General features: G+C 49.5%; 1 protein-coding gene across 1 annotated transcript; it reads right to left on the bottom strand.

The window, feature by feature from the left end:
• Positions 1 to 539: 539 nt before the first annotated feature.
• Positions 540 to 109,566, bottom strand: rab31 (RAB31, member RAS oncogene family). Its single transcript, XM_072468371.1, has 7 exons — positions 109,382 to 109,566; positions 91,666 to 91,745; positions 91,499 to 91,580; positions 65,564 to 65,635; positions 48,588 to 48,694; positions 47,525 to 47,634; positions 540 to 3,925 (listed from the first exon to the last, which is right to left on the bottom strand). The coding sequence occupies exons 1-7, from the start codon at positions 109,415 to 109,417 to the stop codon at positions 3,828 to 3,830; spliced, it is 585 nt and encodes a 194-aa protein (XP_072324472.1). The 5' UTR covers positions 109,418 to 109,566; the 3' UTR covers positions 540 to 3,827.
• Positions 109,567 to 121,896: the final 12,330 nt, after the last annotated feature.

Genomic DNA, 121,896 nt, shown 5'->3' with positions numbered 1-121,896 from the left:
TCTTTATCATTGTCACAAAGGGATGTGGCTACATTCAAACTGTGCCACGCTGGGGCCTGCACAGAACGTCCCATCGCAAGCCCGAGGCTGCTGCTGGAAAGTTCTCCACCATAGATCATAGAATTACAGTGCAGAAGGAGGCCATTCGGCCCATCAAGTCTGCACCGGCTCTTGGAAAGAGCACCCTACCCAAGCCCATACCATCCTATCCACATAACCCAGTAACCCCATTCAACCAACACTAACGGCAATTTTGGGCACTAAGGGCAATTTATCATGGCCAATCCACCTAACCTGCACATCTTTGGACTGTGGGAGGAAACCGGAGCACCCGGAGGAAACCCACAAACACACGGGGAGAACGTGCAGACTCCACACTGACAGTGACCCAGCGGGGAATCGACCCTCGGACTCTGGCGCTGTGAAGCCACAGTGCTAGCCACTTATGCTACAATTAGAACCATTCCAGAAGCTGAATGCTGTGCGCGGCCCATAATTGTCTGCCTATGCAATAAATACCCAATGATCAGACAAGCTAATTGTTATGAAAGGTTGTTTATTGAATGTACATTGAAACAGCTCACCTTCAGCAACACAATGTTAATGGTATTACTATACAGTATTAGTGATTAGAATAACACAGAATTGTACCCATTTAATTGACATGTACTACATGGGGCCAGCCCAATCTAAAAAATAACACACATTTTAATTGAAAATGCATTAAAATAGTTACACTTGGCTGACAGAATACCCAAATTGGTGCCAACAAGTCTGATCATGAAAAGCCCTGTGATTATGATGGAGCAGTTACACAGATACAAGTTCTTCAACTTGTGTACTAATAGATTTCTTCGGAACTGCAGCCAAGTTTCCCTTTCGACATCCAACGCCATTCAAAAAAAAAACAACACATTTTTGCAACTTTTCCATAATTCCGATTGAACCAAAAACAAAATCTCGTTGGGATGTTGTTACACAGCAAGTTACACCAAAGAATAAAGGTGCGATTATTCAGCAATTCTGCACAATCGATGATCGCAGGGCTATTAACCTGAAATAATTAAAGATAATAATGGCAGCAGATGCTCAATTATTCTGAAACAAAGCAGTCCAATAATTGTATAAGTTGTTGGTTCATATCAATAATCTGGGTTGCACAAACACGGTGAGCCATCTTGGTGGAATACAGAGCTGTCGTTATTGTGCCGCATTGTGGAGGGAGGAGATGAAGGTTTGTGCCAAGTCCACCTGTATGACCAGTTGGCAATCTGAGCCAGCTTTCACAGGAAGGTGCTGAGCAGGAGCCACGTGATTCTCCACAAAGACGTGAAGAATGGCAATGAAGGTACAGTTCCCCCCCATGCTACCTTTGTATTCTCCCTAATGGCCAACAACAGAAGGCTTTCACAGAAACCTAGAAGTATGGTACTCACCTGCCTCTTGGGCAAGGTGACGCATCGCCCATTGGATTAAAATAAATGAGCAAGAGACCAAAAACGTAAACGTCATACAAAATATGACAAAGCCTTTGATTTGTATCGTGCGTTCATTTGAATAATGCCCTGGAATAAAACCAATTTACTATTCCAGGTTGCACCCTTCTCAAGGATGGGTAATAAATGCTGGCCTTGCCTGCAATGCTCACACCCCAGGGGATGATTTTTAAAAAAAATCAATTTAGTGATGCATTGTTACAGAAAGTTTTACTGTTGCAAACAGGTTACGATCAGGGCAGCACGGTGGCGCAGTGGTTAGCACTGCTGCCTCACGGCGCCGAGGTCCCAGGTTCGATCCCGGCTATGGGTCACTGTCCGTGTGGAGTTTGCACATTCTCCCCGTGTCTGCGTGGGTTTCGCCCCCACACCTCAAAGATGTGCAGGGAAGGTGGATTGGCCACGCTAAATTGTCCCTTTATTGGAAAAAATGAATTTGGTACTCTAAATTTTTAAAACATGATTACCGATCATTGAATTCAATTGATTTCTGATACACTTTTGCGACCCTGGAACAAAATCTGTGCAACATGAAGCAAAACACTTCACGCTGCACTGGAATGTCATGATTGTCACTGCAGTCCTGCTCATGTAATGGAACCAAACTCTTTTAAAAAGGTTGGAAATGTCTATGCTACTGGCAACTTACAATTATTCTGCATGTTTCCACTTGAAAATAGTTTAAAGAAGTAATGAGGGGCCGGCACCATTGATATCGAGCACCAAATGATGCTGCAGGCATTTTAAACATTGGAAACCCACCAAGAGTTACATTAATACAGTACCCGTCCCCTTCATAGCGATGTGCCAGAAGCAAGAAACACAGTTGGAATGAATTTATATTTTAATAAATGGAACCCGATAATAAATTCCAGTCCATAATGGTTAAAAGTAAATGGTCGGAGCTCGGAATAGAACAATGTTTTGTCAACGCCAAGGACTAAACAAGAACAACAGGTGGAATTTTATGATCCTACCGAAGTCGATGGACTTTTGAACAGCTCGCCACATTTTCCGGCTAATGGGGTGTAAACTTCTGCCCAGTGGGGGAAATCCCTCCAGAGCCCCAATCACTGCTGAGTTACTATTGAGCTGAGTTACTATTGAGCGTCACACCATTGCTTCATTATGCTAACGTGATCACTTCTCAAATACTGTCAACCCAATATAAGATTTTGCTACTATCAAAGAAAGAGAATGGGCTGCTGGAAGTGGATGGTACGTTATCTCATTGCGATGCCAACTGATAACTGATGGGATAACGTCCTTTCTAATAGAGACGGGGAGAAATAAACCTGCCCTCCCACGTTAACAACTCTTCAACATGATTGGCTGAGGAGATACACAGTTATTTGCCCTATTCACACGGATCCCAGATTCCCTGTCGATCCCAGATTCCCTGTTGAAAGTGCGGTGCCGTTTCAATCTTCCACTTGCAGCAACTTGTCATGCATTGGTTCCGCTCCTGTACCTGCCAGTGGGAGTCACTGGTTAGTGAGCAGAAATGATAATCTTGATTGATATTCTCCTCCTGATTCCAAAGCTGATGAAGCCAGCTGCGTCTCCCCCCTCCCCCCCGCCTCCCCCTCATGGAGACCAGCATACAGTGCAGGTCAAGGGCCAATCAGGGATGTTCCGGCTCTTCAGAACCTACTGGTACACAAGGCAATTCATTTTCCCACCAAGCCCATAGGATTACCCAAGCAATAATTTTCATCTTTGGATGGCCATCTGTATTAACACTTTTAAACATGGGGCGCGGAGGAAGCAGCCAGAATTTAGTTTGGACCGTGATTCACGGCCATTTCGTCAGGTTTTGTTTTGTTATTATTAATCAGCTCGGAATAAATAACGAGACCATTTAAGTAATGTGCAACGGGGACGACCCGAGGGCTGTGCACATAAATTAGGTTTCCCCCCCGAGGAAGTTCAATTAGCTTCTGGCCGCTTACAACTGAGAGTGGGCACAAAAAGCGGAACGGACCTCAGTCACCTGGCTCGGAAAGGCAAGAGGAGGGGGCCAGGAAAAAAGTCAGAAGGAAGGAGAACAACAAAAAGAACAACTGGCATTTCAACATTTTCATTCATAGTGCAGATATCCTCTCTGAAAATTCTTACAGTAACGTCATGAAATCAGGACAACAGTGTGTTGGAATGAAAGCGTCAGCAGCCCCAAGCACTGATAAATAACCTCAAGACTGCTAAATAATTCAAACAATAACACACAAATAAATGTTTCTTTTCTCGGTTTTCCCCCCTGTACGGCTGCTTCGTTATGATGATGTTGACTCAACGTTACTTGGGGTTTGGTCGCTCAACACAGTCGGCTGCTCAGCAGCAACGCTTGGTCGGTCGTACCTGGTGTCTTCCAACTTTGAAAGCTCCGTTGCTATTAATCTGGGAAGGATCCAAAGGCGGGATTTGTTCACCTGAAAAAGAACAGTCGGAACATTCGTGATCACTGGAGTTGTCCATGGGGACAATCAGTTTTGAAAATTTCCAGATTTTGGGTTCACTGAAATGACACGAGTGGTTCCTGTGCCCCGATACAAGGCACGCAATTAATGTTATAAATGTGGTGTTCTTTGTGTTGCTAAATTCAGGATGGTTGGCGTCGTGTTCACAAAGACCAAAAAATAGCTTTAAATTGAACAAAGCTATAAATTTCTTAACACTACTAATTTGGATTCAACACTTGCTCCTACATAATAGTTGATAATTAACATATAATCTACACACATCTACTACAAATTGCTACACTATAATAAACTATGATCCGCTCTCACTCACTATCTTTCCTTCAGTCTGTGCTCTAGCTATCTCCTTCACTTCTCTCCCATCAATGTCTTATATACTTGTAACTCTAGCTCCCTCTAGTGGCTGATCTAGACATTTCCTTAACGCTTGCAGTTCTTACATTTATAATAATACCACAATAAACTTGTTCCCCCCCCCGCCACCCCGTCTCTTCACAATGAGCGATTTGCATTTCATCTTTGGGTTGTGGGAGCGAAACCACGCAAACACAAACACGGGGAGAATGTGGAAACTTCACACGGACAGTGACCCAGAGCTGAGGCAGCAGTGCTAAGCACTGCGCCACCGTGCTGCCAAAAAGGGCTCAAAATTGACGTTGAGTCAGAATAACATTGGGTGTGGCCTAATCTGCCTGATCAAACAGCTTGCGGAAAATGACCCGATTCCTCACATTACAGCGACTTGGGAACTTGGCCAAGAAAGTCCCCAGCAGAACAATGCAGAACTGCGACCTCTCAGTATTTAATTGTCTCTTGAGAGAAATAAACTCTCCGCTATGTGTAAGCTTATACTTCATGGAGTGAAAATACGCAGCTGGCCTGCAATGCAGAGAAGTCTGCAGCAGGTTACACTGCCAGGTGATTTCCCCGGGACTGCATCTATTCTCTTCACAATTCAGCAAACAGCTAGAGGTTTCCAGGAATGAGAGAGCAATTTAAAACAGAGCTAAAGAGCAGACTGACAAACACTTTATGCTGCGATGATTTGATACCTGCCCCGGAAGGAAAACAAATCTTTTGTGTTCAAAAACATCTCACAAGAAAGACAAAATGCCATTGCTTCCCTTATTACTGAAATCGTGACGTTCAAAAAAACTGAAAGCCATTTCAATCAAATTTCAGCCGGGGGGGGGGGGGGCGGGGTTGATTTTCTGCATAATATATGGTGCAGACTTGTTCTGTTTGGTTTCTACATCTGCATTCATTTCTGAGGCACAAGCAATAGCTTTGATTAATCTCCAGAGTCATGCTCCGCAGTCATGAACCTACATCAACGATCATCGGCCATTCTTAAGACATGTTCCCATATTAAAAAAAATAAAGCATCCAAACAAATGCTCATGATTCCCCAGTTAAACTTTTTAAAAAAATAATAAACAAGCAGATATAATTACTGGGAACAAGCCAGCCAGCCAAATCTCACCTCTGATTAAAAGCACAGTTTTATTATGAGTGAAGATTGGCTTACCCTGCCATATTCTACAGAATCGGCAATATCTGACCAGTTATTCCACAGATCATATTAAATTGAAATAAGATGGGTGGTACAGTGGTTAGCACTGCTGTCTCAAGGTGCCGAGGACCCAGGTTTGATCCCGGCCCCAGATCACTGTCCATGTGGAGTTTGCACATTCTCCCCGTGTTTGGGTGGGTTTCGCCCCCACAAAAATTTTTCTAAAATATAAATTTAGAGTACCCAATTCATTTTTTCCAATTAAGGGGCAATTTAGCGTGGCCAATCCACCTAGCCTGCACATCTTTGGGTTGTGGGGGCGAAACCCACGCAAACACGGGGAGAATGTGCAAACTCCACACGGACAGTGACCCTGAGCCGGGATCGAACCTGGGACCTCGGCGCCGTGAGGCTGCAGGGCTAACCCACTGCGCCACCATGCTGCCCTTCCCACAACCCAAAGATGTGCAGGGTAGGTGGATTGGCCACGCTAAATTGCCCCTTAATTGGAATTTTAAAAAAATTTGAAATAAGATGCATTTATCCCACTGACCTCAAGTTTGGGATTCCTGAGAGACTGGGTTCTGTTCCTCTTCATGAGGCATGTTTGTGCCCTATTTTTTGGTGCATAAGACAAGATTTTCTTTGCCTCCAGATTAGGCCTCATCTTCGATACCACTTTATCTACCGTTTAAGTTAATGATCTTTATTGTCACAAGTAGGCTTGCATTAACACTGCAATGAAGTTACAGTGAAAATCCCCTAGTCACCACACCCCGGCGCCTGTTCGGGTACACAGAGGGAGAATTCAGAATGTCCAATTCACCTAACAAGCACGTCTTTCGGGACTTGAGGGAGGAAACCGAAGCAGCCGGAGGAAACCCACGCAGACACGGAGAGAACATGGAGACTACACACAGACTGTGACCCAAGCCGGGAATCGAACCTGGGACCCTGGCGCTGTGAAGCCACAGTGCTAACCACTGTGCCACGCCCATTTATGTACCGGCGCCTGATTAAGAAATCCAGGTAAAGCCATGCCTCATACCAAATGCCTCCTGTCAGTTCATGGCAATTTTGTACAATAGTATTCAAGCTAGACGTCGTGAAATATGCTGAAGAAAATGGCGGGAACATGGCTGTGTACCACCAATATGGAGTCAGTGATGAAAAATGTTCGGTGCAAGGAGAAGGTTGTGTTGCTGATCAAAAAAGCAAACGATCTAAAACCAGGTGGACTAACATCAAACAGAGTTTGGAAGAATACGTATTAACAAAACGAGCTGCCTGCCGTGGGTTAAATACAGTTCAGCTCCATCTGAAAGCTGGACAGGTTGCTGCAGACTTTGGAATTACAGTTTGTAGTGGCCACCTGTCGTGGTGTTTCCGTTTTATGGAACGTATGGGACAATATGCCTGAAGAGGTGATTATGAACTGATTAATCAAAGCTGGGATTATCAACAGAGCAGAGAAAATTGAGGCTCAGCCAGAGGAAGGCTATGACATGAAAATGAAAATCACTTATTGTCACAAGTAGGCTTCAAATGAAGTTACTGTGAAAAGCCCCTAGTCGCCACATTCCGGCACCTGTTCGGGGAGGTTGTTACGGGAATTGAACCGTGCTGCTGGCCTGCCTTGGTCTGCTTTCAAAGGCAGCGATTTAGCCCTGTGCTAAACAGTAAAGAGAACATTACACCTTCCCTCAGTCTTGAGCTAGCGGCAAACCTCCACTCAGAAATAAGTCAAAGAAGTCAAAGGGTTCTCTGCTGTACAGTAAAGTGTGAAAGTCAGTGATTCATGTGCTCATACACAGTTTCACAATTGTCTTGAGAGCCACAACTGATATAAGTTTATCATTGTCCTAGCAGTGTCAGGTGAGAGTTGGTGTGTGTGTGCATGTTTGCGTGGGGTGTGTGCGCATGTATGTGTGTGTGTGTGTGGGGTGTGTGGGGTGCGTGTGTGTATGGGGTGTGGGTGTGTGCGTGGGGTGGGTGTGTGCGTGTATATGTGTGGGGTGTGTGTGGGGGGGGAGGGGGAAGTGTGTATGTGTGTGGGGTGTGTGTGTGTATGAAGGGTGTGTGGTTGTGGGGTGTGGTGTGTGTGTGTGTGCATGTGCGTCCCCTCCCGACGAAGGTATTCCCCTGCCTTCCTACCTTTTCAACAACTTCGGTGAAAAAACAGCATTCAGTCTCTTGCCCACTTTCCAATGTCAGGGTATTATGACGGTGAGGTGGATTGATGCCCTTAACCGCTGCTTATTTGAGCATATTTGAGCATAGGCCTAGGGGTGCACATCCCTGTGGGCACCTTACTCACTGACCGTACGGTTGGGAATGGAGGGCAGGGGGGGTTGGGCAGGAATTTTGGGAGAATCCGACATCTATTATAACCCACCCCTCCCCATCCCGACCAAAAACACACTGGCTGGGAGGGGCAGGAGGGGGAATCATAAAGTCCACCCCAGGATTTTGGCCCAGCGACAGAACGGCAAAGTAGTTCCAAACCAGGTTAGTGTGTGGCTCGGAGAAAAACTTGCAGGTGATGGTGTACCCATTCATGTATCTGGTGCCCCTGTCCTCGGTAGGGTCACAGGTTTGGAAGGTGCAGTTGAAGGTGCCTTGGTAAGTTGCTGCAGTGCATCCTGCTGATGGTACGCACTGTTGTCACTGTGCATCGATGGTGAGGGGAGATAAGGTGCTGAATTCTATGTTTCTGAAACAAAGTGTTGATGCCAACACAGAATTCGTGGACTTTTCCGACATAACAACTGGTGCCACACCTGGACCGATTCCCCTATTGAGGGGCTAGCACCGGTGCCGCGTGGAACACAATCGATTCCAATGGAAAACGGCGCGGGATTCGCCGGGTCTGTGATTGACACTCGGGAGGCTGACAAGCTGCAGGCGCACACACACATTACAATCCCCACACACTTATCCCAGCCAACAAGATGGCACTGGTTGCGCTGGAGGGTGCCCATACAGCTGATGGGTTATCTGGGGCTAGAGGGCACTCAGGGGGTTGGCACTAGATTCAAAGTGGGCTGTTAACAGCGTGCACAGCTGCATAGCTGCCTTTGCTCCGCAGAATTCCCAGCCTCTGACCTGCTCTTGGAACTGTAGTATTTAGATGGCCGATCCAGCTCAGTTTGTGGTCAATGGTAACTCCCAGAAAGTTGGTAGTGGAGGATTCAGCACAGGCAATGTCAAGGGCAATTTTCTACATTGCCAAGTCAGCATGGCTTTCTGAAGGGGAAATCATGTTTGACAAAATTACTGGAATTCTTTGAGGATGTAACTGGGAGAGTTGCTGGAGGGGAGCCAATGGCTGTTGTTTATTTGGACTCCCAGAAGCTTTTCGACAAAGTCCCAAATAAGAGATTAGCGTGTAAAATTGAGGTGCATGGGATTAGGGGTAGTATACTGAGGTGGACAGAAAACTGGTTGGCAGACAGGAAACAAAGAGTAGGAATAAATGGGTCTTTTTCCAAATAGCAGGCTGTGACTAGTGGGGTAACCACAGGGATCTGCGCTATTCACGATATGTATATATTAATGATTTAGGTGAGGGAACTAAATGTAATAACTCCAAATTTGCTGATGACACAAAACTGGGTGGGATGGTGAGCTGTGAGGAGGATGCAATAAAGTAGACAAATGGGAGGTTGGCCTTCACAGTGAGAGGATTCGAGTACAGGAGCAGGGATGTCTTGCTTGAGTTATACAGGGCCTTGTTGAGGCCACAACTGGAATATTGTGTGCAGTATTAGTCTCCTTGGAAGGATGTTCTAGCTGTAGAGGGAGTGCAGCGAAGGTTTACTAGACTGATTCCTGTGATGGCGGGACTGATGTATAAGGAGAGATTGAGTTGGTTAGGATTGTATTCGCTGGAGTTCAGAAGAATGAGGAGAGATCACATAGCAACCTAAAAATTCTAACAGGACTGGACAGGGTCGATGCAAGAAGGATGTTCTCGATGGCAGCACGGTAGCACAATGGTTAGCACTGTTGCTTCACAGCTCCAGGGTCCCAGGTTCGATTCCAGCTTGGGTCACAGTCGGTGCGGAGTCTGCGCATCCTCCCCGTGTGTGCGTTGGGTTCCTCCGGGTGCTCCGGTTTCCTCCCACAGTCCAAAGATGTGCAGGTTAGATGGATTGGCCATGATAAATTGCCCTTAGTGTCCAAAAGGATTGGATTGGGTGGGGTTATTGGGTTGTTGGGATAGGGTGGAGATGTGGGCTTGGGTAGGGTGCTCTTTCCAAGGGCCGATGCAGACTCAATGAGCCGAATGGCCTCCTTCTGCACTGTAAAGTTTATGATTCTATGATGGTGGGGTTATCCAGAACCAGGGAGTCACAGTCTGAGGATACAAGGTGGACCATTTGGGACAGAGATGCGGAGAAATTTCTTCACCTAGAGAGTGGTGAGCCTGTGGAATTCGCTACACTATGTTTTCAAGAAGCAGTTAGATCAAAGCACTTGAGGCAAAGGGGATCAAAGGATATAGGAGGAAGGGTGGGAACAAGCTGTTGAGTTGGATGATCAGCCATGATCAGCTTGACTGGGAGCACGAGACTTCAGGACTGCTGCCAGAATGTTGTCAGGACCCATAGCCTTTGCAGCATCCTGTGCTATTTGTGGAGACTCCTACTCCAGTTAGTTGTTTAATTGCCCACCACCAGATAGTGATCATAGATTATCATAGAATTTACAGTGCAGAAGGAGGCCATTCGGCCCATCGAGTCTGCACTGGCTCTTGGAAAGAGCACCCTACCCAAGGTCAACACCTCCACCCTATCCCCATAACCCAGTGACCCCACCCAACATTAAGGGCAATTTTGGGCACTAAGGGCAATTTATCATTGGCAATCCACCTAACCTGCACATCTTTGGACTGTGGGTGGAAACCGGAGCACCCGGAGGAAACCCACGCACACACGGGGAGGATGTGCAGACTCCGCACAGACAGTGACCCAAGCCGGAATCGAACCTGGGACCCTGGAGCTGTGAAGCAATTGTGCTATCCACAATGCTACCAAAACAAAGAACAAAGAACAAAGAAATGTACAGCACAGGAACAGGCCCTTCGGCCCTGCAAGCCCGTGCCGACCATGCTGCCCGACTAAACTACAATCTTCTACACTTCCTGGGTCCGTATCCCTCTATTCCCATCCTATTCATGTATTTGTCAAGATGCCCCTTAAATGTCACTATCGTCCCTGCTTCCACCACCTCCTCCGGTAGCGAGTTCCAGGCACCCACTACCCTCTGCGTAAAAAACCTGCCTCGTACATCTACTCTAAACCTTGCCCCTCTCACCTTAAACCTATGCCCCCTAGTAATTGACCCCTCTACCCTGGGGAAAAGCCTCTGACTATCCACTCTGTCTATGCCCCTCATAATTTTGTATACCTCTATCAGGTCTCCCCTCAACCTCCTTCATTCCAGTGAGAACAAACCGAGTTTATTCAACCGCTCCTCATAGCTAATGACCTCCATACCAGGCAACATTCTGGTAAATCTCTTCTGCACCCTTTCTAAAGCCTCCACATCCTTCTGGTAGTGTGGCGACCAGAATTGAACACTATACTCCAAGTGTGGCCTAACTAAGGTTCTATACAGCTGCAACATGACTTGCCAATTTTTGTACACAATGCCCCGGCCAATGAAGGCAAGCATGCCGTATGCCTTCTTGACTACCTTCTCCACCGGTGTTGCCCCTTTCAATGACCTGTGGACCTGTACTCCTAGATCTCTTTGACTTTCAATATTCTTGAGGGTTCAACCATTCACTGTATATTCCCTACCTGCATTAGACCTTCCAAAATGCATTACCTCACATTTGTCCGGATTAAGCTCCATCTGCCATCTCTCCGCCCAAGTCTCCAAACAATCTAAATCCTGCTGTATCCTCCGACAGTCCTCGTCGCTATCCGCAATTCCACCAACCTTTGTGTCGTCTGCAAACTTACTAATCAGACCAGTTACATTTTCCTCTAAATCATTTATATATACTACAAAGAGCAAAGGTCCCAGCACTGATCCCTGTGGAACACCACTGGTCACAGCCCTCCAATGAGAAAAGCATCCTTCCATTGCTACTCTCTGCCTTCTATGGCCTAGCCAGTTCTGTATCCACCTTGCCAGCTCACCCCTGATCCCGTGTGATTTCACCTTTTGTACTAGTCTACCATGAGGGACCTTGTCAAAGGCCTTACTGAAGTCCATATAGACAACATCCACTGCCCTACCTGCATCAATCATCTTAGTGACCTCCCCTTCACAAAACCGTGCTGCCTCTCACTAATACGTCCATTTGCTTCCAAATGGGAGTAGATCCTGTCTCGAAGAATTCTCTCCAGTAATTTCCCTACCACTGAAGTAAGGCTCACCGGCCTGTAGTTCCCGGGATTATCCTTGCTACCCTTCTTAAACAGAGGAACAACATTGGCTATTCTCCAGTCCTCCGGGACATCCCCTGAAGACAGCGAGGATCCAAAGATTTCTGTCAAGGCCTCAGCAATTTCCTCTCCAGCCTCCTTCAGTATTCTGGGGTAGATCCCATCAGGCCCTGGGGACTTATCTACCTTAATATTTTTTAAGACACCCAACACCTCGTCTTTTTGGATCTCAATGTGACCCAGGCTATCTACACGCCCTTCTCCAGACTCAACATCTACCAATTTCTTCTCTTTGGTGAATACTGATGCAAAGTATTCATTTAGTACCTCGCCCATTTCCTCTGGCTCAACACATAGATTCCCTTGCCTGTCCTTCAGTGGGCCAACCCTTTCCCTGGCTACCCTCTTGCTTTTTATGTACGTGTAAAAAGCCTTGGGATTTTCCTTAACCCTATTTGCCAATGACTTTTCGTGACCCCTTCTAGCCCTCCTGACTCCTTGCTTAAGTTCCTTCCTACTTTCCTTATATTCCTCGCAGGCTTCGTCTGTTCCCAGCCTTTTAGCCCTGACAAATGCCTCCTTTTTCTTTTTGACGAGGCCTACAATATCTCTCGTCATCCAAGGTTCCCGAAAATTGCCGTATTTATCCTTCTTCCTCACAGGAACATGCCGGTCCTGAATTCCTTTCAACTGCCACTTGAAAGCCTCCCACATGTCAGATGTTGATTTGCCCTCAAACATCCGCCCCCAATCTATGTTCTTCAGTTCCCGCCTAATATTGTTATAATTAGCCTTCCCCCAATTTAGCACATTCATCCTCGGACCACTCTTATCCTTGTCCACCAGTACTTTAAAACTTACTGAATTGTGGTCACTGTTACTGAAATGCTCCCCTACTGAAACATCTACCACCTGGCCGGGCTCATTCCCCAATACCAGGTCCAGTACCGCCCCTTCCCTAGTTGGACTGTCTACATATTGTTTTAAGAAGCCCTCCTGGATGCTCCTTACAAACTCCGCCCCGTCTAAGCCCCTGGCACTAAGTGAGTCCCAGTCAATATTGGGGAAGTTGAAGTCTCCCATCACCACAACCCTGTTGTTTTTACTCTTTTCCAAAATCTGTCTACCTATCTGCTCCTCTACCTCCCGCTGGCTGTTGGGAGGCCTGTAGTAAACCCCCAACATTGTGACTGCACCCTTCTTATTCCTGATCTCTACCCATATAGCCTCACTGCCCTCTGAGGTGTCCTCTCGCAGTACAGCTGTGATATTCTCCCGAACCAGTAGCAGAACTCCGCCTCCCCTTTTACATCCCCCTCTATCCCGCCTGAAACATCTAAATCCTGGAACGTTTAGCTGCCAATCCTGCCCTTCCCTCAACCAGGTCTCTGTAATGGCAACAACATCATAGTTCCAAGTACTAATCTAAGCTCTAAGTTCATCTGCCTTACCCGTAATACTTCTTGCATTAAAACATATGCACTTCAGGCCACCAGACCCGCTGTGTTCAGCAACTTCTCCCTGTCTGCTCTGCCTCAGAGCCACACTGTCCCTATTCCCTAGTTCTCCCTCAATGCTCTCACCTTCTGACCTATTGCTCCCGTGCCCACACCCCTGCCATACTAGTTTAAACCCTCCCGTGTGACACTAGCAAACCTCGCGGCCAGGATATTTATGCCTCTCCGGTTTAGATGCAACCCGTCCTTCTTATACAGGTCACACCTGCCCCGGAAGAGCTCCCAGTGGTCCAGATAACGGAAACCCTCCCTCCTACACCAGCTGTTTAGCCACGTGTTTAGCTGCTCTATCTTCCTATTTCTAGCCTCACTGGCACGTGGCACAGGGAGTAATCCCGAGATTACAACCCTCGAGGTCCTGTCTTTTAACTTTCTGCCTAGCTCCCTGAACTCCTGCTGCAGGACCTCATGCCCCTTCCTGCCTATGTTGTTAGTACCAATATGTACAACGACCTCTGCCTGTTTGCCCTCCCCCTTCAGGATGCCCTCTACCCGTTCGGAGACATCCTGGACCCTGGCACCAAGGAGGCAACATACCATCCTGGAGTCTCTTTCACGTCCACAGAAGCGCCTATCTGTGCCCCTGACTATAGAGTCCCCTATTACTATTACTCTTCTGCGCTTTGACCCTCCCTTCTGAACATCAGAGCCAGCCGTGATGCCACTGCTCTGGCTACTGATGTTTTCCCCTGATAGGCTATCCCCCCCGACAGTATCCAAAGGGATATATCTGTTCGAGAGGGGGACAACCACAGTGGATTCCTGCACTGACTGCCTGCCCTTTCTGGTGGTCACCCATTTCTCTGCCTGCACCTTGGGTGTGACCACATTTACATAACTGCGATCTATGACGCTTTCCGCCACCTGCATGCTCCTAAGTGCATCCAATTGCTGCTCCAACCGTAGCTATTATTTCACTGGAACAGTAATCCAAAGACCCAGGCTAACAGTAACATCCTTTTATGCTTGTGGATGGGATTAGCTCCCTTCGCAGATACAGTGGTGCACAGTAGTCCAATGTATAGTCCTCTCATTCTACTCTTAAGGTGCAGATAATGGGACCAAATACTTTAACTCCTCTCAGAAGTCCCCAAAAAATCAGCCTCTGATTCTCCCAACAATCTTAAGTGTACGATGTTTGAGATATCCTGGGATAATCAAGGCTATTTCTCTGGCGATCGTTTTTGAATTATTCCACCTATGCCATACCTGTATCTATGACAGGCCAACATAATGACATCATTTTCCGTGATATCATTTGACAGACCATTTTAAGGTGATCTTTATTCATACTTAGGAATAAATCAATTTATAACTAAACAAACACAGACAACATGGAGTAAAGCTGGCAGGATAACTGGCAAACAATCTCATCCACCGCCAGCACGTATCGGATGGTTGCAAACAAGGTAGATCAACTTTCCGATGTGTGTAGTTGGTAAGATTGCAGTCAGCAAAGTTCGAACGAAGGTCAAAAGGTCTATACTCACAGAAACAATCTTCACCGAGCTGATAACAGAAAGGCAAATTCAACAACAACTGGTGAAATGATGATGTCACCACTGAAGAAACATTAAAATCATTAAAACAAATCAAAATAACAGGCAAGAGGACAGTGACACAACAGGCTTTTCAATCCTATCTGAAATTCTCAGGGGATTACCTCCTTCAAGATCAATTGCCATGAGCCTATGTTCCACTAGCTGTCTGAATCGACACAGTGTTCGTTATATTGCCTCATTGTGGTCACTGGATATGAACTTGCTGTTATTTTGGCTGCTTCAGTGCTATTTCCATTTAATAATAATATTGTCACAAGCAGGCTTCAATGAAGTTACTGTGAAAAGCCCCTAGTCGGCGCCTGTTCGGGGAGGCCGATACGGGAATTGAACCCACGCTGCTGGCATTGTTATGCATTGCAAGCCAGCTATTTAGCCCACTGTGCTAAACCAGCCCCTAGTCACTCCCTCCATTGGCAGTTGGCAATAGCCAGAGGTGTACAATGTGTGCGGGATAGCAGGCCAAACTGGAATCATGTTGCCACGATCAAAAACAAACTCTGACAAACTCCAATAAACAGGAACTTTGTTAATTCAAGAACAGAAATGTTGTGGCACTTGGAACTGTATCATGCCAAGGCATTATAATGTAAATAATCATTTAAAATGCATTGGGCTTGCATTTCCAGAGGTCCTGACGGGGAGCGAATGGGGTCCCGAGCCCATGCTTGTGCATTGACAAGACCAGCAGTGCAATCATCCATGTCACCGCCTCCTAGTTTGCCGCCTCTGCGTTTGCCATCCTAATAAGATGGGTGGGCTCCCAATGCTGTAGGCCCATTCAAAAGACCAGCAGCTCCACCAGGAGGAGGGGGTGCTGCTGAGGAAGGTCATGATTGCGAGGGGACTTCAGCACGGAGGTGCCATTGCAGGCATGGATCCAACTGAAGAATAATTAGGGCCAAAGCCCGTAAAAGCCCCTTTGGACTGGAGTGGTTTGGGCCACTGATGTGACCTTTCCTGCCCATTCCCCTATCATTAGATAAAGTGGGTCCACTGACCTGATGCAGGGAGGCCAACTCAATTGAATTAGAAACATACATGGAAAATAGATACTGGAGGAGGCCATTCGGTCCTTCGAGCCTGCCCCACCATTCATAACGATCATGGTTGATCATCAAGTTCAATACCCTGATCCTGCCTTCTCTTCATATCCCTTTAGCCCCAAGAGCTATATCAAACTCCTTCTTGAAATTACACAAAGGTTTCATCTCGACTGTTTTCTGTGGTAGCGAATTCCACAGGTTCACCACTCTCTGGGTGAAGAACCGTCTCCTTACCTTAGTCCTAAAAGGTTTACCCCTTATCCTCATGACCCCTAGTTCTGGACTCCCCCACCACCAGGAACATTCTTTCTGAATCTACCCAGTCTAATCCTGTTAGAATTTTGTACGTTTCTATGAGATCCCCTCTCACTCTTCTGAACTCCAATGAATAGAATCCTAATTGCAGGGGCTTCTTTAGCACAGTGGGCTAACCAGCTGGCTTGTAATGCAGAACAAGGCCAGCAATGCGGGTTCAATTTGTGTACCGGCCTCCCGGAACAGGCGCCGGAATGTGACGACTAGGGGCTTTTCACAGTAACTTCATTGAAGCCTACTTGTGACAATAAGCGATGATTATTAACCGACTTAGTTTCTCCTTATGTGTCACTCCTTCCATAGCAAGAACATCCTTCCTCAGATAAGGACACCAAACTGCCCACAATACTCCAGGTGTGGCCTCACCAATGCCGTATACAATTTCAGTAAAACATCTCTATTCCTATACTCAAACCCTCTCGCTATGAAGGCCAACGTGCCATTTGCCTCTTTACTGCCTGCTGTACCTGCGCGCTTACTTTCAGCGACTGATGCATGAGGATACCAAGGTCTCGCTGAGTATCCACCTCTCCCAATTTACACCCATTCAAATAATAATCTACCATTCTATTTTTGCTACTGAAGCAGATAACCTCACATTTATCCACATTATACTGCATCTACCTTGCATATGCCTACTCACTCAGCCTGTCCAAATGTTCCCCATTTTCCCAGCATTCCGCCCACCACCATCTCCTAGCCTGCCACCAGGCACAGTCTGCGCACTGAACTGGATCTTGAAAACCAGACAATAATTAATGAAAATGCCATTCATTTTTTTCCACGTTACAGTAACCTCAATAATCTATCACTGCCATGCACCCACTGAACTAATATCAACACAGAGCCAGATGAACAGTGCAACATCTTAAATCCTTATCCCTTTCAAAAATAAATCTTCCATTTTTCACATGCAGAACAGAAACTGGCTACCAAAAGCAAAGATCAGCTGACTTCTGCATATCAGTTGCCCTTTACAATCCGGAACAACAACCAGTTTACATACTCAATCGAGCTCGGAACATGGCTCATTTATACTTACATGGTGCAACATGAACTCATACGCAAGCAAACAAAAGGAATAAGTTCAGGTTTTATGCATTTTTTGGACTAGCCAGGTCATGAGTCTATACTTCCCCATTGCTTTCTCCATAGCAACATCTCGGCCAATCAGTGGGAGGCGGGGGTAATGTCAATCCAGAGACACAGGCTTGTACTCTGGGAACGTGGGTTCAAATCCCACCATGGCAGTGGGTGGAATTTGAATTTGATTGACCAAACTAAAATTGCAATTGAAAGAAAAGCTGGTCTTGGTAAAAGTGACTGTGAATCCGTTGTCGATTGTGGTAAAAGCCCATCTGGTTCACTAATGTCCTTTTGGAAAGGAAATTTGTTATCCTCACCTGGTCTGGCCTGCATGTGACTCCAGGGGCGAAATTCTCCGTAATCGGCGCGATGTCCGCCGACCGGCGCCAAAAACGCGCGAATCAGTCCGGCATCGCGCCGCCCCAAAGGTGCGGAATCCTCCGCATCTTGAGGGGCCGAGCCCTAACCTTGAGGGGCTAGGCCCGCGCCCGACTGATTTCCGCCCCGCCAGCTGGCGGGAAAGGCCTTTGGTGCCCCGCCAGCTGGTGCGGAAATGACTTTGTCGGGCGGCGCATGCGCGGGAGCATCAGCGGTCGCTCACGGCATCCCCGCGCATGCGCAGTGGAGGGGGTCTCTTCCGCCTCCACCATAGTGGAGACCATGGCGAAGGCGGAAGGAAAGAGTGCCCCCACGGCACAGGCCCGCCCGTGGATCGGTGGGCCCAGATTGCGGGCCAGGCCACCGTGGGGGCCCCCTCCGGGGCCAGATCACCCCGCGCCCCCCCCCCCCCCCCCCCCCGCAGGACCCCGGAGCCCGCCCGCGCCGCCTTGTCCTGCCGGTAAGAGAGGTGGTTCGATTCTCGCCGGCGGGGCAGGCATTCCAGCAGCGGGACTTCGGCCCATTCGGGCCGGAGAATCGCCGGGGGGGGGGGGGGGGGGGGGCGCGCCAACCGGCGCGGCGCGATTCCTGCCCCCGCCGGATATCCGGTGCCGGAGAATTCGGCAACCTGCGGTGGCGGGATTCACGCCAGCCCCCGGCGATTCTCCGACCCGGCGGGGGGTCGGAGAATCTCGCCCCAGATCCACAGCAACATGTTTGACTCTCAACCGCTTTCTGAAATGTCCGAACAAGCCATTCAGTTCAAGGGCAATTAAGGATGGGCAACAAACACTGCCTTGCCAGCAATATCCACATCTCTGAAAGAGTTTTCTAAAAAGTCGAATTGACAACCAATCAGCACCCTCTGTAGTCTAAATTATTGTGATCGTTAGAAATTTGGCATTCTTGAATTTGCCCTGATGAGTGCAATATGAAAAGCATCAGCAACGTGTCCCTCTTTTTGGGAAAAATCCTGAACCCCTTGTGTTGATTTTTAAGCCCCTGCTCGCTCAAGAAAATGACTATTTTTCTATTCCAATGTTACTAATATACATATTCTTGGTTAGTTGATCGATTTGCAAACTCTCTGCCCTGTCACCTTCAATGTCTAGAATTAGAAATTCTAATAGTCATGCAACATTGACGCAGAAATTCAGACCTTCATACCATGTTCCCATTCATTATATATGTCGCACACTAAAGACAAGGGGCGGGATTCTCTGCAATCGGCGCGATGTCCGCCGACCGGCGCCAAAAACGGCGCGAATCAGTACGGCATTGCACCGCCCCAAAGGTGCGGAATTCTCCACATCTTGAGGGGCCGAGCCCTCACCTTGAGGGGCTAGGCCCGCGCCGGACTGATTTCCGCCCCGCCAACTGGCGGGAAAGGCCTTTGGTGCCCCGCCAGCTGGCGCGGAAATTACTTTGCCGTGCGGCGCATGCGCGGGAGCGTCAGCGGCCGCTCACGGCATCCCCACGCATGCGCAGTGGAGGGGGTCTCTTCCGCCTCCGCCATAGTGGGGACCATGGCGAACGCGGAAGGAAAAGAGTGCCCCCACGGCACAGGCCTGCCCGCGGATTGGTGGGCCCCGATCGCGGGCCAGGCCACCGTGGAGCACCCCCCCGGGGCCAGATCGCCCCACGCCCCCCCCCCAGGAGCCCGCCCGCTCCACCTAGTCCCACCGGTAAGAGAGGTGGTTTGATTCTCGCCGGCGGGACAGGCATTCCAGCAGCGGGACTTCGGCCCATCGCGGGCCGGAGAATCACCGGGGGGAGCCCGCCAACCGGCGCGGCGCGATTCCCACCCCTGCCAAATATCCGGTGCCGGAGATTTACGCCAGCCCCCGGCGATTCTCCCACCCGGCGGGGTGGTCGGAGAATCCCGCCCAAGCTTGCAGTGCACTACGATTGTTTACTTAAAAACTAGCATTCGGGAGATGATAAAGCCAGAGAATAATTTGTGTCTTGATTCTATTTAGATTTTAAGACGATTTGCATCAACCATATGTTCCGATCCAATGTAATGGGCTGAGAGTTTCCAGCGACCAGTTGCCATGACCACAGCGAAAAGTAAAATACAATTTTGGCTCACTGCTTATCGATGATTACGTTCCTAGCCGAGGCGAATTAGGGGTTTTTTTTTGCACATTGAGCTTTGTGATCTGGAGTGTGCTGCCTCAAAAGGGAGGTGGATGCAGATTCACTGCTAACTTTACGAAGGGGAATTGGATAAAGAGTTGAAGAGGAAGGATTTGCAGGGCCATGGGGAAAGAGAGTGGAACTAATTAGTTAGCTCCTTCAAAGGGCTGGGTCAAATGGCCACCTCCTGTGCTGTCTGATTCTATGATACAAGGCCACAATTATACATACATTATGACAAAATATTCAATGGCTCGGTGCCAATTTTTCCCGTTGGCACTTACTCGCAAATTTCTCACTGAACTATGGGCAGCATGGTGGCACAGTGGTTAGCACTCTGCCTCACAACGCCGAGGACCTCGGTTCGATCCCTGCCCCGGGTCACTGTCCATGTGGAGTTTGCACATTTTCCCCGTGTCCGTGTGGGTCTCACCCCCACAATCCAAAAGGTGTGCAGGGTAGCTTCATTGGCCACGCTAAATTGCCCCTTAATTGGGAAAAAGAAATTGAGTATTCTAAATTTTTTTTTTTAAAAAAGGTTTTCAGTTTCCCACTGAGCTGCCTGGAACATAAAAACCAGAATTAAGCAAGTGCAAATTCCATGATAATATCGGACATTCTAATTTTGCTATTTTAATTCAATCCTGGATGTAAGCACTGCTCGCTAAGCCAGTGTTTGTTGCACTACACAAATGCCCCGAGAAGGTGGCATTTAGCTGGCTTCTTGAACCGCTGCAGTCCATGCAGTGTAGGTACACCCACAGTGCTGTTAAGCAGGGAGTTCCAACATTTGGACCCAGCGACAGTGAAGGAACTGTGATATATTTCCAAGTCAGGATGGCGGGTGACTTGAAGGGGAAATTGCAGGTGGTGGTCTTCCCAGGCACCTGCTGCCCTTGTCCTTCTCGGTGGTAGAGGTCGTGGCGTTGGAAGGGTCAGTCGAAGGAGCCCTGGCGAGTTCCTGTGGTGCATCTTGCAGAAAGTACATACTGCTAAACATGGTGCACCGGCCACGCAGGGAGTGATGTTTATTGTGGTGGTTGGAATGCCAATCAAGAGTGCTGCTTTGGCCTGAATGCTGTTGAGCTACTGGAGTACTGTTGGCGCTGCCGTCGTCTAGGCAAGTGAACAATATTCCACCACACTCCTGACCTGTGCCTTGTAGATGGTGGACAGGCTTTGGGAGTCAGAAGGCAGTTACTCGCTGCAGAATTCGCAAACTTTGACCTGCTCTTGCAGCTGCCGTATTTATAGGATTGGTCCAGTTAAATTACTGATCAATGGTAACCCCCAAGATATAATGGCTGGCCAGAGCCCTAAATTATAGAATCATAGAATCCTGACAGTGCAGAAGGAGGCCATTCAGCCCATCGAGTCTGCACTGCACACATGTCCACTCACCCGTCCACCCTGCCCTATCCCCGTAACCTCATAACCTAACCTGCACTGGACTCTAAGGGGCAATTTATCATGGCCAATGCACCTAACCCACACATCTTAGGATAGTGGGAGGAAACCGGAGCACCCGGAGGAAACCCGCGCACACACGGGGTGAAAGTGCAAATTCCACACAGTGACCCAAGGCTGAAATTGAACCTGGGTCCCTGGCACTGTGCAGCAACAGTACGAACCACTGTGCCACCTCAACAGCCGCAATTACTATTATTTTAGTCATTTTCTAATAATAAGGGCTGTTCACGCCAGCAGGATGTTCCAGTCCCGCCCATGGCACAGCCCCGCTGGGGGTTTCCCAATGGCATGGGGTGGATTTGATGCAAAATCTCATGGACAGCAGCGGGGTCAGAAGATCCCCCCGGCCGCCAATGACACACTGCCTCCCGCCACAGAGAAGCCAGAGCATCTCGCCCAAAATATGTTTTTTTTTTAATGTCCTTGGTATTTTTGGCAGGTTGCTGTATTAAAATGTGCTACAATGGTTGTTTAGCTTGTAACAACTATTATACCTCAAGAAGGTATTTCATTGGTTCAGAAGCTCTTCGCTACATTCTAAAAGTGCTTCATAAATGAAAGGTGTTAAATGATTTTCTATCTCCCTAATTCCCAGTCACCAAATCTAATTGTAAAGTCCAGCTGCCACTTCATCTAATTCAGCATGGGACCTGGATTAGACGCAAGATTCCCTCCTCAGCAATTCTAAAACAAGCAATGCACTTAGTAAGGGAACCATCAAGGGAGCAGCTCATCTACATCTTACAAATGATAAACAAATGACAAATCTCTGGTTCACTCATTCAGTATTTTTGGTCAAGTAAAAGTCACATGCTCGGATGCAGGCTAACACCGGACTTGTTTTAAATCCGGATTAGTCAATGCGGTCTTCAAATTGTGACTTATTGTCAGCGCCTCCAGCCTCAACAGATCTGTCTACTTATTTTCATGAAAGAAAGGATAAGTAGAGACACTAATCATCAGGGATGGGATTGGGCACACGAAGGTAGGGAGGAGGGTTGAGAAATGGCAGATTAACATGTGGGCCTATCAGATCATGCCAGGGACCTTCAGTAAACCTAGTAAGCTCTGGCTCAAAATGTCTTGGCATTTGGATTTTTAAAACTCATTCATTGGATGTAAAGCCAACATTTTTATTGTCCATCCCTAATTACCCTCAAGGTGAGCTGCTTTCTTGAAACACTGCAGTCTATGTGGTATAGCTACTCCTAACCTCCGAATTTGAGCATAACAATCTAGACAGCGCTGTACTGCTGAATGAATGTTGCACGCTTCAAGGTGCCCTTTTTCAGATGAAGTGTTCAGTCAATCCCGGTCTGTCTTTTTATGTGGATACAAACAATCTCACGGCACTATTTTAAATCGCAGCCCCCAAATTCATGAGTTTGCAGGTAGCCGGCATATAAGTCGATCCTCCTGTTCAGCAATGATATACTATATAGCCTCAATGTCTCATTCTCCAAATGCATGTTTTGCTTATCAGTACCTTATAACCAGGCACAATTGGAATCAAGGAGGCAATAGAGGCTGCGTTGCTAAGATGTATGGGAATTTAAGAAACTGCTTGCGTTGGACGGTGGTGACAAAATGGCGACCATCCATGCCAACAGTTCACTTTTATACCCGACATAGAAATACATCCCTGTTCTTGGAGAGATTTTGAGGCTTCGAAAGTCGCCTTTGGCAGCAACATCTACAGCTTTTAAAAGAACGGCAGGACAATTAGCCTTCAAGCGACATCACAAAAACAGATTATCTGCTCATTGTCACTTTGCTGCTTCTGGGAATTTGCTGCATGCTTTTCTGATGAGTAACTGGACGGGATTTACTAGCTGTTCACGCCGGCGGCAAATTCCGGTTCCACACCGTCACATGGATTTCCCGGTGACTCGGTGTCTCGTCAACGGGAAATGAGTTGACAAATGCGGGACCGGTAGATCCCGCTAGCAGGCTGCCTCCACTGCCGCAAAACACGCAGTGGGGTGGTAAATCCCCCCACTGTGTTTCGAAAGTCATCTTCGGCACTCCCAGGCATTGATATTATTCTTTCTCACAGTTGGTTGGGTAGCAGTGAGACTTCAGTGTTGGCTGTGGGTTCATAGATGGTTTCCGGAACCTTACAGGCTCGCCCATGGTGAAGACACCGGTCGTTGGTTGGTGGAGGCGGATTGTTGGCTCGAGCAACTTCCATCTCCAACTCTCTTGCTGTTCTCTCTTTCTGTGGCCTCTCCGTGGCCATTCGTCAGAAGGTCTGGACACTATTTTGATGATGCATCATCATTTGGCTGAGATTGGGCATCTGCTTCCCACATGTTGATGTTAATAGAGCAGATCTCCATGGAGGTTGCCCTCTTCGTCTTTGAAACACTCCCTTTGTCCTCGTGTGGACAGACTTGCTGATTGGGCCATGAGCAAAGTGGCTGGTTGGGTAACCTTTAGTCGAGCATTCTGACAACAGGTCCCGTCCATCTCAGCTGATGTGCGATGAATACGGTCTCTGCACTTGCCATGACTTGTCTTGGAGGACTTCAAAAATACTTCATTGGCTGTGAATCATTTTGGGACATACTAAGATCATGAAAGGTGCTCTGGCAGTGCAAATCTTTCTTTCACACATTTATTTGAGGATTTTGACTCAGCGCTGATGAAGGACTTGCTTTACATTTCCAAGTCAAAATCGTGTATGACTCAAAGGGAACTTGCAGGTGGTGTGTTCCCATGCTCAGATTCATAGAATCCCACAGAATCCCTAGGGTGAAGAAGGCGGCCATTCAGGCCATCGAGTCTGCGCCAACACTTGGAAAGAATACCCTACTTGGGCCCACGCCTCCACCCTATCCCGATAGCCCAGTAATCCTAGCTCACCTTTTTGGACACTAGGGGGTAATTTAGCACGGCCTATCCGCCTAACCCGCACATCTCTGGACTGTGGGAGGAAACCGGAGCGCCCGGAGGAAACCCACGCAGACACGGGGAGAACGTGGAAACTCCACACTGACACTCCAAATAGCAAGGTCGGAATCGAACCCAGGTCCCTGGCGCTGTGAGGCAGCAGTGCTAACCACTGTGCCACCGTGCTGTAGTAAAGATACTGCTAGAAACGCAAGTTTAACATCAGGTTTATCATTCCTGCCATTTTATGTCAGCTTCCTACAAACTTGTCCGAGCTTTTAAAAGCAAAATCTAGAAAACCCTGTGCCTGGCAGGGGATATTGAATTGTACTTACACTTGGCTGATTGTAATACACTTCAGCAGCTTGTCATTCACCACTTCCTTGGCCCATCTAACCAGTGGAAATAAAAACGATGAAAGACTGGAAACCTCAGAGCATCCTCAATTTATATTCCAATGGTTCCAGATAGCTAACCAAATTGGCTGCCGTCCCAGGATTCATTTGCAGATGTGACTGGACAAAACATTACTCCACTGCTGTGCTTCATCCCAATCTTTTTGTTTGCAAACCCATCCATCTTCCCTGTAGGTCACCATCTCCAGTCCTTCAATAGAATGTTTAACGGCATTTTGATCTGTTGAAAGTAATGCAGTCTTTCTCTTGTCGGACTGTAGCTCTCGTTACATCAATCACCTGCTGTGCACAATCCTAGTCACAAAAATGAGTGCTCGGTCAACTTACCCACTAAAACCAGGCAAATCCAGTCCAGCCATCCCAAACGGGCAAGCTGATAAATACCACATGCACATATCTGCATCTGGGCATTTGTCTAATTTGGTTGCATGTTTACTAAGTAGGCAGTGCCCACAATGCGCCACATGGACGGTCAGGAAACTCAACAAACGGCACAAGGCAGCGATGCCCATTCTCCCCTCTCCTGTTTGCACGAGCAATCAAACCCTTGGCGATAGCCCTGCAGGACGCAAAAATCTGATGGGGCATCGAAAGAGGAGACAGAGATCATAGAGTCTCACTCTATGCGGATGACCTGCTCCTGTACTTCTCAAAGCCACAGGAAGGATTGAAAGCCATCATGCAGATCCTGAAAGAGTTCAGAACCTTCTCGGGTTACAAACTCAACCGAGGCAAGAGTGAGGCATTCCCAGTGAACCCAAACGGGGAAGGGACAGAGCTGGAGGGGCCCCCGTTTAAAACCGCCCAAAACAAATTCCGATACCTGGGGATCCAAATAGCCAGAGACTGGACACAGATCCACAAATGGAACCTGACCAGCCTGGTGGAGGAAGTCAAAAAGGACCTGCAAAGGTGGGGCTCACTCCCACTCTCTCTGGCGGGGAGAGTGCAGACGACCTGGGGGGGGGGGGGGCACGCGATCTGGGGATCGAAGGAAGGCTTCCTTACTGCACGGGGGCAATTTGTTGACCTGTTCCAAACCTGTTCGTGGCCGGCAACAGCCAGTAAGAGGGAAACTGGCAAGTAAAAAAAAAAGACAAGGAGGAGCGTCACAGGGACAAAAGAAACAGCGAGGAGGGAGGGGGAAGGGGGCAAACAACCCCCCCCCCCGCCCAACCACAAGATGGACGCGGCCAAAATCGATGGGGGCGAAACAGACATTGGGGGGGGGTAAAGGGAGGAAACGAGGAGACCCTCCAGATCAAGCAGGGAGGGCATCAGGGGAAGGGATGAGGGAGAGGGTGGGTAAGGAAGAGGGGGGCTGGGGGAGGATTGCACGCCAAGTCAGACGGCAACAGACTGTAAATAGAGAAACTTAAGGAAAAGCCTTTTGTACTGTACAATAAATGAAAATGGACAGCAATGTATATAATATTGAAACTGACAAACAAAAAGATTTTTTTAAAAAAGGAAACTCAACAAACTGTCGACCAGACTTCACCCAAATTGTTCTGCGATGTGCTGGAACTGATACAACTAAAACTTAAAAACCAAAATTAACAATCAGCTCCAGAATGAGTTTGCTGTTAAATTGGCACTGATTGAAGTTTAACCGTGTCTAGTCAACGATGTTCTGGTCATCCTGAGGTGGTTTACAGCTGTTTGGAGCAGCCAGCCTTTTCCTGCTCATCAACCACATAAATCTAGAAACCTATCAACGGGAATGTCGCTGCTCCTTTACGGCATTGTTACCATCTTGGAAAGATCTTGTACATTCACTAACTGTAGGGGGGCCTAATCTTCCGCTATAACTTCAGGTGGAAGATCAGTAGAAACGTCAATGAAGTGGCATGTAGCCATTAATGTCATTTCTCTAAGGCTTCTCCCAATCCTCCCCGTCAAAGTTACAATGGAAGATCCATGGGATAATCCATGTGGGAATTATAAGCGAATTGATTAAGATGGAATATAAATGTCACATCTAGTTATCAGTATATTACTGAAGTTTTGCACGGAATGACACACTTGCTGCCCATAAATCTTACTTCCCTTTTTCATGAATTTTGAGCGCATTTTTGAATCTATATTTATCAATTTTGAATTGCTATGTTAACATTTCCCATTCAATCTTGCTTTGTCATCCCATGTAATCGCAGACTTTGCCACTAGATGTCTCCATGCAAAGAGCTTCTGAAGTCTGTAAACAATGTTGCCACCTTATACATGTTAGGATCCCAGACAAGAACCCGACTATTTATACTTTGTAAAACTGAGGAAATGTTACTGCATCACAGGATTGATAACACTGACCCATAGGTTTCTTTTATGTTAAAACAAACTTTAATTTAAACATAGAACCACATTAACAACAGAGAACTACCTTTGCAGTTAACAGTTCCAACAGTTCTTAAGTAAAAGGAGAAACTTTAGCTTACTTCCTAAACCTGCCTCTGTATTCCAATTAAGCAAACCAATATAGTCCAAATACCATCCATGAATAACGTTAACAACCAGGTTTCTACTTGCTTTTCTCTGTGCAGAATCTTTGGGGAAGACCAAAATTGATACACGCCTGTTCAGATTAAAATCCAAGGAAGAACTAACTTTTCAGACAGATCTGGCTCTTCCCCTTAATTATATAATCCGTATCCAAAGCATAAGATATTCTTCTGTCTCTTCCCACAAGATGTCCCGTGACCTGTTTCGCTAGGACCAAACACAATACCCTTCATAAATCATCTACACCCTAGTTGTCCTTTAAACGTAAATAATATTCTATTAGCAGAACACTTCACCTGCAAAATCAATGATTACATTCATTTTATGACCCCTTAATCACAGCTTTAGCAGACACACTGTCTGCATGCATCTTAAACCCAGGTTTTAATAACATTACTGCAAATAAATATGAATAAATCTGACAATTTCTTACATTTATCACAAACATTTGGGCGTCACGGTGGCACAGTGGTTAGCACTTGCTCATAACAGCAAGTACCCGGGTTCAATTCCGGCCTTGGGTGACTGTGAGGGGTTTGTACGTTCTCCCCGTGTCTATCTTTCCTCCCACAGTCCAAAGATGTGCAGGTTAGGTGGATTGGCCAAGCTAAATTTCCCCTTACTGTCCAGGGATGTGCAGGTTTGGTTACGGGGGTTGGGCGGGATGGGTGGATGGGGAGTGGACCTAGGTGGGATGGTCCTTTGGAGGGTCGGTGCAGACTCGATGGTCGAGGTAGCCTCCTTCTGCACTGTAGGGATTCTATGATATGATTTTAAATAATGTATTTTCATCAACTAACTATGGACAGTAAGGCCGACACGGTGGCGCAGTGGTTAACACTGCTGCCTACGGCGCTGAGGACCTGGATTCGATCCCGCTCCCGGATCAGTGTCTGTGTGGAGTTTGCACATTTTCCCCGTATCTGTGTGGGTTTTACCCCCACAACTCAAAGATGCCCCTTAATTGGAAAAAAATAATTGGATACTCTAAATTAATTTTTTTTAAACTGTAGATAGTACCACAGGCACTATTGAATCGTTAGATCTTTCCAGGACCTTTTACGACCACTATTGCTGTTTAATAAAATAGCTTTGCAGTTTCAGTGCTTCCAAATCGAAGGCTATTTTAAATTTTGCTTTGTAAAACAATGGTAACCCTGGTGAGAATACACTTAGCATACTGCATGCCGTTCTGGTCACCATATTATTAAAATAATATCGAGGACCTGGAGAGGGCGCAGAGAATAATAATAATGTTGCTGTGAGAAATGCATGGGTATATATATCAGGAAGGGATGATCAAAATGGGTCTCTTTTCTCTCGAGAAATAAAATGCTTAACACTGCATCAGAGCAAAAGATCAATCAATATCTGTAAGATTCTTGAAAACAAATTAAAATCAACCAAGGAACATTGTTCCGCGTTAAGAGTGGGGACAGGCTTGTGTGATCTGAGAAGCTAAGCAATTCCATGCACTGCAGCAGTGTGGAGATCATCAGGTGGAAGGAAGATGGAAAAGTGGCTCTGTGGCATGCTGGGCATAAATGAAGCTGCGCTATTGATGTGCGTGGGGCTCCAAGTGCCAACAGTTATTTAAACAGCGTAATTATTTAAGCGTGATCCCTTGTGGGACTTGGTTGCATAGTTCTTACATCAGCTGGATAGGGCAGAGTTCAGTAGAGGGGTTTCAGAGAACAATCGATGGAGGCATCAGCACAGTTTTACCGCACAGAGAGGCCCTTCGGCCCATCGTGTCTGTGCCGGCCATCAAGCACCTATCTATTCTCATCCCATTTTCTAGCACTTGGCCCGTAGCTTTGTATGCTATGCCATTTCAAGTACTCGTCGAAATGCCTTTTAAATATTGTGAGGGTTCCTGCCTCTACCACCCTTTCAGACAGCGAGTTCCAGATTCCCACCACCCTCTGGGCGAAGAAGCTTTTCCTTACATCACCTCGAAACCTCCTGCCCCTTACCTTAAATCTATGCTCACCCGACACCCACCCCACCCACCCTGCCCCACTAAGGGGAAAAGTTTCTTCCTGTCTACTTCATTGCCAACATGCAAATGAAAGTTCTGTACTGAACTAAATGGTAGCTGGACACTGAAATACTGTGCATAATATCCTGATCAGTAAGCAGCTATGATGCCATGAGTAAGGGCAGGGCAGCACGGTAGCACAAGTGGATAGCACTGTGGCTTCACAGCGCCAGGGTCCCAGGGTCGCTTCCCCGCTGGGTCACTGTCGGTGCGGAGTCTGCACGTTCTCCCCGTGTCTGCGTGGGTTTCCTCCGGGTGCTCCGGTTTCCTCCCACAGTCCAAAGAATTACACGTTAGGTGGATTGGCCATGATAAATTGCCCTTAGTGACCAAAAATGGTAGGAGGGGTTATTGGGTTACGGGGATAGGGTGGAAGTGAGGGCTTCGATGGGCCGAATGGCCTCCTCCTGCACTGTATGTTCCATGTGGCAGTGCACAGTGGTAGCTATTCTAAGTCTAAGTCTAAGTAAGTGGCAGTCCACAGTGGTAGCTATTCTACGAGGAAACATTGGATGGGAGCAGCGGCCTTTTGGGTGCCATTGGTAATGTTTGCACCATGATTGTCTCCATTGAGAAACTTCCGAACAGCAAAGTTGTGTGCTGACTGGAACCTGGAACATTCACCACCTCTTTCTGAGAGATAGGTGTCTTCCAACCTTGGCAAAATGGGTACATTGTTCAGCAAAGGAAACCTCATTTACTCGGTCTGTCTGACATGTAACTCTTTCCCTGCACCAACATGGTTGACTTTTAACAACCTGGAGTATCACCACTCAGTTTAATCAATGATTGACAAGAGTAAACTCGGATTGACTAGTCAGCTGCAACCTAGCTTCAAGACATGATGAAGGCATGCTGATGAAACAGACCGTGTCTGGTGGCGCTACCACTGTGCTAATTGGGATAGATTACAACCAGAACTAGCAGCTCAAATCCATACATATACGAGATGCTGTTAGCCAACAGAAGCATCAGAATAACAACCTTTAACCTCGTGGCCTTACGTATCTCTCACTCCTCAACCCACAACAAGCCGGATGAGGAGCATAAGTAGCTCGTCAGAAGTAGTATCAGATGTATGGTACATGAAAGTGAGATGCCAATTTGGTGAAGTTACAATCCAGAATTACATTGTGCTAAACAGCGAGAGAAGCACGTTATAGACAAGCTAGGCAATCCTACAACCAATGGATCGGGTCAAGGGCACGATTGATCGGCCCAGTCGCGACCGACTCCATGAGCGCTGAGGGCATTAAATCCTGCGAGAGGCTTCCCATGCGATTTGCGACGCTCGGAATGCCTTGTGAGATCTAATGAGATCTCGCAAGATGTCGCAATCTTTATCTCGGCCTCGCTATTTAAATGAGCCATTAGGCTGCACCAGATTATTCCAGCGCCCGGGAACAAATGGCCTCCCCAGTGAGGCCTCGACTGGGCGCCTTTTAGCACTGGTCCACTGGCTTATAGCAGTCTGCGGAAGTTTCATTGACAACACCTCCAAAGGCAGGGACAGCTGATGCATGGGAATGCTATTACCTCCATGTTCCCATCCTGACTCGGAACTACAATGGGCGAGAACGTCTGCTTTGACAGTGGTGCATCACCTCGGAGAACAACTTAAAAAAATACGCAAGCCTGTTTTGTCGGCAACTTCCCTCAGTGCAGCTTGCACCCCGAATTTTAACGACAGAATAAGGCCACCTTACCATAAAGAACCTCCTGCCTGAAAGGGAACCCTGTCATATATCCCTGTCATGCCACTGTGACCAAAACTAAATTGTTCTGTGCCGACCACTAAGGGCTGCTGTCTCACTGCATTTTTCCATTCTTCAGTCAAGTCTGTAATTGGTCAAACCTTTGCTGCATCCTGAGCTTATTCAAATTAGGAGAGGGGGAGGGGGAATCCAAAATGATAAATCCAATGCCTTGAGTGCTAAAGGCATCGATCGATAAGCCTGCACATTAGGCCAACTCAATCCCATCAACAGAAAATTGGTGCCAATGAGTTGAAGAACACCACAGGCAGATTGGCCTGAACCACACAGGTTCACTGAATCCTGAAGAGGAGTAAACAAAATGAATGAGAAGAAATTTGAATTAAAAAGGAGATTGAAGACGATTTTCATTGACCTTTTCTTGGGTGCAAGAATGCTTGGTTTAGCGGGATCTCCAGACATAACAAACATATCAGGCAGATTCAAAATATAGACGGTGAGACCTCGCATGACCAATAGATGGCGGTGTAGCATAGTTCTAGCTCACACACACATGACCAGCAGCAACAATCTGGCTTTCAAGGTAAACAACAAAAGTGAAATAAATTTGAAATAAGGATATTTCTCCGATCCGAGAATATCAGGCTTTGGGAAGTGCAACCACACCTGGGGAACAGCCGCTCAAGATGAGTTTCACCCCCTGTCTTTCATGTCAAGATTTCTTACTCGGATTTTGGTGCCAGACAGAAGCACCAAATTCCCACCGAGGACAGCAGCAGTTTCGTTGTCACCCCAGCTGAGTGAGCTCGTGCAAGGGCAGTGTGTAAAACGGGTGAATGACCTGATCCCATCAGGTTCCAGGTGGGATAGGTAGGTTAAAATGAGCATCACCCCATCTCACCGGCCCAGCCTCTTCTTGGGTAATTAGCAAGGAAGGGTTAATTAATTCACTCAGTAAACACCTTCCAGTGCAGAGTCTGAAGGGCGATCAGGATCCATTGATGGAAGGCTGCTGGGTGAGCCAAATCGAGGGATCATCGACTCAAAGAAATGGACAGGCTGGTAAATCCCAGTCAGTTCCTTGATGAGGAGTTAAGATGAAGCGGTTAAGAGTTTTCCCCGGTATAACGCGGGCCATTGCAGAGTACACAGAGAACAACCCGAACGGGGAGGTCTCACCCTCCACGTTCTGGGAAGCGTTAAAGGCCGTACTAAGAGGGGAAATCATCACTTTCAAAGCGCGAAGAGATAGGGAGGAAAGGGCGGCTAGGCAGCAGCTGGTCGACTCCATATTGGAGGTAGACCGTAAATACTCCGAGGCCCCGACCGTAGAGCTCCTGGCGGAGAGGAAAGAGCTACAAAGGAACTTTGACCTGCTCTCCACCAGGAAAGCAGTGCACCAACTCCGCCAGGCACGTGGGACCCTGTACGAACACGGAGACAAAGCAAGCCGCCTGTTGGCACACCAGCTGAGAAAGCAGGCAGCCACCAGAGAAATTGCGCAAATCAGAGATGCTAGAGGCACGTTAGAAACAGAAACAGAAAAGATCAACAAAACCTTCAAGGCCTTCTACCAAGGGCTGTACACCTCAGAGCCCCCAATGGGGGAGTCTGGGATGAAACGGTTCCTTGATGGACTGGCCATTCAGGTCGTGGGGGAGGGCAGAAAACGGGGCTTGGAAGCACCGCTAGCACTGGGAGAGATCATGGACAGCATTAGCTCCATGCAGGCGGGGAAGGCGTCGGGACCCGATGGGTTCCCGGCGGACTTCTACAAAAAATTTGCGACAGCACTGGCCCCGTACCTACAGGAAATGTTCACGGACGCGCTAGCGAGGGGCACACTGCCACCCACGCTAGCATAGGCCTCAATCTCGCTGATACCTAAGAAAGATAAAGACCCAACGGAATGTGGGTCATACAGACCCATCTCACTGCTGAATGCAGATGCCAAAATACTGGCCAAAGGGCGAGATGACTGTGTGCCTGAGGTGGTCACAGAGGACCAGACGGGCTTTGTCAAAGGTAGACAGCTTACCTCGAACATCAGGCCCCTGCTGAACGTAATCATGACCCCTCCGGGGAGAGAACACCAGAGGTGATCGTCTCCCTTGACACAGAAAAGGCCTTCGACAGAGTCGAATGGAAATACCTCACAGAGGTACTGGAGCGGTTCGGGCTTGGAACAGGGTTCATCTCCTGGGTAAAGCCCCTATACAACGCTCCCATGGCGAGCGTACGGACCAACAGTACCAACTCCCGATACTTCCAGCTGCACAGGGGCACCAGGCAAGGATGCCCACTGTCCCCGCTGCTGTTCGCTCCAGCGATCGAACCACTAGCAATCGCGCTCAGAGCAGCAAAAGGCTGGAGGGGGATCCGAAGGGGAGGCACAGAGTCTCACTCTATGCAGAGGACCTGCTCCTCTACATTTCGGACCCACAAAGCAGCATGGACGGAATCATTGCGCTCCTGAAAGAGTTTGGCACCTTCTCGGGCTACAAACTCAACATGAGCAAAAGCGAGATCTTCCCAGTACACCCACAAGTAGGGGGGGCAGCACTAACGGGACGGCCGTTTAAGCAAGCCCGACACAAATTCCGCTACCTGGGGATCCAAATAGCCCATGACTGGAAAGTGATCCACAAATGGAACCTCACCAGTCTGACAGAGGAAGTAAAAAAGGACCTGCAAAGATGGAACACACTCCCACCCTCCCTCGCGGGGAGAGTCCAGACGATCAAAATGAACGTACTGCCCAGGTACCTCTTCCTACTTAGATCCATCCCGATCTACATCCCCAAGGCCTTTTTCAAAGCGCTGGACAAACGAATCATGGCGTTCGGATGGGGGGGGGGACAATTCTACCACTGGACAGTGACGGCCGAGCGAATAAGGGGATGGATCAAGGAGCCAGAAGCCGAGTGGGTGCGCGCAGAGGAGGCCTCCTGCAGGGGGACCTCCCTCCGGGCCCTCACCACAGCAGCACTCCCATCCCCACCCAAAAAACACTCCAGCAGCCCGGTGGTGATAGCCACCCTCCAGTCCTGGAACCAACTGCGGCAGCAATTTGGCCTGACCAAAATGTCGGGTAAAGCTCCCATCTGCAACAACCATAGGTTCACACCAGCACTGACTGACGCCACCTTCAAAAGGTGGGGGCAGGACGGAGGGACACTGACAGTCAGGGACCTATACACGGACGGGAGGATCGCAACACTGGGCGAACTGACAGAGAAATTCCAGCTCGCCAGGGTGAATGAGCTAAGGTATCTACAGCTCAAAAACTTCCTACGAAAGGAGACAAGGACGTACCCACAACCGCCACGACAGGCATTACTGGAAGAATTACTGGACCCAAGCATACTAGATAAAGGAAACTGTAGCGACATGTATGACCAACTGATAGAAAGGGCCGACACCGTACTGGACGCAACAAGGAAGAAATGGGAGGAGGACCTGGGGATTGAGATAGGGTGGGGACTCTGGGGCAAAGCATTTCAAAGGGTTAACTCCACCTCCATGTGCGCAAGGCTCAGCCTGACGCAGCTAAAAGTGGTACATAGAGCCCACTTAACAAGAACCCGTATGAGTAGGTTCTTCCCGAGGATAGATGTGAACGGTGCCAAGGAGGCCCGGCCAACCACACCCACATGTTCTGGTCTTGCCCCAGACTTGCTGGGTACTGGACAGCCTTCTTTGAGGCAATGTCCAAAGTGGTGGGGATGAGGGTGGAGCCATGCCCGAAAGTGGCGGTCTTCGGGGTTTCAGACCAGCCAGATCTATTCCTGGGGAGGAGGGCGGACACCCTTGCCTTTGCCTCCCTGATCGCCCGCCGTAGAATCCTGTTCGGCTGGCAGTCAGCAGCACCACCCAAAGCTGCAGACTGGCTGTCCGACCTCTCGGAATTTTTCCAAATGGAGAAAATCAAATTCGCCAACCGAGGGTCAGACGACGGCTTCCACAGAACGTGGGAGCCATTCTCCCAATTGTTCCAGGACCTGTTTGTGGCCAACAAACGAGAGGAAGAATGGCCAGGTAGCCAAGAATCACGGGAAAGTAGCCAAAGCATGAGAGGGAGAGGTAGACCGGGGTGGGGGAGGGAGGGTTGGGGGGGGCGGGGGGCAGCTAAACCTATGAGGAAAGAAAGGCGAACCACAGGAGGGGGAGGGGGGGGGAAGAGGGAAGAAACAGGGAACAAGAGAGGACAACAAGGGAGGCGGGTTGGGGGGGGGCAGGGAAATCGGAGCCGGAAGGAAGGCACGGGATACAATAACGAACTTGGCATCCCCAGGAGCAGGGAACGAGGAGAATAAAGACGAAAGACGGGAGGAACAGCAGAAGCGGAGGTGAGCGCGAGACGGCAGCGAGATCCGTCCGGGAGAAGCAAGCGACAACACCAAACCCATTCGAGTATTGCCCACTGCAATTGTTTCTTCGGCATCCGAATGTATATTTACCTGCCCAGTCTCCACCACCCCCCCCCCCCCCTCCCTCCCGCAAACAGTCGCCTACCTATGTGTTGTAAATAATTTTGCCAGGTGTACAGAGTTGCTGCTGTCGAGCTGGTGCATAATACCCGACCAGTTATCCTATTTTTATTTTTTAATTTTTTATTATTTATTATTTTACTTTCTTTGGTATGTTTGGGTGTGCCCTTCTCTTCTATATATGTGTGTGTATATATATATATATATATATATATGTTTCTTATCCTGTGTACATAACGGTAAATATGTTCAAAAACCCAATAAAAAACATATATAAAAAATAGTTTTTCCGGTGTCTTTGATAAATACTCTTGTTACAGTATTGTTATAACTCCCACAAGGCCCACGGGAATGACCCGATTAATCGCCCCGTGAGCCTCATGGAGAACAAGCTCCCCCTCTGTGGGGCGGAGGCCCATCAGCGGGATAGGTTTTTTAAAAATTCCAATTAGGGGGCAATTTAGCATGGCCAATCCAGCTACCCTGCACATGGGTTTGGGTTGTGGGGGTGAGACCCACACAGACATGGGGAAAATGTGAAAACTCCACACGGACAGTGACCCAGAGCCAGAATCGAACCAGGGACGTGGCGCCATAAGGCAGCAGTGCTAACCACTGCATCACCGTGCCACCCTAGCGGGATAGTTCACTCCGGACATTAAAAGCTGGCCCAGGTCGGAGCTGAGTTGCAGCGTAATCCCAACTGGGACTGGGACTGTTACTTATAAATATTTTACTTTTGGTAATAAACCATTTGTTTTAACTCTCGTTTCCAGACCCCCCAAGTGACTACTAAAGATAGCAATCCCAGTGTTTATTTTGCGATACTGCTACCCTGTGTAAATATGTTCACATAGAACCCTTCACATTTTAGCACATTCATGGTCCAAAACTCAAGAGAACCCACAGTGCTCACTATTGTTGGAATCCATTATTAAGGAAGTAGTAACAGGGCATTTGGAAAGTCAAAACGCAATCCATCAGAGTCAGCCTGGTTTTATGGAGGGTAAATCATTGGTAGAACTCATTGGTAGAATTCTTTGAAGCTATAGCAAGCAAATAGACAATGGGGATACTGTCGATGTAATATATCTGAACTTCCAGACAGCATTTGATAAAGTGCCACTCAAAAGGTTAATCCACAAAGTCATGATCACATGGGGTTGGGGGTAATATATTAGTTTGGGTCGAGGATTGGCTAGCCGACCGAAAGCAAAGCGTAGGGATAGATGGGTCATTTTCTGGTTGCCAGGGTGTAACTAGTTGTGTGTCAGGGTTTGGTCCTCGGGGCCCCAACTATTTACAATATATATTAATGACCTGGATGCAGGGATAGAAGGTACAGCAGCCAAATTTACAGCTGACACGAAAATAGGTGGGCTATTAAATTACAATGAGAAAATAAGAAATTTACAAATGGATGTAGACGGGTTAGGAGATTGTGCCAAAATTTTGCAGATGGAATTTAACGTGCGTAAGTGTGAGGTTATCCATTTTGATCGTAGGAATACAAATGCAACTTATTATCGAAATGGAGAGAAAGTTCAAAATGCTTCAGCGTAGATAGATCTGGGTGTCCTCGTGCAAGAATCGCAGAAAGTTAGTGTGCAGGTAGCACAGGCAATAAGAAAGGCAAACGGAATTTTGGCACTTGTTGCTAATGGAATAGAGTATGAAAGTAGGGAAGTGCTGTTGCAGCTGTATAGGGCATTGGGCAGACCACATCTGGAGTACTGTGTGCAGTTTTAGTCCCCTGTGGTAAACCACTGTGTTCTGATATTAGGGGTTGTACGGTAGGACCTGCACTACAGGTTCACCTGTGGCCCCTGCATGCTAGCACCGCCCAGGAGGTGGGGTATAAATATGCGCGGCCTCCAGCTCGCAGCCATTTCGCCAGATCTGGGGAGGCCACACATCTGATACTAATAAAGCCTCAGTTTGGATTCAACTTCGTCTGCAGTCAAATTGATCGTGCCTCATCCCCTTATTTGGGAAGGATGTAAACAATTAGAGGCGGTTCAGAGAATGTTCACTAGATTGATTCCAGGGATGAAGAGCAGTTTAAGCTTCTACTCACTGGAGTTCAGAAGAGAGAGAGAGGAGAACTAATTGAGGTAAATAAGATGCTGAAGAGGATTGACAGGATAGATGTAGAATGGATGTTTCCCCTTTTGGACATTCGAGCGGCCGTAGTTTTAGGCTAAGGGGTGGCAGATTTAAAACAGAAATGAGGAATTACTTCACTGAAAGGGTTGTGAATCTGTGGAATTCTCCACCCCAGATTGCAGTGGATGGCGGAACACTAAACAAATTTAAGGAGATAGTTTTTTAATTAGTAGCGGGGTGAAGGGTTATGGGGAATGGGCAGGAAGGTGGAGACGAGGCTGAGGTGAGATCAGCCATGATGGTATTGAATGGTGGAGCGGGCTCGAGGGGCTGAATTGCAACTCCCGCTCCTAGTCCTTGTGTATCCAGGTCCACTGTAATCCTGTCGGTGCAATGGATCCTCTAGAGCAGAAACCGTCAATTTAACTGAAACATACTCCTAGCTCAAGGATTTTAAGAAAACATTTCTTCAACAAAATTGAACAATCTCCATAGCTTTCCTGGCCTGAATTGTGAACTTATGAAGTGAGGAATGTTTCAACTGGGGAACAGAATACTTTTCACTTCAGGTTACCAAGTATCAGGACTATTCACTTCCAAATGAGGGGAAAGCTAAAGCTCCCTCAACTAACAATATATTCCTGCTCCATTCACAGCAAAGAAAGAAACCAGATTCCAGCCAAACCAAATTTAAAATGTCCCTGGCCCAATGCATCGGATCTGATCGCTTTTTCTTTGTTTGATCTAAAAGCTCGATTTTGTGACAACCGTCACAACTTTTAACCTCCCTGAAACACGAGGATTGTGTGTCCTCCCTTCAAGTCACTTCTGGTGTTCGTGCAGGATGGCTCCCGACACGAAAACGTGCTGCAGTCTAAGAAAGAATTCATTGTGTGAAACTCTTTTGAGATAGATGAGTCATAATAAAGTAGTCCACAAATGCTGGCAATCAGTACTGATTTCTAAACCTTGGCAGCAACAGTGAGTTAACAACCTGCTCATCCAATTCGACTGTCTAAGACCCATCCATAGGAGCTGCAGTAGAACAGCTCAGGGAAATTCGCCCTCCAATTTTGCTGAGCTCCGTCCACATACTGTGGCCTGGATTTTCAGGATAGCAAGTGCTCGGTGCCTGTCATCCGGAGGGTCGTCGAGGAACGCCTCCCCGACGACTCCAAGAGGCCCACTGCCATTTCACACGCATATGAGGACTGATTGGCAGCAGGCAGACTTCAGTCTGCACTTCGGGCAAAAGTCCCACCTTAGAGAGCTGTTGTCTAATCAGATTGGCCGACAGCTCACCAGCCCACTCCAGGCATAGTGCTGCAGTGGTCAGAAGAGGTACTGTAGCGGTATGCCCGAGTCCCACGAACCACGAGCGGGATTCTTCGACCCTCCGCGCCGGAATTGCGCCCGTCGCAGAATAGCCGTTCACGTGAGAAATCTGGCAAGCCGGCGCTTCCGCGATTCTCCGCGGACCCGCCAGTCGCGTGTGCCGGTCAGGGGCTGTTGAAAGCGGCCCCCGCGGAGATACTCTGCGCTCGACGGGCCGAGTGCCCGCCAGCGTGATTCATCGTCGTGATGTGGTTCCCATCCGACGGGACCTCGGCGCTCTGGCTGCGGGGGCCATCCTGGTGGGGGGCTGGCAGGGGGGGGGGGATCCAACACCAGGGGGTCCTCCAAGTGCCAGGCCTGCGATCGGGGGCTACTGATCGGCGGGCGGCGCTCATTCCAGGGGGGGGGGGGCCATGTTCCTCGGCGCCGGGCCACTGTGGGCTCCGCCATGTTGTGTGGGGCCGCCACAGAGAGGGCGTCGCACGCATGCGTGGACCCGCGCCGGCCATGCAGGGCCACCTTTCAGCGCTGGGGCAACGCGCAGCTCTCCAGTGCCGTGCTACCCCCTGAACATCGGTGAATCGCTGGGCCAGGAGCCCCGTTGACCCCGGCGAACACCATTCCAGTGTTTACGCCGGCGTCAACACTTGATTGGGATTTTGGAGAATCCCGGCCCACAGCGCTGATAAGCACCAGGGGTCACGGGGAGGGGACGGTTGGATGCCCTGGGGGGGGGGGGGGGGGGGGGGGGGGGGGGTCTCGTTGTTGGGGTTAGGCTGGGGCCGTGGGGGGGGGGGGGGGGGGGTTGGAAGGAGAGCCGGAGGACTCCAGTTTGTGAGGGAGGGCGCTCCCAGTCTGAAAGGGCCTTCTGATGGAGATGTTTACACCCCACAAAATCAGGGGGGGAGGGGGGTACTTTTTCTCTTTCCCCTAACAATTAAGGCTGGGTGGGAAAAGGCACTTAAGCGGCATACTCTTACTGTGCTATTACCATGCTCCTCTTGGAACTAGGGAACGACAGGAGGCTCCCAGGAGAACAGTGAAAATGCTTTAAGAACATCCTCAAAGGGCATCACGGTACCGCAGTAACACTGCCTCACAACGCCGAGGTCCCAGGTTCGATCCCGGCTCTGGGTCACTGTCCGTGTGGAGTTTGCACATTCTCCCCGTGTCTGCATGGGTCGCATGGATGTACAGGGTAGGTGGATTGAATACGCTAAATTGTCCCTTAATTGGAAAAAAATGAATTGGTTACACTAAATTTATTTTTAAAAAGGAACGTCCTCAAAGCATCCTAGACAAGGTCAAACATTCCTGCTGGAATGTGGCCTTGTGGCCAACCAAATGGATAAGACTCGGATGGAAATGGCTGGCACGAGGGGACACAGCTTTAAACTGAGGGGTAATAGATATAGGACAGAGGTCAGAGGTAGGTTCTTTACGCAAAGAGTAGTGAGGCCGTGGAATGCCCTACCTGCTACAGTAGTGAACTCGCCAACATTGAGGGCATTTAAAAGTTTATTGGATAAACATATGGATGATAATGGCATAGTGTAGGTTAGATGGCTTTTGTTTCGGTGCAACATCGTGGGCCGAAGGGCCTGTACTGCGCTGTATTGTTCTATGTTCTATGACTCATTCGGGAAGGCACCAAACACAACGAGAGACTTTATTGGGAACAAAATTCTATGATAATGATAATATTCCAAACAACTTAGCTACCCAACACTTCAAGCACCACTTGTTCCACGTGTGACAGAGTCTTCAGACTGCACATTGGACTGGTCAACCATCTCAGAAACCATTGGACCAGAGTCATCCAAGATCCTGAGGGACTGCCTTAGCGGGAGGAAGAGACCCCGCCAATGCAAACCTGAAGATCTCATGTTCAAATCCTGGAGTGCCGGCATCCATGGCACCAGACCGCCACAAGAATGAGCTTCTTCGCCGTGGGAATGACAAAAATGGGGAAACAATAAGTTGACTTTTCATTTCTTTAAATAAATTTAGAGTACCCGATTATTTTTGTTATCCAATTAAGGGGCAATTTAGCGTGGCCAATTCACCTAACCTGCACATCTTTGGGTTGTGGGGGTGAAACCCACGCAAACACGGGGAGAACGTGCAAACGCCACACAGACAGTGACCCGGAGCCCGTATTGAACCCGGATCCATGAGGCAGCAGTGTTAACCACTGGCGCCACCGTGCTGCCAGTAGTTGACATTTCATAAAGAGTACTGAAACCTAAATGCAAAGTATCAAGTTTTGTAATTACAGTGTATATACTTGCAGAACCAAAATGCAAATCAAAAGCGCAGTAATCTAATAAGTAATTGTGGTAGTCACCATTGTTGTATATATCACATACGAGATGTAATACGGTAAGGCTCCTGTACTCGGGTACGGGGGTAGATCCCTGCCTGCTGGCTCCGCCCAGTAGGCGGAGTATAAATGTGTGTGCTCACCGAGCTGCAGCCATTTCGGCAGCAGCTGCAGGAGGCTACACATCTCTGCTTAATAAAGCCTCAATTACTCTCCACTCTCGTCTCGTCGCAATTGATCGTGCATCAGTAATCTTAATTATACAATAGCTCCGTGCTATTTTCGTGGAGGCTTTATTCACGGCGTCCCGGCAAAGAGTGGTAGAGGCAGAAACCCTAAACTCATTTCAAAAGTATCTGGATGTGCACCTCAAGTGCTGTATCCTGCAGAGTTAAGGGGTCTATTGCTGGAAAGTGGGATTAGGCCAGATGGCTAGTTTTTCAGCCAGTGCAGTGCATGATGGGCCAAGTGTCCTCTATCTGTGCTGTCAACCTTCTATGATTATATAATCACAGCCATGGCTGACTTTCCTCCGCACTCAAAAACTTATGTCAATCTGGAATAGGGACCCTCTTCCCTTCCCTAACCCAAAAAGATCAGAACCATTTTAGTGCCCCCTACAGCCATCTCAGTTCAGAACAGATAACTTAGTATGGGGTCGATCGTGTGTGTGTGTGTTTTTTTTTAAGGGAATTGTCAAGAATCAAGGCAACTCTTTTTCAGCAGGTGTTTGAAATAATCAGTAAATTCATTGCTTTTTTCTTCAACAACATAGGGCAGCATGGTAGCATTGTGGATAGCACAATTGCTTCACAGCTCCAGGGTCCCAGGTTCGATTCCAGCTTGGGTCACTGTCTGTGCGGAGTCTGCACATCCTCCCAGTGTGTGCGTGGGTTTCCTCCGGGTGCTTGGGTTTCCTCCCACAGCCCAAAGATGTGCAGGTTAGGTGGATTGTCCATGATAAATTGCTCTTAGTGTCCAAAATTGCCCTTAGTGTTGGGTGGGGTTACTGGGTTATGGGGATAGGGTGGAGGTGTTGACCTTGGGTAGGGTGCTCTTTTCCAAGAGCCGGTGCAGACTCGATGGGCCGAATGGCCTCCTTCTGCACTGTAATTCTATGATCTATGAGCCCGAGCAGATCTGCCCCAGAGGGCGCCTGCTGTTACATATGGTCTGTAATACATATCTCTTTCTCTACCTACATTTTCCTATGTGGCTAGATGAGAGATTTCAAGGTTGCAGTATTAACCAACTGATTTGTATTTCCTTTGCACTCGAGTGGCCATACTCAGCATGGGCAAGCTCAGTAGGCAGGTTGGTACAACCTATGACCCAGCCTCCAAGAGCACTCTCCTTCTAAAAATGTGCGACTTTTCCATTTCCTGCACCACCTGGATTACTGAGCTCAGTGAAGGTTAATCATTTTCTGACCCACCGGGAATCTGCAGTGAGAAAGTATTGCAATACCAAATTCCACAGCACAAAACAGTTACAAGTTAAAGGGAAAATTTGCTGAAGACAGTGAGACGTTTCACAGTTTGCCCAGCCGCTGTTGAAATGGCAAAGCAAGTTCTCTGTTCTGGTGTAGCTTTCTGCCAAATTCCCCACCAGCTGACTACATATAAGTGAATGTGGCTGGGAATGTAGGAGGGCACAGAGAGAGCCCTCTCCTTCAGACAGATCAGTCACAATTTACATCTCCACGGTCTCCCGAACCTGCGTACTTTGCAGTAAACCCCGTGTCCAAAGTGAGGGAAATGAATACAAGGAACAGAACTAGTTCCTATCTCTTATACCCTAGTGGCAGCATGACAAGGCAGGGAATCCCACTGCACGAAAACACCTGCCACATTGTTCCGCATCTCCCCGTCGCTCATACCAGCCACTGCTATGGTTTTCAAGATTTCTTTCCAGGGATTTGGCAATGCTCCCAGTCACCAGGCTGTTCTGTGTATCCTGCCAGCTCGCCACTTCTGACAACCACTGAATTCAGGAGCTGTCAGCCCCGTGCTGCTTTCTACCATCACTGCCCTGATCTCAAACCAGTTGTGATCTTACTTCACCAAAACAGAGCAGAGGCTCAAAAGGAAGCACAGGGGAGTTGCTGAAAGCTTACTATTGACCTGATTATCGAGTCGGGGACAGTCCTGGCTCAATACAAGTGCAAGTCCAGATCATTAATACTGAGAAGTGGCAACTGGCACACATACAGAATTAGTGAATGTTTCAAAGAAGTTCCCTTGGCTTACATCAATTCATTTAAAACCATTTTTATCAACAGTGGCCATCCTGCACTGTATTTGAAACAATATTTGTGTCTGCATTTAATTCTGTTATTAACACAGCACTAATCTAACGATAGCTCTCGTGTTCAGCATTGTTTTAATGTTGTGGCAGATGGCTGGTCGCTTCTGTACCCTTGATAAACTCTTTGTTCTGGTCCTCCCTTCACACTGGACCTCCAAAACTTTGAATAATGAATGGCCTCCACTTCCCCTGGCATGCTATTCAACCTCAAGAGCTTTTCACATTGTTCATATCACAAAGGCTGCCTGCTTCCAGCTCTGTATTACTCATCTCCAGTCAAACTTCAACCCATTTGCTTTTCAAACCCTCAACTAGAATCATGATGATGGCATCCATCCATCTCATGTAGAAGGAGGCCATTCAGTCGGTCTTCTCTGTGCTGACTCATTCCAAGAGCACTTCACCACGTCTCACTCCCCCACCTCTTCCCGGTAACTTTGCAAATTCTTTTCTCTTCAAATAATGATCTAATTCTTTGATGAAAGGAATGATTGAATCTGCTTCCACCGCACTCACAGGCAGAGCATTCCAGATCCTAACCACTACGAGAAAAAGGTTCCCCTCATGTTGCTGTTTTTTATTTTGTCAATCACCTAAAAGCCTGTAGTTCTCATCTCTTCTACCAGTGAGAACAGTCTCTCCCTATCCACTCCGCCTAGACGCCTCATCATCTTGAGCATCAATATTAAATCCCCTCACAACTCTTCTTCAAGAAGAACAGCCCCTGCTTCACACAACAACAGTAGACTTTGGTCACTTCCAGGCTTGACATTTCCCAACTTTCGTAAACTCCAGGTTAACTAAAATTCCGTTAGTCCCATTCATCCGTTGTGTCTTTGTATGCCAACATACGTTGATTCCCAGGTCACCAATGGCTCATTATTAAAATCTAACTTTTGTCTTTAAATTCCTTCATGTCCTTGTCTCTTCCTGCCTCTGTAACCTCCTCCAATTATGCAACTGACCCAAACTCTCCAATCCTCTCACTCATTTTGCCTGACCATTAAAGGATGTGCCTTCATCCCTATCCTGTTGAATTCTATCACTAAACTCACCCCTGCCACTTCAGACGCCTCTTCCTTTGGGACCCTCCTTAAGACCCTCGTTGATCAAGTCTTTGATCTCTTTTCTAATATCACTTCCTTCAGCTCGTCATCCATTCTTGTCCAATGCCACTTCTGTACCTGAAAAGGTGCTTGATAAACTGGACGCAATTTAACTGGACAGAAATAGAGTCCCGTTTGGGTACGTTTAGTGGGGTGTTTGGCGCCGAGAATGACACCACTTTGCCGCTTTTGGCCTCAGTGAGGAATGCTCCGCCAAGGCCGCATTTACATTCATTTCCTGCACTGACAAGCTCAGAAGAATATTGTGGCCCCCCCCAATATTTTGACCTCCCTCAGCCATCTCACCACAGACTCTGGACCCCCCCCACTGCACCCAATTTACCTCTTATGGGGCCTTGAGCCCCTCCCTCCCGAACCCCCGCCCTGACCCCAGCTCAAAAGGCCAAAGCCACCCCAGGCCCGATCCCTGGCACAGAAAACCTGGCACCTGAGCACCTTGGCACTGCCAGCCTGGCACCGTGGCAGTGCTTCTGCCATCCTGGCAGTGTCCGTCGGCTGGGAACTTGCCTGGGTGGCAATGCCAAAGTGCCCAGGTGGCACAGCCAAGGTGCCCAGATGCTAGCGGAAGTGCCAGGGTACCAACATGTCCAGAGCCTGACCACCCGGGGAACTCCAATGGCATTGGAGACCCTCCCAGGTATCATTACGATTGGTCCACATTTGTGTGGACTTGTACTAAACAGCACCTTGGCCAGGTCTCCCAGGTGAAGCCGCTAGTTCACGGGCCCCATGGTGCAGACATATTTAAATGAGCCTAATGTATTTCTGGATCTTGCCCAGCAAGGAAGCCCTTACATCAGTCATTCCGCAATTGCAGAATTGTTACAGTGCATAAGAAAGCCATTCAGCCCATCGTGTCTATAACAGCTCTCCGAATGAGCCTTATGACTTAGTGCCATTCTCATGCCTTTTCCCCGTACCCCTGCACATAATCATCTAATGCCCTCTTGAATGCTTTGATTGAACCTGCCTCCACCACACTTCCAGGCAGTGCATTCCAGACCCAAACCATTCGCTGTGTGAAAAGGTTTTTTTCTAACATTACATTTACTTTTTTTGCAAATCATTTTAAAACTGTGCCTTCGGGTTTCTCCCTATCCCCCCTGTCCAGCCCCCTCAGAATTGTGAACACCCCTGCCCAATCTCCTCTTAGCCTCCAATGTCTCTTCACAACTGATGCTTCTCATGCCTGGAACTAACTTGTAAACCTCTTCTGCACTCTCTCCGATGTGTTCACATCCTTCCTAGAACTGTACACAGTATTCAGCTGAGGTCTAACTAGTGCCCTGTGTAAGTTCAGCATAATCTCCTTGCTTTTGTACTCGTGTCCCTATTAATAAAGCCCAGAATACTATCTGCTTTATTAACTGATCTCTCCACCTGTCCTGCCTCCTTCAAAGACTTATGCACACATACACCCAGGTCCCTCTGCTCTTGCATAGATTTTAGAGTTATATCTTTTATTTTGCAAGTCCATGGACACCACATCAACACCATTACCCTCATCAACCCTCTCAGTTACCTCTTCAAAAAGCTCCCAACTTAGTGAAACATGACTTTCCCTTAAGAAATCAGTGCTGGCTCTTCCTAATTAGCAGGCGTTTTTTCATGTGACTATTAATTCTATCCCGAATAATTGTTTTAGACACTTCCCCACCACCAAAGTTAAACTGACTGGTCTATAATTACTGGGCGTATCGTATAACGTTTTTTGAACAAGAGCATAACATTTTCAATTCTCCAGTCCTCTGGCACCTCCCCTGAGTCGAGGGAAGGCTGGAAGATGATGGCCAGTGCCCCTGCAATTCCAACTCTCACTTCCTTCACTAACCATGATCAATAAATCTGTTACTTGCAAATAAACCAGTGCCACCTCTGCAGAAAAGCAAATTACTGCAGATGCTGGAATCTGAAACCTAAAAAGAGAAAATGCTGGAAAGTCTCAGCAGGTCTGGCAGCATCTGTAGGGAGAGAAAAGAGCTAACGTTTCGAGTCCAGATGAGCTTTTACATTAGAACATAGAACATACAGTGCAGAAGGGAGGCCATTCGGCCCCATCGAGTCTGCACCGACCCACTTAAGCCCTCACTTCCACCCTATCCCCCGTAACCCATAACCCCATCTAACCTTTTTTGGGTCACGAAGGGCAATTTATCATGGTCAATCCACCTAACCTGCATGTCTTTGGACTGTGAGAGGAAACCGGAGCACCCGGAGGGAAACCCACGCACACACGGGGAGAACGTGCAGACTCCGCACAGACAGTGACCCAAGCCAGGAATCGAACCTGGGACCCTGGCACTGAAGCCACAGTGCTATCCACTTGCGCTACGTGCTGACAAAGGGGTGAAACGTTAGCTCTTTTCTCTCCCTACAGATGCTGCCAGACCTGCTGAGATTTTCCAGCGTTTTCTCTTTTGGCCACCCTCGGCATAGATTGGAGATATAAAATATACAACCTCAGGAATTCCAGAATTTCATCCACCTTATCTGTGAGATGGCACCTCTCAAATTGTCTCTATTTTACAATTGTTCTCGATTGCTACGAGTAACTTGCCTAAATTCCTCTTTCTAAACCGCAAAGATGTTATTGTATGAGCTCCCGACAACCCCTCTGCGTTTGGAAGTTAGAAATCAAATTCATTCCTTCCACGGACCTCAAAACTCTTTAACTCCTTCAATTTTCCCATTCTTCCACATTCCTGAAACTTTTAGAACTCCAGGTTGGCATCATCTGATTACTATTATGATTCACCTTGTATATATTATTTTAAAAAGAGGCAGTGTCCCCTCGGATTCTCAACAGTTTAATATACAAAGCTTGGTGCTCGGGCAGCTTCCCGGTGATCAATTTTCGAGGGTGCAACATTACTTACTGATTCTCTCAAAGAGCTCTCCAACGTTAGTGGCATTTTTTGCACTTGTTTCAACAAAGATCGCATTGATGAACTTAACATATTCCTGGGCATCCTTCACTGTAACCTCTCTGGAACAGCAAACAAAGGTTGATTAACCAAAGCCGAGTCAATCAGGGATAGAGAGATTATAGAAAACATCTTCAGCTTTTAAGGTTTGTGTCTGTATAAGTGGTTCATCCATTTAGCAGTGGGGCATCAGTAAAATTGGAATCTTTTCTAATGAGCTGTTATTCATTCACATGTCCTTGGGCGGGATTCTCTCCCCCCCCCCCCCCCCCCCCCCCCCGGCTTTTTAAAACAAATTGTGAGCAATAAATGATGTTGCATCTACCTTATATCAAACGGTAAAACTTTTTAAAAAATTTGAATCACCCATTCTTTTTTCCCAATTAAGGGGTAATTTAGCGTGGCCAATCCACCTACCCTGCACATCTTCGGGATGAGGCGGTGCGACCCACGCAGCCACGGGAGAATATGCAAACTCCATACGGACACTGACCCGATTAAATGATAAAATTTAACAACGTAAGCTGTTTATGAGCCAAACTCATCAGATCAATAATCAATGAAATTGATTGAACTTTGTGCGAAAACAATGAAGATACTGTGCAGTGCAACACAGTAGTTAGGACGTTAGGCACAGTGGGTGGCACAGTGATTAGCACTGTTGTCTCACAGCGCAGGGGAGCCGGATTAATTCTGACCTCGGGTGACGGTCTGTGTGGAGTTTGTACTTCCTCCCCGTGTGTGCATGGGTTTCCTCCCACAGTCCAAAGATGTGCAGGTTAGGTGGATTGGACCATGCTAAATTTTCTCTTCGTGTTCCCCTTAGTGACCCTCTTTTGGAGGGTCGGTGTAGACTCGAATGGCCTCCTTCTGCACAGTCGGGATTCTATGAGCACGGTTTTGAGGGAAGTGGCAATAACCTTTAATATAGATACAATCCTGAATTGCTGAAAGGGCAGAGACGACCTGCTGCTTCTACACAAACCAAGATAGATTATGTTGTGTAAATACCAACCTCATATCAGAAAGGTCACATTTGTTGCCAGCAATTGCGACCACAATATTTTCAGGCCCATGCTCTTTCAATTCCTTTACCCATTTCTTCAAAGTGTAGAAGGATTCCTGAGGGCAAACCACAGTAAACATGATCACAGCACAAAATAAAACAGCCATTATTTTCTCACAGTTCAAAAGTTTAGCCTTCATGGTAAATCTGTTAAGACAAGTGCCTATTTAGTTATTTTATTTCCTCTTTCAGTTTTCATTTACCCTGCGTTATCGCATCGTGAGGCAGTGCTGTTGATAGTTCCAGCGTTGAATGCTCACTGTGCAACCTTTCATCCTCCAGATCACTGTAAACAACATATTTTTTTCTTTAAATCCTGGAACTTGTATAAGTGGTGTGTTTCCAAAACTCCTTCAGTCAGCTTATTGTCGGTGATCCTCCACAATTGCTGAACATTTGGTTTTCGTGCAGCAGAGTGAATCACCTCTTTAGTTCCCAACATTTCCTCCCTGTTGAAACCTCCCAACATAGCCGCCTCAGATCTGGAGCCGACACATTCCCAAACAGCGACAGGCAGCCCTTTCATGTCCTGCTGGCCCTGGGACTGGAAGAGATCTGATGATATGTTTTGAGTGCCTGGGGCCGTGCTTCGGGATCATCTCAACCACAGGAATGTCGCATGCGAACACTTCGGCAAAAAATGTTTTCTTTGACCTGTGGAAAGTGCAGCCAGCAATGGAAACTGAAAAGATTGCTGTCAAGACGCTTTGGTTCAGCTTGTTCCTGCAAATACTATCACGGGACGCTGACTAATAGTTCTTCATCAGACATGTCTGAGAATTATCTGGGGACTGGTTTGTTTTCAAAGTCAGGTTTTGCTGCTAGTCTAATGGAACCAACCTTTGACTGTGTTCAAGAAACACATTTCAAAACACTCGTTCGAAACCCTCCGTTTCAAGAATGTCTTTCAACCCTAACCCTCTCCCTTTTCACCTCCTGCTCAATGCCCATTTTGTTAGTGGTATCGTACTTTATGACATATCACAGAAGCCAGCTTTCCTGCAACACTGATACAGCACAGAAGGAGGCCATTCAGCCCATAGTGATTTACTCAGCTTTCCGAATGAACCTCGCCTCTCTTTTCAGGAGACTTATAGCCATTTAAGTTAGGGCATAGGAAGATAGTAAGAATAGGCCATTTAGCCCCTCGAGCCTGTCCTGCCATTTAATTAGATCATGGATGATCTGTGACCTAACCTGTCTTTAGCCCAGATTCTGTCATCTAGAATCACTACAGTGCGGGATACACCCAAGACCCACGAGGCATCGGAATTGGAACTCTGCCCAAAAGGGGTGGGACCAAACAATGCTCACTGAAGTAGGTCTTAAACCTACCGAAGACCGACCTACCCAGGATCTACCGGCCTCCTTCGAGCTACCAGCATCCCCAGGGAGATTGCAGCCAGACACCTATCAGTCTGATCCACGAGGACCCGAGGGGAGGTCTCTTGGAGGCCCCTGGGTGGTCAGGGATAGTGCAGGGTGGCCCCCTGGCCCTCCCCCTGGAACGTGGGCACCTTGACACTACCCAGATGGCACTTTAGCACTGCCCAGTGGCAGTGCCAAGATGGCAGGAACACTGCCTGGGTGCCAGGGTGGCACTGTCAAGGGTCAGGGCCCGAGGGGGGCCATGTTGATAAAAGGAGGATGGAGGGATGGGTTTGAAAGGTGGAGTTGTGTAGGGCAGGTAAGTAGGGTCCCTCTTGGAGGGGTCTTGGGGGCCTGAAGAGGGGGGCCCCCAGGAACCGCATAGATGTACTCACTTGGTGGGGAGTGTAGTGCCCATATGTGTTGGGGTGACATTGCCCGTGTATGGATCATGCAAGGACAACAAATTTAAAAACAAAAAAATGCTGTAAATGCCCAGCAGGTCTGGTCGCATCTGGGGAGAGAGAAACATTTATAGTCAAGGGCTCTGAAGCAGTGTCCAAACACTGATTCGGTGGCCATTTTGTGAGCAGTTGCAGTCAGTCCAGAAACATGACCCCCGACCTTCCGGTTGCTTACTCCATCATATTGTTCTGATGCTTCTATTTCTGTCCTCAGCTTGCTGCAGGGAAGCCCAGCACAAACGTGAGGAACAGCACCTCACATCCAGTTTGGCACTTCATAGCCTTCTGGACACAGTTCAGACCGTGAACTCGGTCCTCCATTTTGATTCTTTTGTTTTTTTGCCCCCTGCCAGTCTGTATCTTGTTTTTGCTTCCAGAGCTTTACTCTGCCACAAACGCTTACTCTGGACCAATGGTTCGTTACTTTACTCCTCCCATTAACACTCGCTTTGCCATTTATTTCATGACATCTTTGTGATTTAATCTCTCCTGCCCTCTAACCTATCCTTAACCTTCCCTTTTTGGATCGGCCAGAATCGATACAAGACCCGACCCAGTTCAGTTCCTGGATCGAACTGGCAAACCTCTGTGGGCTGTATGCCTCAAACTCTCTGCCGAACTGTGCACTTAGTAACTTGAGTATTCCGGGAGCCTTGGGATTACTCATTACATCTTGGTAGGCACATCTGCAATTCATGAAAATCTTGTGTCTCTTGCACTCCATTAGGCGTCCCGGAGACAGCAGATAGCCTGAAATATGGTACAAGTAGCCACTAACCAATCAATGCAAATGGATGAATATTGACTGCTGGATGCTGGAAATTTTCCAGTGCAGGTTTGTAACGTTACACGAGAATCATATCCCAGTCATTTGTATTTACTAATGACTTGCGGCCTGGAATCCGATCATTTCAAGAAGGTCACGTATGATTTTCCAAATTTTCTTTGCTGTGAATTGATTTGGCATGATCAATGGCTCTAAAGTTACCCATGGAAACATCCAACCAGCGTCTGGACGACCAGAGGCTCCGAATATCCTGCCACTGATCGATAACATTTAAAAATAGGAAAATACTGTTAAAGTTCTTCACTCTGTTGACACTATTTAAATATAAAAGTTACAACATTTGCCTCATCAACCTGCACAGCAACAGTACGGAGACTGGCAGAATCGGGGCAAATGGAACTCAACCGTGAAAAGTGGGAGGTGGTGTACTTTGGGAGGACTAACAAGGAAAGGGAATAGACAATGAACGGTCGGACGCGGGGATGTACAGAGGACCAGAGGCACCTTGGGGTGCATGTCCATAGATCCCAGAAGGCAGCCGGACAGGTAGATAAAGTGGTTCAGAAGGCATATGGGATTCTTGCCTTTATTAGCAGAGAATACAAGAGCATGGAGGCTATGATCGAGCTGTATAAAATGCTGGTTAGGCCACAGCTGGGAACTGTTCTGGTCACGACACTATAGGCAGGATGGGCGGCATGGTAGCACAGTGGTCAGCACTGTTGCTTCACAGTGCCAGGGTCCCCCGGTTCAATTCCAGCTTGGGTCACTGTGCGGAGTCGGCACGTTCTCCCCGTGTCTGCGTGGATTTCCTCCGGGTGCTCCGGTTTCCTCCCACAAAGTCCCAGAAGACGTGCTCGTTACGTGAACTGGACATTCTGAATTCTCCCTCGGTGTACCCGAACAGGTGCCGGAGTGTGGCGACTGGGGGATTTTCACAGGAACTTCACTGCAGTGTTAATGTAAGCCTACTTGTGACAATAATAAAGATTATCATTATTATGTGATTGCACTGGAAAGGGTGCAGAGGAGATTCACCAGGATGTTGCCTGGGATGGAGCGTTTCAGCTATGAAGAAGACTGGGGTTCCTTTCCTTAGAGCAGAGAAGGCTAAGGGGAGACCTGATTGAGATGTATAAGATTACGAGGGACAAAGATAAGAGGAGTCAATAACCAGGGGGCATAGGTGTAAGGCACGAAGCAGGAGATTTAGTGGGGATTTGAAGAAAAACCTTTCACCCAGAGGGGGCCAAGAATCTGGAACTCACTGTCTGAAAGGGGGGTAGAGGCAAGAGCATTTAAGAAACATTTAGAGGAGCAATTGAAAAGCCACAGCACACAGTCTACGGACCAAGTGTTGGAAAATGGGATCAGAATAGATAGGTGTTTGATTGGCTGGTGCAGACATAATGGGCTGTAAAACTCTATGACATGATTTAAGCTATGTTTCAGGTACACTCTCTTGTTGTGGGATTAATGGCTGCTCTACCACAGTGTTGGTGAGACAGGTGCATCGGGCGATGGTAGTATCATGACAATGTCACGGACTAGTGATCTAGAAGCTCAGCCAAGTGCACTGGGGACACGGGTTCAAATCCCACCATGGCAGATAGAGAAATTTAAATTCAATTTTGGATTTAAAAATAAATTTAGAAATTGAAAGCTCGTCTCAATAATGGTGACCACGGCAACCATGTCCTGACCTGGTCTACATGTGACCCCAGACCCACAGCAATGTGGTTGACTCTTAACAACACTCAAGGACAATTTGGGATGGTCACCAAACGCTGTCCTGGCCAGGGGTACCCACATCCATGCACAAATAGAAAGGCAGAGGGCTGGATTCTCCGTCCCGGAGTCTAAGTGCTGACGGTTCCACATCAGAAAAATTAGCGCCACACCCGCAACGATTCCGCTACTGGTGAGGGGAGAGCACCAGCGCCATGTGGAACACCCGAAAAACGGTGAGGGAAATCGCCGGGACGGTGATGGATGGGGCTGACAAGCTGCAGCCGCACGTACACTATACACCCCCCCCCCCCACCACACACACACACACCGATTGCGGCCGAAAAGACGGTTATGCTGGACCGCGTCCCCGTCCACCCCGACCCCACAGCCCACTTCCTGGCCACCCCCCAGCCCTGGCAGAAGACCCCCGGCCAGTAGCACGGCTGTCGACGTAGTATGCCGGTGTCGGACACTGTCCGTACTCCCCCTCTCTCTTTCTCCACCGCCACCACACCAGGTTCATGACTTGTTGTGTGCACACGTGGTCACGGCCGTCGGGAACTCGGCCCATTGGAGGCGGAGCATCACGAGTGGGACCGCTAATGAGATGCAAACGCGGTTGCATCTACGCGCAGCGTGCGCCGCAATTACGCCGTTTTCAAGGGGGCGGAGCACGGAGATTCGGCGCCGGGATCTATTCCCCACCTGACTGCCGCTCCCGATTTCAGTGCCGGCCAACGGAGAATCCAGCCCAGGGTTCGGTATTTCAATGTCAGGTTTAAGTCTTTCAAAACTTAAACACCAATTTTCCTGATTGCCATCCCCATTTTCATTTCATGGGATGTGGCCGTTGTAATATCCCACACAGGGAATACTGGGTGGGAATTATAATCTTCCCCGTGCTCCTAATAAAATGCATTTTACAAAAAAACTTCCCTGTGCTCCTTGAGGGGCATGTGACAGATTACAGGGCCTCCTTCACGAGTCAAGAGTTTGCCGCTTTTGTGAAAAACAACAGATTTGCCATGTCCGCAATGCCGTAAACCATCCGGCATCGGATGGCTTGGCAGAGGGCCATGAAGACAGTTAAACCGGGGGCTCAAGAAACAGGTATCCGATTCGATGGACACCAGGCTGGCAAGACGTTTTATTCTCAGAATATAGGACCACGCCGCACACATTAATCAGGGTGGCCCCCGCTGAGACGTTAATGGATCACAGGCTTCGTACATGACAAGAGTTTGAATATCCCGGATATCAGCGCGGTCCCTGCGGAGTATCAGTTGGCCCTCTGTGTAAAGGGATGGTCAGTGAGGCACGGACCAGGTCAGGATCCCAGTATGTATATACCGGGCAGTGTGGACAGGAACCCAGTAGGGATATACCGGGCAGTGTGGACAGGAACCCAGTAGGGATATACCGGGCAGTGTGGACAGGAACCCAGTAGGGATATACCGGGCAGTGTGGACAGGAATCCAGTAGGTATATACCGGGCAGTGTGGACAGGAATCCAGTAGGTATATACCGGGCAGTGTGGACAGGAACCCAGTAGGGATATACCGGGCAGTGTGGACAGGAACCCAGTAGGGACATACCGGGCAGTGTGGACAGGAACCCAGTAGGGACATACCGGGCAGTGTGGACAGGAACCCAGTAGGGACATACCGGGCAGTGTGGACAGGAACCCAGTAGGGATATACCGGGCAGTGTGGACAGGAACCCAGTAGGGATATACCGGGCAGTGTGGACAGGAACCCAGTAGGGACATACCGGGCAGTGTGGACAGGAACCCAGTAGGGACATACCGGGCAGTGTGGACAGGAACCCAGTAGGGACATACCGGGCAGTGTGGACAGGAACCCAGTAGGGACATACCGGGCAGTGTGGACAGGAACCCAGTAGGGATATACCGGGCAGTGTGGACAGGAACCCAGTAGGGATATACCGGGCAGTGTGGACAGGAACCCAGTAGGGACATACCGGGCAGTGTGGACAGGAACCCAGTAGGGACATACCGGGCAGTGTGGACAGGAACCCAGTAGGGATATACCGGGCAGTGTGGACAGGAACCCAGTAGGGATAAATCGGGCAGTGTGGACAGGAACCCAGTAGGGACATACCTGGCAGTGTGGACAGGAACCCAGTCGGGATATACCGGGCAGTGTGGACAGGAACCCAGTAGGGATATACCGGGCAGTGTGGACAGGAACGCAGTAGGGATGTACCGGGCAGTGTGGACAGGAACCCAGTAGGGATATACCGGGCAGTGTGGACAGGAACCCAGTAGGGATATACCGGGCAGTGTGGACAGGAACCCAGTAGGGATATACCGGACAGTGTGGACAGGAACCCAGTAGGAATAGACCGGGCAGTGTGGACAGGAACCCAGTAGGGATATACCGGGCAGTGTGGACAGGAACCCAGTCGGGATATACCGGGCAGTGTGGACAGGAACCCAGTAGGGATATACCGGGCAGTGTGGACAGGAACCCAGTCGGGACATACCGGGCAGTATGGACAGGAACCCAGTAGGGATATACCGGGCAGTGTGGACAGGAACCCAGTAGGGATATACCGGGCAGTATGGACAGGAACCCAGTAGGGATATACCGGGCAGTGTGGACAGGAACCCAGTAGGGATATACCGGGCAGTGTGGACAGGAACCCAGTAGGTATATACCGGGCAGTGTGGACAGGAACCCAGTAGGGATATACCGGGCAGTGTGGACAGGAACCCAGTAGGGATGTACTGGGCAGTGTGGACAGGAACCCAGTAGGGACATACCGGGCAGTGTGGACAGGAACCCAGTCGGGATATACCGGGCAGTGTGGACAGGTACCCAGTAGGGACATACCGGGCAGTGTGGACAGGAACCCAGTAGGGATATACCGGGCAGTGTATATATCGTAATGTAAATAAAACTAAGTTTCTTTACTTTACCCAGTGTGGACTCCCCATGTCCTTATTAAAGGCATCATAGAATTTACAGAGCAGAAGGAGGCCATTCGGCCCATCGAGTCTGCACCGGCTCTTTGAAAGAGCACCCTACCCAATCCCACACCTCCACCCTATCCCCATAACCCAGTAACCCCACCCAACACTAAGGGCAATTTATCATGGCCAATCCACCTAACCTGCACATCTTTGGACAGTGGGAGGAAACCGGAGCACCCGGAGGAAACCCACGCACACACGGGGAGGATGTGCAGACTCCGCACAGACAGTCACCCAAGCCGGGAATCGAACCTGGGACCCTGGAGCTATGAAGCAATTGTGCTAACCACCATGCTACTGTGCTGCATCACTGGCAGTAAGCCAGCATTTACTGCCCTTGCTTATTCATTCCCCCAAAATATATTTTAATGACATTTATGAAAGTAAGTTACAAATCATTTTGACTTCGAAATTACAGAAAGAGCAATAAAATTCAATTTGTCTCCACACATCACGATCTACATTGCAGAGTCTGAATACAATTGTAATATTGTTGCTATTTAAAACATATATTCCCATGTCAGACAAACAGTCAGTCAGCAAAAAACTGAAGATTACAGAAAATACATTTCAGCTTTCTTCCATACGGAACTCGAGGATGCCTCAATAGTTTCAACACGCGTGATATTTACAATGCCAAGCTTACAGCCCGAGGGGCTCTCCATAGTTTCCCGTCCCCCGGTGTCCTGCTGCTGAAAAAGACCTTTTCCCCATTGCACATCTGGAGGCAGCTGCCCCAAGCTGTCCTCTGTCCTTCAGCAGATAGTCTTGAACTTTGAATATGCCAGTCTGGAGGACAAATCTTTGCTCTAAAAAACCAGCTGGTTTCGGGCAGATCAAAGAGCACCTTTCACTGAGTGGATGGTCCTTGAGCTGCGGTTGATGTTTATCTCAGTATGCGTCCCAGAGCTGCTTGGGATGAACCTAAACAAAAACCACGACATCTATCTCCACACCTTCTTTGCCCAGGTAGACAGCAGAAAATCTTTACAGTGCCCAAGGAGACCATTCGGCCCATCAAGTCTGCACTGACTCTCTGGAAGAGCATTCTACTGAGTCCCACCCCCTTGCCTTATCCCTGTAACATTCGTCGGTTTCAAATAACAACCCCATTCCCTTTTGAATACCTCAAATCAAACCTGCCTTCTCCACTTTCTGGGAAGAGAATGCATCAGAGTCGAAGAGTTGGAATCAAATCTTGGCAGAAAAGACGGTGGCTGAACAAAGGGCTGAACAATGAGGTTTGTACCACACGCTAACCACCCTTTGAGTAAAAACATTTTTCCTCACATTGTCATGATTTGCAAACATGCAGCGAATGAATATATAGAATAGGACTCAACCAATGAGCAGTCAGGACACTCAGGGGTGGTATCTCACTATAAAAGGGATGAGGCACTCACACCCCACCTCTTTCCACAGACCAACATCTACAGAGTGAGACAGGGCGTATCCTCAGCATCACACCCCAGCACGTGGCTTAGAGCAAGGCTGGTTCAGTTAGACTGAGTTACTACATTTAGATTAGCAGACAGTCGAACTCATTGAGAACTGTGCTAATAGTTCAATAAATTACATTGAACTCACTTCACAGTCTGGAGCATCTTTTACTCAAAACTGCATCAAGTGGCAGCTTGTGTTATTCCAAATTCCATAACACAACACACACCACTTTCTTTTGCCAATTATTTTGAACCTGTGTCCTATAGTCCTTGATGTTATCTTGAAAGGGAGCAGTTTGTCACTATTTACCCTGATCTTGAACACCTCTATCAAGTCCCATTTCCAATCTATCCTCATAGCTATAGTTCTTTATCACTGGAATCATTCCTGTGAATCTCCTCGGTTCTCTCTCCTCTGCCTTCACATCCTTCCTTAAATATAGTAAGAAGTCTTACAACACCAGGTTAAAGTGCAACAGGTTTGTTTCGATGTCACTAGCTTTCGGAGCGCTGCTCCTTCCTCAGGTGAAGGAGCATCTTTTGAAAATCTATAGTCGCCACATCGATAGCATTGCGCGACCTTTTCTGTTACCTCTTCAAAAACCTCCGACAAGTGAATTGAAGATGAATTTTCCTCAATTAATCCACGCTGGCTTTCCCTTATTATCCAAGGAGAACCTTGTCTAAGTGACGATAATTTCCAGAAGTTTCCCTACCACTGAAGTCGAACTGACTGGTCTGCAGTTGCCAGCTTTACCCTTGCACTCCATATTGAACAAGGGTGTAACATTCACAATTATCCAGCCCCCTGACACCACCCCTGTGTCTATGGAAGATTGGAAAATTATCACCAGTGCCTCTGCAATTCCCACCCTCACTTCCCATGAATGAATGTGATCTGGTGCTGGTACCTTATCAATTTTAAGTAATGGAAGCCTTTCGGACACCTCTTCCAGGGTATCAGTTACCTTCTCTCTCTCTCCTTGGCCTGGGTGGCATCATCTTCCTTTGCAAAGACAGTTGAAAAGTATACGTTTTATACCTCTTGCCTCCACTTACAAGGCTCCTTTTTTTATCCCTGATCGGCCTTACTCTTTCTTTTACCACCTTATTGGTATTTAGATGCTTTTAGAAGAATTTGGGATTGTGTTTTATGTTAGCTGCCAGTATATTTTCATGCACTCCCTTAGTTTACTGACTTTTCCTCTGGTCCTGATTCTCACCAGTATTTACTATTTGATACGTACACTTCTTCTTTTTCACCTTAACCCCTTTCCCTCTCGTCATCTGGGATGCTCTGGATTTATTTGTCTTACCTTTTCTCTGAAAAGGAAATCTACCTTTATGGGCGGCACGGTAGCACAGTGGTTAGCACTGTTGCTTCACAGAGCCAGGGTCCCAGGTTCGATTCCCACTTGGATCACTGTCTGTGCGGAGTCTGCACGTTGTCCCTGTGTCTGCGTGGGTTTCCACCGGGTGCTCCGGTTTCCTCCAACAAGTCCCAAAGACGTGGGGCGGGATTCTCCGACCCCCCCGCCGGGTCGGAGAATCGCCGGGGGGGGGGGGGGGGGGGGGGGGGGGGTGGGGGGCGTGAATCCCGCCCCCGCCGGCCGCCGAAGTCTCCGGTTGAGAATTTGAAGGCAGTTTCGATAGCACTTCAGGTTAGGGGCAGGGTCAAGGGAAATGCCGATTCGGGGGAACCATAGATTTGAGCCAGGGAAGTGGGATGGAAATTTTCGGAGATGGAAGGAGAAAGGAATTAGGACACTAAAAGATTTATTTTCTCAGGAGTCATTTTGCGGGATTGAAGGAACTGGGAGCGAAGTATGGGCTGGAGCAGGGGGTAATATTCAGATACACGCAGGTTTGAGACTTTGCCAGAAAGGAGACACAGAGCTTCCCAGTAGAGCCATCTTCCACATTGCTGGAGGAGGTGCTGACGCCAGGGGGACTGGAGAAGGGGGTAGTATCGGCGGTTTACGGGGCTATTTTGGAGGAGGAGAAGGTGCCACTAGAAGGGATCAAGGTAAAGTGGGAGGAAGAGTTTGGGGGAGGGTATGGAGGAGGGGTTCTGGTGTGAGGTGCTCCGGAGGGTGCACCTCACACCAGGTTGTGCAAGGTTGGGGCCGATACAGCTGAAGGTGGTGTATAGAGCGCATCTTACAAGGGCGAGAATGAGCCGGCTCTTTGAGGGAGTAGAAGATGTATGTGAACATTGCGGGGGAGGCCCCGCAAACCACGTTCATATGTTTTAGTCCTGTCCAAAGCTGGAGGATTACTGGAAGGAGGTGTTTAGGGTAATCTCTAAGTGGTGCACGGGAAACTGGCCCCGGTCCCTCGGGAGGCCACATTCGGGGTGTCGGACCAGCCGGGGTTGGAAACGGGCGCGGAGGCAGATGTTGTAGCCTTCACCTCGTTGATTGCCCGAAGGTGGATCCTGATGGGATGGAGATCAACCTCTCCACCCTGTTCCCTGGCGTGGCGGGGGGACCTGCTGGAATTCTTAACTCTTGAAAAGGTCAAATTTGAACTGAGGGGAAGGATGGAGGGATTCTACAATTCATGGGAATTATTCATTATGCACTTTCGAGAATTGGATCACATCGAATATTAGGGGGGTTGGGGGCTGGGAGGAGTTATATGTGATCCAATTCTCGAAAGTGCATAATGAATAATGCCCATGAATTGTTAATGGTGACTATGGGTGATTCCGGATTCCTTTTTGTATTTGTTTATGTTAACATGCGGGTCAATGTCTGGGATCTGGTGGGAGGATGGTATCGTTGTTATTGATATGGGGATTGAAATTACATTCGTTACGGATTATTGTTTATTGTTGGGTGTAAATTTGGGAGAAAATGTGAAAAAGGAGAATAAAAAATATTTTTAGAAATGAGTGCAGCTCCAACAACACTCAAGAAGCTCAACTCCACCCTGGACAACGCAGCCCCCGCTTGATGACTATCCGTTCCACAAACATTCACTCCCTCCACCACCGACAAACAGTGGCAGCCGTGGTGTGCGCTATCTACAAGATGCACTGCAGTAAGTCACCATGGTTCCTTAGTCAGCACCTTCCAAACCCATGACTGCTACCATCTAGAAGGACAAAAGCAGCAGATACCTGGGAACCCCACCACCTGTAGGTTCCCCGCCAAGTCACTCACCACACTGACTTGGAAATATATCACCATTCCTTCCTGTAGCTGGATGTGGTTGGGAGGCTCAATCATCTTGTTCCCAGGACATCAATCCAGAAGTTCCTCAGGTTAGTGCCCTAGGCCCAGCCATCTTCAGCTGCTTCATTCACGACCAGCCGTTTATCATAAGGTCAGAAGTGGGGATGTTCGCTGATGATCCGCCATATAAATCCTATTGCTACAAGATCAGGTCAGAGGTTGGGAAGTCTGCAGCGAGTGAATCACCTGACTCCCCAAAGCCTGTGATGGAATACTCTCCATTTGCCTGGATGAGTGCAGCTCCAACAACACTCAAGGTGGATACCATCCAAGACAAAGTTTGATTGGCACCCCGTCCACCACCTTCAACGTCCACTCCTCCACCACCGACAGACAGTGGCAGCCGTGTGTACCATCTACAAGATGCACTGCAGCAACTCACCATGGCTCTTTCGACAGAACCTTCAAAACCTGCGACCTCTACCGACTAGTAGGACAAGGGCAGCAGGTGCATGGGAAAACACAATCCAAATTTGAAAATATATCACCATCCCCTCACTGTCGTTGGGTCAAAATCCTGGAACCCTCTCCTCAGCAGCACAGTAGGTGCACAAGACCATAAGATGTAGGAGCAGAATTAGGCCACTCGGCCTATCGAGTCTGCTCCGCCATTCAATCATGGCTGATATTTTTCACATCCCCATTCTCCTGCCTTCTCCCCATAACCCCTGATCCCCTTATTAATCAAGAACCTATCTATCTCTGTCTTAAAGACACTCAGCGATTTGGCCTCTTGCGGCAAAGTGTTCCACAGATTCACCACCCACTGGCTGAAGAAATTCCTCCTCATCTCTGTTTTAAAGGATCGTCCCTTTAATTTGAGATTATGTCCTCTGGTTCTAGTTTTTCCTAAAGTTGAAACATTCTCTCCATGTCCACTCTATCCAGGCTTCGCAGTATCCTGTAAGTTTCAATATGATCCCCCCTCATCCTTCTACACTCAAGAGTACAGACCCAGAGTCCTCAACCGTTCCTCATACGACAAGCTGTTCGTTCCAAGGATCATTCTTGTGAACCTCCTTTGGACCCTTTCCAAGGCCAGCACATCCTTCCTTAGATATGGGGCCCAAAACTGCTCACAATACTCCAAATGGGGTCTGACCAGAGCCTTCTACAGCCTCAGAAGTACATCCCTGGTCTTGTATTCTAAACCTCTCAACATGAATGCGAACATTGCATTTGCCTTCCTAACTGTCGATTGAACCTGCACGTTAACCTTTTTAAAATAAATTTAGAGTACCCAATTCATTTTTTCCAATTAAGGGGCAATTTAGCGTGACCAATCCACCTTCCCTGCACATCTTTGGGTTGTGGGGGCGAAACCCACGCAGACACGGGGAGAATGTGCAAACTCCACACGGACAGGGGCTCAGAGCCGGGATCAAACCTGGGACCTCAGCGCTGTTGGCAGTAGTGCTAACCACTGAGTCACCGTGCTGCCCCTGCACGCTGACCTTAAGAGAATTGTGAACAAGGACTCCAAAGTCCCTTTGTGCTTCTGATTTCCTGAGCATTTCCCCATTTAGAAAATAGTCTATGCCGCCATTCCTCCTTCCAAAGTGCGTAACTTCACACTTTTCCACATTGTATTCCATCTGCCCCTTGATTACCCACTCTCCAAGCCTGTCCAAATCCTTCTGCAGCCCCCCTATTTCCTCAATACTTCCTGTCCACGGTAGCACAAGTGGATAGCACCGTGGCTTCACAGCGCCAGGGTCACAGGTTCGATTCCCTGCCGGGTGACTATCTGTGCAAAGTCTGCACGTTCTCCCAGTGTCTGCGTGGGTTACCTCCGGGTGCTCCGGTTTCCTCCCACAGTCCAAAGACGTACAGGTTAGGTGGATTGGCCATGATAAATTGTCCTTAGTGTCCAAAAAGGTTAGGATGGGTTATTGAGTTACGGGGATAGGGTGGAAGTGAGGGCTTAAGTGGGTACACGGTGCAAACTCGATGGGCCGAATGGCCTCCTTCTGCACTGTATGTTCTATATCTTTGTATCATCTGCAAACTTAGCAACAGTGCCTTCAGTTCCTTCTTCCAGATCATTAATGTATATTGTGAAAAGTTGCGGTCCCAGCACAGCCCCCTGAGGCACACCACTAGTCACCGGCTGCCATCCTGAAAAAGACCCCTTTATCCCCACTCTCTGCCCTCTGCCAATCAGCCAATCCTCTATCCATGCCAGGATCTTACCCTTAACATCATGGGCTCTTAACTTATTTAACAGTCTCCTATGTGACACCTTGTCAAAGGCCTTTTGGAAATTTAAATGAATCACGTCCACTGGTTCTCTTTGTCTAACTACCTTGTTACCTCCTCAAAGAACTCCAACAGATTTGTCAGACATGATCTTTGACAAAGCTGTGCTGACTCAGTCCTGTTTTATCATGCACTTCTAAGTACTCCAAGTACTGCATCCACACCAAATAAACGGCCGCGTTTCAAGAAGGCAGCTCACCACCCCTTTCCCAAGAGCAATCACGGATGGGCAACAAGTGCTGCTTCCCATATCCAATGCATATTGCTACCTGTAATACGCCTGGTCAAACAGATAGGAGCCAGGGATTGTAAAATTGTCTGCAATTTCCGTAGGGGCTGAAAGGTTTCTTTTAAGCAACGGATTGAATGCAGGGTCTTCTGTGCACTCAATTTGCACACTTTCAGCTAAAGCTATCAGGAGGAAAAGCATTACAGGCATCCAAAGCTTCTGATAGCCAGGTTTTGCCATTTCCAGCTCATGGCCAGTGGAAATCTCCAAGTGTCTTTAGATTTAGAACAAAGAACAGTACAGCACAGGGTACAGGCCCTTCAGCCCACAATGTTGTGCCGACCATTTATCCTAATCTAAGATCAACCTAACCTACACCCTTCAATTTACTGCTGTCCATGTGCCTGTCCAAGAGTCGCTTAAATGTCCCTAATGACTCTGACTCCACCACCTCTGCTGGCAATGCATTCCACACATCCACCACTCTCTGTGTAAATAACCTATCTCTGACACCTCCCCTATAACTTCCTCCAATCACATTAAAATTATGTCCCCTCCTGACAGCCATTTCCAACCTGGGGAAAAGTCTCTGGCTATCCACTCTATCCATGCCTCTCATCACCTTGTACACCTCTATCAAGTCACCTCTCTGCCTTCTTCGCTCCAGTGAGAAAAGCCCTAGCTCCCTCAACCTTTCTTCATAAGACCTGCCCTCCAGTCCAGGCAGCATCCTTGTAAATCTCCTCTGTACCCTTTCCAAAGCATCCACATCCTTCCTATAATGAAGCGACCAGAACTGGACACAATATTCCAAGTGTGGTCTAACTAGGGTTTTATAAAGCTGCAGCAAAACCTCGCGGCTCTTAAACTCAATCCCCCTGTTAATGATAGCCAACACACCATAAGCCTTCTTAACAACCCTCATCAACCTGGGTGGCAAATTTGTCCTCCAGTTGAGCACCAGTTATACTCAAATTATAGTGCCACTGTTTACTCTGCACCAGATTTGCAAGCCGCATCGATCTCGTCAATTCGGCATATAAACAAACTCAAGACTGCCAGCATGTTGGCAAAAACAGAACTCATTTCAATGCACACCCGGACAGCCAAATATTCCATCTCACATAGATGTTAAGGAGAGACTCGGGAATATGTTGCGCACTTGCCATACCTCGGCATTCACCTTTCTCAAAAGGCCGTCAACAGGGACATCCAACACTGGACCGGCTGCGTCAGCTCCTTCGACAAACCACTGCAGCAAGTGTTTGGCAATAAAGACCTTCGCGGGTCAACACAAGTCCAAGTGTGCAGAGCAGTTGCTGTTGACCACGCTCCTGAACTGCAGTGAGAGCTGGACTGTGTTGAAGGGATACATTAAAGTTCTTGAGAAATACTTCGGTCACGTCCTCCGGATTCAATGGGAATACATGTTGAATAAACCCTAGTACTGTTCTTGGGGTTAGTTCCACCAACATTCAGGCAAGACGCCTGTAAAATCAACCTCAACAGACTGGGCACCATATCAGGATGGCCAAAACGTGTCGCCCCCGCTAGGTCCTGTTTTCTCAACTCCAGGAGAAGGCAAAGAAAACGCTTCAAAAACACTCTGAAGTTCTCCTTGAAGTGCAGCAGCATTGACACAATGACTGGAGGGCAGCTCGGTGGCGCGGTGGTTCGCATTGCAGTCTCACGGCGCCGAGGTCCTAGGTTTGACCCCGGCTCTGGGTCACTGCCCGTGTGGAGTTTGCACATTCTCCCCGTGTCTGCGTGGGTTTCGCCCCCACAACACAAAGATGTGCAGGTTAGGTGGATTGGCCACGCTAAATTGCCCCTGAATCGGAAAAAGTGAATTGGGTACACTAAAAAAAAATGTTTTAATGACTGGGGAGGGCAATCGTTCCGCACGGTGACAACATGTCCATTGAGCTGCATCTCACTTCGATTCACAACACCTTACTGATGAGGCAGAGCGTGGCAGTGGACAAAAATAAAGGAACCCAATCCTGTACTCCAGGTCCCACTGCCTCATGGGACATCATGCCCCATGTGATGAAAGATTCGTGGGTCAAAGATCGGCCTATTCTATCACATGAAGACCCATGGAGCAACTCGCAGCCCTAAACAAACATCATCCTCCAATCGGAGGAGAGCTGATGATGGCTACGCGTTACACTACACCTACTCTAACAGGAAGCGCGCGGTAAAATGATGCTTCTCCATGCATCTGCCATGAACGAGGGAAACTTGCACCTCAATTGAACGCACGCTTCAATAATAACTCAGAAGAGTGAATGTTTTAGGTTTCATGTATAAAAGATCTTATGCGACAGATGGGAATTCCAACCATAGCTCACACAAACAGCGACTGACATCAATTTGTAACGAAGAACCGGACCATAGAGCAGGTTTACCTCATTCGTAATGTCGTAAACGATAACGGCTGCGGCAGACCCTCGGTAATACATCGGAGCCAGTGAGTGGAACTAATAGGAACAAAAGACAAAACAAATGAACAAGATCAATACATCCATTTTCAAAATTAGCCACTTAGTTATTTAATAACAGAGGTCCTTCAGGCCACTAGTTTGCCTGCAATATATAATTTATATAATTAAAAATCACTTTCGGAACTTTTAACTGCTTTTACAGAGATTGGCCCTCAAAAGGTGGTTTACCATCAACCAAGCACTTTTTAAAGTGTAGTTACTGTTTTAATGTCGGAAACACAGCAGCTAATTTTCCCACCTCTCACAAACAGATCTTGTGATGTTGATTGAGATACAAACATTGGCTCGGACGCTGGGAATAACTTTCCTGCTCTTCTTCTAAGAGCGCCATGGGATCTTGTGAATCCATCTGAGCGGGTGAGTCAGGGTAGTTGGGGGGGGGGGGTTAATATATCAAGTATCAGCCTTGATTTGTGTGCTCAAGCCCCTTAATGGTACTTGAACCCTGAACCTTGATCCTCAAAGGCAAGAGTGCGACCAGCAGCTTCCAAGGTGTATCTGCCAGTCTCGGCTGGTACTGTCCACAGTCATGGCTCATTTTTAAGGAATCTAACTTACTGAGAAGTTCAGCACACTCGCACCATTTAGATTTATTGGCAGTCGTTCGCTAGAGAATTATCAGAACGGTCGTCAGGGTCAGGTCAGGTCAGAGGTCGAAAAGCCAGAAGAAAGGTGTTCCACCTCAGAATCCAGCTCGGAAAATGGCACTACCATTGAACTAGCCCACAGAATTACCAGTAAAAACAACTATTCTTGGAGTCATTGACTTAGCCTGGAGGCAAAGTAGATTGCGAGTTCTCCCAGTTTCCTTCCCTAAAATCTGCTGAATTGACAATAAAGCTGCAGAGTGTTGAGTTTATCATGGCACTCAGTAAGCTATTCAACAAAAAATATCTGTTCCAAGTGGCTGAAGTCATAAAACAGTAACTCCAGCCAAATGGCAGATAGACAGTGAGAGGATTTTAAAAATGGAGTTATCCGTGTTCCCTTGTTCACTGCTGAGCCATGTTTGAACATTTCTCCTTTTGGCAGAAAGTCAAATGCTTCTAATACCTGAAAATCTACCATGTTATGAAGGACCTCACATCTGGCATTACTGAGATACATCATTCGATTAGTTCTGATTAAAAAAAAAAAAAACAGGACTCATAGAAAATATAATCACCACAAGATGATTGTGAATGCTGTGTCATTGCACATGTTTGACTTAAAGCTAAAAGGATAACAAAACTATTCATATAACTGATAGCAGCTGATTTGAAGTTGACAGTGCTCTGGTTTCCGTTAGATACACTCACAACCTTACAGCTCAGAGACTGACACTATTCTAGAAGTGAACATATGTCTTGAATCCTTCTTCGTACAAATCGAATTGCAAGCACAAGCTTGCCGTAAAATGTCCACAGAGGCAACACAAATCGAGATAACGGCAAAGAGGGCATAGGAAGATAGGAATGGTATATTAACCCCTCTGAATTTGGTTATCAATGTGTTTTTTGGGTGTTATGTTGATTCAATATTCTTCTTTCTTTGTTTTTTTAACGAATCTGGAAATAAATTCAACCGCATGATTTCACCATATACACTTTGACCTGCCTTCCTGTTAGCCATCCGTTGGAAAGATAGTGAGGTCACCATCTTATTAGCCAGTGAATAATGGCGCCTGATTAAGTTTCAGTCAATAAAGTTGGGCAAACAAATATATACATAATGCTCTGATGAAAGCGACTCGAAACGTTAGCTCTGTTCTCTCTCCACAGAGGCGGTCAGACCCGCTGTGATTTTCCAGCGTTTTCTGTTTTGTTTCAGATTCCAGCATCCGCAGCAATTTGCTATTTTTTAAATTATTCGTTCATGGGATGTGGGCATTGATGGCTGGGCCAGCATTTACTGCCCACCCCGGAGGGCATTTAAGAATCACATGTAGGCCAGACTAGGTTAGCACAACAGATTTCCTTCCCTAACGGACAGGAGTGAACCAGATGGATTTTTCTTTTTAAAAACAACAACCGAGTTTCATGGTCATCTTTAAATAATTCCAGATTTTTTTTATTGAATTCAAATGTCACCATCTGCCATGATGGGTGGTGTCATAATATCCACTCATGTATATAATGAGATGCAGACAGGCAGTGATTGACACACAGGATAACCTATGAACACATACGACACAGAACAACCAATCACCAGACAGGACACTACCACTATAAAACACACAAGGCATTAAGACTCTCCCTCTTCTCACAGGATACAGCTACAGAGATAGTTAGAGTGCACAAGGCCGTGAGCACTGTCTCCATGTGACAGAGAGGTGGTCTGGTCAAGCCAGTCAGAGGTTATCAGTTCAGATTAATAGAGTGTCAATCCACAGCAGATTATGTACAGCAACCAGCAGGTTCAATAAAACAGTGTTGGACCATCTCCTGTGCCGGAAGCCTGTTTCTAGTCTCACTGCATCCAGTTGCAGTCAATGTTAAACCAACTCAGATAACACATCAGGTGGGATTCAAACCCAGGTCCCCAGAGCATTATCCTGGGTCTCTGGATTACTAGTCCAGAGACAATACCATTACGCCACTGCCTCCCCTGTTCCCTATCGGGGGAATCCCCCCCCCCGCCCCAGATATTTACCCAGTTCTTGTTTAATGGGTTGCTACTGAATCTGGATCCATCACTGTATCAGGAAGCACATTCCAAATCCTAACCACTCATTGCATTAATAAATTAGTGCTCATCTTGCCTCTTGTTCCTTTGTTAATGTGTGTCCTCTGGTTGTGACACAAAACAAGTTGGGAATGCAAGTTGTCAGCAGGATGCAAGGAGGCTCCAAGGGGACTTGGACAGGCGAAATAAGTGAATGGGCAAGAACATGACAGATAGAATATAATGTGAATCGACGTGAAGTTATCCACTTTGGTAGAAAAAAAACCCAGAAGGCAGAATATTTCTGAAATGGTGAGAGGTTGGGAAGTGTTGATGTCCAAAGGGACCTTGGTGTCCTTGTTCTTGAGTCATTAAAAGCTAGCATGCAGGTGCAGAATGCAATTAGGAAGTCAAATGGTCTTCATTGCTCGAGGATTTGAGTACAAGAGTCTTGCTGCAATTATATGGATAATTGTGAGACTGCACCTGGAGTATTGTGCAGTTTTGGAACACGATATATTGGCGACATCGTACCCGACTCGGGACGTGGCGAGCCTGTTACATCTCACAATAGCCCTCGTGCGATTTACGATGCTCGTTATGCCTCGCCGAGGCCCAAAAAAGCAGAGCCCTGTTTAATAGCGGGGTCATTCGTGGCGCTGCCAGCTAAACACACCCAAAACAGGACCGTTTCTTTCCTAGTAAATCCAGTGCACGGTCTCCTTAGCTGAGGAAGAATGTATTTGCGATAGTGGGAGTGCAACGGAGGCTCACCAGACTAAATCCTGTCTTATGAGGAGAGACTGAGGATACTGGTCCAGTATTCCCTCGAGTTTTGAAGAATAAGAGGTGATTTCCCCCCACCCCCTTGCCGTTTTTCACAGTGGAAGAGGCAGCCCGCCATTGGCTGGCAGCGGAATCTTCTGGCACACTGCTGTTAGCGGGTTTTTCCGTTCTATGCAACCCTGGCCGTTGGGGAACCCGCAGTGGGGCTTCGCTGTTGACGGGGCTGGAAGATTCTAACGGCAAGAACAGCCTTAAAAATCTTCAGCCACGGGGTCCAATGGACACGTTAAAAATCAGAATTTCAATACTTTTGAATACAGAGATGTACTTTATCCATTGGATAAAATACAATGCTGCCCGATCTAATGTCCACTTACCTTTTAAAACAAAGTCCTGTCGTTAATCGCTACTAAAAACATATTTAACTTCTCATACATCATTACATTATGACATAGAATCATAGAATTTACAGTGCAGAAGGACATGATAGGACATGCAAGTCCTATCAGCTCCTTCTGACCTGGTCCATCAGTTCCCCACTCAAGGCTTCTCCCATGTATCATGGCTTCTTGGAGCTGTCGTGAACACTTCCTGCCAAAATGGCACCAACTCTATAGAAATAGTGTCAGGTCTAAAATGCCCACCCTCGCAATGGGATAGGAAAGGTCAGGATTGCTGAATGCAGGCTCATCCCAGGACCATTGAAATTCCACACAATGGGAATTGGGGGCCGGAAGGATCCTTCCTGACGTTTTGAAATCCGTTCCAGCACAGAAGGAAACGTGAAAATCTGGCCCCATGACTCGGTTTGCTGCTTTATTAACACATCCAGCCTTCAAAGATTTGTGTGCAGAACACCCTCAGATTGCTCAATTCTTGCAAGTTATTGCGACTGGCAAGAGGAGTGCAAGTTGATGAACAGGAAGGCACAGTACACACAGCGACGGGACAAGGAATTCTTCTGCCATTGAACAACCACAAGCAGCATGACCCCACAAGCAAGACAGCCAAAAGTTAGTTTGCTGAAACTGGACTCCATGCTATGTCAGAGACTTGGTGTTTCTTAATAACTTAGGAAATGAAATGTACAGCCTGTTCTTGGTTTAAAGCACAGATGGTGGAAATTCCTGGATTTTAAATATTTTCATTCCTTCAAATCCCGTATCCTGCGTCTGTAAATCTGCACGCTCGCACAGACTGCAAAACATCAAGACGGTCCATGGGTCGGGTCGGAGGATGTGGGCTGTCCGTTTTTGAAACTCTCTCAACCCTTCCCTCTCCCTGGTCCCCTTGTCAGCCCCACATCCAGCATACAGATATCATTGTGAGGTTATAACATGGCAAAGGTTATCCCTGAGCTGCCTGAGGCACCACAGGCAGGCGGTGTTGAGCAATGACTCACTTTCCTGTTGGGAAATCCACATTTATTTTTGTGACTGGTTGTGAAATCGAGTGGCCAGAGTGTTTTTATCAAGGTTTGCCGACTGGACCTTTTCCTGCCTTTGCTGGTGCATTGCCAAATCTGGAAGACTCCCCAGCACAAAAACAAAAAACTCGGAATGCTGGGAATGTGGGAGAAAACACAGAAGAAAATGCTGCGAAAACTCAGCAGGTCTGGCAGCATCTGTGGAGAGAGAACAGAGTAAACAAGCGGAATTGTTTTCGTGCACGGTTAAGTCCTGCCACAGGGGGTGAAAGTGGGAGGTGACCCCGCTCTCACGGGCAGTAGGACCCTGGAGCATCATTGCGCCAACCATGGGCATGTAAGGACAGCAGCCGGGCCATTGGAGCTCCAACCCATTCAGAAAGTGAGCAGTTCAGCAGCCTCACTACTGCCATCCCCAGTGGTGGCCATTGCGGGGGGAGGTTAGTTTTGGCTTTTCTGATGGTCTCCCCAGGTAGCAGTGGGCTTTCGGATGTGGGAACAATACCAGCCGGGGTGGGCAACGGCCCTCAAGTGGCCTTTCTGACCAATTGACAGCCGTATCACTAAGGCTCCTGGCATAGGCACTGCGCCATGGAGGCAGAGAGACATTAGGCCCGCTTCCCAATGCCTTCGCACAGCTTCCGCCTCCGACCCTACCCCCAAAAGGTGCTGGGAAATACAGCCTATTGTTTCAGGTTGATGATCTGCAAGGTCTTATGAAGGCTCAATGACCTGAAACATTGGGCCCGGTTTCCCAAAAGGGAACAAAGTTCCCGAGCGAGCGCGTTTAGCCGCGTGTTTCCTGGCACTCGCCGTGCCGACAAACACATGGCTCGTCAATGCGTCTCGCTGAGATCGGGGCACCGTTTCAAAATGGCGTCACGATCTCCAATGCCCCAAATGAATCCCCGACCTTCCCCCCCCCCCAGCCAATATGGAGGTTTCCCTGGCCCCTCCCCACATACCCCAACACCCTCACCAAGCAACCCCGGCCCGAAAGCTTGCGCAATAAATGCCAGCTTGGCACCTTGGCAGTGCCTTTGCCAGCTGGCAGTGCCACCTGGGTACTTAGCTGGCACTTCCAGGGTGCCAGGCTGGCACTATCAGGGTGCCAGGCTGGCACTATCAGGGGACACAGGTTACACCAGTGGTGCCAGGAGATCCCCCTGCCCAAAGGGCATGCAGTTGCTGGCCTCCAATCCCCTTGGAGATCCCGACTGCCGTTCTGTCTATTCCCCATTTGTGGGACCAGCACCAAACAGCGCTCGCCCGAGGTCCCCAAGGCGAAAGGATTGAATCCCAAAGCCTCAGGTACCCCAGGAATCTGCACATCAGAGTGAGGCTCACTGCCTCGCTCTGATATGCAGATTTGCCAGAAAGTGATCCCATCCATTGTGGGCGGGATTCACCTAGCAACATCTCGCGAGATTGCATTGAATCTGGCGAGGCGTTTCCAGGTAGATCCCCGGAGCGGGGTTTCCTGGCCTTCAGTGGCCATGCTGCGTCGCGGCGAGTTGCTTTTCCGGCGCAGTGTGGCTGGAGGATCACATCCATTAACTCCCAGTTCTATCTCCACAGATACTGCCTGACTTGCTGAATGTTACCTGCATTTATTTCCTGTCTGCTTGATAGATCACTTTTCTTTCATTAATCAAGCCAAATAAGTGACATATTCGGTATTGGGCATTCCTCTGTCTAACCCACCGTTAAGGCGAGGGAAACACAGAATTATAAAATACAGTGCAGAAGAGGCTCTTTGGTCCATCGGGTCTACACCGACATATGAAAAAACCCTGACCTATCGACCAAATCCCAGTTACCAGCAATTGGGCCACAGCCTTGAATGTTCAGACGTGTCAAGTGCCAAGATAGGGTGGGATATGGATCAGTGCAGACTCGCTGGGCCGAATGGCCTCTTTATGCACTGTAGGGATTCCATGATTCTAAGTGCTCAACCAGGTACATTTTAAAGAAGGCAACCCACTTCTACCAGCCTCCCAGGCCGTGCGTTCCAGACTGTCACCACCCTCCCAGACCATGCGTTGGGGCCGTCACCACCCTCCCAGGCCGTGCGTTGGGGCCGTCACCACCCTCCCAGGCCGTGCGTTCCAGACCGTCACCACCCTCCCAGGCCGTGCGTTGGGGCCGTCACCACCCTCCCAGGCAGTGCGTTCCTGACCGTCACCACCCTCCCAGGCCGTGCGTTCCAGACCGACACCACCCTCCCAGGCCGTGTGTTCCAGACCGTCACCACCCTCCCAGGCCGTGCGTTCCAGACCGTCACCACCCTCCCAGGCCGTGTGTTCCAGACCGTCACCACCCTCCCAGGCCGTGCGTTCCAGACCGTCACCACCCTCCCAGGCCGTGCGATCCAGACCGACACCACCCTCCCAGGCCGTGTGTTCCAGACCGTCACCACCCTCCCAGGCCGTGCGTTCCAGACCGACACCACCCTCCCAGGCCGTGCGTTCCAGACCGTCACCACCCTCCCAGGCCGTGCGTTCCAGACCCTCACCACCCTCCCAGGCCGTGCGTTCCAGACCGTCACCACCCTCCCAGGCCGTGCGTTCCAGACCCTCACCACCCTCCCAGGCCGTGCGTTGGGGCCGTCACCACCCTCCCAGGCCGTGCGTTCCAGACCGTCACCACCCTCCCAGGCCGTGCGTTCCAGACCGTCACCACCCTCCCAGGCAGTGTGTTCCAGACCGTCACCACCCTCCCAGGCCGTGCGTTCCAGACCCTCACCACCGTCCCAGGCAGTGTGTTCCTGACCCTCACCACCCTCCCAGGCCGTGCGTTCCAGACCGTCACCACCCTCCCAGGCCGTGCGTTCCAGACCGTCACCACCCTCCCAGGCCGTGCGTTCCAGACCCTCACCACCCTCCCAGGCCGTGCGTTCCAGACCCTCACCACCCTCCCAGGCCGTGCGTTCCAGACCGTCACCACCCTCCCCGGCCGTGCATTCCAGCTCGTCACCACCCTCCCAGGCCGTGCGTTGGGGCCATCACCACCCTCCCAGGCCGTGTGTTCCTGACCGTCACCACCCTCCCCGGCCGTGCGTTGGGGCCATCACCACCCTCCCAGGCCGTGCGTTCCAGACCGTCACCACCCTCCCAGGCCGTGCGTTCCAGACCCTCACAACCCTCCCAGGCCGTGCGTTCCTGACCGTCACCACCCTCCCAGGCCGTGCGTTCCAGACCGTCACCACCCACCCAGGCCGTGCGTTGGGGCCGTCACCACCCTCCCAGGCCGTGCGTTCCTGACCCTCACCACCCTCCCAGGCCGTGCGTTCCTGACCCTCACCACCCTCCCAGGCCGTGCGTTCCAGACCGTCACCACCCTCCCAGGCCGTGCGTTCCAGACCGTCACCACCCTCCCAGGCCGTGCGTTCCAGACCGTCACCACCCTCCCAGGCAGTGTGTTCCTGACCCTCACCACCCTCCCAGGCCGTGCGTTCCAGACCGTCACCACCCTCCCAGGCCGTGCGTTCCAGACCCTCACCACCCTCCCAGGCCGTGCGTTCCAGACCGTCACCGCCCTCCCAGGCCGTGCGTTGGGACCGTCACCACCCTCCCAGGCCGTGCGTTCCAGACCCTCACCACCCTCCCAGGCCGTGCGTTCCAGACCGTCACCACCCTCCCAGGCCGTGCGTTGGGGCCGTCACCACCCTCCCAGGCCGTGCGTTCCAGACCGTCACCACCCTCCCAGGCCGTGCATTGGGGCCGTCACCACCCTCCCAGGCCGTGCGTTCCAGACCGTCACCAACCTCCCAGGCCGTGCGTTCCAGACCCTCACCACCCTCCCAGGCCGTGCGTTCCAGACCGTCACCACCCTCCCCGGCCGTGCGTTGGGGCCGTCACCACCCTCCCAGGCCGTGCGTTGGGGCCGTCACCACCCTCCCAGGTCGTGCGTTCCAGACCGTCACCACCCTTCCAGGCCGTGCATTCCAGCTCGTCACCACCCTCCCAGGCCGTGCGTTGGGGCCATCACCACCCTCCCAGGCCGTGTTCCTGACCGTCACCACCCTCCCCGGCCGTGCGTTGGGGCCATCACCACCCTCCCAGGCCGTGCGTTCCAGACCGTCACCACCCTCCCAGGCCGTGCGTTCCAGACCCTCACAACCCTCCCAGGCCGTGCGTTCCTGACCGTCACCACCCTCCCAGGCCGTGCGTTCCAGACCGTCACCACCCACCCAGGCCGTGCGTTGGGGCCGTCACCACCCTCCCAGGCCGTGCGTTCCTGACCCTCACCACCCTCCCAGGCCGTGCGTTCCTGACCCTCACCACCCTCCCAGGCCGTGCGTTCCAGACCCTCACCACCCTCCCAGGCCGTGCGTTCCAGACCGTCACCACCCTCCCAGGCCGTGCGTTCCAGACCGTCACCACCCTCCCAGGCCGTGCGTTGGGGCCGTCACCACCCTCCCAGGCCGTGCGTTGGGGCCGTCACCACCCTCCCAGACCGTGTGTTCCAGACCATCACCACCCTCCCAGGCCGTGCGTTCCAGACCGTCACCACCCTCCCAGGCCGTGCGTTCCAGACCATCACCACCCTCCCAGGCCGTGCGTTGGGGCCGTCACCACGCTCCCAGACCGTGTGTTCCTGACCGTCACCACACTCCCCGGCCGTGCGTTGGGGCCATCACCACCCTCCCAGGCCGTGTGTTCCAGACCGTCACCACCCTCCCAGGCCGTGCGTTCCAGACCGTCACCACCCTCCCAGGCAGCGTGTTCCAGACCATCACCACCCTCCCAGGCCGTGCGTTCCAGACCGTCACCACCCTCCCAGGCCGTGCGTTGGGACCGTCACCACCCTCCCAGGCCGTGCGTTCCAGACCGTCACCACCCTCCCAGACCGTGTGTTCTAGACCATCACCACCCTCCCAGGCCGTGTGTTCCAGACCGTCACCACCCTCCCAGGCCGTGCGTTCCAGACCATCACCACCCTCCCAGGCCGTGCGTTCCAGGCCGTCACCACCCTCCCAGGCCGTGCGTTGGGGCCGTCACCACCCTCCCAGGCCGTGCGTTCCAGACCGTCACCACCCTCCCAGGCCGTGCATTGGGGCCGTCACCACCCTCCCAGGCCGTGCGTTCCAGACCGTCACCAACCTCCCAGGCCGTGCGTTCCAGACCCTCACCACCCTCCCAGGCCGTGCGTTCCAGACCGTCACCACCCTCCCCGGCCGTGCGTTGGGGCCGTCACCACCCTCCCAGGCCGTGCGATGAGGGCCGTCACCACCCTCCCAGGCCGTGCGTTCCAGACCGTCACCACCCTTCCAGGCCGTGCATTCCAGCTCGTCACCACCCTCCCAGGCCGTGCGTTGGGGCCATCACCACCCTCCCAGGCCGTGTGTTCCTGACCGTCACCACCCTCCCCGGCCGTGCGTTGGGGCCATCACCACCCTCCCAGGCCGTGCGTTCCAGACCGTCACCACCCTCCCAGGCCGTGCGTTCCAGACCCTCACAACCCTCCCAGGCCGTGCGTTCCTGACCGTCACCACCCTCCCAGGCCGTGCGTTCCAGACCGTCACCACCCACCCAGGCCGTGCGTTGGGGCCGTCACCACCCTCCCAGGCCGTGCGTTCCTGACCCTCACCACCCTCCCAGGCCGTGCGTTCCTGACCCTCACCACCCTCCCAGGCCGTGTGTTCCAGACCCTCACCACCCTCCCAGGCCGTGCGTTCCAGACCGTCACCACCCTCCCAGGCCGTGCGTTCCAGACCGTCACCACCCTCCCAGGCCGTGCGTTCCAGACCGTCACCACCCTCCCAGGCAGTGTGTTCCTGACCCTCACCACCCTCCCAGGCCGTGCGTTCCAGACCGTCACCACCCTCCCAGGCCGTGTGTTCCAGACCCTCACCACCCTCCCAGGCCGTGTGTTCCAGACCGTCACCACACTCCCAGGCCGTGCGTTCCAGACCGTCACCACCCTCCCAGGCCGTGCGTTCTAGTCCCTCACAACCCTACCAGGCCGTGCGTTCCAGACCGTCACCACCCTCCCAGGCCGTGTGTTCCAGACCGTCACCACCCTCCCAGGCCGTGCGTTCCAGACCGTCACCACCCTCCCAGGCCGTGCGTTCCAGACCGTCACCACCCTCCCAGGCCGTGCGTTCCAGACCGTCACCACCCTCCCAGGCCGTGCGTTCCAGACCGTCACCACCCTCCCAGGCCGTGCGTTCCAGACCGTCACCACCCTCCCAGGCAGTGAGTTCCAGCCCATCACCACCCTCCCAGACCGTGCGTTCCTGACCCTCACCACCCTCCCAGGCCGTGCGTTCCAGACCGTCACCACCCTCCCAGGCCGTGCGTTCCAGACCGTCACCACCCTCCCAGGCCGTGCGTTGGGGCCGTCACCACCCTCCCAGGCCGTGCGTTGGGGCCGTCACCACCCTCCCAGACCGTGTGTTCCAGACCATCACCACCCTCCCAGGCCGTGCGTTCCAGACCGTCACCACCCTCCCAGGCCGTGTGTTCCAGACCATCACCACCCTCCCAGGCCGTGCGTTGGGGCCGTCACCACGCTCCCAGACCGTGTGTTCCTGACCGTCACCACACTCCCCGGCCGTGCGTTGGGGCCATCACCACCCTCCCAGGCCGTGTGTTCCAGACCGTCACCACCCTCCCAGGCCGTGCGTTCCAGACCGTCACCACCCTCCCAGGCCGTGCGTTCCAGACCGTCACCACCCTCCCAGGCCGTGCGTTGGGACCGTCACCACCCTCCCAGGCCGTGCGTTCCAGACCGTCACCACCCTCCCAGACCGTGTGTTCTAGACCATCACCACCCTCCCAGGCCGTGTGTTCCAGACCGTCACCACCCTCCCAGGCCGTGCGTTCCAGACCATCACCACCCTCCCAGACCGTGTGTTCCAGACCGTCACCACCCTCCCAGGCAGTGCGTTGGGGCCGTCACCACCCTCCCAGGCCGTGCGTTCCAGACCATCACCACCCTCCCAGGCCGTGTGTTCCAGACCATCACCACCCTCCCAGGCCGTGCGTTCCAGACCGTCACCACCCTCCCAGGCCGTGCGTTCCAGACCGTCACCACCCTCCCAGGCCGTGCGTTGGGGCCCTCACCACCCTCCCAGGCCGTGCGTTCCTGACCGTCACCACCCTCCCAGGCCGTGCGTTGGGGCCGTCACCACCCTCCCAGGCCGTGCGTTCCACACCGTCACCACCCTCCCAGGCCGTGTGTTCCAGCCCGTCACCACCCTCCCAGGCCGTGCGTTCCACACCGTCACCACCCTCCCAGGCCGTGCGTTCCTGACCGTCACCACCCTCCCAGACCGTGCGTTGGGGCCGTCACCACCCTCCCTGGCCGTGCGTTCCAGACCGTCACCACCCTCCCAGGCCGTGCGTTCCAGACCCTCACCACCCTCCCAGGCAGTGTGTTCCAGACCGTCACCACCCTCCCAGGCCGTGTGTTCCAGACCGTCACCACCCTCCCAGGCCGTGCGTTCCAGACCGTCACCACCCTCCCAGGCCGTGTGTTCCAGACCATCACCACCCTCCCAGGCTGTGCGTTGGGGCCGTCACCACCCTCCCAGGCCGTGCATTCCAGCCCGTCACCACCCTCCCAGGCCGTGTGTTCCAGACCGTCACCAACCTCCCAGGCCGTGCGTTCCAGACCGTCACCACCCTCCCAGGCCGTGTGTTCCAGACCATCACCACCCTCCCAGGCCGTGCGTTGGGGCCGTCACCACCCTCCCAGGCCGTGCGTTCCAGCCCGTCACCACCCTCCCAGGCCGTGTGTTCCAGACAGTCACCACCCTCCCAGGCCGTGCGTTCCTGACCGTCACCACCCTCCCAGGCCGTGCGTTCCTGACCGTCACCACCCTCCCAGGCCGCGCGTTCCTGACCGTCACCACCCTCCCAGGCTGTGCGTTCCAGACCGTCACCACCCTCCCAGGCCGTGCGTTCCAGACCGTCACCAACCTCCCTGGCCGTGCGTTGGGGCCGTCACCACCCTCCCTGGCCGTGCGTTGGGGCCGTCACAACCCTCCCAGGCCGTGCGTTCCAGACCATCACCACCCTCCCTGGCCGTGCGTTGGGGCCGTCACCACCCTCCCAGGCCGTGCGTTGGGGCCGTCACTACCCTCCCAGGCCGTGCGTTCCAGACCGTCACTACCCTCCCAGGCCGTGCGTTCCTGACCGTCACCACCCTCCCAGGCCGTGCGTTCCAGCCCGTCACCACCCTCCCAGGCCGTGCGTTCCTGACCGTCACCACCCTCCCAGGCCGTGCGTTCCTGACCCTCACCACCCTCCCAGGCCGTGCGTTCCAGACCGTCACCACCCTCCCAGGCCGTGCGTTCCTGACCGTCACCACCCTCCCAGACCGTGCGTTGGGGCCGTCACCACCCTCCCTGGCCGTGCGTTCCAGACAGTCACCACCCTCCCAGGCCGTGCGTTCCAGACCGTCACCACCCTCCCAGGCCGTGCGTTCCAGACCCTCACCACCCTCCCAGGCCGTGTGTTCCAGACCGTCACCACCCTCCCAGGCCGTGTGTTCCAGTCCGTCACCACCCTCCCTGGCCGTGCGTTCCAGACCGTCACCACCCTCCCAGGCCGTGCGTTGGGGCCGTCACCACCCTCCCAGGCCGTGCGTTCCAGACCGTCACCACCCTCCCAGGCCGTGTGGTCCAGACCATCACCACCCTCCCAGGCCGTGCGTTGGGGCCGTCACCACCCTCCCAGGCCGTGCGTTCCAGCCCGTCACCACCCTCACAGGCCGTGCGTTCCTGACCGTCACCACCCTCCCAGGCCGTGCGTTCCTGACCGTCACCATCCTCCCAGGCCGTGCGTTCCAGACCGTCACCACCCTCCCAGGCCGTGCGTTCCAGACCGTCACCAACCTCCCTGGCCGTGCGTTGGGGCCGTCACCACCCTCCCAGGCCGTGCGTTGGGGCCGTCACCACCCTCCCAGGCCGTGCGTTCCAGACCATCACCACCCTCCCAGGCCGTGCGTTCCTGACCGTCACCACCCTCCCAGGCCGTGCGTTCCAGCCCGTCACCACCCTCCCAGGCCGTGCGTTCCTGACCCTCACCACCCTCCCAGGCCGTGCGTTCCAGACCGTCACCACCCTCCCAGGCCGTGCGTTCCAGACCGTCACCACCCTCCCAGGCCGTGCGTTCCTGACCGTCACCACCCTCCCAGGCCGTGCGTTCCAGACCGTCACCACCCTCCCAGGCCGTGCGTTCCAGCCCGTCACCACCCTCCCAGGCCGTGCGTTCCAGCCCGTCATCACCCTCCCAGGCCGTGCGTTCCAGCCCGTCACCACCCTCCCAGGCCATGCGTACCAGACCGTCACCACTCTCTAGGTAAAAAGGTTTTCCCTCAAATCCCCCTAAACCTCCAACCTGAACTTGTCCCCTCGTAATAGTCCCTTCAATTGACACTTCAGCTGCTCCCTATCCACCCTGTCCATGCCTCTCAATGTTGTACACCTCGATCAGGTCACCCTCCGTCTTCTCTGCTCCAACAAAAACAACCTAAGCCTATCCAACCACTCTTCATAAATGTTCCATCCCAGTCAACATCCAGGTGAATCACCTCTGCACCCACTGCAGTGCAACCACTGCCTTCCGATAAATGTGGTGACCAGAACTGCACACAGTACTCCAGCTGCTGTGGCCTCACCAATGTTCTATACAACTCCAACATGGCCTCCCCTCTGTGCCTACAAACAAACACACACAGCATTCTTTCAACGGAATCTTTTCAATTCTCATTTCAAAATTGAATTAGTCAGAACACACGACTAAATATCCAACAGGAGTTATTCAAAGGCGTTATTCACAACATTCTCCTGACTGGCTTCCCAACCTTGTAAACACTGCTGCTCCAGTATGATTCGCACAAAGTCCCGTGTAACTTGCACCACTGTGTTCGCTGACCTGTTGGGTGCCCAGTCCAGAATGGCTCAAATTCAAAATTCTTGGGCGGGATTCTGCGCGAACCGGCGGGGCGGGCAACTCCGGCGGGAAGGAGAGGCGTGAACCACTCGGCGTCGGGCCGCCCCGAAGGTGCGGAATCCTCCGCATCGTCAGGGGCTAGGACGGCCAGGAGTGGTTTGCGCCCCGCTGGCCGATGCAGAAGGGGCTTGGCGCCACGCCAACCAGCGCCAAAGGGCCTCCGCCGGCCGGCGCGAGTTGGCACATGCGCGGGAGCGCCAGCGTGTGCTGGCGTCATCCCAGCGCATGTGCAGGGGGATCATCTCCGCGTCGGCCATCGCAGAGGACCACAGCAGCCGCCGCCGAGGAATAGCATGCCCCCACGGCACAGGCCCGCCTGCGGATCAGAGGGTCCCGATCGCGGGCCAGGCCACCGTGGGGGCACCTCCCGGGGCCAGATCCCCCCCGCCCCCACCCCCCCCCCCCCCGCAGGACTCCGGAGGCCGCCCGCGCAGCCAGGTCCCGCCGGTAAGTACCTACTCTAATTTCCACCGGCGGGACTGGCCAGAAACCGGCGGCCACTCGGCCCATCGCGGGCTGGAGAATTGCCGGCCGGCGCGGCGCGATTCCCGGCCCCGCCAAATCCCCAGCGCTGGAGGGGGTGGGATTCACGTTGCCCCCCGGCGGGGGGTCAGAGAATCCCGCCCCTTATCCTCGTGCTCAAACCCTTCGTCCAACTGTGTAACCACCTCCAACCCTACAACCCTCTGAAATCTCTACCCTTCTGCACCACAGATATTCTTTGCCCTCAATTCCCGCTCATGCCTTCAGTTGGCCAAACCTTCAGCTGTGGAATTTCCTCCCCGAACATAGCTTTTGGTCACCTGCTAATGGCTTCAAATGTTATTTGAGATTATCCCGGCAAAGCACCTTGGGATATTTTGCTGTGCTGATGCTAAACAGGAGTTCTGATCAGTTTCAATCGTGTCCCTTAGCTGATTCATTCTTCAGATTTGTTTTCGATTCTGGAAAAAATACAGGAAGGGACCATTTTACCAACGCAGCATACAGGCTGTGGGTGCTATAGAATGATGCTGTTCAACAGTTTGCCACAGTTTGTCATTGCAGACCACAAAGGGCTTAATAGGCATGATGGGTGATGCATGATCAATCACTACTGAAGCGAGATTGTAGTCCAATTGAAGGCTTTAATGAACAAGTTGTTACCCCAGCAGCTCCGGTACAGACTGACTGCTGTGGGTGAAACACAGACTCTTATGCTCCGCCTGCTGGGCGGAACCAGCAGGCAGGTTCTACTACTCATACTACAGTATAAGGTACATCCCACCTAGGTACCGCGATACCCCTAATATAGCCTACCACAATGGGTTAGCACAGAGATATTTCATCTGACAACTGAATCAAAGTCCCCTTTCTCCTGGTGGAAGGGTCCAAACATAAAACTAGTCTGAACAGAGTTAAGGCGGGTTATTAACTGCAACATTTAACAGCCCACACTTTGGCAAAAGCTGTCAATCTTCCCTGGTCGGTGCAATTGGAGAGTGTGGTTCAGTTACACTGCCATGGTAAAATAGATGGAGGTTCATTCTCAACATCGCCCACATACTACCAGAGGGATGTTCAAGCTCCATGCCTTTCGGAAACATTTCGAGATTTGCACCCTATGTAAACAACTTAAAATCAATGCTCCTGTGAATTTCAATTTTTCTTTACTAGTATCAGCCAGATTTAGGACTTATAACCAAGGAGGCTACAGCCCTTTCGAAACCCAAAAGCTTCTTTAAAAAGTGTCATAGAATTTACAGTGTAGAAGAACGTAGAACATACAGTGCAGAAGGATGCCATTCGGCCCATCGAGTCTGCACCGACCCACTTAAGCCCTCACTTCCACCCTATCCCCAAAACCCAATAACCCCTCCTAACCTTTTTGGACACTAAGGGCAATGTACCATGGCCAATCCACCTAACCTGCACGTCTTTGGACTGTGGGAGAAACCGGAGCACCCGGAGGAAACCCACGCAGACACGGGGAGAACGTGCAGACTCCGCACAGACAGTGACCCAGCGGGGAATCGAACCTGGGACCCTGGCACTGTGAAGCCACAGTGCTAGCCACATATGTGCTACCGTGCTGCCCCAAGGAGGCCGTTCGGCCCATCGAGTCTGCACCGGTCTTTAGAAAGAGCACCCCACCCCAGCCCACACCTCCACCCTATGCCCGTAACCCAGTATAAGCAAGCTGGATGGAATAGCAGTCATGGACTGTACAATCAAGGTTTGCAGGCTTGATATGGCACAAAGTTCATAGATCAACTATCTGTATCATTCCTTTTTTGTTTTATAAATTTAGAGTACCCATGTCATTTTTTATTCCAATTAAGGGACAATTTAGCGTGGCCAATCCACCTACCCTGCACATCTTTGGGTTGTGGGGGCGAAACCCACGCAGACACAGGGAGAATGTGCAAACTCCACACGGACAGTGTGTGGTAAACCACTGTTGTACTTATTTTAGAGGTTGTACGGTACAACCTGCACTACAGGTTCGCCTGTGGCCCCTGCCTGCTGGCTCTGCCCAGGAGGCGGGGTATAAATATGAGTGTCCTCCAGCTCGCAGCCATTTCGCCAGCTGCTGTGGGAGGCCACACCTCTGATACCAATAAAGCCTCAGTTTGGATTCAACTTTCGTCTTTAAGTCAAATTGCTCGTGCCTCACAGTGATCCAGAGCTGGGATCGAACCTAGGACCTCGGCGGCGTGAGGCAGCAGGACTAACACACTGCGCCACCGTGCTGCCCATCTCCATCATTCCTGACATCAATAACAATAAGTAGATGTAAAATTGGAAGGGCTGTCAGTTCACTAACAGCACAGAAAATGCCAATTTGTCAAGCGTCAACTGGGTGGGGTGTTTGCATGCTACCACTCCTCCTCCTCCTCCCCTTGGGTACTCTAAATTTTTTTTTTTCAAACAATTGCAGAGGCCTAAATGCTGGTGGACAGCCCTGCCCTATCAATCAGGAAATGGTGCATGGAAATCCCTGAAAAGGGAACCGAGAAGAATGCAAAAATAAACCATGTTTCAAATCCTCTTCACAAAACAAGTGGTTGAGTGCACAATTTATTAAAAAGAATGTGTAGGTTTGCCAACTGTAAATTACAAATGTACTGTAACAATGCACCAAGACGTCATAGCTCAAGGTTCAAAACCAATTCGCACTTTCATAAAACAAAAGCATGAACATTACTTTGCCAAAAGGAACTATACTTTAAATTGTGTAACCTTCAAAATGTCATATTTTTCTTCCATCATCATTCATTTGCACTTCAATTTCTTACTCGCTAGTTTGTTCTGTTTGCATTTTCTTAGCCTTCATGTTTGAAAGGTTCTGTTCCGAGTGTCATAAGCCAGAAATCAGAACACTAACAAAAAGGTAGAGTCCCCATTTGGTTACCGTATTCCTTTTGACGCAATTCCCCCGAAACCGACGCAACCCATGGAAAGAGTTGCAAAATTTTCAAGTGTAGATTATAGTCAGAGTAAATGAAGCTTCCGCCGGTTCTGCCAGTTTATTAAAAAATCGCGAGAGAACCAAGTCCTGTCCAGGGTTCTTTCATCACCACTGGAGATTTCTGCTAATTACGCCTATTTTCAGATCTTTGAGGAGGCTTGAAAAACTAAGCTGCTTCTTTTGGGATGAGGAATAGACATGTTGGCAAAATCGCTTGAACAATTTCATCGGAAACTGACTCCCGCGCCCCAATAGAACTAGAAAATGGCTCAATTTCTTTTTGCAGTCTTTTTCAATAATTCAAAATTGGGTTATTCACAGGAGGTGGATTGACACTGTTTAAAAATACTTCTTGTTTGTGATAACCCCCCTTTCAACTGCACTGAGCAGCCTACACCAAGTTCGATCACAGAATCCCTACAGTGCAGAAGGAGGCCATTCGGCCCATCGAATCTGCACCATCCTTAAATATTCTTAAATATATTGCCAAGTCACGTACAGGCATATCATGTTCAGAAGTATTTTGTACTCAAGTGTGAAATATTTTGTAACAGATTTTTAAAAATGATGGACGGCCAAAAGATGGCCGAGGGTCACCTGTTACGATCCCAATTGATGTTATAACTGGATGGGAAGATCCCAGAATGGGACCCTGGCTCAGAAAACTGTGACGCTTCTTTTTTTAAGAAACCGTGGAGGAACAGAGTCACAGGCCGCTAATTAGTTTTAACAAGAAAAAAAACCCAAATTAAACATGAAAAAGTTGGATTATGGTGCAATACTCCTGTACTGTCCCCCCCCCCCCCCCCACCCCACACACACACACACACACACACACAAATATGCACAGATTTTAAGGTCAGCACAGAATGCAAAATACATCTCAAGCTACAACAATTTCAGTAAAGCAAAGTCCCTATAAACACAAGGAGTTGGGTGTGGTCAAATAAAACACCAAGTGAACCCAAGTGAGTGTTTGTGGATTTCTCCTTAATATCCCACCAGATGATTGTCACATGAGAGTTTCCAAATTCCACTCCCAAAAAACACACTTTAAAATCTTCTTCACAACACTGCTATCCATCAGCTGTTTGTGTTGCTAAATCCAGTCCAAGTTTTCCAAATAGCTATTTTAAACAAAGCTTCTGCTCCATTTATAACAACAAAACCGATATCCAGGATTTTCAACCCCCCCCGATCCACTGCAATTTGCATACCTCCACAACCGGTCCACAGCAGATGCTATCTCTCTAGCCCTACACTCCTCCCTGGAGCATCTCGACAACAAGGATCCCTAGGTCAGACTCCAATTCATTGACTACAGCTCCACCTTCAACCCCAGGCACGCTCATATCCAAACTCCAAAACCAAGGACTTGACTTCTCCCTCTGCAACTGGATCCTCGACTTCCCGACCCATACACCACAATCAGTAAGGATAAACAACACCCTCTCCACAATAGTGCTCAATACTGGGGATCCGCAAGGCTGCATACTTAGCCCCCTACTATACTCCCTATACACACACGACTGTGCAGCAAAATTTGGCTCCAACTCCATCTACAAGTTTGCTGATGACATGACCGGATTGGGTCAGATCTCAAACAACGATGAGTCAAAGTACAGGAGAGAGATAGAGAACCTAGTGGAGTGGTGTAACGACAACAATCTCTCCCTCAACGTCAGCAAAACTAAAGAGCCGGTCATTGACTTCAGGAAGCAAAGTGCTGTACACACCCATGTCTGCATCAATGGGTCCGAGATGGAGATGGTTGACAGCTTCAAATTCCTAGGTGTGCACATCACCAACAATCTGTCCTGGTCCACCCACATCGACGCTACAACCAAGAAAGCCCAACAGCGCCTATACTTCCTCAGGAAACCAAGGACATTTGGCATGTCCACATTGACTCTTACCAACTTTTACAGTTGCACCATACAATGCATCCTATCTAGCTGCATCACAGCCTGGTATGGCAACTGTTCGACCCAAGACCGTAAGAAACTACAGAGAGTTGTGAACACAGCCCAGTCCATGACGCGGAGCCACCTACCATCCATTACCTGTCTACACCTCCTGCTGCCTTGGGAAAGTGAGCAGCATAATCAAAGACCACTCCCACCCCGGTTCTTCGCTCTTCCAACCTCTTCCATCGGGCAGAGATACAAAAGTCTGAGAACATGCACAGATTCAAAAACAGCTTCTTCCACGCAGATGCCAGGTTCCTGAATGACCCTCTTATGGACTGAACTGATCACTCCACGCATCTTCTCTACTGAGCAGCACTACACTCCGTAAGCTTCACCGATGTCTATGCATTTACTTTGTGTATTTATCGTATGTCTTAAGGTTCTCATGTACGGAACAATTTGGCTGGACTGTACACAGAACCATACTGTTGGTACACGTGACAATAAATCCAAATCCAATTTCTCTATCTTGACTGTTGTACAAACTGTTCCCAATTGCTTTAACTGTCGATTCCCAGACTAAAAGGCATCAAACTTTTGATTTAACTCTGAAGTCTACTTTTCCACTTTAGCTCTGGTTACTACAGCTGTCTCTTTCACTCACAATACTTGGTTTGCTTCTCCCTGGAATACTCCTCTGAACAATACCTAGGTCTCTGTTCTCTTAGCTTCAGTCTTCTTAAGACAATCTTTCTGTCCCAATTCCCTATTTATCTGAACTGTATTGGGTTCTTTGGGAAGTCTGCCTCTTGGCAGCTCCCTCGTCCTGTCCAACTTTCCTGGCAGGGTTGAGAGATGTTCACTTCCTGGTGTTCTTCAACCGCCAACAAATTCAGCCAAAAACGAAATTCAAAAGCCTTTCTAACTGACAAGGACTTCAGTTGCTAAGCAACCACTGCTATGTCTGCCAGCCTCTATTTACTCTTTGCACCATTACCCTCTCAAAGCACAACAGAAGCACAGTTGGAATTGAAACCAATACCCACAAAGACAAACACCTTTGTCCAGCATCAATCTAACTCTAGGTTTTACCCTTCCTTCCACAGAAACATTAACTTAAACCCACTTAAACTATACCTTATTTCAAATTTCTTATTTCCAAAGGCGGCGCGGTAGCACAGTGGTTAGCACTGTTGCTTCACAGCGCCAGGAACCCAGATCAATTCCCGGCTTGCGGAGTCTGCACGTTCTACCTGTGTCTGCGTGGGTTTCCTCCGGATGCTCCGGTTTCCTCCCACAAATCCCGAAAGATGTGCGGTTAGGTAATTTGGACATTCTGCATTCTCCGTCTGTGTACCCAAACAGGCGCCGGAGTGTGGCGACTTTCACAGTAACTTCATTGCAGTGTTAATCTAAGCCTACTTGTGACAAAAATAAAGATTATTAAACGCAGCATAGGTAAATTTGACTTAGTAGGAGTTGAAAATGGATGTTATCAAATCAATAGCCACTCTTACACCTCTCCCAGCTTTCACATTCAGTAACCTCAGTACTGATTACATAACGGGCTACAAAGCGAAGCCGAGCAGTATCTCTGGCAGCAGTGCACCCCTCCCCGATGAACTCAATACATTCTATGCTCGGTTCGAGCAGGAAACCATCAATCCGCTGTCGAGTGCCCCAGTCGCCCAAAACACACCCATACCCACCATCACAGCTTCCAAAGTCAGATCGGCCTTCTTGAAAGTGAACCCTCGGAAGGCGATGGGCCCAGGCGGGATCCCTGGTCGTGCACTCAGAGCCTGCGCAGACCAGCTGGCAGATGTATTCACGGACATCTTTAACCTGTCCCTACTCCTCTCCAAGGTCCGCACCTGCTTCAAGAAGACCACCATCATACCGGTGCCAAATAGGAACCAGGCAAAGTGCCTCACCGGTGGCCTTGGCATCAATTGTAATGAAGTGCTTCGAGAGGTTGGTCATGAAGCACATCAACTCCAGACTCCCAGAATGCCTAGATCCACTGCAATTCGCATTCCGCTGCAACTGGTCGACAGCAGACGCCATTTCCCTGGCCCTACAATCATCCCAAGAGAATCTCGACAACAAGAACTCCTACATCAGACTCCTATTTATTGACTACAGCTCCGCCTTCAACACCAGAATCCCAGCCACGTTCATATCAAAACTCCAAAACCTAGGTCTTGGCTCCTCACTCTGAAACTGGATCCACGACTTTCTGACCCACAGATCACAATCAGTAAGAATAAACAACAACACCTCGTCCACAATAGTCCTCAATACTGGGGCCCCGCAAGGCTGCGTACTTAGCCCCCTACTCTACTCCCTGTACACACACAACTGCTTGGAAAACTTTGGTTCCAACTCCATCCACAAGTTTGCTGACGATACGACTATAGTGGGCCGGATCTCGAATAACGACGAGTCAGAATACAGGAGGGAGATAGAGAACTTAGTGGAGTGGTGTAGCGACAACAATCTCTCCCTCAATGCCAGCAAAGCTAAAGAGTTGGTCATTGACTTCAGGAAGCAAAATACTGTACACACCCCTGTCAGCATCAACGGGGCCGAGGTGGAGATGGTTAGCAGTTTCAAATTCCTAGGGGTGCACATCTCCAAAAATCTGTCCTGGTCCACCCACGTCGACGCTACCACCTAGAAAGCACAACAGCGCCTATACGTCCTCAGGAAATTCGGCATGTCCACACTGACTCTTACCAACTTTTACAGATGCACCATAGGAAGTATCCTATCTGGCTGCATCACAGCCTGGTATGGCAACTGCTCGGCCCAGGACCGCAAGAAACTTCAGAGAGTCGTGAACACAGCCCAGTCCATCACACGGACCTGCCTCCCATCCATTGACTCCATCTACACCTCCCACTGCCTGGGGAAAGTGGGCAGTATAATCAAATATCCCTCCCACCCGGCTTACTCACGCTTGCAACTTCTTCCATCGGGCAGGAGATACTAAAGTCTGAGAACATGCACGAACAGACTCAAAAACAGCTTCTTCCCTGCTGTTTCCTCTTAAATATATAAAAATAAATAATCTTTGTCACAAGTAGATTTACATTAACACTACAATGAAGTTACTGTGAAAAGCTATGGACTTACCTGATTAATACTACACTCCTGTACGCTTCACCCGATGCATATGTCTATGTATTTACATTGTGTACCTTGTGTTGCCCTATTCTATATTTTCTTTTTCTTCCCATGTACTAAATGATCTGTTTGAGCTGCTCGCAGAAAAATACGTTTCACTGTATATCGGTACACGTGACAATAAACAAATCCAAATTGTAACAAACCCAGATCAGACCCCAACAGTGTCCAGGATACTATGGACCAAAACCCCAATATTTTAGTTTATTTTGTAAGACTGTACGGAAAGAATTATTTGCTCCAGGAGTGATTACAAGAAATAATAGGGATTTGGTCTTTTAAAACAAAGCCCTATGAACACAATATTAAACTCTTTAACCTCACACCCAAAAATAACCTGCAATTACCCCATAAACAATACTACCAAATACAGTCAATAAAATACCCTTAATTACTATCTCTATTCCCAATTAAAATATAAGAAAGGAAAAACATACAGCTATCAATCCACCCTTCATTCGAATGGCACAGAGGAATACTTGCTTCCCAGAACAGATTTGGCTCCAGTTAGAACCCCTGCAGAGACTGGCTAGATGTCCTCAAAATGCTGTTTCAACTGGTTTCTTCCTAGTCCTCAGATAAGTCTACATTGCTTTAAATACTACTGTTTTATTTCTTCTCATTATCCTACCGTGAGAGTAAAATACTTTACTTGTGGTCTAGAGTAGTCAGATCAGAACACAACTTAAACCTTTCTCAAAATGTCTGACTACCTTAGCTCCACCCAGCAATGACATCATCTCTCCAAACTGAAAACAAATCAACTCTCCAGGCTGAAACCACATTAACTCCACAGGAACTCCCCCTCGTCAAACAACAGTCCAGGCTTTTACGATGGTCAATTTAACCTCTGGCTAAGCTTTCTGGTCTTGCAAATCAAAATGATTTTAACAACATGACTACTGCAGCCAAACAGACACTAATCCAGGCTTTTAATCCTTTAAATGGCCAAATGTTTATAATCCAATATACATCTAAAATCTTGGATTCAACACAAATTAAACACAATCGGGGAGCTAATAAACTGCCAGTTGGTGCTCGGTCACCCATTTTACAACTGCCAAGAGATGCAGGTAGTGGCAGAACCTTGTTAAAACAGAATTTGAGAGACAGTTGGGCCGTAAGAGACGGAGAGTAGGTCAAACCTCGGGAGAAGTATGAAATCATCTTAGTTAATAAAGTAAGATAGCCGACTGATATGGAACAACATGAATTTTGATACTATTGCTCAAAGGCAGTGCAGATCGAAATGAGATCATAACTGTTCTTCTTACACAATCAATGGAAATCCAGTGATAAAATCATAAAAAGCAATAAAGGGATCCTACGAAGTCCAAAAATGTAAATATGATTATTAAGAGAGAGAGAAAGAGAGATTGAGAGAGAGAGAGAGAGAGAGAGAGAGAGAGAGAGAGAAAGAGAGAGAAAGAGAGAGATAAAAAGAAAGAGAAAGGAGGACATGCACTCATTAAAGACAAGCACAGATATGACGATAAAAGGAGATTAAAGAATTAACAGATTTGTTAAATGAGTTCTTTGCATCTGTTTTCACAGAGAAGAAAAGTGAAATTTATAGCAAAAGAATCTAAAAAACAAGCGAGGGAAAAGAATCTAATAACTTTTTAAAATTGTAATGGAGAAAATAACGGAGCTGGGGTTCAAGATAAAACCCACCGCACCACCATCTCAAGCCAACAAATGCCAGCCTTGCCAAGGATGCCCACATTCCAAGATCTTTAGCTGCCCAAGTAATGACTGGAAGAGAATATATATTCTCGGAAAAGGTGTGGGAAATTATGTTGCTCGATTGAAAAAAATAACGTCAGGTGTAAAGCAGAACAAAATATAACGCACCAATGAAAACACAAATAAAATAATGTAGCAACGAGCAACTGTAGCCGAAACGTGGAGCAGGCCAGGCCATCCAGAGTGCATAGCGCTGGTTTCATATGATCGAGCAGCATAAAGAACAAACTAGGCCTCTCCTGAATTGTGCGAGCAATTAAGTTGCGGCAATAAGCTCACACAAAACAAATATGCATTTTTCTGGTTGCTCAATCTGAACCACCATGAAATTCTTAGCTTGACTGCGAGATCCACATGCTCTCTCTGGTGAATATACACCAGGAGCAAAGCCACACTGTATTATCCCTTTGCAGCCCACGTTAAAGACAGAGAGAGAGAGCTGTTCATTTATGAAGTTTCCCATGCCTCTGGGAGGAAAGAAACAAACTAAAAATATTGTGCAGCAAAATTAACTCTCTGGCTTTAATGCCAAGGGATGTCTAAATGTGAAGATGAAGACCTAATCTGAAGCATAACTATGTTTCTGCCCCAACCACTCTTCCCTCTGATCCCAAGATCTAGCCTACTAATCCACAGTCAGATTTCCCTGGACCACTGTGAAAATAACACAATATATAGATTTATTTTTCCAACCGCAAGCTGGAAACATGCAACGTTACGTACCCGTTCTTGGCCAGCTGTGTCCCAAATCAGAAACTTATGGAGCTCGTTTCCACAGCTCACAGTCTTGGTCATGAATGAGGCACTAAAAACCAGATTAGACAAGGAGTTAGCTACACAATAATGCAAGGTTAAATGGGTAGGAACAAGGTAAACCTGGGAGTACTCACCCAATAGTGGGCAGAGTATTGAGATCGAAGGTATCTTGAACAAATCGGCATACTATACTCGACTTCCCAACCCCTGTATCCTAAAATCATTAAAACACAGAAACACAGCATTGTAATCATAGAATTATTCGGGAAATCTGAAGGATTTATTTTTCAACCGCTCGAGTAAAGTGTCCTTATGGTTAAGTCAATCAAAGCAAGCGTGGGAATCTCCAATCCCAGTCAACGCTAAGTGAACGGATTTCAGCTGGGTGAAAGTGGTTATGAGACACTGGGCCATTTAAAAAAAATAAATTTAGAGTATCCAATTAAGGGGCAATTTAGCGTGGCCAATCTACCTACCCTGCACATCTTTGGGTTGTGGGGGTGAGACCCACGCAGACACGGGGAGAATGTGCAAATTCCACACAGACAGTGGCCAAGATTCGAACCCAGCTCCACTGTGCCACCATGCTGCCCTTTAGACACTGGATAATTCAAGGCTTTTTGTTGCTTTTGCTCCTCACTCTTTATTCTCCTCCACTCGGCTGAGGATACATGTGACACACCTGTCGAGATGAACTAACTCCGTAGATAGCACAGATCAAACTGGAGATCTGCAGTTCCATCTGGCTTTGCACTTCAATCCATCTCCACTCGCAAGGTATCAGAGACTCTGCACAGCATAATGTATTGTTATTGAAGAGTGAACACAATAAATAGCAACAGTCTTAACTACCCAGTCTATGGATTATAGATTATGATTCATTTGAATATTGTTCCATTGAATTATATAGACTTTTATAACCCAGAAGCAGGGCAATCAGCCCATCTAACCAATCGAGTATTTTGGCTGGTATAGCACCCTCCCACCTGGCGTCACCTTGGTCGATCTGTCTATCCTTCTATTCCTTTTTCCCTCAGGCAATTATCTCGCTTCCCGTTAGAAGCATCAACGTTATTCATGTCAAATGCCCCATGTGGTAGCAAGTTCCACCTCCTCACCCACCCAATATCAAGAGATTTCTCCTGAACTCCTTATTGGATTTATCACCATCTATCTCATATTTATGGACCCTAGCTTTGGATGTTTCCGCAGGAGGGGGGGGGGGGAAGAAGAGATCATCTCTAATGATAATAATAATCTTTATTAACACTGCAATGACGGTCACTGTGAAAAACCCCTAGTCGCCACATTCCGGCGCCTGTTCGGGTACACAGAGGGAGAATTCAGAATGTCCAATTCACCTAACAGCACGTCTTTCGGGACTTGTGGGAGGAAACCGGGGCACCCGGAGGAAACCCACGCAGACACAGGGAAAATATGCAGACTCCGCACAGACGGTGATCCAAGGCGGGAATCGAACCTGGGACCCTGGCGCTGCTAAGCAACCACTGTGCCACCGTGCTGCCCGAGCAGCGAAGATGAACAGTACAGTCCTAGTAAAGTCCAGGGCAGACAAGATTATGTCAGGAGAAAATCAGCTTTGCTAGAAATGTAGTTTATTTAGTTTAGAAATGCTAGTTTAATCCCAGAAGGGATGCACTGTTGTGCGAGTAAATGAAAGAGTATCCAATGTTCTAATGGAACTGCCCCAGTGTCCATCATGAAGGTGGATTGGGTCAAAAAGTGCCTAATCGAAAGAGGAGATGCTGTCTCTCAAGCTTACATTGATCTTCAATGTAATATGATGTGGAGATGCCGAAGTTGGACTGGGGTGATAGTTCAGCAGCGCAAGGGCCGAGATGTCTGTATGACAGCAAGGTGGAGAATTAAAATTGACAAACCACCGAAAACTTGGGGTCATGCTTGCAGACTGAACAGTTGTGTTCTGCAAAGCGGTCACCCAACCAGAGGAGACAACATTGTGAGCAGCGACTAAATTGAAATGAAGTACCCATAAATTGCTGCTTCACCTGGAAGGAGCGTCTGTGGCTTTAGGCAGTTAGGAGTGAAGATCTAAAAAGAGCAGCCAACACATCTGTGTTTGTATGGAATGGTGCAGCGGGAAGGGGATGGGATATTGGGAGCTGACTGAGGAGTGGACCAGAGTGTCATGGAGGGAATAGTCCCCTTGGAATGTTGAAAGAGGAGGGAAGAGTGGTGCTTGGAGCTGGCATCATTCTGAAATAGCGGACGGTGATCTTTTGAATATGGAAGCTGAGGGGGTGGAAGGGGAGGATAGGGATGAGAGATGATAGTGGGAAATGTGCTGAGTACTGTTAACCACGATGGGGAAAGAGTGGGCTGGGGATCCCTTAGTGGAGGAAAAATACATCTCAAAATCGCTAGTGTGGAAGGTAGCATCATCGAAGCAGGTGCAAAGAAGACAAAGGAACTGGGAGAATGTGATGGAGTCCATACAGGGTGTAGGGTGGGAGATTGTGTAGCTGAGGTAGCTAATGGAGTCAGAGAGTTTATAATCAATATTAGTTGCCTATCATCAGAAATGGAGACAGAGAAGTCAAGGAAGGAGGTGGACCATGTCAAATTGAGAGAAGGGTGGAAATTGGAAGTAAGATTTTCCAATTCAGGGTGGAGACACAAAATCGATACAATCCTCAATGGACTTAAAAAGGTGGGGTGCTGAGTAGAACATCAAACCAGGCTTCTCCAGCAAGATCTCCTCGAGGTTGAGCCCATGGATTTTAAAAAAATTCCAACAGGAATTTTATTCAATAACCAAGTTTAAAACATATTCCCAGTCAGAATGTAAATGACATGTACCACATTCAAGAGTACTAAAAAAGGAGGTTTTATTCATATGGGCGTCACTGACTAAACCAGCATTTGTTGCCCTTCTGTAATTGCTCTGAAAACGAGTGGCTAACTAGCTCACGTCAGAAAGCAGCGAAGAATCAACCATTTTACTGTGACCATGAGGACGGCTAACCTCCTTCTCAAGGACATGAGTGAACCAGGTTGGATTTTACGGCAATCGATAATAGGTCATGCTCACCACTACTGAGACTAGCTTTATATTCCAGATTTTCTGACTGAATTTAAATTCCACCAAGTGCCTGTGCCTCTGGGTTACTCGCCCAGTGACACCACCACTTTGTCAATATCTTCCCCATCATTAATCATCATTGGAGCAGCAGGGCCTCTGTTCAGCAGAGATCAATCAAAAGTGTTCAGAAAGATGTGTCCATTTGAGTTGTCCCCTCTCTACGGGGCAAGTGGTACAACAAGGGATCGGTAACTCTACTGTGTTCCTACTAAGGTCAGCTAGTATAGACCTGGAATCAGACCCAAAAAGTATCAATGTATTCAATCTCTGTCACCAGGATACATCTGATTCATGTACTGACATTGGCTGTGAAATATGTTGGGATGTCCTGCAGTTCGGAAAGGTTTTGTAGAAAAACAGGTTCTTCTCTTCGCTCTTGAAAACAATATCTTACTTTGGAGAGAAACTGGTTACATGTGTGAAATTTCAACATGCAAGTTGCTCAACATAATCCTCGTCCAGCGCCTTAAAAACTGACGCAGGCACAAAGATGTGTGAAATCGAACTTTCATTCACCATTCGAGTAAATGAACTGCCTAAGTGATGCAATATCATTGACTAGAACATATGACACACACTTTCTCAATGTGGCCCAAACACAGGGCTGGATGTGTATTAAGTAGCTGTCATTAGCAGAGCCTGCCACACCTATGCAGGTAAGCAGCAGGCCCTCAGTGAAATATCAGAAGACAAGACACGTGGGAGGATGAGAGGGCGGTGATTTTAACATTGGATGAAAATAGGTGGTGATATCATTTCTGCCATCTGTCTGTTACACATTTCCTGGGATTTTTCATTTCTATTCATTTGATAGTTTATGTCCCGGGCGGGATATACCGGCTGTTCACAACAGCGGGTATTCCAGTCCCATGCTGGTGCACGGATTTCCCAGCAATAAGGGGTACCGTCAAAAATCCCACTGACAACGGTGGGACCAGTAAATCCCGCTGGCTGACCGACTCAGTCACCGAAAAACACACAGCGGGTTGGTTGGTAAATCCCGCACCTGGTCTTTTTTTAGGCAGTCCCCTGGGATCGAGGGTGACTTGCTGCCACACCACATTGATGGGTTCAGAGATGGTTGATAGGTCTAATGCATGGTCTGCAAACTCTGCCACATGCGGGGCAGGTGGTTCTCAAGAGGTTGGGTAGATGGGTTGTTTGGGGCTTTGGGCGCTACCTCCACAGTCTTGACTTTGCCTCTGTATATTCCCGATTAAGTCTCTCAACGTGTCCGGTATCTTCTCAAATGAGTCTTCTCCATTTTGGTCGGTCACAAGGCAGGGTCACCATTGAGTCAGCGAGGATGTATGACCTCTTCTGGGATGCCCGGAGGACATCCTACAGCATTTTGGCCATACTCCTTGGTGTCTCATGCTGACAGAGTTCTGGGTACAGCAGTTGCTTCAGGAGTCTGGTGTCAGGCACACAAATGACACGTCCTGCCCAGCAAGATCTAGATTTGAGTGATTAGTGCCTTGGTGTTGGGCAAGTTGGCTTGGGGCGAGGACGCTGCCGTTGGAGTGCCTTGTCACCGGATTTGGAGGATCTTGTGAAGGTGCAATTGGTGGGTGTTTTTCCAGTGTTTTGAGGTGTTGCTGTAGGTGGTCTAAGTCTCTGAAGCATGTCGGAGCGCGGCTATCATTGCTGCCTTGGAAACCATGACCTAGGCTCAGTTTTGAGATCCTGGTTCTCAAATAATCTTTCCCTCAGTCAGCCAAATGGGAAGCGATGATGAATTTTCTGGTTGTCAATCTTTCTAGAGGAGGCCCCTAAGATCCAGAAAATAACCCACATTTTCCAGGATATTGATGTTGCTCTTAATCCTTGTCCAATCTAGGTACAATTGGGCAAAAGGTGCTTGCAAAAATAGACCTCCCTTCTTCCTTCCCCCCCCCCCCCCCTCCCTCCTGATTTGGATTTTCATCTCCTCATGAGCAAGCACTGTCTTCTTTCAGCATCAATGCACAGGGATTGCGCTAAGATTGGAATCAATGATGTTGAAAAATGATATCCTGTGGATATAAATCATATTCCGTGTTTCCTCAGCATAGCTGCTTTATTTAAGCAACATCAGAATTGTTTGCAAACTATTTTGCATTCATTATCATTTTTCAAGAAAAACAAAATGGCGAGGAAGAACCCCCGACAAAATGAAGCAGTGGAACAGCTCCCCGTTCCAATAACAGCGAGAGTGAGACTCACTGTCGCAGACAGACATTAGGTGAGGAGAATGCAGCTGAGAAAAATAAAGAATGCAAGTTACAGGAAATATCCTGAATTTGGCTCACTACCAACTTTGCCGTCTCATCGTCATTTTGAAACTGCCGGCAGGTTTCTATAAAGTTTGTGTCCGAAAGAAAATGTGTGTATTTTTCTATACGTTCCAATGAGTGGCTGACAAGAATGGCTTCACACCGGTGGCTTTTGGTTCCCCTTTGTTTTCTACAGATACACATAGTGCAGCACAGGCCTAAACCCAAACAGTGAGAGGATGAACTCAGCCAACCGGTGCCCCAGGCCGACAAGCCAGTCACAAAAGGGAGTCAGGGCATTGATAAGGTCTCTACATCATAGCCCCAATTCTGCAATCCGAATGAGAGTATCTTAGAATATTTACATCACGTCTGGGGGCTAGCAATATTTGGAGTAGTGGACGAACCGGGAGTGCAGGAGGCGAAAGAGGCCGGCATTCTGGCCTTTGCGTCCCTAGTAGCCCGGCGAAGGATCTTGGTAATGTGGAAGGAGGCGAAGCCCCCCAGCCTGGAGACCTGGATAAATTATATGGCTGGGTTCATAAAGCTGGAGAGGATTAAGTTCGCCTTGAGAGGGTCTGCGCAGGGGTTCTACTGGCGGTGGCAACCGTTCCTAGACTATCTCGCGGAGCGTTAGAGGAAGGTCGGTCAGCAGCAGCAGCAACCTTGGGGGGGGGGGGGGGGGGGGGGGGGCGGGGGTGGGGGGGGGGGGGGGGGGGACACTGCCTGGGAGGGTGGATGAGCAAGTGATAACATGAAGGGTTGGGGAAACTGGCACGTACGGGTGAGGGCCAGTGTACAAAGCTGTGTAAATATATCATTTTGCCATGTATACATCTTGCTCTGCGTGATTTCTCATTTTTTTTTTGTTACGAGGGGGGGGGGGTTATTGTTTGTAAGGGAGAAAAATTGTGTGAAAAAACTTTAATAAATATATATATTTTTTTAAAAAGAATATTTACATCACGTCAAGCCTGTGCCAGCTCTCAGCAACCCACCTAGTCTCACCGCCACCCCCCCCCCCCCTCCCGTCCCACTATTCTTTCCCCGTAGCCTTGCCATTTATATTTTCTTCAGGTAATTGTCTAACTCTTATTTTGACGGCCTCAATTGAATCGGTCTCCTCCAGGCTCGCAGGAAGTGCATTCCAGGGCCTCCCCACTCATTGTGTAAAAATGTTTTTCCTCTCGTCACCGTTGCTTCTTTCACCTTTAAATCCGTGTCCTCTGGTTCCTGATCCTTCAGCCAACAGAAACAAAATTTGTTTTTTTCCCCCTATCTGTTCTCGGCCTCACGATTTTGAATGGCTCTATTAAATCTCCTCTTAAATCTTACCCTCCGCAAGAAAAGTAGCCCCAAATTGTCCAATTTCTCCAGGTAACTGAAGTTCATCATCCCAATACTATTCTCACCATTTCTGTGCCCTCTCCAATTCTTCACATTCTCCCTCAAGAGCCAAAAACCAGAATTGGAAAATACTCCGTTTGGGTTGAAGCAGTGTTTAATATGTTCATCAAAGATGCTGCTCCATTCATATTTATGAAACCCAGGATGCGTTATTAACCACATTCTCAACCTGCTCTACCACCTTCAATGATTTATACTCATACAATACCAGGTCCCTCTGTCCCCTTTAGAACTATACCCTTAGTCAGGGTCAAGGGAAATGCCGATTCGGGGGAACCACAGATTTGAGCCAGGGAGGTGGGATGGAAATTTTCGGAAATGGGAGGAGTAGGGGATTAAGACACTGAAGGATTTGTTTCTTAGGGGTTGGTTTGCAGGATTGAAGGAGCTGGAAGCAAAGTATGGGCTGCAGCAGGGGGGAAATGTTTAGATACATGCAGGTTCGGGATTTTGCCAGAAAGGAGATACAGAACTTCCTGGAGGAGCCGGCCTCCACATTGCTGGAGGAGGTGCTGACGACAGGGGGACTGGAGAAGGGGGTAGTGTCGGCGGTCTACGGAGTTATTTTGGAAGAGGAGAAGGCAACACTGGAAGGGATCAAAGCAAAGACAGATACATGAATGGGCAGGGAGCAGAGGGATAAAAATCCTTAGAAAATAGGCGACAGTTTTAGATAGAGGATCTGGATCGGCACAGGCTTGGAGGGCCGAAGGGCCTGTTCCTGTGCTGTAATTTTTCTTTGTTCTTCTTTCTTTTCTTTGTTCAAAGTGGAAGGAAGAGTTGGGAGAGGATATGGAGGAGGGGTTCTGGTGTGAGGTGCTCCAGAGAGTGAGCGCCTCCACCTCGGGCGCAAGGTTGGGGCTGATACAGCTGAAGGTGGTATACAGAGCACACCTCACAAGGGCGAGGATGAGACGATTCTTTGAAGGATTAGAAGTTGTGTGTGAACGTTGGGGGTGGGTGTGGGGGGGGGGGGGGGGGCCTAATCACGTTCATATGTCTTGGTCCTGTCCAAAGCTAGAGGATTACTGAAAGGAGGTTTTTAGGGTCATCTCTGAAGTGGTGCCTCCTCGGGAGGCCATATTCAGGGCGTCGGACCGGCCGGGGTTGGAAACGGGTGCGGGGCAGATGTTGTAGCCAGTTGGAATGGAGAGCAACCTCTCCACCCTGTGCCCTGGCGTGGTGGGGGGACCTGTTGGAATTCATGACTCTTGAGAAGGTTAATTTTGAACTGAGGGAAGGATGGAGGGGTTCCACAATTCATGGGCATTATTCATTATGCACTTTCAAGAACTGGATAACATCAAACATTAGTTGGGGGGGGGGGCGATCGATGTTAATGGTGACTATGGGTGATTCCTGATTCCTTTTTGGTCAGTTGTTTATGTGAACATGTGGGTGAATGTTTTGGGTTTGGTGGGAGGGTGGGATCGTTGTTATCGATATGGGGATTGACATATTTGTTACTGATTATTGTTTATTGTTGGTGGGTGTAAATGTGGGAGAAAATACAAAAAAGGGAATAAAAAAATATTTTTTTTAAAAAAGAACTGTACCCTTAGTTTTAGGCTGCCTCACTTCATTCTTTGTGCTGCCTTTGACAGGAGATTTTCTTTTCGAGCACTGGCAATATCAGATTAATTACAAACTGGACACAAGACAACCCCAACTGCTTAACACATGGGAATAAGGAAAAACTAAGGCAGGCCGGGGTCCTGAGATCGTGGGAAATAATCAATTTGAAACAGTGCAAAGATAATAACAATAATAATCTTTATTATTGTCACAAGTAGGCTTACATGAACACTGCAATGAAGTTGCTGTGAAAATCCCCTAGTGGCTACATTCCGGCACCTGTTCGGGTACACAGAGGGAGAATTCAGAATGTCCAAATTACCTAACAGCACGTCTTTCGGGACTTGTGGGAGGAAACTGGAGCGCCCGGAGGTAACCCACGCAGACACGGGGAGAACGTGCAGACTCCGCACAGATACTGATGCAATCCGGGAATCGAACCCGGGTCCCTGAGCTGTGAAGCAACTGTGCTAACCACTGTGCTACCGTGCCGCCCTACATACAACGAGTCTTCATCCAACACTAAAAATGCAGGGAGGGCAAAAGGTACAAGAAAAAGAAGCAATTGACAAAATATTTATCCTGACTTACAACGGACATGCCTTGGGAAGCAGAAGAAATGTTTGATTTTCAGTCTTTTAAAATTAAACTTGCTGAGCTGTGGCAAGGCAGTGAAACTGAAATAGCGGAAATGAACAGAGATACTGCAGTCAAAAAAGAGACATAGATATTTGGATAGACCTTGGAGACTGTCCAAATTAGATTAGTTCGGACCAAGTGTTCTGAGCAAGTTCTACAAACATCTTTATCCAGAAGACTGACTCCAAGAGGTATCAAGACAATGGAAATTTACTGAAAGAAAGGTGGCCCACCTTCAGTGCAGGTTCAAACCCTAAGTCTAGACAAAGAGTTTGGAATACAATTTGAAGGAGGTTTCATAGGATGGTGTGGCTAGTCTATCCCAGGTCCATCCCCTTAATCGGGGCACAAAAGGTTGGCCACACCAGAGACCCTTTACTGCACTCAACAGGTGGGAACTTGACCAGGCATCGAAAGAAGAATCTGCAGATGCAGGGAGCTGGTCACTTAAGTTTGTTGTACAATTCGGAGCGTACGGGAAATGTATTTGCATATTATGATGTCAGATACTGTTAAAAGTTTTTAATAGCTGGACATACACTAACACACTAACAATGATGTGGAGATGCCAGCGTTGGACTGAGTTGGGCACAGTAAGAAGTCGTACAATGCGAGGTTAAAGTCTAACAGGCTTGTTCCGAATCACTAGCTTTCGGAGCGTAACTCCTTCATCAGGTGACTCACCTGATGAAGGAGCTCCGTTCTGAAAGCTAGTGATTCCAAATAAACCTGTTGGACTTTAAACTGGGGTTGTAAGACTTCTTACTATACAATAACAAAGCAGTTTGTTTTTTGCTATTATTTCCTTTTCTTCTTTCGCAACCCATTAAATCTATAATCATTTTAAATCTGTGCACATTTTAAATCTCAACTGTGAATATAAATAAACCATAATCCCATTACGTATAACAACCGTTTGAGTCGGTCAATAATTTGCTCTCTTGTAATTTGTGGGTCAAATTGAACAAGAAGCTGGACTGAGTGTTTTAAAACAAAAATGGTATAAGCTCTCAGTTCCATCAAACAGTCCTCTCTGAATCGTAATCACAGGAACTCCGCACAATGTAGCTTCAGCGATAATGTGTTCAAAATCCTATCACCTTTGATCCGGAAGGGAACCTCTGACCTCTAATACATGCCATCACTAAAGGACGTCTTTTTCCAACTCAGCAACATCACGCGGTATCCGCTCCTGTCTCAGCTCAGCTGATGCTGAAATCCTCATCCATGTCTTAGTTACCTTTAGATTTGCCCATTACACCACACTCCTGTCTGGCTTCCCACGTTCTACCCTCTGTAAATCAAGGTTGTCCAACCTTGGCGGCCATTAACTCATAGAACATAGAATTTACAGTGCAAGTCCCATTCCCCTATGCCTGTGCTCACTCACATTTATCGACTCTCAGTCAAGCGTTGTCTTGGGAGTTAAAAATTCTCATCTTTGTTTTCTGCAAGCTCCCCCAACCTCACAACCGTCCAAGATACCTATTTAATGGTGGCCTCTTGTGCATTCCCAATCATAATTGCTGCTCCACCGTTGGTGGTCATGCTTTCAATTGCCTCGGCCCCAAGCTCTGGAAACCCCTCCCTCGCAGTGGTTAGCACTGCTGCTTCACAGCGCCAGGGACCCGGGTTCGATTCCTGCCTTGGGTGACTGTCTGCTTTTTCAGAGGGTCGGTGCAGACTTGATGGGCCTAAAGACCCCCTTCTGCCCTGTAGGGATTCTCCGGATTCCAGCATCCGCAGTAATTTAATAATAATCGCTTATTGTCACAAGTAGGCTTCAATGAAGTTATTGTGAAAAGCCCCTAGTCGCCACATTCCGGCGCCTGTTCGGGAAGGCCGGTATGGGAATTGAACCCACGCTGCTGGCCTGGTTCTGCATTAGAAGCCAGCTGTTTAGCCCACTCTGCTAAACCAGCCCCACACCTAATTTACACCTTGATGCTTGGCTTTCCTAAAAACTTTCTTTTAACCTCCTCTTTGACAGAGTTCTAGCTCATTTGACCTGATTTCTGACCTAAATATGATGTAGCTTGGTTTGTTTACTTCGTTTTCTCATCGTCGTGTGAAGAGCATTGAGAATTTTCATAACGTTAAATATAAGCTGTTGTTGAGATGCACCCATGTGTTGCTGTGCTGCCAACAACTTCGCAATGAATCACAGAATTTACAGGTGCAGAAGGAAGCCATTCGGCCCATCGAGTCTGCACCGGCTCTTCGAAAGAGCACCACACTCAAGCCCACGCCTCCACCCTAGCCCCGTAACCCAGTAACCCCAGCTAACCTTTTTTGGACACTAAGGGACAATTTATCATGGCCAATCCACCTAACCTGCACATCTTTGGACTGGGTGATGAAACCGGAGCACCCGGAGGAAACCCACGCAGACACGGGGAGAATGTGCAGACCCCTCACAGACAGTGACCCAAGCCAGGAATCGAACCAGAGACCCTGGAGCTGTGAAGCAACTGTGCTAACCACTGTGCTACCGCACTGACTGGTACCATCGGTGAATCCTTATGAATTAATCATCCTTTAGGATGGGAATAGAGGGATATGGTCTCAGGAAGGAAAACAGGTTTTAGTTCAGACGGGCAGCATGGTTGGTACAGGCTTGGAGGGCCGAAGGGCCTGTTCCTGTGCTATACTTTCCTTTGTTCTTTGTAATCAGCTTCAATCATGAGATGAGATATTAAAAAGGCCGGGAAAAAAATCAATCAATTATACTTTCCTCTTGAACTGTTACTTTACTGCTTTGAACAAGTCAAACAGCCACGGCTTGCTCCAAGATCTTCTGAAATTCATAGCAAAGTGATAAGCTGTTACAATTGAGACAGTACATCGCACCGCATCTCAAAGGAATTAAAACGATGTAGTGATAGACAGGAGGTCACCCTATCACATGATTGTGCCGAGTCCTACAGGGAACATTGCCGTTTGGAAATGGAACAATTCTTGAACAAGAAAATTTTCATCGTTGCATCTCTTCCAATCTAACAAGGCTAGTGGCACCCTCTGAAACGGCAGTGCTACGTTTTTTTTAAAATCGTGGTTCCTCAGATAATTAATCAACGTGTGCCATTATGCAGAACAAACTGGACAACACGAAGGCTTGGGCTGCTAAGTGGCAAATAACATTCATGCCACACAAATGCCAGCCAATGACCATTTCCAAGAGAAAATCTAACCATCTCTTGTTGACATTCAATGGCATTGCCATCACCGAATACACCACTATCAACATCCTGGGGGTTACAATTGATCTGAAATTGAACTGGACCAGTCATATAAATACTGTCGCTACAAGAGCAGGTCAGAGGCAGGGAATTCAATTTTTTTTAATTTGTACATGGGATGTGGGCTTCGCTGGCTAAGCCAGCTTTATTACCCACCCCTAACTGCCCTTGAGAAGGTGGTGGTGAGCTGTGCCCTTGAACCGCTGCAGTCCACGTTCATAAGATATAGGAGCAGAATTAGGCCATTCGGCCCATCTAGTCGGCTCCACCATTCGACCATGGTTGCTCCCATCCAGGCCTTGACTCCACCATCTTGCCCGTTCTCCACAACTCTTCAACCCATTACCAATTGAAAATCTGTCTAACTCCTCCTTAAATTTACTCACTGTCCCAGCATCCACCGCACTCTGGGGTAGCAAATTCCACAGATTCACAACCTTTTTGGAGAAGTAATTTCTCCTCATCTCCTTTTTAAATTTTCTACCTCTTATCCTGAGACCGTGACCTCTCGCTCTATCATGCCCCACAAGAGGAAGCATCCACTCCATATCTACTTTATCCATACATTTTATCATCTAGTATAACTCAATTTGATCTCCCCTCATTCTTCTAAACTCCAGAGAACTAAACTCTTCAATCTCTCTTCATACAAAAGAAATGCCCAGAGTGCTGTTAAGGAGGGAGTTCCAGAATGTTGACCCAGCGACAGTGAAGGAACAGCAATATGCTTCCCAAGTCAGGATGGCGAGGGACTTTGGAATGGAACTTGCAGGTACTGCTGTTCCTCTCTGTCTGCTGCCCCTGTCCATCTAGATAAAGGTTGCAGGTTTGGAAGGTGCTGTCAAAGGAGCCTTGGTGAGTTCGTGCAGTGCATCTTGTAGATGGTGCACACTGCTGCTGAGGTGCATCAGTGGTGGAGGGAGCGAATGTTGAAGATGGTGAATGAGGTGCCAATCAAGTGAGTTTCTTTGTCCTGGGTGGTGTTGACTGTCCTGAGTGTTTTTGGAGCTGCATCATCCAGGAAAGGGGGCAGAGTGTTCCATCACACTCCTTACTTGTGCCTCGTAGATAGTGGACAGGCATTGGGGAGTCTGGAGGGGAGTTCTCTCCACAGAATTCCCAGCATCTGACCTGCTCTTGTAGACACAGTGGGCGGGATTCTCTGATACTGAGGCTATGTTGACGCCGAAGGAAACGCTGCCCCACGCCGCTCCTGATCCCGGCGTCAACTGGACGGCGTGGGGTCCGCGCAGTGTCACCGGCGCCAACACACGCATGCGCAGTGGCTCCCTTCTCCGCGCCGGCCCTGACGCAACATGGCGTAGGGCTACAGGGGCCGGCACGGAAGGAGGCCCCCAGCTCGAGAGGCCGATCGGTGGGCCCTGATCGCGGGCCAGGCCACAACGGATGCCCCCCCCTCCCCCACAGGGTTGACCCCCCCCCGTCCCCGAAGGCCGCCCCGGGACCCTTCCACGCCGCGGTCCCGCCGGCTGAGAGTAGATTCGAACGTCGCCGGTGGGACTCGGGTTCTTTGCTACGGTCGCTCGGCCCATCCCAGGCCGAGAATCGGCGGGGCGGGCCACATAGAACGGCGCCACGCCGGCGCCAAGCGCGTCCTGGCGGACAGCGTGGCGCGATTCGCGCTGGTCGCGGGGATTCTCCAGCCCGGCCCTGGGCTGAGAGAATCCCCCCCAGTATTTATATGGCTAGTCCAGTTAGGTTTCTGGTCAGTGGTATCCTCCAGGATGTTGATCAAGGGATTCAGTGATGAAAATACCATTGAATGTTAAGGAGAGATGGTTAGATTCTCACTTGTTGAAGATGGTCATTGCTTTGCACTTGTGCAGTGTGATTGTTTCTTGCCAATTGTCAGCCAAAGCATGAATACTGTCCAGATCTTGCTGCATATACACACAAACTGCTTCAGTATCTGAGGAATTGCACAAGGTGCTGAACATTATTCCCCTTTGCTTCTAACCTGGTGATTGAATGAAGGTCAATGATGAAGCAGCTGAGGAAGATTGGGCCTAGGATGCTACCCTAAGAAAATCCTGCAGAGATATCCCAAGACTGGGATAATTGATATCCAACATCTTCCTTTGTACTAGGTATGACTCCAATCAGTGACGAACTTTCACCACAATTTCCATTTGACTCCAGTTTTGTTAGGGTTCCTTGATGCCATACTCGTTCAAATGCAACCTTGATGTCAAGGGCAGTCGCTCTCACTTCACCCCTGGAATTCAGCTCATATGTCCATGTGTGAACCAAAGTTCAAATGAGGTCAGGAGCCAAGTGGCCCTGTTAGATCCCAAACTGAGCACCAATGAGTAGGTTATTGCTGAGCAAGTAGCGCTTGATAGCACTGTTGATGACACTTTCCATCATTTGGCTGACGAGGGGTAACTCACCTCCTGATTCCCCAAAGCCTGTCTGCCATCTATATGGTAGAAGTCAGGAATGTGATGGAATACTTTCCACTTGCACAGATAAATGGACCTCCAAAAACATTCAAGAAACTTGAGGGGCAGTACGGTAGCATTGTGGATAGCACAATTGCTTCACAGCTCCAGGGTCCCAGGTTCGATTTCCGGCTTGGGTCACTGTCTGTGCGGAGTCTGCACATCCTCCCCGTGTGTGCGTGGGTTTCCTCCGGGTGCTCCGGTTTCCTCCCACAGCCCAAAGATGTGCAGGTTAGGTGGATTGTCCATGATAAATTGCCCTTAGTGTCCAAAATTGCCCTTAGTGTTGGGTGGGGTTACTGGGTTATGGGGATAGGGTGGAGGTGTTGACCTTGGGTAGGGTGCTCTTTCCAAGAGCCGGTGCAGACTCGATGGGCCGAATGGCCTCCTTCTGCACTGTAAATTCTATGATAATCTATGATTAACACCATCCAGGACAAGCAGCTCCGCTCAACTGGAACCCCATTCACAACCTTCGCTTTCTCCACCATTGATGCAGTGGCAGCAGTGTGTAGCATCTATAAAATATACTGCAGTAACTCACCTTCAACAGCACCTTCCAAATCTGCAACCTCAACCACCGAAAAGAACAAAGCCAGCAGGCCCATGGCTCACCACCTCTTGCATGTTCCCCTCCAAGGTCACTCAGCATACGGACTTGGAAATTTGCAAATTTCCTTCAATGTCGTTGGGTCAAAACCTGGAACACCTTCCCTAACAGCACTGTGGGTGTACTTACACCACATGGACTGCGGCGGTTCAAGAAGGCAGCTCAGTGCCACCTTCCCAAAGGCAATTGGGGATGGGCAACCAACACTGGCCGAGCCAGCAATGCCCAAACCCTGTGAACAAATAAAAAAGGCAATGGCCCTCTCCTCACGGCACAGAAACTGGTACCTTCCAAAAAGAAGGGGTGAAAACAATTGTAAGAACAACCATTGAAAGCCTTTTTAATCATGACTTCAGTGCGTGGGGTTCGCCCTCACGACCCAAAGATGTGCAGGGAAGGTGGATTGGCCGCGCTAAATTGCCCCTTAATTGGAAAAAATGAATTGGGTACTCCAAATTTACAGTAAACAAAACATTTTTTTAAAATAATGACTTCAGCGTAGGCCCATTGAAATCCTGGAGAAGAGTGCCCAATTACATATATATTTTTTCCAATTAAGGGGCAATTTAGCATAGACAATCCACCTAACCTGCACATCTTTGGGTTGCAAGGGTGAAACCCACGCAGACACGGGGAGAATGTGCAAACTCCACACGGACAGTGACCCAGGGCCGGGATTCGAACCTGGGTCCTCAGCGCCTTAGGCAGTAGTGCTAGCCACTGTGCCACCCCACATATAGAAAGATAGATTCTGCTACATCATTAATTATGGATGATTTCAATGCCATAGTTCGACTACTCTACTATTCGACTACTCCCCGACTCCATGGCTGGATTTTGCTATGCCTCCCATGTCATAGGAACGTGGGATCATGAACAGGGCCATTCAGCCCTTCAAACATGTTCCAAATTCAAATAGGCAGATTATAGTCAATCTGCTCAGAGATCAGCTGAAGAATTTTTTTGAAGCTGAGAATGATATAGAAAACATTGATTTCGTTTCTCATGACACTAAGTGTTCTTTGACATGTAAATGCTTTGGCTGTGTTTGGAACTTGCCAGCGAGGTTGTAACAGTCTTCATGCCTTTGTAGCTGGGTGTTAAATTCTCAAAGGCTATTCCCTCCATCCACCTCGGACTTGACCTTCAACCTTTCACCTACATGGATTCCATGACAGTTCAGACCTTGTTTGACCTTGGGGCCAGCTGGATGTGCACACAAATCTCATGCCCTTTTGTAAAATAATTGGATTTCTAAAGAAATACATCCTCGCCACTCAGCTGGATGAAGTGGCAGTTCAGCGGGCGGCAAAAGGTTAAAGAGCAAAAATAATTTATGGAAAATCCCACACACAAAATTATTAATCTCGAAAGGGTGGCAAAGAACTGAACCTCGCTGCCTACCAGGATGGTGGAAGCAGAGACAATCAATGGTTTCAAAAGGAAATTTGATGGAAAATAAATTTGCGAGGCTAATGGGAGAAGTGGGGAGGGGGGGGGGGGACTAACTGGATTGCTATATAGAGAGCTGGCATAGACTCCATGGGCCAAATGGCCTCCTTCTGTGATTCTATGATTCGAACTAACCTCTCCATAAACTAGTAAATAACAAGACAGTTGCCTGGATAATGTATCTGTAGGGACAACCATCGCCGACACGACAGAAAACAAAGCCAAACGGAATAATTACTCAAATAAAATTAAACCAGCATGTTTTTTTGAAAAAAAAAGTAACAGAAATTAGACAGCGAGTTCAGGGTGTAAATGTGACCTGGGAATTCAGGCGACCGGTCAGAAAGTCCTCATGGTTGGTGATGTCCCTTGGACGGCCACTGTCTGGAGAGTAATGTTGTCCTGAAATGACTCCAAAAGGGTATACAAATTTGCTTTGATGCCCTCAGCTCTGCCACCATCAGGATTTGCAGAACCCCCCCCCCCCCCCACTTCACTGTATCACTGCAGAAGTGACATCCAAAAAGCCCAAGTGACCACATTTCTGGGCATGGCAAAAGGGGAAGTGTGTCTGCTTTAAAAAAAAGTTTCCCCAGAATTCTACGAACTTAAATCAACATATCTTTTTCACGGAAACAACGGAAACAATTTTGTTGGGGGGGGGGGCGGGGGGGAGGAAAGAGAGAGACAAGAAACTAACTGTTTTCAGCCTCCAGAAACTGACAGTGTGGAATGTCTCCTGGGAGACTCTCAACATTCCGAGAGATTGACCTGAATTAGACGCTCCAATTGCAGAGCAGCGGGGAGCCAGTCAACTCCCAGCAACTTTCCCTGTTTGAGACTTTGGGAAGAGCCCCAAGTCTCAGACAGGGATGGACCCGGATCAGTTCAAAGTCGACTGCAGGAATGGCAAGAGGCTATGGCAACAGCACGAAGCAGCAACACATCTCGAGAGGGGGAAAAAAAAGATACACCCGCGTCCCAGCAGCCAAGGATCACCAGGAGGAACAAAAGTCAGTCAAGCAAAACTTTAATAAAGTACTCCGAAATAAAAAGGGGGGTAAACAATTCTGTCCATCTTACTCACCCCAAGGAGACAGACTTTCAATTCTCGAATAGCCATATCAATTCATAAGGCTTATGTCATGCTAACTGCAGCCTGGCGTTATCCAGATCATCTGTGAAAGAGCTGTTTACGCTTTTAACCTTCGCTAACCCTCGCAAGCAGCCAGTTCGCTCTCAGCCAACGGAAACTGTTCTGCAAGAACTCTCGACTCCCAATCATCACGTGATACTCAGAGCTCATTCACAGTCCCCCCCCCATCCCCATCATCCCACTTCCTCAAGTTAACCAGCACCTTCTTTTCACTCCACTTTGCCAAGTGGGTCCGAGAGAGATGTCAGTCTGCCCTGTAAGATAAATCTGCACGCCGACCTTTCCAAACAACTCTTTTAAGTCCAAGTTGGAAGTGTGGTCACAGATGTGGGAGGATGAGATGCAAGGCTGCAATTTAACCTTAAAGGAGTTCTCCATCTTCAGCCAGCACCCCACACAAACACTTTGAGGCTCTTTCTGTTAGTTTTGGTTATTAATAAATGCAGCAATTGTTTCCAATTAGGAGTCTCTGCTGAGTTTTTACATAATATTTTTCCAGTTAGGTTATTTTGGATGAACGGAAACACAATCAGTGGCAGTGGATAGGAACAGACGTATTTGGATAGAGAAGATGGTTTGTTGCTGCAGTGCTCAAATAATTGTTTTTATTCATTCATTGGATTAGGGCTTCGCTGGCTGGTCCAGCGATCATTGCCTTTGGGAGGTGGTGGTGAGTTGCATTCTTGAACCCCTGCTGTCCATGTGGTGTCGGTACGCCCACAGTGCTGTTGAGGGGTTTGGGGGTTTTCTGGGATTTTGACCCAGTGACAGTGAAGGAACGGCGATATATTCACAAGTCAGGATGGTGTATGGCTTGGAGGGAAACCTCCAGGTGGTGGGGTTCCCATGTGTCTGCTGCCCTTGTCCTTCTAGACGGTAGAGGTCGTGGGTTTGGAAGGTACTGTTGAAGGAGCCTTGGTGAGTTCTGACACTGCATCTTGTAGATGGTACACATGGCTGCTACTGTGCGTCGGTGGTGGAGAGAGTGAATGTTTGTGGAATGGATACCAATCAAGCGGGCTGCCTTGTCCTGAATGGTGCTGAGCTTCTTGTGTTGTTGGAGCTGCACTCATCCAGGCAAGTGGCGAGTATTCCAGCTCACTCCTGACTTGTGCCTTGTAGATGGTGGATAGACTTTGGAAAGTCAGGTGGTAAGTTATTTCCTGCAGGATTCCTGGGGCGGGATTCTCCGCAATCAGCACGATGTCCGCCGACCGGCGCCAAAAACGGCGCGAATCAGTCCAGCATCGCGCCGCCCCAAAGGTGTGGAATTCTCCGCATCTTGAGGGGCCGAGCGCTCACCTTGAGGGGCTAGGACCACGCCGGACTGATTTCCGCCCCGCCAGCTGGCGGGAAAGGCCCTTGGTGCCCCGCCAGCTGGCGCGGAAATGACTTTGCCGTGCAGCGCATGCGCGAGAGCATCAGCGGCCGCTCACGGCATCCCCGCGCATGCGCAGTGGAGGGGGTCTCTTCCGCCTCCGCCATAGTGGAGACCATGGCGAAGGCGGAAGGAAAAGAGTGCCCCCACGGCACAGGCCCGTCCGCGGATCGGTGGGCCCTGATCGCGGGCCAGGCCACCGTGGGGGCACCCCCTGGGGCCAGATCGCCCCGCGCCTACCCCAGGACCCCAGAGCCCGCCTGCGCCGCCTTGTCCCGCCGGTAAGAGAGGTGGTTTGATTCTCGCCAGCAGGACAGGCATTCCAGCAGCGGGACTTCGGCCCATCACGGGCCGGAGAATTGCCGGGGGGGGGGCCCACCAACCGGCACGGCGAGATTCCCACCCCCGGCGAATATCCAGTGCCGGAGAATTCGGCAACCGGCGGCGGCGGGATTCACGCCAGCCCCCGGTGATTCTGCGACCCGACGGGGGGTCGGAGAATCCCGCCCCTGGTCTTTGACCTGCCCTGGTAGCCACAGTATTAATGTGTTCAGTTCATTTTCTGGTCAATGGTAACCCCCGGGATATTGATCGTGGGGGATTCAGTGATGATAATGCCGTTTAATGTCAAGGAATGATGGTTAGACCCTCTCTTATTGGAAATGGTCAGTGCCTGGCATTTGCGTAGCCATGAATGTAACTTGCCACTTGTCAGAATAAACCTGAATATTGTCCAGATCTTGCTGCATTTGGACATGGACTGCTTCATTATCTGTTATACTGTTCCTGATGAAGGATCATCAACCTGAAACGTTAACTCTTTTTCTCTCGCCACAGATTCTGAGTATTTTTTAATTCCCTCACATTTCGCTTCCAGGAATGGCCGTCAGGATTTACCTGATTCACCATTATTGCACTCCATTAACTTCTCTTGTATGGTCAGGTGCCCATCAAAACTCTCTTTCATACACACATCTCCCCAATATTGTCCAGCTCCCTTCACCCATGAAAATGCTCAATCCCAAACCCCCATCACTCCCCGACACTGCGTGTGTGGGTCAGGGGCTGGAGTGGTGGTGAATACTGTCCGGGAAGGGATGGGGTGAACACTTTCCAATAGGGCAAGAGCAGTGACCATTGACAGGGTGAGGAAATGATCAAGGCCTGCAGGGTAGGGTCAACATGGGCAGGGGAGAGGATGGGGGTAGTTGACTGAACATTGGCAGGAGGTTGGCAGTTCCCATCGCCAGGATGGCAGGATGATCATTGTCAAGAGGGAGTGGGGGTGAATATTGTCAAGAGGGATGGGGTCAATATTGTCTATAGGACCGGGGGGGGTGAATATTGTCAAGAGGGAGGGGGGTGAATATTGTCAAGAGGGATGGGGTCAATATTGTCAAGGGGGGGTGAATATTGTCAAGAGGGAGGGGGGTGAATATTGTCAAGAGGGAGGGGGGAGAATATTGTCAAGAGGGAGGGGGTGAATATTGTCAAGAGGGGGGGTGAATATTGTCAAGAGGGAGGGGGGCTGAATATTGTCAAGAGGGAGGGGGGTGAACATTGTCAAGAGGGAGGGGGGCTGAATATTGTCAAGAGGGAGGGGGGTGAACATTGTCAAGAGGGAGGGGGAGCATATTGTCAAGAGGGAGGGGGGTGAATATTGTCAAGAGGGATGGGGAGAATATTGTCAAGAGGGAGGGGGGTGAATATTGTCAAGAGGGATGGGGTGAATATTGTCAAGAGGGAGGGGGTGAATATTGTCAAGAGGGAGGGGTGGGTGAATATTGTCAAGAGGGAGGGGCGTGAATATTGTCAAGAGGGATGGGGTCAATATTGTCAAGGGGGGGGTGAATATTGTCAAGAGGGAGGAGGCTGAATATTGTCAAGAGGGAGGGGGTGAATATTGTCAAGAGGGAGGGGGTGAATATTGTCAAGAGGGGGGGTGAATATTGTCAAGAGGGAGGGGGTGAATATTGTCAAGAGGGAGGGGGGATGAATATTGTCAAGAGGGGGGGTGAATATTGTCAAGAGGGAGGGGGGTGAATATTGTCAAGAGGGAGGGTGGAGAATATTGTCAAGAGGGAGGGGGGTGAATATTGTCAAGAGGGAGGGGGTGAACACTGGCAAGAGGGAGGGGGGGTGAATATTGTCAAGAGGGAGGGGGGTGAATATTGCCAAGAGGGAGGGGGGTGAACACTGTCAAGAGGGGGGTGAATATTGTCAAGAGGGAGGGGGTGAATATTGTCAAGAGGGAGAGGGGTGAATATTGTCAAGAGGGAGGGGGTGAATATTGTCAAGAGGGAGGGGGTGAATATTGTCAAGAGGGAGGGGGGTGAATATTGTCAAGAGGGAGGGGGTGAACACTGTCAAGAGGGAGGGGGTGAATATTGTCAAGAGGGAGGGGGGAGAATATTGTCAAGAGGGAGGGGGTGAATATTGTCAAGAGGGAGGGGTGGGTGAATATTGTCAAGAGGGGGGGTGAATATTGTCAAGAGGGAGGGGGGGTGAATATTGTCAAGAGGGGGGGGTGAATATTGTCAAGAGGGAGGGGGGCTGAATATTGTCAAGAGGGAGGGGGGTGAACACTTGCAAGAAGGAGGGGGTGAATATTGTCAAGAGGGAGGAGGGAGAATATTGTCAAGAGGGAGGGGGTGAATATTGTCAAGAGGGAGGGGTGGGTGAATATTGTCAAGAGGGGGGGGTGAATATTGTCAAGAGGGAGGGGGCTGAATATTGTCAAGAGGGAGGGGGTGAACACTGGCAAGAAGGAGGGGGGTGAATATTGTCAAGAGGGAGGGGCGTGAATATTGTCAAGAGGGATGGGGTCAATATTGTCAAGGGGGGGTCAATATTGTCAAGAGGGAGGGGGTGAATATTGTCAAGAGGGAGGGGGCTGAATATTGTCAAGAGGGAGGGGGTGAATATTGTCAAGAGGGGGGGTGAATATTGTCAAGAGGGAGAGGGTGAATATTGTCAAGAGGGAGGGGGGGTGAATATTGTCAAGAGGGGGGGTGAATATTGTCAAGAGGGAGGGGGGGGTGAATATTGTCAAGAGGGAGGGTGGAGAATATTGTCAAGAGGGAGGGGGGTGAATATTGTCAAGAGGGAGGGGGTGAACACTGGCAAGAGGGAGGGGGGGTGAATATTGTCAAGAGGGAGGGGGGTGAATATTGCCAAGAGGGAGGGGGGTGAACACTGTCAAGAGGGGGGTGAATATTGTCAAAAGGGAGGGAGGTGAATATTGTCAAGAGGGAGAGGGGTGAATATTGTCAAGAGGGAGGGGGTGAATATTGTCAAGAGGGAGGGGGTGAATATTGTCAAGAGGGAGGGGGGTGAATATTGTCAAGAGGGAGGGGGTGAACACTGTCAAGAGGGAGGGGGTGAATATTGTCAAGAGGGAGGGGGTGAATATTGTCAAGAGGGTGGGGGGTGAATATTGTCAAGGGGGAGTGGGGGTGAATATTGTCAAGAGGGAGGGGGTGAATATTGTCAAGAGGGAGGGTGTGATTATTGTCAAGAGGGAGGGGGAGAATATTGTCAAGAGGGAGGGGGGTGAATATTGTCAAGAGGGAGTGGGGGGTGAATATTTCTGGGGTGGGGGTAAATATTGCTGGGGGTGGGGGTGAATATTGCTGTGTGTGGGGTGTGAATATTGCTGGGTGTGGGGGTGAATATTGCTGGGGGTGGGGGGTGAATATTGCTGGGGGTGGGGGTGAATATTGCTGGGTGTGGGGGTGAATATTGCTGGGGGTGGGGGTGAATATTTCTGGGGGTGGGGGTGAATATTGATGGGTGTGGGGGTGAATATTGCTGGGTGTGGGGGTGAATATTGCTGGGTGTGGGGGTGAATATTGCTGGGGGTGGGGGTGAATATTGCTGGGTGTGGGGGTGAATATTGCTGGGTGTGGGGGGTGAATATTGCTGGGTGTGGGGGTGAATATTGCTGGGGGTGGGGGTGAATATTGCTGGGTGTGGGGGTGAATATTGCTGGGGGTGGGGTGAATATTGCTGGGGTTGGGGGTGAATATTGCTGGGGGTGGGGGTGAATATTGCTGGGTGTGGGGGTGAATATTGCTGGGGGTGGGGGTGAATATTGCTGGGGGTGGGGGTGAATATTGATGAGGGTGGGGGTGAATATTGCCGGTTGTGGGGGTGAATATTGCTGGGTGTGGGGGTGAATATTGCTGGGTGTGGGGGTGAATATTGCTGGGGGTAGGGGGGGTGAATGGTACTGGGGGTGGGGGTGTGAATATTGCTGGGGGTGGGGTGTGAATATTGCTGGGTGTGGAGGTGAATGTTGCTGGGGGTGGGGGGGTGAATATTGCTGGGTGTGGAGGTGAATGTTGCTGGGGGTGGAGGGGTGAATATTGCTGGGTGTGGGGGTGAATATTGATGAGGGTGGGGGTGAATATTGCCGGTTGTGGGGGTGAATATTGCTGGGTGTGGGGGTGAATATTGCTGGGTGTGGGGGTGAATATTGCTGGGGGTGGGGGGGGTGAATGTTACTGGGGGTGGGGGTGTGAATATTGCTGGGGGTGGGGTGTGAATATTGCTGGGTGTGGAGGAGAATATTGCTGGGGGTGGGGGTGTGAATATTGCTGGGGGTGGGGTGTGAATATTGCTGGGTGTGGAGGTGAATATTGCTGGGGGTGGGGGGGGTGAATATTGCTGGGTGTGGAGGTGAATATTGCCGGTTGTGGGGGTTAATATTGCTGGGGGTGGGGCTGAATATTGTTGGGTGTGGGAGTGAATATTGCTGGGGGTGGGGGTTGAATATTGCCAGTTGTGGGGGTGAATATTGCTGGGTGTGGGAGTGAACATTGCTGGGGGTGGGGATGAATATTTCTGGGGGTGGGGGTGAATATTGCTGGGTGTGGGGGTGAATATTGCTGGGGGTGGGGGTGAATATTTCTGGGGGTGGGGGGTGAATATTTCCGGTTGTGGGGGTGAATATTGCTGGGTGTGGGAGTGAATATTGCTGGGGGTGGGGGTGAATATTGCTGGGGGTGGGGGTGAATATTGCTGGGGGTGGGGTGAATATTGCTGGGGGTGGGGGTGGTGAATGTTGCTGGCGGCAAGGGGTGAATATTGCCGGGGGTGTGGGGGGTGAAAATTGCTCATGGTGGGGGGGGGGGGGTGAATATTGCCGGGGGTGTGGGGGGTGAAAATTGCTCATGGTGGGGGGGGGGGTGAATATTGCCAGGGGTGGGGAGTGGGGGAGGTGCTGTGAACATTGCTTGGGGTGGGAGTAACCTACCTAGGGCCGCTCCCCCACCCTATTCTTGTAACTCCACCTCACCTGGCACTAAGGGCAATTTTATCATGGCCAATCCACATCTTGGCACATCTTTGGACTGTGGGAGGAAACCGGAGCACCCAGAGGAAACCCATGCACACACGGGGAGAAAGTGCAAACTCCCCAGTCACCCTAGGCCGGAATTGAACCCGGGTCCCTGGTGTATGAAGCTGCAGTGCTAACCACTGTGCCACTTTGCACTTGAGAGTTTCGCTGGTCTATATCTGCTTTGAAAAGCTCTAAGTTAATTCATGTGAAAACCTGGGTGAATATGGAAAAAGCATGCCAGTTCTCTACTTTTGGGCATTTAATCTCACTGCCATTGGAATCACAGAGCAAGTCGAGCAGTATAAATCCAGCAATCAGGAGTTTAAACTTCCCAGGTGTTCTCAAGTTGGGACATCCTCAGGGTCCCGGCCTACATCAGCAGTGTAAGGTGAATCAGAGGCCTCTCTCCATATGGGAAGAATCTCAAATACAAAACAGATTATTGAATCATAGAAATCCTACAGTGCAGAAGGAGGCCATTCGGCCCTTCGAGGCTAGCTGACCCTCCGAAAGAGCACCCTACCTAGGCCCAATCCCCCATCCTATCCCCGTAACCCCGTAATCCCGCCTAACCTTTGGGCATTAAAGAACAATTTAGCATGATAGGGAGAATGTGCAAACTCCACACAAGACTGGAATCGAATCCGGGTCCCTGGCGCTGTGAAGCAGCAGTGCTAGCCACCATGCCACCCAGATTCCAGAGCACCATTTTAAAGAGGAGCAATGAAGGTATCCCAGTGTGAGGTATCCCAGTGTGAGGTATCCCAGTGTGCAGGCCAATATTTCTCCTCAATTAACACCACTATTTAATCATGATCACATTGTTGTTTATGGGAATTTGTAGTGTCGGAGCCGTGGAAGATAAACAACGCGTTCAGGGAATATTATGAGGAATTGTATAGGGCGGACCGAGGGGGGGGGGTGCAGATGGGGATATGATGGTTTTTAGACGAGCTGGAATTTCTGCTCCTGGATGAGGAGAGGAGGCAGGCACTAGAGATGCCTTTAGGGCTGAGGGGTGTAATGGAGGGTATCAGAGGAATGAAGATTCCGGGACCGGACAGGTACCCGGATGAATTTTACAAGGAGTTTGCGGCGGAATTGGCACCAAACGTACTGGGGGCATTTAGCGAGGCGCTGGAGAAGGGGGAGCTGCCGGAGACAATGACACAGGCGACAGCTACGCTGATGCGAAAGAAAGGAAGGACCCGTTAGAATGTGGGTCATTAAGGGCCTTATCGCTGATAAATATGGACGTGAAAGTGCTGGCTAGGTTAGTGGTGGGGAGGATGGAAGGATGTGTTCTGGGGTGGTTGCAGAAGACCAAATGGGCTTTGTAAAGGGCAGACAACTCTCGAGTAATATAAGGTGATTACTAAATGTGATCATGATCTCGTTGAGAGGACGGGTACTGGGGGTGATGATGTCTGTGAACACGGGTAAAGTGGCGGTATGTGTTCGAGGTCCTGGGAAGGTTTGGGTTCTGGCCAAAGTTTGTGGCAAGGATGCGTCTGTTGTACATGGTGGCGGGCGTACGGACCAATGAGATGAACTCACGGAGTTTTGGGTTGTATAGGGGAATGAGGCAGGGGTGTCCTCTGTCGACGCTACTGTTTGCGTTGGCGATAGAGCCATAGGCGATGGCCCTTAGGGGGTCAGTAGAGTGGCAGGGGTTTAGGAGGGGGAGTAGGGAGCACGCTGTATGCGGACAACCTGCTATTATATGTGTTGGACCCAGAAGAGTATGAGGAGGATTATGGGCCTAATAGAGAGGTTTGGGGCTTTCTTGGGTTATAAGTAGAACGTGGGGAAAAGTGAAGGGTTCCCAGTGAATGAGTCCGGTCTGAGAGCTAATTTAGAGGGGTTGCCATTTAGGATAGCCAGGGATAGGTTTAGGTATTTGGGGATCCAGGTGATGGGAGAGTGGGCGATGCAACATAAGTGGAACTTAACAAAGTTGGTGGAGGAGATAAGGGAGGACTTTAGGAGGTGGAATACGCTGCATCTGAAGCTGGCAGGAAGGGTTCAAAAGGTGAAAATGAATGCCAAGGTTCTTAATTTATATTTCAGACGCTCCCGATTTTAATTCCAAAGGCCTTGGACGCAATTCTCCTATCGGGAGACTGTTTCACTCCGGCGTCGGAGGCCGCTCCCAGCCCCGTATTCTCCCGCCCCCAGGGGGCTAGGAGCGGCGCCGCATCATTTACGCGCGCCGGGCCTTGTTGGCGCATTATCTACGCGCACCGCGTAAAAGCGGCGGTGCGTAAATGACGCACCCGTGCATGCGTGGCTGCCGTCCTCCCCGCGGCCGCCCCGCAAGAAGATGTTGGATGGATCTTGCGGGGCGGCGGAGGAAAGGAGGACCTCCTTCAGAGAGGCCGGCCCGCCGATCAGTGGGCACCGATCGCGGGCCAGACCCCTTTTGAGACCCCCCTGGTGCAGGAACCCCCCTTCCCCCCCACAGGCCACGCCCCCAGCGTTCCCGTGCTGTTCCCGCCGGCAGCGACGTGGTGTGGACGGCGCCGGCGGGAACCTGTCGTGTTGGGCAGGCCGCTCGGCCCATCCGGGCCAGAGAATCGCCGCTCGCCCGTTATAAACGGAGAGTTGCGATTCTCCCAGCGGCCAGCCATGATTCTCGCTGCGCTGGTTTGGGTGGGGAGAATCGCGTGTGTGTGCCGGGGCGGCGTGGCGGGACTCGTGCGGCACCCCGGCGATTCTCCCACCCGGCGTGGGGGGTGGGGTGAGAATGCCACCCCTTTTGTCGGAAGTTGGATACAGTCATTTTGGGGTGTGTATGGGCGGAGAAGGTGCCAAAGGTAATCTTGCTGCATTATTATTGGACAGCAAATGTGGAGAAAGTGAGGCGGTGGTGAGAAGGGCTGGGGGTTACAATAGGTTAGGCTCGAAGAAGAGTCCTGTAGGGGGTCCAGCCTGACGGCCATGGTGACGGCAGAGCTGCCGCTGGCACTGAGAAGATACACCGAGAGCCCGGTTGTACAGTCCATAATAAAGGTGCGATACCAGCTATTTTGGGACAGAGGGAATGTCTATGTTAACACCGTTGTGTGAAAACCACAGGATTAAGCCAGGGGAGACGGATGGTATGTACAGGAGTGGAGAGAGGTGGGGCTGGTGAGTGCGAGGCATTTGCATCTGGAAGAGAGGTTCGCAAGTCTGGAGGAGCTGAAGGAGATGGTAGAGCTCCCAAAGAGAAGTGAATTCAGGTATTTACAAGTAAGAGACTTTGCACAGAAGGTGTAGAAAGGCGAGCGAAATATGCTCTTTTGGAACGGTTGCTGCTTCTGGACATGGAAGGGGAGGTCCCGCTGCTGGAATGCCTGTCCCGACGGCGAGAATCAAACCACCTCTCTTACCGGCGGGACAAGGCGGCGCGGGCGGGCTCCGGGGTCCTGGGGTGGGCGCGGAGTGATCTGGCCCCGGGGGGTGCCCCCACGGTGGCCTGGCCCGCGATTGGGGCCCACCGATCCGCGGGCAGGCCTGTGCCGTGGGGGCACTCTTTTCCTTCCGCCTTCGCCATGGTCTCCACCATGGCGGAGGCAGAAGAGACTCCCTCCACTGCACATGCGCGTGGATGCCGTGAGCGGCCGCTGATGCTCCCACGCATGCGCCGCCCGGCAATGTCATTTCCGCGCCAGCTGGCGGGGCGTCAAACGCCTTTCCCGCCAGCTGGCGGGGCGGAAATCAGTCCGGCGCGAGCCTAGCCACTCAAGGTGAGGGCTCGGCCCCTCAAGTTGAGGCGAATTCCGCACCTTTGGGGCGGGGCGATGCCGGACTGATTTGCGCCGTTTTTGGCGCCGGTCGGCGGACATCGCGCCGATTGCGGAGAATCCCGCCTAAGTTTCCTATTTTACCAAAATGACTGCACTTTTTTTTTGTTTTGTTTTTTAAAATTTAGAGTCCCCAATTCATTTTTTCCAATTAAGGGGCAATTTAGCGTGGCCAAGCCACCTACCCTGCACATCGTTGGGTTGTGGGGGCAAAACCCACGCAAACACGGGGAGAATGTGCAAACTCCATACGGACAGTGACCCAGAGCCGGGATCAAACCTTGGACCTCGGCGTCGTGACGCAGCTGTGCTAACCACTGTGCCACCGTGCTGCCCCCAAATGACTGCACTTTAAAACGACTTCACTGGTTGTAAAGCACTTTGGAAAGGCCCTGAATTCATGAAATGACTGGTTTTTAAAATACAGTTAGAGTAGCCGATTATTATTTTTTCCCAATTAAGGGGCAATTTAGCATGGCCAATCCACCTAACCAGCACATCGTTTGGGTTGTGGGGGTGAAACCCACGCAGACACCGGGAGAATGTGCAAACTCCACACAGACCCAGGGCCGGGATTCGAACCCGGGTCCTCAGTGCCGTAGTCCCAGTGCTAACCACTGTGCCACCCTGAAAGGACTGTTCAGTTGCAAGTCTTTTGTTCAGCTTGGATCGATCAGGACTGCAGTATGAAATCTGAAAGAGGGCCATGAAGGATGGAATGTGAAAAACCTTCTTGAAGAATTAAACACTTGTAACCACCGACCAAATATAAGTCACAGAAATTAGACAGCTAAATTACAACAAGCGACCTTAGAAATTAAACGTGGGTGGATCCCATCAGTTATATTTTGGACTGGCGTTGTCTGTGCTTGGGATGAACCTTGATTTTCCTCAATGAATTTGAAATTGGTAGATAACCATTTTGTTAAGGTTATCAGTACGGAGAACAATGTCAGATTTGATGTCATTAGTTGAAGGCAAGAAACAAAATGAGCCCAACCATATTTCTTTATGATAACTCTTCATGTGCAGTGTGAGAGGAAGAAAGACTGAGTGCTCGGTTTTCCCACTGCATTGTTCCCGGCGTCGATCCTGTTTCGCTGGGTGCACTGCGGGAAAGACCAGGGCCAGGATTCTCCCCTTCCCGGTGGGGCAGGGGGTCCCGGCGGGATGGAGTGGTGGGAACCACTCCGGCGTTGGGCTGCCCCAAAGGTGCGGATTTCTCCTTGGCGAGTGGCTGGCGCGCCGCCGGCCGGCGGGAAAGGCCTTTGGTGCCACGCCAGCCGGGGCCGAAAGGACTTTGCCGGCCGGCGGAAGTCCGCGCATGCGCGGGGGCATCAGCTGACGTCATCCCCTCACATGCGCAGGGGGGGGGGTGTCTCTTCCACGTCGGCCATGGTGAAGACTGTGGCCGCGGCGGAGGGAAAAGAGTGCACCCACGGCACAGGCCCGCCCGCGGATCGGTGGGCCCCGATCACGGTCCAGGCCACCGTGGGGGCACCCCCCGGGGCCAGATCGCTCTGCGCCGCCCCCCCCCCCCCCCCAGGCCCCCAGAGCCCGCCCGCGCCGCATAGTCCCGCCAGTAAGAGAGGAGGTTTGATTCTCGCCGACCTTCCTGAGGTAAAATGCTTTGGAGGTAGTGGAACACACGGACATAGCGATTGCGTTACCTTCCTGAGCGGCTGCAGCTATGGTTCACGGTAATTGGACTTGAGGAAAGAATGAAAAAAGACTCTTATCGACACTGGTCTGTGATATGGATACATTTACAAATTGATTTTGGTGCACAATTTAAAATCACAGCACATACATACAAATGAGAAAGATCGGGGATAAATGCTAACACCAAGTAAATTAAAGAAAATTGGAGACTATCAGTCTACGAGAAACATAATTTAAAGCTAAAATCAAAGTCAAAATTATGAGCTGAGAACAC

Source organism: Scyliorhinus torazame, chromosome 11, assembly GCF_047496885.1.
Source record: "Scyliorhinus torazame isolate Kashiwa2021f chromosome 11, sScyTor2.1, whole genome shotgun sequence".
NCBI lineage: Eukaryota > Metazoa > Chordata > Chondrichthyes > Carcharhiniformes > Scyliorhinidae > Scyliorhinus > Scyliorhinus torazame.
This window is presented reverse-complemented; position numbering and strand designations above follow the sequence as displayed.

Bases quoted from the DNA above. Each gene is read 5' to 3' on its own strand.
- rab31 (XM_072468371.1), bottom strand. From the start codon at position 109,417: ATGGCTATTCGAGAATTGAAAGTCTGTCTCCTTGGG. The intron at 48,695-65,563 runs GTAAACCTGCTC...GTTTGCCCTCAG, and splicing joins TTTACGACATTACGAATGAG to GAATCCTTCTACACTTTGAA. The intron at 47,635-48,587 runs GTTGGTATTTAC...TTGCTGTTCCAG, and splicing joins TGTGACCTTTCTGATATGAG to AGAGGTTACAGTGAAGGATG.